General features: G+C 44.8%; 2 protein-coding genes and 2 pseudogenes across 2 annotated transcripts; 3 read left to right on the forward strand and 1 right to left on the reverse strand.

The window, feature by feature from the left end:
• Positions 1-31,157: 31,157 nt before the first annotated feature.
• Positions 31,158-36,484, reverse strand: LOC136482292 (uncharacterized). Its single transcript, XM_066479512.1, has 3 exons — positions 36,182-36,484; positions 32,820-33,239; positions 31,158-31,996 (listed from the first exon to the last, which is right to left on the reverse strand). The coding sequence occupies exons 1-3, from the start codon at positions 36,482-36,484 to the stop codon at positions 31,385-31,387; spliced, it is 1,335 nt and encodes a 444-aa protein (XP_066335609.1). The 3' UTR covers positions 31,158-31,384.
• A 14,532-nt stretch (positions 36,485-51,016) lies between these two features.
• LOC136480206 (uncharacterized) lies at positions 51,017-53,198 on the forward strand (annotated as a pseudogene).
• A 22,500-nt stretch (positions 53,199-75,698) lies between these two features.
• LOC136480207 (FBD-associated F-box protein At4g10400-like) lies at positions 75,699-79,067 on the forward strand. Its single transcript, XM_066477822.1, has 6 exons — positions 75,699-75,834; positions 75,999-76,320; positions 76,429-76,881; positions 76,981-77,139; positions 77,229-77,388; positions 78,825-79,067. The coding sequence occupies exons 1-4, from the start codon at positions 75,699-75,701 to the stop codon at positions 77,000-77,002; spliced, it is 933 nt and encodes a 310-aa protein (XP_066333919.1). The 3' UTR covers positions 77,003-77,139; positions 77,229-77,388; positions 78,825-79,067.
• A 2,501-nt stretch (positions 79,068-81,568) lies between these two features.
• Positions 81,569-88,638, forward strand: LOC136482293 (F-box protein At5g03100-like; annotated as a pseudogene).
• Positions 88,639-144,179: the final 55,541 nt, after the last annotated feature.

Consider the following 144,179-nt stretch of genomic DNA (forward strand, 5'->3'; position numbering starts at 1 on the left):
GTCTTGCCCCTCAGAGTACACATGCGTTACATGGTGCGGCTCCACTTCACCACCTCCAACAACGTGGCTGAGTACGAGGCCCTCGTCAATGGCTTGCAAGTCACCATTGAACTTGGGGTACAACGTCTCGACGTCCAGGGTGACTCGCAGCTCGTCGTCGATCAAATCATGAAGGAGTCAAATTGCCTCGACCCCAAAATGGAGGCTTACTGCAAGTTGGTACGTTGCCTAGAAGACAAGTTCAACGGTCTCGAACTAAACCATGTCGTGTGGAAGTACAATGAGGCCACCGACAAGCTGGCAAAGATGGCCTCAGCACGGGCCCCGGCCCCCCGAACGTCTTTACTAGAGACCTCCACAAACCTTCCATTGAATACACCTTGGTAACAGAGGAGGGCCCACCTATGGAAACCACGGCGAAGCTCGATGCCCCCTCTACTGCCGAGACCCCCTCGACCAAGCCCGAGGTCATGGAAGTCAACACCAAGCCTCCGCAAACCGACCAGGACACAGATTGGTGAATCCCGTTCCTCGATTGGCTCGATCAGGGGGAGCTTCCTGGCGATAGGACTGAAGCCTGACGGTTCGCGTGCTGAGCCAAGACTTATGTCCTCTACAATGACAAATTGTACAGGCGAAGTCCCTCAGGTGTCCTCCAACAATGTATCACTACCGAGGCGGGCCGAGCCCTGCTTTGGGACTTGAACGCAGGCGCCTCGGGCACCATGCGGCGCCTCGGACGCTCGTAGGAAATGCTTTCCGCCAAGGGTTTTACTGGCCGACGGCGGTCACCAATGCCACCAAGCTAGTACGCTCCAACGAAGGATGTCAGTACTATGCTCGACAAACACGTCTCCCGGCCCTGGCCCTCCAAACCATCCCCATCACGTGGCCGTTTGCCGTATGGGGACGCTATCACGTGGCCCTGGCCCTCCAAACCATCCCCATCTGAAATTGCAAATATGAATGACGCGAATATCAATAGAGGATTCAAGAACTCGGTTCCAAAGGACTAATCGACATAGTGGAGGAGATTAAGAACGGGGGCCCTAGATCACTATAAAAGGATTTGTCACCACAGTTACAATGAACGATTCAGTTTCTCGATGGAAAACTAAACTCTAAACAAAACCCAATTGTGTAGCAGCGGCAGCGGCTGTGTTTATAGTCTAAGACTCGACCTAGGGTTGGGGACGGCCAGGGGTTGGGCGCCCACAACTTGGGCTTAAGGCCCAACATGATACATGGCCAAGTTGGCCCAAATAGGTGACGCAGCACCTTGCCGTGGTCACACAGAATGATCCACGGACCTTCTGGAGCTGGGACCAGATCCAAAGCGATGGCGTCATCGTCCCCTTTCCAATGCATCCAAGAACGGCCAGTTTCGATGTCGTATAAGAAAGTTATGACCGAAACAGTGATGATGTGTCTGCTGAATCCGAGGGTGACGTGGCAGCTGAGTTGGGAACGAATTGCAACTTGGGGAAGACCATGGCGTCGATGTGTCCAGCGTGGCGATGTCCTCATCATCCTCCCCTTGTCGAATTGGAGTTGTCCTTGACTCCATCTTGGCGATGTCCTCATCATCCCCTCCTTCTAGAATTAGAGTCGTCCTCGACTCCATCCCATCATCAACGAACTCCTGCAAAAGGTTAGTGACAGTAGGCAATGCACTAGACATAAAAGGTTGACAAAACATAGTATAACATGGTGCATCAGGATTATCACATAACTCAGCATTAGCAGAAGTTGTAGCAAGAAAAGCACCTCCTTTTAACTTAATCCCATTATGTTTAGCAATGTCTGTTGGAGGTTTATTTTTTATCTCAGTAGCATGTTTAATAATATCCATAGGAGACAAAGGCAGCATTGTAATTTGCTTGTCCTTATGTATGATAGTGTATGTATTAGTTCTACCATGGTGTAAAGCATCATTATCAAATTCCCATGGGTGACCTAACAAAACAGAGCAAGCTTGCATAGGGACAATATCAAAATCAGCAGTATCATGATAAGAGCCTATGAAAAAGCTAATGCGTGCTGATTTAGTTACCTTAGTCTTACCACTATTATTGAACCATTGAAGTTTATATGGATACGAATGTTGTCGTGTGGTCAAGCCAAGCTTGTCAACCAAATCTGAACTCACCAAGTTGTTGTAACTCCCGCTATCAATGATAGTGAGAACACGACAACCCTGCACAATGAGATACATGTGGAACAAATTGTGGCGTTGGATCTTCATCTCTTCTTCATGTCCCACATGTGTACTCAACACACGCTGCATAAGAAGGCTAGGGTAGTCCATGGCAGCAGCCACGGAGTCAATGGTGATGGCCTCCTTGTCTTGATCGCCCTCAGTGGGATCTGCATCAATGTTAGCAGCAAGGGCTAAATCATCTTCAACATCACTAGCACTTACATATCCATCCTCGGTAGCAATGAAAGCGCGACGACTGGGGCATTCCTTCATGACATGTCCCATGCCTTTGCATCGGTGGCAAATGATTTTAGAGCTAGACAAGGAGGAGCTAGTAGAAGCACCCGGAGTGCCACCTTTCTTCAGCTGTGGAAACTACACATTAGACAATTTACTTACCCCGGAAGAAAATAGAAGTGTAGATGGCTGTGGTGCAACAGGAAGCTTGGGCGTCTCCAGCTCGGAACGTTGCTAAAAATTCCTCCCATTGTTAGACCTAAAAGGCTGGTGTTGTTTGTGTCCCTGTACTTCTCGTTCTGCCTTAATAGTAAGATGATACAATTGAGAAAAATTGCGCCATTCTTTGTAATCAAGTATGTTCTGTATATCATGGTTTAAACCACCAAAAAATCTAGCACTAGCATCATGATCATCTTCATTTATACCACAACGTGCTAAACCAATAAGCAATTCTTGATAGTATGCTTCCACTCCTTTATCACCTTGTTTTAAAGTTTGTAGTTTCAAACGTAAATCACGTTGGTAATAAGGAGGAACAAAACGAGATGTCATACGTTGCTTTAAAACATTCCAAGTTTGTGGCACAGCAGTAGCATTATTGGCATTGCAAAGATCACTCTACCAGAACAAAGCAAAATTAGTAAACTCACTAGTAGCAAGTCTAACTCTATGCTCAGCAGGAACATTATGAGAATCAAATTTTTGTTGAACAGCAAGCTCCCAATCTAAATATGCCTCTGGATCAACATTACCAGCAAAAGGAGGTAGACTAAATTTAATTTTAGCAAAATGATTATTATTACTATGATTATTACCTACCATACCGCAACGATTGAAGTTGAGGTGGCGATGGGCACCACCGTCAGCATACGCATCTTCATCACCAAAAGCATCCGCATCTTCATCATCAGCACGATAAGGTGGAGGGCGTTGCTCAAGCTGTTCAATGCGGGTGACCAGATTGTTCACGTTGCGCATCAGCTCGGTCATAAGATTGCGTTGTTCAGTCATGAACGTTGCAAGCTCGCCCTTGGACACGCACTCATTGAAGTCCGTCGGAGTTCCTGCCATGGTTAGAAGATAGAAAAAGACAACACCAAAGTATTATCCCTATCAACTAAAAGGAAACAAGTGGTGGTGAAAGTGGAATGCAAAATCACAAGCAGCTTACCACCGTCTTGCCTGTATTCTTACCAACGCCAAACAGGAGCAAAGCCAAAGTGGTGAAGCAATCTGTTGTTGAGCGTGGGTAACAGTTGCAAGATGAACCTATGCTGATAGAAGAATATGTGGAGCTATGGGTAGGCACACAATATGACAGCAAGGATTAGCAATTAACGAGTGCAGAGTAACGATTGTTCAATCCGGATCCAAAGTACAAATCATAGGTGCTGGCTAAGATGTGTCGAGACGTAGCGCAACAAGGTGAAAACAAAGGACGATCGAAAGAACTCACAGAACAAGCAAATAGCCCGAATTTCTCCTTTTTCCTGAATTTTTTTCCTGGATTTTTCCAAAAGCCACTAGTAGGAAACAAAAAAAAATTTCTTACTATTTTTTTTATACTTTTCTCTAAACAAGGATCACAAAAGATGCAACCACAAAAATTGGCACCTACAACTGAGGTGGAATGTGGTCTACAGAAATTCAGCACGTTCTCTGAAAAGCGTGCAAAAACTTTGACAATTTTTTTTCTATATTTTCTCGAATTTTTTTGGCAATTCTGAGGAAACCAAACAGGGCATAGCTGAGTTTGGGTCGGCTCCAAATGGTGTCAAGAAGCTGCTGAAAAAATTTCAGATTTTTCTGATAAACGAGCGAAAAGTTATGCCTGTTTTACCGAAGATATCTCAAGGTATGTTTTCCGGAAGGCACAACACGGCGGCGGCAATTAGGGCAAAGCGTCCCTAAACTCTAACACCGATCACAGGATTGTCACTGTGACTAACAGCAGTAGGTATTCACCTGATGATGTAAGGAGGGCTGCGATGCAGGCAAAATAAGAGCGGCTGGCAACCTATCTAGGGTTTGCGCGGCGGCGAGAAGTTACACAAGGCGGCTAGCGGGGCAAGTCGAGTAATGTGGTGGCTTTGACTTGTTGTTTGGAAATGGTGGATGGGATAGCAGCGGAAAACAAAATCACAGCAACGGGCAATTGAACTACGACCACGAACACAATCCTAAACCAGCAACAAGACTCGACCACGGACACAAACTCAACAACACGAATCTGAAACGAAATTGCAAAGGCACAAAGGGCGATAGGACAGCAGAAATTGAAATATTTTTGGGCTTTTTGTGGACTCTAGGTAATGAACAAATATGAATCTAAGGCAAACAAGATTATACCTCGTGGTAAACCTAAAATATCTGATACCAATTGATGAGTACAGGCCCGATCTTCCGAGAGGTAGCCAGTAAGTTCGATTTTGTGGAGATCTCGACGTTGGTGATCCGGCTTCAAATCAGACGCGATTCGAACCCTGCAACTGTTACACCACTGCTCTGTTGGTTATCAACCAAGCACAATTTGATTGACCTCGCCAAGAAGGCTTTTCCTACAAGCGAATCGAAGAGCACAAGCAAGAAGGTAAAACACGCAATCTGAAATTGCAAATATGAATGACGCGAATATCAATAGAGGATTCAAGAACTCGGTTCCAAAGGACTAATCGACACAGTGGAGGAGATCAAGAACGGGGGCCCTGGATCACTGTAAAAGGATTTGTCACCACAGTTACAATGAACGATTCAGTTTCTCGATGAAAAACTAAACTCTAAACAAAACCCAATTGTGTAGCAGCGGCGGCGGCTGTGTTTAGTCTAAGACTCGACCTAGGGTTGGGGACGGCCAGGGGTTGGGCGCCCACAACTTGGGCTTAAGGCCCGACACGATACATGGCCAAGTTGGCCCAAATAGGTGATGCAGCACCTTGCCGTGGTCACACAGAATGATCCACGGACCTTCTGGAGCTGGGACCAGATCCAAAGCGACGGTGTCGTCGTCCCCTTTCCAACGCATCCAAGAACGGCCCGTTTTGATGTCGTATGAGAAAGTTATGACCGAAATAGTGACGACGTGTCTGCTGAATCCGAGGGTGACGTGGCAGCTGAGTTGGGAACGAATTGCAACTTGGGGAAGACCATGGCGTCGGTGTGTCCAGTGTGGCGATGTCCTCATCACTCAGCTAAATACCAGCAGACCCTATGGCGCTATCAGGCCTGGCACGTCCGAGGCCGAGACTTGAAGGTAGGCGACCTGGTGTTGAGGCTAGCACAGAGCAACAAGGGCCGCCACAAGCTGATCCCGCCATGGGAAGGACCGTACATCATCGCCCAAGTACTGAAGCCCAGGACCTACAAGCTGGCCAATGAGAAGGGTGAAATCTTCACCAACGCTTGGAACATAGAACAGCTACGTCACTTTTATCCTTAAATTTCCAAGCATTGTATATGTTGTTTCTCGAAATACAATTAAAAAGCGTTCTTTAGTTGGTATAATTTTTCGAGAAATCCCCCGAGCCCATCGTGGGTCTCGGCAATACAATAACACGGTAAGGGAGACTCGGCTCTGCCTCAGCAGAACCAAGCCTCCCTCGGGGGCTAGATGGGGGACTCCCCCTAAGTCCCACGCACCATTCTTCAGTCGTTTTTCGAAAAAATTCCTACGCCAAGTCTCTAACATGCTCTGACGAATCAGCTGTAAAAACCCCTCGGACCAAAGTCTGTTTTCTAAGCAAGAGGCCGGTAGAGTCACGAGACAGCCTACGCCTCCAGGCTATGGCACTCCCTCACTACCTCTCGCCCAAGGGACAGCTTAAGATCCAGGGAGGCATTTTGCAAAAGAAATCTGATCAGATGCAACAGAGGGCAGAGGCTCGGAAACACGAGAAAAACAACTAAGAAACACAAATACTTCAAAAAGAAAGGCCTCGACGGCCACAAGCGTTACGATACAAAGATAATTCCTACTCTACTCTATTTTTACATGGCCCCTTGGGCCCAGGTCAAGCCTCAGGGCCTCCAGCATAGGTAGGCGGTAGGGGAGGGACCACCTCCTCTTTGAAGAGCGTTGCCAGCACCATGCCAGGGCCTTCCGTCGCCTCCATTAGCTTCATGACCACCGTGTCGGCCTCCTCATCATCATTAGGCAAGACATAGCCATCACTGATGGCCGAGAGGTCGACGCCAACATAGTGAGAGGAGATGACGGCCAACGCCTGCTTGACACCCGTGTGCAGCGCTCCTCGGAGCCGCTCGCGCATCTGGCTGCTCAGCGCAACCAAACGGCTCCCAAGGGAGCTGCCTGACTGAACCCCTTCAACCTCCAAGGCCTCGTAGGCGGAAAGGGCAGCACGCTTTAGCGCCTCGTGCTCCCCGATCTCAGTCTTGAGCACCATCTGCACCACGCTAGAAGCCTCAGCTACCCAAATAACCTCCGCCTCTAACTCTGCACCATGAAAAACGAAATAAGGATTTAGCAAGGGAAAAAACAACCTAAATTAGGAGTGGAAGCCCATGGAACTCACCCTTGGCCTTCAGCTCCCAGCGTCGGGTCTCGACCTGACAGGCCTCGGCTTTCTCCTTCCAGCATAGGGCCTCGGCTCGGGAAGCCTCGGCCTTCTCCTTCAAGCGCTGGGCCTCGACCCGAGAAGCCTCGGACGCCCTGGAAGCTTCACTCCCCAGCTCTGCGTCACACGAGGAAGTTAGGGAACGAACATAAGGAGAAGAAAATAAAACGAGGGGACTAGGACTCACCCTCGGCCATCCCCCTCCAAACTACAGCCTCGGTTCATGAGGCCTTGGCCGCTGCAAGGGCCTCATCCAAAGTGCCCTTCGTCAGCCGGTGCGCATTCTATTCCGCCCCTAGCTGCCCCGCGAGAGCCGTGGCCGAGGCCATGGCTTCAACGGCTTGAGCCCTGAAGGCATCCTGATCACTGGCCGCGCGGGTGAGCTCCTCCTCCAACTCCTTGACCCACGCTGCTAGAGGGGCAAGCTGCTCCTGGGCCGTGGCCGCCTCGACCTTCACGTCGGCACAACGAAGGCAGAGGTCCTCCACCTCCACGCTCCGTGCCGCTAGAAGCTCGTTGGCACCCACAAGCAGGCCCTTTTGCCACTGAAGCTGGTCCCAGACGTCCCTCTCCCACCGAAGAAAGACTGACTTCCCAAGGGACCAGGTTTCGAGCTCCTGGGGAAGCAGAATAGGGGTCATTGATTGCAACAAAACTCAGAAAAAGGCAACATCGCGTGAAAAAAGAAAACACGAACCTAGGCGACTCTGGGTAGTTCGTCGGCCACCATGAACAGTGCCGTCCGAAGCGACCGCTCTGCCAGCTGGCGGTATTGCTCGAAGGTGTCCAGCGCCTGCCCTTGGCTGCGTCCTCGAGAGCGAACAGGGGCTCCCCCTTAGGGTCATCCTGGCTCTGCCACAGTACGTGCGGGTGCTCCCACCCATAGGGCTCGGGTCGCACCGGCACGAGGGCCGAGCTTCCCTCGCCCAAGGTTGGAGCCGGCTATTCCACGGCGCCGGTCTCCTTGGCGTCAACCACCCCCCGCGCCCGAGAAGTATCATCGGAGGAGATTGGATAGACCTCCGCCTCCCAGGCGCTCTCACATAACAACGGCGGGCCCTGAACCAAAGGCGCCGCCAAGGCCTCCGCCGCCTTCATCTCTGCCACCTGGGCAGACGGCCTCGCCGCCATCACGTCGGCCTCAGCGATCTTGGGGGCTTCAGCCTCCGCAGTTATGGCCTCAATGGTCTCGGGGGCTCCAGCCTCCACCATCGTGGCCTCGGTGGTCGTAGAAACACCGACCCCCACCGCTGCGGTCTCAGCGGTCTTGGGCGCCCTGGCCTCCATCACCTCAGCCTCAAAGACCCTGGGGGCCTCGGCAACCAAGGGCACACCGGCCCCATCCGACTCGTGAGCCTCGCCATCGCAGGGCGGAAACACTCCCTCCCCCGTCTATGTCGGGGTCACCTCGGCAACCCCTCCTTGGGCAGCCAGCTCCTTCGGGTCGGCCCTCACCAACGCCACGCCATGTTGTATAGCGGCTTGTGCCTCCGCCACCCAGTGGGTGAAGGAGCCGGGGCTCGCCTTGAGTGCCTTAAGGGGCGCCAAGGGAAGCTCGTCCGTAGGCCGCTTCCGACTAAGGAAAAATCACCTACAGGGTCAGCACAGGACCAAAGAGCGAACGGAAGGCGCTGCGACCCCACCAAAGATACACCTACCTCAAACAGGGTGGCAACCGCTTCGCCACGGCGACCCTTGTCCGCAAAGGCGGAGGTAGTGGCAGAGGCACCGCCTCTGTGTCCATCGGCGCCGGCCGGTCCTCAAAGGACCCTGGCGCCCCGTCGGTCCTCTGCGGGGGCAGTTGCGTCGCCTCCGCCTCCACTTATTCCACCATCGCCGTCGAGCCCACCGGGCTGACGACGCGTTTGCCCAATGCCCGCGCCCCGGGCATATCAGCCTTGGCCCCGGAGTGGGCAATCGCCGACCCCGGGTCCGCTTCTCCTCCTCCTCCCGGGAGTGCCAGGCTGCTTGCCAACGCCTGGGGCACCACCTCCACTACGTTAGGGAGCTGGTCTAGGGGACCTCGCCCCACCTTGCCCTCATCATCCCTGTCCGAGGCCTCCGTCGACAGCGACAACGATGGGGATTCCTCCAATGGAAGACCGTCCTTCCTTTATTGACGGCGACGCTTGTCTAGCTCCTCACGCATGAGGATCTTCTTCGTGCGCTTCGCCGCTTTGGCATCCTTCCTCTTTTTCTGCGCATCGGCGTGTGCTCGGTTGATTGCCTGCCGCCTCGCATCCTCGGGGACGGGTGACGGAGAGGTGCGCACGTCCCTCATCCCCTATAGGAATGACGAACGTGCATGAGAAGGTAGGAGAAACGGAGGAGGCTTGGGGGCTACGGCGACACATGACTTACCAGCGAGAGGAACCCCCGCGACGGTCGCATTGCGATGGGGGTCAGGTTGCCACCCCTCAGCTTTGCCTCTACCGTCTCCCCAACCTAACAAACAATTTCCTCGTTGGAAAGGGCAGAGGAGGACATCCGGATGCCCTCAATGGGCTCACCCGGCTTCATCTCGAACAGCCGCCGCTACCGAGCCATCAGTGGCAGCACCCTCCGGTGGTGGAAGGCAGCCACGACCATAGCCACGGTAAGGCCACGGCCCCGCAGCCTCTCTAGCCCCTCTAGAAGTGGCTGCAGCTTGGGCTAGTCGTCCTTCAGGACGTTGTACTTCCGTCTCTCCAGGCAGCTCCCCACAATCCGCCCAGTGTAGGGGGGAAGTCCTCTGTCGTCATTACGAAGGTAGAACCAGCTCGTGTACCACCGGTGGTTGGAGGACACGAGCTGGGTCGGGATGTAGAGGTGCTAGCAGTCCTGGCGCACTTGGAGAGTGTAGCCGCCGGCCCTCGTCGCCTTCCTCGTACCCGACATACCCATCGGCTTGGTGGTGTGCCCCGCCCGGAATAGATGGAGCCACAACTCCCAATGGGGAGCAATCCCCAAGTACCCCTCATAGATGGCAACAAAGATAGCCGCCTAAGCGATGGAGTTGGGATTGAAGTTGTGGAGCTCCATGCCATAGTAGTGCGGGAGCGCCCGCATGAACCGATCCGCCGGGATGCCGAGGCCACGCTTGTGAAAGGAGATGAAGCTCACGACATAGCCATCGTGAGGCCTCGGCTCTAGCTCGCCATATGGAGCAATCCACTCTGGCCTGGTGGGGTCCGTCACCGAGCGAAGGAGTCCGCCGTCGACGAGCGACTGGAGCGTCTCCACGGTAACATCAGAAGGATCCTAGGGGTCTACCTTGATAACGACGATGTCACCGGCCATGAGTGCGATGGAAGGATCGGATGTGGCAGTGAGTTTCTCTCTCTCTCTCCCATGCTCTCGCTTTTTCTTGCTTTCTCCCTAGCTCGCTCTTCTCCCTTCTTCTCGGCACCCACTGCTCTAGCGATGGCTTGATAGAGGCAGAGCTAATGCAGGCAAGGTAAGGTGAGGAGGGGCGGGACTCTTCGTGTATTTATGTAGGGGGAAGGCAAAACAAACGGGTGATGAAATCGGGGAAGTTTCCCCCCGATCCGGCGCGGTTAACCACGAGCCGATTTTGCCACCCACGCGCCCACTTCTTTCTCATTAATTGCGAGAATAGTTACGTCCCATCCACCATGTCACGCTCGGCTACTATGGCAGTAGGCGTCATTTCGCCTCCCTAGGAAACCACCTCAAAAGGCACGCCACCAGTTGCCGAGCCAATGGGGAAGGTATTCCCCTGGGCCTATTCCTTTCAGATGAAGGAACCAGGCTCTGAGCCTATTACGGTCTAGGGGTTCGAAGGCTGGGCCCCAAGGGGTTTCGACAGCCGCCCTAGGACAACAGAGTCAGGGATGACCATGGGCGAGCCTATACGGGGCTAAGGCCCAAGCAAGCGAAACACTTGGGACGCCCCAAGTCATGTCTGAGACCGGCAGGGAAGTCTCCGAATGGGATCCCACCGTAGGGAGGCACCGAGCCACCGAGGCCCAGCGAACGGCCTCGGCACCCACTAGAGAAACCCTCCGGTACTCTTGGAGTGCATCTCCAGACCGCTAGCCAACCCTTAGCGAACAGGGTTTGGGCCTCCACTCGGACTACCCGATAACAGCTCACCGAAAGTGCCACCGCTCGTACCCACCGAGGGTAGCAAGGCACATTCCACCCCTCCTTCCGAGCGAAAAGGAAGCATGAGGGTCGTACAAAAAGTCAGGGGAACCTCTGACGGCCTTCTCGCTCTATGCAGAGGCTAGGGGACTCTTCCTGCAACCTTGCCAAGACCCAGCGACCCCGGCTCACACTCGAAGGGGCTCGGCAAAACAAACCCTCCTTCTGAGCGAAAAGGAAGCATGAGGGTCGTACAAAAAGTCAGGGGAACCTCTGATGGCCTTCTCGCTCTATGCAGAGGCTAGGGGGCTCTTTTTGCAACCTTGCCGAGACCCTGCAACCTAGGCTTGCGCCCACAGGGGCCTCGGCAAACAAAACCTCATGCGCGAGGGGCGTATAAAAAGCCAAGGAAGCTCCCGACGGCCCTCTCGCTCTATGCAGAGGCTAGGGGCTCTTCCTGCAACCATGCCAAGACCCAGCGGCTCCGGCTCACACCCGAATGGGCTCGGCAAACAAACCCTCCATCCAAACGAAAAGGATATGTGAGGGTCGTATAAAAGAGCCAGGGGACCCCTGATCGCCCTCTTGCTCCGGGCGGAGGCTCGGGGGCTCCTCCTGCACCCAAGACAAAGACAAACGGTCTAAGTCCGCGCTACAAGTTTCGTTACAAATACAATCAAGGGCATCGAGCCCGTTACGGACCCGGGGTTCAAAGGCTGGGCCCCCAGAGGTTTCGACAGCCGCCCCAGGGCAACAGAGTCAGGGATGACTTTGGGGCGAGCCTACGAATGGCCGAGGCCCGAGCAAACAATCGCTCAGGGTGTCCTAAGTCGTGTCCGAGACCGCCTGGGAAGTCTCCGAATGGGATCCCACCATAGGGAGGCACCGAGCCACCGAGGCCAAGCGAATGGCCTCGGCACCCACTAGAGAAACTCTTCAGTACTCTTGGAGTGTGTCTCTGGACCGCTAGTCGTCCCCTAGCGAACGAGGCATGGGCCTCCACTCGGACTCACCCAATAACAGCTCACCGGAAGTGCCCACGCTCGTGCCCATCGAGGGTAGCCTAGCACATTCCACCCCTCCTTCCAAGCAAAAAGGAAGCATGAGGGTCATACCAAAAGCTAGGGGAACCCCTGACAAACCTCTCGCTCCATACGGAGGCTAGAGAGCTTTTTCTACAACCTCGCCGAGACCCCCCTGACCCAAACTTGCACTTGTGGGCTCGGCAAATACGATAAAAACTCCTCACTCAAACGTGAAAACGAAAAAAGCCCCTAGAGGAGTAACTCCACTCCTCCAGGGCCTCGGGGGCTACACCCGGCGGGTGCGCTCGCGCACACCCACTGAGACCTCAAGAAACAAAACCCAATTCCTATGGGAGCGGCTATAAACCAAGCCTTGGCAAACCCCTAGGGAGAGTGCACGCACTCCCCCGGAGGCTCGGGGGCTACTATCGGGTACCGTAGAACGAGGTACCCCGAGCGAACATCAAAAGGGTCACTTAAATCCCATCAAAAAGCAAAGCTAGAAGGTAAGCCATGGGCTCCTCACCAGCCACGTCCGAGCCTACCAGGCTCTCCACCTCGCCTCAAGCCTCGCACAGGAGGTCTCGGCATCCTGACGCAATCTCCGCCTCATGCGAGGCTTTTCACGGAAGGCATCGGCAAGGAGTGCAATCTCTGCCTCGCGCGAGGCCTCTCACAGAAGGCCTCGGCAAGGAGTCCGATCTCTGTCTCGCGCGAGGACTCATTCTTCATATCGCTCGAGGCCGGTTTGTCCATAGCCCGTCGCCCCTCGCCTCGACCGATCCTCCTGACAGCATGTCATGTCCCATTAATACGTCAACCACTCCCGCAATCTCAGCCGGACGATGGCTTGACACCGCAGAATGGCTGACGGGACATGAGGTCGCATCAGCACTATACCAGCTAAGACAGGGCACGGCTGGGATTACCAGTCACTGTATCCTAATGCTGTGCCCACGATCAGCGCCCGCACTACACTGTGCCCCATGATCCCCGCCTCGAAAACAACACAACATGGATGGCCTAGCCCGGGTCATCACCATCTCCAAGCCAGCACACCGGATCAATCGCTCTCTCCAGGCCTCAGCACTATGCACCAAGGTCTCGGCTATCTCGGGATTCATGTCCGCTGAGACCCCCACGGCGGTGTAGCCTCGGCACCAACCGAGCCTCAGCCTCATGCACAGTTAGTCCATAGTGGCTCGCACATTCACTGCCGCACCCACTCCAAGGTAGTCCTAGAGCTCCCATGACGCATAGAATCGGATGTGACTAGCACACCGCCCTAGTGCTCCAAGGACGGACCACTCCGACGACCACGCCGCCACAGGAACAGGCCACAGGGCTCAGACATGCCACCCCTATTGGCATGACGCCGTATAGTTAGCACATGTACTATCCTTGTCCTCCCTTCAACTATAAAAGGAGAGGACTTGGGCCATTTAGGGAAGACAAGGCCCTGTAACACACACTTCCCAGCCGCCTGAGAGCAACGTCTCAAGCAGCCCACACCTCACCTCGCCGAGACCTAGGACGAACTCCCTCTCTCACCTAGCTTGTAAACCCCTACCACAAGCTTTTTGGTGCAAGGAATACAAGACCGATCTCCCAGACTAGACGTAGGGCCCAAATTGCCTGAACCAATATAAACCTTGTGCCTCTTTACATCACCATCTGGAATCGGGAACACGCAGGATAAATTTACTAGTTGGTTGAGGACCCCCCCCCGGTCCGAAACACCGACAAGTAGCTCATCACTGTCAGTTCTGCTTGTAAACCGACAGTGATGGGGCACATCACTGTCGGGTCACTCCCCAAACCGGCAGTGATGTGATGTAGCAGTTAGGTGTTAAATTAGGTGTTAAGTAGGATAAGTTTTTGTTTTATTTTGAACTCCTCCTACTGGCGCAATGGTTAAGACCCCTCAACTTAGCCCCCAAGACCCGTGTTCGAGTCCCAGACGGCCCAAATTTTTTTGTTCTATTTTATAAATTATTAATTTATTTTGGGAAATAGCTCATCACTGCCGGTTTTGCTTGCAAACCGACAGTGATGGTGTACATCACTATCGGGTCATTCCCCTAACCGGCAATGATGTTGTGTAGCAGTTAAGTTTAACTTAGGTGTTAAGTAGGATAAGTTTCCATTTTGTTTCGAACTCCTCCTACTGGCGCAACGGTTAAGACCCCTCAACTTAGCCCCTGAGACCTGTATTCAAGTCCTATGCAGCCCAATTTTTTTGGTTTAATTTTATAATTTATTAAGCGGTCTAAAGGTCAAAAAGATAAAATAAATGTGTTGCATCCTTGAATCGAACCAAAGCCTACAAGTTCTAGAGCAGCGGACAAACCATTGAGCTATCACTTGATTTCGGAAAGTTCGAAGGAATTTATTCCTTTGAGTGATTATCTATCCCTGCTTTGTGCGTAGGCCCTTCAACTCCCCGGCCACGCTGGTCGCACGGTTCCCATATGAAGAGTCGCTATTTTAATTACTCGGTCCATGAAGCGCAGTTCCCATGAAGAGCCCTTCAATTCCCCACAAAGAGACGCCATGTTTACCCATCCATCGGCTGCTCGAGCCGGTTCCCAAACGCAGGCGCGCTCCGTCTTCCCAACATAGGCGCAATGGCGGTTCAACTGCGGTTCCCAATGTAGGCGCGCTCCGTCTTCCGAGGGGTGCGAGTTATTGCACCATGATCAGATCCACCACTGACACGCCTATATAAGCTAGGCCCCCATGCACACAGTCGGCCACCACACCACCGTGCGTCAAGAACGCAAAGCAGCGCCCTTCCCACGCACACCTCGCCCCGGCCCTTAACCCGCCACCACACACAATGCCTCGCCGCTTGAAGACAACATGGGCAAATGAAAGGTCCTAATGGCTAGAGGGGGGTGAATAGCCTAATAAAATTTTCTACAACAACACTTAACAAAATGGTTAGACAATTATGAGATGAAGCAAGTGTTGCGCTAGCCTACTCAAAATGCAAGCCACGTACCACAATTCTAGTTTAGATAGTGTCTATTCACACAAAACCTATGACACTACCTTATGTTAGTGTGCTCTCAAAGGCTAACTAAAGAGCCACACCAACCAAGCAAGCAAGCTCACACAACTGGCTACACTAAAGAGCTTGTCAACTAGTTTGCGGTAAAGTAAAGAGAGTGATCAAGAAGGTTATACTGCCGTGTAGATGAAGAAACCAATCAATCACAAGGATGAATAACAATGAAGACCAATCACCTCGGAATCAATGATGAACATAATGATTTTTTACTGAGGTTCACTTGCTTGCCGGCAAGCTACTCCTCGTTGTGGCAATTCACTCACTTGGAGGTTCACACGCTAATTGGCTTCACACGCCAAACCCTCAATAGGGTGTTGCACAACCAACATAAGATGAGGATCACACAAGTCATGAGCAATCCACTAGAGTACCTTTTGGCTCTCCGCCGGGGAAAGGTCAAGAACCCCTCACAATCACCACGATCGGAGCCAGAGACAATCACCACCCTCTGCTCAACGATCCTCGCTGCTCCAAGCCATCTAGATGGTGGAAACCACCAAGAGTAACAAGCGAATCCCGCAGCGAAACACGAACACCAAGTGCCTCTAGATGCAAACACTCAAGCAATGCACTTGGATTCTCTCCCAATCTCACAAAGATGATGAATCAATGATGGAGATGAGTGGGAGGGCTTTGGCTAAGCTCACAAGGTTGCTATGTCAATGAAAATGGCCAAAAGTGTGAGTTTCAACCGGCCATGGGGCTTAAATAGAAGCCCCCATGAAATAGAGCCGTTATACCCTTTCATTGGGCATAACGCGGGGTGACCGGATGCTCTGGTCCAATCGACCGGACGCAGCACCGGATGCTCTGTTTGTGAATTCCAGACACGTCCGGTCGGCATACCACATGATGGACCTACCACATGATGCTAAGGTATAAAAGATGGACCTTTGAAGCATGATACCAATCGGAGTGCACCGATATACCATCCTTAGCACCATGGTTAGCTCAATACCACTTGGAAATATTTGGAAATGAAAGTTATCTAGTGATTTCATTTCATCATTCAATCTAACAACTAGCATACATCACACAAGCATGGATATTTTAAATTTAGAACTTATGCCATGCAAGCAAACATATGAAATGCACTTTAAAATGCACCATACAAGTTTATGAGCTTGCTCCCCCTACTTGTGTGCTCAAAATTTTAATTGATCCGTTTCCTTTTTCACTTTTCTACCCCTATGTCATATATCAAGTATATCTTTATGTTTCTCTCCCTTTATGATATTTCTCTCCCTTTTTCACTATTTTTACTACTATCTTTGTTTCTCTCCCCCTTTGTCATCAATGACCACAAAGGTTCTAAATATAGATAGTATTACTTGTAGGGTCGAGATTATCAATGTCAATCAATGGGGTGAGGATCATTTTCCCAAATTTGGTCTAGTCTAGATCATTTACCAAAGATATTTAACTCGGTTTGATCCAAGGATAAGCTTCTTCACACCTCCAAATAAGGGTTATCTTGTACCATGTTGAGTTAAATACTTAGAGCTCATTTTCTAGATTAAACACTAGGTTTACAAGCCCATAAACATGTCATATGCTATCACTAGATTATGTCAAGCATAGAAGAAATAGTGATATCATATAAACATCAAATTCATTTGATTTTCATGAATAAGCCTAATAAAATAGAACCACTTGAAAGGTCCTAATAAAATTGAAAATGTGACTAGATGCACTAACCATGTCCTTAGCAAAGATGTATGTCATGCCAATCAACTTTTACCTTGAATTGCTCGAAGGAGAGGCATGTCATATGAGTGGGGGGTGCATCAACACATATTTGAGAAATCCAATATGTTCAACTCATTCCTTAGCTTGCAAAACATTTTCTCATCCAATGGCTTGGTGAATATGTCGGCAAGTTGATCTTCGGTGCCCACACTCTCAATGCAAATGTCCCCTTTTTGTTGGTGATCTCTTATGAAATGGTGGTGGACATCAATGTGCTTTGTTCTTGCATGTTGAACTGGATTGTTTGTTAGCTTGATTGCACTCTCATTGTCATATAGCAATGGCACTTTCTTGAACTTGATTCCAAAGTCACTCAAAGTGGCCTTCATCCAAAGTATTTGTGCACAACAACTACCGGCGGATATGTATTCGGCTTCGGCGGTTGATAATGCAACACTATTTTGCTACTTTGATGACCATGAAATAAGTGATCTTCCCAACAATTGACATGTGCCTGAGGTGCTCTTCCTTTCAACCTTGCATCCCGCATAGTCCAAGTCGGAGTAACCAACTAACTCAAACTTTGCTCCTTTGGGATACCACAAACCAACATTTGGTGTATGCTTCAAGTACCTCAATATCCTCTTTGTAGCCTTCAAATGACTTTCTCTTGGTGAGGCTTGAAATCTTGCACATATGTATACACTAAACATGACATCCGGCCTTGATGCGGTCACATAGAGTAGGCTTCCAATCATAGACCGATACAACTTTTGATCCACCATATTTCCACTTGCATCAATATCTAAGTTGCCATTTGTTCCCATTGGTGTGCTAATGACTTTGCTATCACACATGCCAAATTTCTTGATTATGTCCTTGATATACTTGCCTTGACTTACAAAAGTACCATTCTTCAATTGCTTGATTTGAAGACCAAGGAAGTAACTCAACTCTCCAATCATAGACATCTCAAACTCATTAGCCATCATCTTTCCAAACTCATCACAAAAATCTTGATTTGTTGATCCAAATATGATGTCATCAACATAGATTTGCAACACAAACAAGTCTTTTCCAATCTTCTTGATGAAAAGAGTGGTGTCAACCTTGCTCATTGTGAACCCTTTAGAGAGTAAGAAATCCCTCAATCTCTCATACCATGCTCAAGGTGCTTGCTTCAAGCCATACAAAGCTTTCTTCAACTTGTATATATGGTTGGGCTTCTTGTCATCTTCAAAACCGGGAGGTTGCTCAACATATACTTCTTCATTAATGTAGCCACTGAGAAATGCACTCTTAATATCCATTTGATAGAGCTTGATGTTGTGGGCACAAGCATAGGCTAGCAAGATTCTTATTGCTTCCAACCTAGCAACTGGGGCATATGTTTCTCCAAAGTCAAGACCTTCAACTTGTGTATAGCCTTGTGCTACTAATCTTGCTTTGTTCCTTACTACTATCCCATCTTGATCTTGCTTGTTTCTAAAGACCCATTTGGTTCCAATCATATTGTGTCCCTTTGGTCTTTCTACCAACTCCCATACTTTATTTCTTGTGAAGTTATTCAATTCTTCATGCATAGCATTCACCCAATCAACATCCTTCAATGTTTCATCTATCTTCTTTGGTTCAATGGATGACACAAATGAGAAGTGTTCACAAAATGATGCCAATCTTGATCTTGTTTGTACACCTCTAGAAATATCACCAATGATAGTGTCCAATGGATGATCTCTTGCAACATTGGTTGGTTGGAGGATTGGAACTTGATTGCTTGCACTTGCTTGATCATTGGGTTGAGATGATGTACTAGCCACTTGATCTTGTTCATTGTCATGAGAGCCACTTGCACTAACTTGATTTGTATCATCTTGCACATTTGAGTTAGAGAGCACTTGCACTTGATCATCTTCATCATCATCCACTTGCCTAGGCCTCAATTCACCAATACCCATGTTCTTCATGGCATTTGAAAGTTGACTACCTCTAACATCTCCCAAGTTCTCATTCTCCACTTGTGAACCCTTTGTTTCATCAAATTCAACATCATGAACTTCCTCAAGAGTACCACTATCCAAATTCCAAACTCTATATGCTTTGCTTGTAGTGGAATAACCAAGTAGGAATCATTCATCACATTTCTTGTCAAACTTGCCCAATCTTGTGCCTTTCTTCAAGATATAGCATTTGCAACCAAAGACCCAAAAATATGCAATGTTAGGCTTTCTACCATTCAAGAGCTCATATGGTGTCTTCTCTTTCAATCGGTGATAATAGAGGCAGTTGCTATAATAGCAAGTCGTGTTGATAGCTTCGGCCCAAAAAGATTGACTCATATTGTACTCACTAAGCATAGACCTTGCCATATCAATGAGTGTTCTATTCTTCCTCTCAACAAGGCCATTTGATTGAGGTGTGTACTTGGCCGAGAATTGATGTCTAATTCCAAATTCATCACATAACTCATCAATTCTAGTGTTCTTGAACTCACTACCATTGTCACTTCTAACTCTCTTGATGGTTGTTTCAAACTCATTGTAAATGCCCTTAACAAATGATTTGAATATTGCAAACACATCACTTTTATCCACTAGAAAGAATACACATGTGTATCTAGTGTAGTCATCCACTATCACAAAGCCATATTTGTTTCCACCGATACTAGTGTATTGTGTTGGCCCAAACAAATCCATGTGCAATAACTCAAATGCTTTACTAGTGCTCATCATGCTTTTCTTAGGATGGGTGTTTCTAACTTGTTTGCCAGCTTGACAAGAGCTACAAAGCTTATCCTTTTCAAACACATCTTTCAAGCCTTTAACTAAGTCATGCTTAACCAATCTATTCAATTATTTCATTCCAACATGACCAAGCCTTCTATGCCATAACCAACCCATGCTAGACTTAGTGAACAAGCATGTAGGTAATTTAGCTTTACTAGCATTGAAATCAACCAAGTATAGATTCTCATATCTAAAGCCTTTGAAGATCAAGTTAGAGCCATCTACACTTATGATTTCTACATCATCTACCCCAAATATGCATTTGAATCCAAAATCACACAATTGTGCCACGGATAGCAAATTAAAGTTCAAGCTCTCTACTAGCAACACATTGGATATGCTCATGTCATTTGATATTGTAATCTTACCAAGCCCTTTGACCTTGCCTTTGCCATTATCATCAAATGTGATACTATCATAACCATTATTTCCATTGGTGTTGATTGAGTTGAACATTCTTGCATCACCGGTCATGTGTTGAGTGCACTCACTATCAAGAACCCAATGCCTTCCTCTGGCTTTGTAATTAACCTACAAAAGAAGATCAATTCTTTTTAGGTACCCAAACTTGCTTGGGTCCATGAAGGTTAGTCACTAAGCTCTTTGGTACCCAAATGGCTTTCTTCTTTGAGCCCATCCATGGTTTACCAATGAACTTAGCCTTCAAACCATTTGTACCTTTAGTAAGCATATAGCATGAATCAAGCTTAAGGGAGGATACATTAGCATTTTTGCTCTTGTTGGTGCATTCATGCTCTTTATGACCCACTTGCTTGTAACTAATGCAAAACCGACTATTGTTCTTCACAAAACTAGTCTTGTGAGGAGCAAAGGCCGCCTTGCCTTTCTTGGGGGTATAGCCCAATCCCTCTTTGTAGAGAGAAGCTCTTTGGCTACCCAAGCACATAAGCAAGTGGTCCTCACCACCATAAGCTTTAGCTAAGGTGTGAGTGAGCTTATTGACCTCCTTCTTGAGGTTCTCATTCTCAACCACTAGTGAGGTGTCACAAGTGAGACCATCACTACTAGATGAGGTAGAAGTGTAAGTACTACAAGAAGGGTTAGTAGGAGCAATAATGATAGGCATAGATAGTGATTCATCAATTATATCACAAGTTAAACCTATATTGCAAGTCTCAACATGCTTCTTTTTATTTTATTCATTAAGCAAAGAAGAATGAGCTTTTTCAAGCTTCTTGTGAGCCTTGCCAAGTTTCTCATGGGCTTTCTCTAGCATCTCATGAGTTGCTTTGAGCTCATCAAGGGCTTGCTTAAGGGCTTTTACCTCCTTATTCAAGCTCTTGCATTCTCTTCTCTTAATGTCAAAATATTCTTTAGCATCTTCTAGCATGTCAAATAATTCATCTTTAGTAGGTTCATCATTATCAATATCACTATCATTTTCATTTTCATTTTCATGTTCATTATCATCATCATATTCTTCATCACTTTCATCATCACAAGATTGTACCTTAGTGGCCTTAGCCATGAAGCATGATGAAGATTCGAAGAGAGAAGGCTTCTCATTGATAGCAATACTTGCAAGAACCTTCTTCTTGGTGGTCTTGTTATCATCATCATCATCACTTGAGGAAGCATCACTATCCCAAGTGACTACATATGAACCACCCTTCTTCTTCTTGAATGCCATCTTGTCCTTCTTCTCTTTCTTTTCCTTCTTGTCCTTCTTCTTGTTCTTGTTGTCGTCATCATTGTCGCTATTGTATGGGCATTGGGCGACAAGATGATCTTTGCTTCCACACTTGAAGCACCTTCTTGACTCTTCTTTGTTCTTGGATGAAGATTTCTTTCTTCTTGCACGGTAGCCCTTCTTCACCATGAACTTGCCAAATCTTTTGACAAAGAGAGCCATCTTCTCATCATCATCATCATTACCCCAATATTCATCTTCTTCACTTGATGTCTCTTGCTTAGCTTTGCCCTTTGATGATGTGGCTTTGAATGCCATACTCTTCTTCTTGTCATCCTTCTTCTCATCTTTCTTCTCCCTCTTTTCTTCCTTCTCATCATCATCTCTATAAGCATCATCGGTCATTATATCTCCTAAGATTTGATTTGGTGTCATTGTGTTCAAACCGGTCCTCACTAGTAAGGTGACCAACATGCCAAATCTTGTGGGTAAATATCTCAAGAACTTATTGGAGAAGTCCTTGTCCTCTATCTTCTCACCAAGTGCTTTGAGATCATTGACAATCACTTCCATCTAATGGAACATGTCCGGCACACTCTTATCTTCCTTCATCTTGAAGCTTGCAAATTTCTCTTTGAGAATATATGCCTTTGCACCCTTCACGGCTTGAGTGCCCTCAAATGATTCTTCTAATTTCTTCCAAGCTTCATGAGCCATCTCAATATTCTTTATTCGCTCAAATGTTCTCACATCAATTGCATCATGAATGGCACTTAGAGCAATGTCATTATTTTGGAGAAGTACTTCTTCGGCCGTGGTGGGATATTTTGGATCCTCAATCTCAATTTTGGTTTCTACCACCTTCCACACCTTTCTATTGATTGACTTGATATGTGTGGTCATCTTTGACTTCCAATAAGAATAATTTGAGCCATCAAATTGGGGTGGCTTCTTGGTGTTGTTGATTTGAGCCATTTTAACATCGAAGGTTGTTAAGCCTCAAATAACGGTGACCTCGGCTCTGATACCACTTGAAAGGTCCTAATGGCTAGAGGGAGGGTGAATAGCCTAATAAAATTTTCTACAACAACACTTAACAAAATGGTTAGACAATTATGAGACGAAGCAAGTGTTGCACTAGCCTACTCAAAATGCAAGCCACCTACCACAATTCTAGTTTAGATAGTGTCTATTCACACAAAAGCTATGACACTACCTTATGTTAGTGTGCTCTCAAAGGCTAACTAAAGAGCCACACCAACCAACCAAGCAAGCTCTCACAACTAGCTACACTAAAGAGCTTGTCAACTAATTTGTGGTAAAGTAAAGACAGTGATCAAGAAGGTTATACCGCCATGTAGATGAAGAAACCAATCAATCACAAGGATGAATAATAATGAAGACCAATCACCTCGGAATCAATGATGAACACAATAATTTTTTACTGAGGTTCACTTGCTTGCCGGCAAGCTACTCCTCGTTGTGGCGATTCACTCACTTGGAGGTTCACGCGCTAATTGGCTTCACACGCGAAACCATCAATAGGGTGCCGCACAACTAACACAAGATGAGGATCACACAAGCCATGAGCAATCCACTAGAGTACCTTTTGGCTCTCCATTGGGGAAAGGTCAAGAACCCCTCACAATCACCACGATCGGAGCCGGAGACAATCACCACCCTCTGCTCAACGATCCTCGCTGCTCCAAGCCGTCTAGATGGCGGCAACCACCAAGAGTAACAAGCGAATCCCATAGCGAAACACGAACACCAAGTGCCTCTAGATGCAAACACTCAAGCAATGCACTTGGATTCTCTCCCAATCTCACAAAGATGATGAATCAATGATGGAGATGAGTGGGAGGGCTTTGGCTAAGCTCACAAGGTTGCTATGTCAATGAAAATGGCCAAAGGTGTGAGCTTCAACCAGCCATGGGGCTTAAATAGAAGCCCCCATGAAATAGAGTCATTAAATATAGATTGAATGCAAGGAATAAGAATATATATAAATGTAGAATGCAAAGAAACATGAATATAAATATAGATCAAATGAATATAGATAGAATATTGGAGAAGACAACATATCAATACCATTGAAAAATGCAGGAGCCATAACCAAATCATATAGAGAGAGAGAGTGGATGTCTTGAGAAGTGAGAGTGAAATGTGAGAAATGAGACTGAGAGGGCTCGTGGGTGGGTGGGATCGATGTATGTGGTCGGTAGTTTGTTTTATATAGGGGGCATGGACATCACTGCTGGTTTTTAAATAGAACCGACAGTGAAAGTTACTATCACTACCGGTTTTTAAATAGAACCGACAGTGAAGGTGCATATATGTAAAGGATATATTTATTTAGATACTACAGTGGGAAAGTTTTAACAACAACGATATATTTATTTAGATAGTAATGAAATACATCAAAAAATTACAAAAAATTAGAAATAAGTTACATATACGATAACAAAGACCTTACACTAAAATTGCATATACGATAACAAAGACGTATTTGCATACAGGTCAATGTTACCATCAATGTGTATCAACACATTATAATTTAACCACCTCAGTAGCATTCTTCTAGCACCAACTAGGGTCAAACAACAGCACCGAGGTGGTCTACGAGCTATACCGATTGGAGATGATAAGTGGCATCGATGAATCCATGCCTCTGCTATACATGGCCTTTTTCTTGGTACAGTCCAGAGCACATCGGATTCAGCTCGACACCACAGCGGATGGCTCTGTGAACCTCGTGGCATCTTCAATCTTCGGTGTTGCTCTATCTTCAGTAGCATTCTTCTAGTACCTCATGTGTGCACCATTTTGGTGGGCTACGATGCATAACGATATCTATGGTTTGTTGTGAGAGAAAAACATTGTATCATGGCTGATAAGGCCTGGCTGAAACCAACATGCATGGAGAGGCTAGCTCCTGGCTGAGGGCCATTTTATAGAGGCTAGCAGTCGTGGTACATTTTTATTTCTGAACTAAAGTTGTCAGGGTAGGTGGAAGAAGTGTTCCAATGGCTGATAAGGGTCATGGGACCACTGTTGGCATGTGAGGAGCATCTACACATCATTGTCGGTTTTAGTTTAAAAATCGACAGTGAATGGGGCCTTCTGTGTCGGTTTGAGCAACCGACTATGATAGAAGCTATCACTGCCAGTTTTAAAACCAAAACCGGCAGTGAAGGGCCCTACCGCCAACTTTAGGTAAAAAAATATAAAAAAAACAGTGTCGGTTTGGAGCCTGCCATCGTAACCTTTTGTAAAAAATATAAAAAAGTTTGGCCTGCCTGAGATTCGAGCGCGGGTCACGGGGTCGAGAGTGCGCGGCCTTAACCGCTGAGTTAGGATAGGGAATCGGTTAGAATGGTTTTATTTTTTCTTTTATCCCATTGTAATGCACTAATAAATAATAAATGCAAAATCAAAAAAGTTTGGCCCACCTGGGATTCGAGCGCGGGTCTCAGAGTACAGAGTGTGCGGCCTTAACCGTTGAGCTAGAATAAGGAGTTCACTTATTTTGCTTTTCTTTCTTTATTTATTAATAGAAATAATGCAGTTAGTTTATATTCTAAAATAACACAAAAATTTGTGTCTTGATTATTTAATTCTATGATAATGAATTAATGGTCTATAATTATCAAATAATAGTGTTTGTGAACATCTTCTTAATATTTGATTACATAGTCAATAATTAAATTATAGAGATGCGCACAAGATATAAATTAAATATTCAGTGTGAATTACTGATACAACGTCTGCATAATGATTATATAGTTAACAATAATCTAACTATCTTTAGGTCCATCAACAATGAGGGCCTCATTGTGACCAATTCGTACGTAAGTAGGTTCGTCACCCTCTTGAAGGATAGGTAGGGGTACGTTCGCCCCGAATGGAGGCATTTCCTGATAGCCCCTGTAGTCTTCTTCGTCCGTCACTCCATCGACACCGACAATCTTCATTTTCCCTTCTAGGACTACTTTTAGCCTTCCTTTTGTCTTGTTGTCCCTTGCATAGAAGACTTGCAAAACATCTCTTGCAAGGACGAAGGGGTCATCTCTGTATGCGGTTTTAGTGAGATCAACGGTAGTGAACCCTTCGCTGTCAGTGTTGATTTCCTCAAGCCGGACCCACTAGCAGCGAAAAAGAGCTGCCTTCAACGGACCGTAGGCTAGCTCCCATATCTCCTCTATGAAACCATAGTATGTCGCCTGCATGTTGCCGTTCTCGTTGTGAGCATTAAAACGAACACCACAATTTTGGTATGTGCTCTTTTCATCTTGCTTTTTTGTGTAAAATATGAATTCATTGATCTTATACCCTTGGTACTTAAGATATGTACTCGAAGGTCCCTTGGCTAAGGCATCTAGTTGATTACCCAACTTTATTCTAAGCAAGCGACGTCGTAACCAGCTGACAAATTCCTCCTTATATTTTTTATCCAGCCAAGCTTGTGACCTGCTCGGATACAGAGTTTGCAGCGATTGCCTGTGCTCATCAATGTATGGCATCACACCCTCAGCTTGCTGGAGAACAGTGAACTGTGCCTGTCTGAAAGAAACAGGGTTGTCTACTATAACAGAATTCTTCCCGATCGTTCCTTTGCCACGTAGTCTTCCCTCATGACGAGATTCTGGAACTCTGACCCTTTTGATGTCTAGATAATATGTGCAGAACTCAATGGCCTCCTCTGTTGACCATCCTTCAACCATGCCCCTTCTGGCCTAAATCTGTTTCTAACATACCTCCTGAAAACTTTCATCAATCTTTCGAAAGGAAACATCTGATGCAGGTACATTGGGTCAAGGGCTCTAATTTGGTCAACAAGATGAATGAGCAGATGCAATGAGATATCAAAGTAAGTCGGCGGGAAATGCATCTCAAGCCTAACGAGAGTTTTGGCTATGTCCCGCTACAGCTTCTCTAGCGTGGATACATCAATGACCTTTTTTGAGATTGCGTTAAAGAACGAGCAAAGCTTTATGATTGGGGCGTGGACCTTTGGGGGAGGATACCACACAGGGCAACAGGGAGCAGCTGAGTCATAATGACATGACAGTCATGGGCCTTCATAGGGCCATAGTTGAACTTGAGTTCTCTCATGTTCACTAGCCTCTTCGGGTTCGCACAGTAGCCCATTGGGACTTTGAGTTCATTGAAGAAAGAAATAAGCGCACACTTTTCTTCCTTCTTCAATGTCCAAGACGCAACCAAAAGTTCGAACTAGCCATTCTCTAGCTCCACGGGATGCAGCTCCTTCTTGATTCCCAAGTGTTGCATGTCCAGGCGTGTGGCTAGTGAATCCTTCGATGTCCCCCCGATGTCTATCAAGGTGTTAAGAGTGTTAGCGCACACATTTTTAGTGATGTGCATGGGATCAAGATAGTGGCGTACACTCAGAAATGGCCAGTAAGGTAGTTTCTAGAAAACTGATTTTTTCTTCCAAACGCTCCCATCAGGCGCTGCTACTGCATTGTCCCTCTTCCCAAGGACAACCTCCAGTTTGTTGAGTTCTCGAAGTATCGCAGGTCCGTCTCGATATTTTGGAGCTAAGCATTTCTCAATAGTATCGTTGAAATCTTTTATGTTCCTACGGTAAGGGTGATCCTTAGGTAGGAACCTACGGTGTCCCATATAAACTATCTTTGAGTTATTTGGCAGATTTACCGCATCGGTGTCATTCAAGCACTTGACACATCCAGTATAGCCTTTTGTCTTCTCTCCGGACAACGAACCTCGACCTGGCAGGTCGGTGATTATAGCGATAAGTACTCCCTTGATCGTGATATGTTCCTTTTTTTACTCGTCCCAAACATCCAGCACACCCTTTTCAAACATCTTCACTAGTTCATCGATCACTGGTTCCAGAAACACATCGATGTCATTCCCAGGTTGTCTTGGCCCTTGGATCAGTAGTGGCATCTGGATGTACGACCGCTTCATACAGACCCAAGGTGGAAGGTTGTATATACAGAGCGTTACTGGCCAGGTGCTATGATTGCTTCTAACCTGGTCGAAAGGATTCATCCCATCTGTACTCAAAGCAAACCAAAGGTGCCTGCCTTACCTCTCCACTGATGTCCTTATAGAACATAGTATTGATAGTCCTCCAGTCATGCCCATCGACGAGGTGCCTCATTATTGTATCTTTCTTACGCTCTTCGCCATGCAAACAGCCTATGCACCTAGGGAGCTATAGGGAAATACCAAACGACCTTTACGGGACCTCCTCTGGTCTTGGTACCCTCATCTGACGGCCCTTCCTTATACCGTGGAGCTTCACACTTGGGGCACTTGTCTAAGTCTTTGTATTTTTCTCTACGGTACAATATGCAATTATTGGAACACGCGTGGATTTTTTCAACCTCGAGGCCGATGGGGCAAATCATTTGCTTGGCCAAGTATGTCTTTTCTGGCAACTCGTTTTTTTCTGGGAGCATTTTCCTTATTATACCTAACAACTGATCGAAGCCTTTATCGCTCAATCCGTTTATCGATTTGAACTCTAACAGCATGATGTCGGCTTCCAGTTTGCTCATTGGACAATTCCTATACAATGGTGTTTTGCCATCTTGTCTTATTTTCTCTAGCTTTCTCAGTTGTCTTTCACTAAGACATCCGGTCTCTACATTACGTAGCAGCTGAGAAATGCCATCGTTATCCTTGGTGTCGTCAGCTAGCGTGTTTCTAAACACATTATTAACTGTGGCCATAGGTTCTGTGTTGACACTGGGTTCCTCGTCAGCATCGTGGATGGCTACGTCAGACATGTCCACATCATCATCGTTTTTCCACAGAACATTCACACCAACCTCACCATGCATAGTCCATATCGTATAGTTTGGCATAAACCCCCTGGTAATCGTATAGACTCAATTTGACGAATATTCCTATGATTCTTGCAATCTTTGTATGGGCAGAAGACATGGTTCCCATTCCCAGCATGGGCTTTGGCATCGGTGATAAACTGGTTGATGCCATGCATGTACCGCTTGTCTGTTCGGGACAGATGCATCCACTCTCGATCCATCTCTGCACAAAAAAATACTGAGACAGTAATTACAAAGAATTAATAAGAAATCGAGCTTCATGAACAACAATTGTAGCTCGAAAGTACCATTTTTGGAAAACATTATTGTACACTAATTATTGAAAAATTGAAATTGGTAACCCCGGCCCTGTAAATTAAAAATCGTAGTAAAAATAATTATTGTACAATATTGAAGAATAACTATTCTACTCTACTTCTAAGAACTAATTATAGCATTACATACTAACAATGATGATCTTAACCACCATGGAATAATTAGCTAGGAATTTAAATGTGTTCATAGACACCAACCTTTTGGATGATGGATTCACCACAATTTGAGCCTTGCACAAATGTCTAATTGAAAAAGTGCTCTCTAGAATAGAGAAAGAACTAGAATGAGAATCAAGCAATGTAGCCATCAAAACGAAGCTAATTAAGCAACAAAATCAAAGGAGTAGATGTTTGTTACTAACCTTAAAGCAAAAAGATCAAGCCATTCTTCAAAATCCAAGCACTAGCTTCATGGTGAAGAGCAGCCGCAGCAATGGAGGGAAGGGTCCAAACGCGCGCCTCTGTTCTCGGGATGGAAGAAAGGAGGAAGGAGAGGACGGCTGTAGCCTTTTTGTGTTGTAGGCTTATCACTGTCGGTTCTTGGCTAGAACCGACAGTGATAGAGCACAATCACTGTCGGCTCTTGGCTTAAACCGGTAGTGATGAGTGGCCGCCAAAACACCGCCGGTTCAAGCCAAAAACTGGCAGTGATGTGGTCCTTCACTGCCGGTTTTAGCCTAGCCCCAATCATTTTTTCATTTTCAAACTCATATCCGACAGTGAAGGTACATCACTGCCGGTTCTCACAAATCCGACAGTGATGAGGCCGGCAGTAATGTGCAAATCTGGCGTAGTGGTTATTTAATTTGCAAAGGATTGGTACTTATCCAACTGTGCAAAGTGTTTTTATCCATAAAAGAATGCAATTTGGAGTTTAGGGTCACTGAAAATATATCATGAAAATAATAGGTGTACTTAGAAAATATATTCTATAATTTTTTTTTATGACAGAGAGAGTACAAATCTCTAACAAGTCATTTAGACCAAGGACCTCGTGGACTCGCTTTGCATAAAGCATTATGGTCTTGCTAGGATTACTAGCTTTACAACACAGAGTTCCAACGAAAAAAAGCGCGAAAAGAAACTGAAGCTGACTCTAGCTACACATCTCTCTAGTTCTGTCTCTAAACACCTCTAAACACCAACAGAAGGCTCACACCGCGTTACGCAAAACAGGAAACAACTTAGGGCACGATTTGGTTACGGGCCAGAGTATGCCAAGTAAAATTAGCTTACTCAGAAAAAATTGGCCACCGTTTGGTTCTACACTTAGATTTGATCATCTAGGAAATTTTTGCATGCGTTAGCTACAGTCGACTGTGGACATGGGCACTCGCGCGGACAAGGCAATCAGCGGAAAGTGAGAGGGGTAAATGGAAGAAGAGAGTGGCCGCAGGAGGAACAATAAGGGAGATGAGCCTCTCCATGAACCAGCGGTGCCACTTCATCCTTTGGCGTTGCATCCCGTTTGAGAGGCGAGAATTCTTTCAAGCTATTGCATATGAAAGTTGAATGGTTCCTCTGGAAATCCTGGAAAAATGCTTTTGACAGGATGCATGGAAATCATGGGCGGATACAGAGGGTATTCCCCGTATTCCCAGAAATACCCAACTATTTTAGCACACTTCTATGTATATATGTGTATATACTTGTATATGTATATGTATAATGCCATATTTTGTAGTATTTTCACTCATTGAAGCCCAAAACAGTAAAAAAACAGCCTCTCAAATTGGCTCATATTTTATAGTATTTTCACTCATTGCAGTTAAAAACAACTGATTTTTTTTATTGACGTGGAAGTAGGAATACCCAAGTTTGGAATCCTGGCTCCGCCACTGATGGAAATGATGGCCATGTAACTAGCAGATGTAAATGGATAATGGATTCTCATTGTTCATGTTAATACATTTCTGAGTAAGCACATAGCTAAATAAGTTGGTGGGTGTTACCCTATCAAAGTCCAAGTAGCTAATGATGGGTTATTATTGTCAGCACTTCTGAATTAGCTGCTGGTGCTTGGAGTATTTAGGGCGCGTTTGGCCGGGCTCCCGCTGGCTCTGGCTCCCATACTGTAGCGCACAGGAGCTGGAGCCAGAGGAGCCAAAAAAAACGAGCTTCTCCGGCTCTGGCGCTGTCAGTGAGAAAGGAAAGGAGGAGAGAGAAAAACGGTTCCGGTAAATAGTGTCGCTACAGGAGATGAACAAAGGAGTCAGAGGAGACGGAGCCGCTCGGAGCCCGGCCAAACGGGCTCTTAGAATTATCAGTTTCAGTTGCTACTGGCCCGTGCTAAATCCATCTGCCTGAAACTCTGAATGCTGAACCAGAATAATTCAGAGAACCCACACGCTTGAAACTCTGAATGCTGAATCAGAATGCTGAGTGTTTCAGAAGTTGCCAGAACAGTTGCAACTATCTGACCAGAGTTTGGGAATTTTTTATGAAAATAGAAGTGATCCATCCATCGCAATTGCCAGAAGGACAGGTTTACACAAGTTGGCAAAACTTCTTCTCTTGCAGAAAAGCTGGAAACATACTCCAGAAAACACTCTATTCAACAGTTAAACATCACAGTACTAAACGTTAGTTCGGACACGTTTAACACCTGTTGCCAGCCAAGCACGAGGGGTCATGGAGAAGCGAACAGGTAGGGATTGAAGGATACACATTATAATTAATCCGACCTCAGTTCATTCAGTTCTTGAAAGGTACCTTTCAGAGACATACTTACTACATATATTATGAATTATAACCTACATTAAGTTATTAACTAAGCAGGTAATGGGCCCAAACATATTACAGACCAGGTTGAGGACTTTCCAACCACCATCACCAAGGTCCTCTATATTGTATATTTCACTACCATGCCAAAGCCGATTACGATTAGTAAGCAGGAGCCCTGACCGCTTATGGGGGACACAGCCCAGAGCAGCATGAGATCATCAGTTCACCACATGCTTCTAATATCCTACCAGTTGGGGACACACTGTTTTCTGAGCGTGGTTTAATGGGACTGCTGGTATCATAAGGTGGCACGGGTGATTCTGTGGGTGCTTCTGATACCATGGCAGTCGTTTCGCACTTCATACTTGGTGATGCCTGACGAACTTCAGCACTTGTCCTTGTTTGGGCTGTGTGTACAATTTCATTATCGACGACTTCAAATGGCCATTCATCATCAGATTGAGAATTGACTGATCCATTTGCACTGTTGTCTTGTGCTTGAACTAGATTATTTCCATGAACTTCTTTCTCATCAGGTTGATGATGATTGAATGATCCATTTGCATTGTTGTTTTGTGCTTGAACTAGATTGTTTCCATGAACTTCTTTCTCATCAGGTTGAGGAGGATTGACTAATCCATTTGCATTGTTGTCTTGTGCTTGATCTAGATTGTTTCCATTATCTTCCTTCTCAACAAGATTGACCTTCAAATGCTTGTCCCCCCTTGTTCCAGTTTCTGTTGGTTCATTAACAGCAGCAACTACAGGTGCCATGTAACTGCATGCGCCTGATCCCTGCAGAATAAACAGTAATGTGACGAACATTCATTCCTAACAGCAATACCATACGGGATGTTACTGTGGAGGTCCTACAGTGGATTCTGATAACAAAGCAGGCAATGCAGATTTGGTGCCTAGGGGGCTAGCGCCCTCGTTAGCATATCATGTTGTAATGTTTCGAAAAATCATCACAAAAGCATGTATGTCATAGTATACATAAAGTTAAGTATAGTTGCAACAATTCAGAAGGGCAGGCCTGGTGTAGTGGTGAGAGCTGTCTCACTGAGTCACCAGGTCGCACGCAGGTTCGAAGCAGTCTCTCTGTAGATTTTCCATGGGGAAGGCTTGCCTCGGTTTTTCCTTTCCCCCGACCCCACTCATGTGGGAGTCTCCGGCACTGGGTCTGCCCTTTTTATAGTTGCAACAATTCAGTTGAAATTCATCCTAGGGCTGAAACTCAAGTGAGTGAAAATTTAACTAGGCTCTCCGCTACCACCGAATGTAGCTGGCTTGGTATGCTATGTTATGCAACTGATATGATTACAGGAGCAACTTCTTCACTAAAATATACTTTGCTGGTAGGCAGCAGCACATGTTACTTGAAAATTTCACAAGAAGACCAGCATTTGAAGCTTTTTCTCACAATTTAGTGGACTACTTTTTGGGGGGGACTAATACCAAGTTACTAGCAAAAGAAAAAACTGCATTATATATTATATAAAGTATCTAGTTAATAACGGAAAAGTATATCTGACTACTATTGAAAATAATATCAAGGTGCACTAAACCATTTCAAGATAAACAAAAAACTGAATGTGTTTACCATAGGAAACATTACCTTGGGTATAGGACATACATAGTAGTCTTTGCTGCCCTTTCTCGATACTATACACTTCCCTGCGTTACACTTGCAGATTGGCGATTTATCATTAGATCCAGCTCCTTGGGGACTAATTTTAACCACAGCTGTAGCGCTTGGACCTTTTGGATTAACATGAAGTGGAGTTGAAGTACCAGCATTTTGGAAGGTGGAATTAAGTGGAGTTTTAGGAATAGTAGCCTGGGGGCTGACAATATTTGGAGTTGTGGCACCAGCACCTCGGAGATTAACATTATTAATTGGTGTTCTAGGTTCAGCAACATGATTGCTTGAGATGTTGATCACGCAATTATTGCTTGGTTTAGGATGGCTTCTAACAGCAGGTTGTAATTCAGGATCAAGACCTACTTCTTCACACACGGAAACATGGTTGCACTTCTGCAAAGTCATGTTCAACAAGTAAACACTTTGTCAACTATATACACGAAAATCAGTGTAGTTACATGAAAGAACATAAATATTTGTGAGTCAAAATAATTTTCCAGTTAGTTGAAAGACATTGCATAACTGAAGAATGTAAACTTCAGTTTAAAGAAGATAAAGGAAAAGTAAACACAGTGGGATTCATACAGGAGCATCTCTACACAATTGAACAAACTTGTACAATCTTATATAAGGAATAAGCCTGCAGCTTCAGAAAATGATATAATTGAAACAAAAGGCAAATTTATCCAGAGACATCAACAGAAAGCTATTTATCTTGGAAAACTAGGGGTTCTAATTGTATCTTCTACTCCCTCTCTGTTCCAAACTCTAAGACATTTTGGCTTTTCTAGATTCATTACTTTAACTATGTATCTAGACTTAGTGTATATGTAACTGCATAGCAAAATTTATGTATCTAGAAAAGCCAAAACGTCTTATAATTTGGAATGGAGGGAGTAGAAGATATGTGTGGAGCATATTACAGAAAATGCGAGGATATGGTTATGACATCAAGCTTGTAGTTATAAACTTATGAGTTTTGAGGAACTGACATTATGATATTTGGATGTAATGGAAGCACTACCGTTGCAATTAAGGATTGGAGAGACTGATCTGTAACGAACAATATAACAGCAGGATGGGGTAAACAGAAAGCTTTCATAAGTCATAGAGTCTACATTGTATTACTTGACATCATTTTGGTTGTAGTTGTGACAAAACCTACTACTTTATGTGCCCTACATAAGTGAAGTACACCAAACATTTAGACAAGTAGTGCATATGGTTGGGGGGTGGATAGGTTACCAAAATAGTCATTGATCTAATGTTTTGCTGAAAGGAAGAAAGGAAGTTAATGGTGGCTGTTGCTTGGTAGCATGGGAAAAGGTGACAACCAATTGATCTAGGTGGCCTGGGTATTCCTAATTTGCAAGTTATGAGCTGCGCATTACAGAGGAGATGGCTATGTTTGAATAAAACGGAGGAAGGACATCCCTGGTCAGGTTTGGACATCCCAATTCAGCCACAAGCTAAAGAAATGTTTGCAATTTCAGTGACCACATATGTTGGGAGCGGCACAAACACCATGTTTTGGACAGATCGGTGGTTATGTGGTAGTTCTTTACTTGATCTTGCTCCAGCAATAGTGGCTTATGTATCCAAAAGATCCATAAATCTTCATACAGTAGCAGAAGCTTTGGAGAACTAAGTTTGGATTAGAGACATTCAGGGGGCTTTAGTATTTGCAAGTTTGGCATGTCTAGGAAAATGTGAGTTTAACACTAGAGGCTGATCAACATGTTTGGAGGCATGAGGCAAGTGGGTACTTCACATCTAAATCGACATATAGAGCTTTCTTCTATGGTTCAATCACTTTTGAACCGTGGAAATGATTGTGGAAATCCTGAGCGCCATCAAATATAAAATATTTTTATGGCTTGCCATTTGGAACAAATATTGGACAGTCAGCCGACTAGCAAAATTAGGTCTACCACACCCGGATCAATGTGTTCTATGTATGCTATGTGATTAGCCTTTTTTGACTCATGATGTACAGCAATGCTTCCTTGTCCCAAAGTTGATAAGGGAAGGTTGTTTGTAAGGGACCGTTATTTCTTCTCTATATAAAGATGTGCACCTCTCTTTCGTGTTCGAGAAAAAAAAATGATTCAGTGAACAGCGCCACACATTGTATTGAATGCGTGCCATTAAATTTCCATGATAAATGATTGTTCACTAGTCAAGGTTTTCTTTTTTGAAAAAAAAAAATGGTGAAATCTGAGGCCATATGTATTTCTAGTTCTAGTAAAGAGAAAACTTGTATCATTATATTGATTCTTACACATGCTGAAAGACTGGAATATCTTGAAAATATATACATGATGAGCATTTTTGTTTATCATTTTAGGAGTGAAAAGGTAACCTTTCTATTTGGTGCTATAGGATTGCAAGAAGAGATATGGATAAGTCTTTCTAATTTCTAAAGTGCCTCTACCTGATTAGTTGTATACTAATACGATATCTTACATCACACACAGATACTTGCTCAGGTCACAAAAAGAAGATGTTGCTTGGAGGCAAATGATTGAGATGCATTAAGGAGTCAAATGATTGAGGCAAGGACACAAATTTAGTAGGGCCACGTGATCATCTTGTGATTTTTCTTAATATAAGTGTGCAGAAGTCATGGTTCATGGAAATAGAACACCAAGGACAATGGTACTTTCCCATTAGAAATCTCTCCGTTGAGCAATGGGGTATACAAAATCATGCAGCAACAAGCAAAGACAACACATTATCAACATTCTAGGAAGAACAATTAGTGAAAACAGAGCACAGGCACAAGAGATGCATTAAGGAGTTTAGGAAGTGTAGTAGTTTAAAGAGTAAATTGCACGGCCAGTCCTTAAAGTATTGGACTGATTTCTGATTTCGTATGAAATCGCACTCTTGGTTCCCCAATCTACTTGATTCGGTCCATGTGGGTCCAGTCGACGTGGCTGTCCACGTACGCAGGGGAGGCACGTGAGGCACACGTGACCCTCGGCAGCCACTGGCTTTTTAGCCAAAAACGCTCTGTCCAAAACCAATGCAAAACCCCTCTGAACCCAAGAAACGCTCGCTGCAATCCAGCATTCTGCTCTCCCATATGCTCTAGCATCCTCAAATCCGCCTTTTCATTCTATCGCAGTAACAGGTTTCACCGCCATGCTTCGAGAAAAAAAAAATCCCCATCTAAACAGTAAAATCCTCCCCTCGGATTGCGTTTCCCACATCCAAAGCAGTACAAGAAACCATCATCGTTTTAACTAAATACTGCAGTGGTTAAACCGTAGGGTAAAAAAAACAGAGAGAGAGAATCTTTGCGGAGGTGAGTGTGGACTGTGGAGGCTCACCGGCTGCGAAGGGCAGACGTACACCCACCGGCCGCGCTGCTCGTCCCGCTTCACCGCGCAGCGGCCTCGCCCGCAGAAGCACAGCGGGGCCCGCTCAATGTAATCCACGGCGCGGATGAAGTCGGCGTCAAAGTGCAGGTCGCCGCCGGAGCTGGCGTCGGCGAAGTCGAACCGCCGCCTCAGTGGGGCGCCGTGGATGGCCGACGCCGGTGCCGGATGAGGGGGAGGGGAAGGAGGCGGGGTGGGAGGGTGGCAGGAGCCGACGCTTTCCGCCGGGTAGGTGCCGGCGGTGGTGCTGCTCATTGCCGCGTCGCCGTGGGCTTGCTCTCTCCCTTGCGCTGCAGCGGATGATCTCCAGATCGGTCGTAAACGATCGTTGCAAATGGGAAAGTGGGAAACTCTTCTCTTTTGTTGCCGTTGCAGATGGACAGAAACGCTAGTACAAAAATAGTAGTAAAATATACTTTCCCAAGCGTACAGGGTGGCTTTTTTTTTTCTTGAGACCTGTCTCGTCACCAACGGGCACTTTGTGTACTACGTACCTTGTAGAAGAAGGAGCAACACAATTGATTCACATTTTTTTTTGATTCACAAGAACTTTGCAGTATAGAAAATAAGTAAATAACTCTATATTGTCCCTATCAAAAAAAACTTTATATTGTTTATGAGAAGTATATAACGCAATATTTTGGCAAAGGCACATCACGAAGAGAATGATTTTTGTCCTTGTGTTGTAGACAGAATGCGGGAAGGAAATAACGCGCAAAAAGAAGTCGTGTTTTTAACGTGGAAGTTTCACATGAGTTTTACTAGAATATATATATATATATATATATATATATATATATATATATATATATATATATATATATATATATATATATATATATAAAACCCTGTAGCTGGATACAAAATAACTTATTATGTAGCCACTTTGAGTTACGATAATTATTATGTTAAATTATGAGATTACAGTAACTCCTTGCTAAATGGTTTACTATAACGTTATGGTAAATATCCCATGCGTTATAGTAACTCAACTATTGTAAATATGTATTGGCATTATCGTAAATTAGTATATAAAATTATCGTAAATGAAGGTGACTATAGAATAACTTATTTTGTAGCTGGCTACTGAATATATATATATATATATATATATATATATATATATATATATATATATATATAGAACTACTACTCTGTAGCTGGCTACAGAATAACTTATTCTGTAGCCACTTTGAGTTACGATAATTACTATATTAATTTATGAGATTATAGTAACTCCTTACTAAATGGTTTACTATAACGTTATGGTAAATATCCCCGTGTGTTATAGTAACCCAACTATAGTAAATATATATTGACATTATGGTAAATTAGTATATAAAATTATGGTAAATAGAGGTGGCTACAGAATAACTTATTCTGTAGCTGGCTATTGAATAGCCTCTCCCTATATATATATATATATATATATATATATATATATATATATATATATATATATATATATATATATATATATATATATATATGAGAGAGAGAGAGAAACAAATTTAACTCTCAGACTGTCGGGGACCTAACACCGGGGTACCCAGGAGGTGAAACTAATAACCATCGAACGTTAAAAACTCCCGGACGGACAAGGATGCCGCTGCTTTTTTTGCCCGGATGACGGGAGTTTGGTTCCACCTCGCCCGACGCCCTTGGGCCAGCTCCGCCTCGCCCGAGGGCTAAGGGCTAAACTCCGCCTCGTCCAACGCCCTTAGGCCAGCTCCGCCTCGCCCGACGCCCTTGGGCTAGCTCCGTCTCGTCCGAGGGCTTAGGGATAGACTCCGCCTCGCCCGAGGGCTTAAGGATAGACTCCGCCTCGTTCGACCCCCGAGGCTGGGCTCGGTCTCGCCCTATGGATAAAGGCTAGACTCCGCCTCGCCCGACGTCCGAGGATGGACCTTGCCTCACCCGATGTCCAAAGACTGGTTTCGTCTCGCCTGACAACCTCTCCCCGCTCCCTCATGATGATAGGTACAGGGTAGGACAAGACGTTCGGGTCAACCGTGGCTTCGAGGACCATACCCTGCGCCCCGGTAGAAAAAAGTGCTGCCATAGAACGACGGGATGGGTGCTTTAGACCCTTCCAGGCGTAGCAGAGCCTAAATAGTATTGCGGGCGCGTGCTCCTCACCCTACAGAGTTGTAGGCGCCGTCTTCAGCCCTCGGACACAGAACCCAACGTAGATATACGACAACCACTATGGTCCAGGAAAGGACTCGCGTCCTCCATAAATGACGGATGTGCTGTCACCACGTTATGGTCCCAAGGGAGCGGCGCCCGCTTCATGGCCCCTCGGGTCCACCAGATCGGAGCACTCGCTTCAGCCTCCGGACGCCCTCTCCGATCGGAAGGCCTTGCCCATAGCGCTACTTCGGACCCCGACCCCACATCCCTCCAACGAGGACTCATAGGAACCAAAAGGCATGCGGAGCAAGGCTAGACAAGGCTCATAAGTCAAAACTACTATACCAGAGTCCATACCCTGCGCGGAGCAGTGCTCTGTAGCCATCTTGACATTCTACAGTGGCATCGACAGTATTGTAGGCGCTTACCATCCTCCCGTACTCGCCGGAATGGACAACAAGGCTTGGTAGACGTGAACAACAAGGCTAGCTAGGTAGCATACGCACCCTTGCGCTCTCACTTGTAAAGCCGTCCTCTTCATTTATAAAAGGAGATGTGCTTCCTCCAACAAGGGGACAGACTTTTGACAACACAACATACATCACACATAGTCAAGCTGCTACCAAGCTCTTACATCCTTACGACCCTTCCATCTGAGACTTGGGACCAGTCCCTCTCTCGACTGTTTGTACCCCTTACTGCGGACTATTTTCGGTGCTAATAACACGAGCAGCAACAGACTGGACATAGAGACATTCAGCCCGAACCAGTATAAATCTTGTATCCTTTAGCACACCATCTGAACCTAACGCGTATCACTATAAATTTATTTGCCGGTGCTTATACGAAACACCGACACAGACGATTTTGGAAGTTGCATGAGCTTTGAAACCCCTCTAAATGTACCAAATTGTGTTGCAAAGAAATAATGATACTAGTGATGTGATGATGATTTGCGTGTGAAGTGGCGTGTATTTACAATTTTCCATGGCCTAGTAGAAAAGAAAGGATACATTAAGTGGCGTGTATTTGCAATTTTCGCTAACGACCATGTTTGGGTCTTTTCATTCTGAAGAAAATTGGAATACAAAGGATGGGCTAAACTCAAAGCCTGTTCGTTTAGGCTTATATGATCGCGTATTATAAGCTGCAATAGTATTTTTCTCTCACACAAAACCAGACAATAGTACTTCTGGCTTATAATACATGATCGTTTCAACCGAAACAAACAGGCTGTCAGTGGTGGAACTAGGGGTGGCTAGCAGGGGCCACGGCCCCCCTAACACCATGTAAATTTTTTAATCCTATTTAGACTCTAAAGAAGATACATAGGCAACAAAGTAGATGCAATTATAATCTTACTACCTTTAAGAATCAAAAATCTGAAGCTATGCTAATTTCTCTCTATTTTCATACTAGTTATCTTTGAGAATCTTAAAGTTGTAGTGGCTCGTTGAAGTGGCAAATCCTTTGGGCGGGGCCGGCTCGGCTGCACTTCTGGGAAAGGTTGCAGCTACAGTGCTGATTGCCCCACTGTACTGCATTCCTTTGCAGTGGCAATAGTAGCGCTACAAGTCAGGCAATAGTTTGAGCGTGCTATATCTTCTTTTGGTGTTTATTCCCCTCCTACTGTTGCTACAACTACAAATAGGTTATGTTTGTTTCTTTTATAATTCATACTTTTCAGCTTATTTTTTCAACCGAAAAAGTATTTTTTTCTCTCATAACAAATTAGTCGAAACGGCTTATTTTTTTCAGCAAAACGAACGGAGCCACAATGTATATGTATAGTACTCCCTTTACTCAAAATTGTATGTCATTTTTACTTTTGATTTGTATGTTTTATTGTGTATATAGGCATAGGTGTATATCTAGATGAATATAAAAAAATTTACACCTAGAAATGCTAAAATAACTTATGATTTAGAATAGAGGGATACCTGATTGAGAGACAAAACTATAATCGATGATAGGATATTCGTAGACCATATTTTAATAACCCTTTTGGCCAGGGCCGTGCTCGATAGTTGTTGAGCCGGTACTACGAGAAAACATAAAATGACACGAGACATGAAGAGTCTGACTGGGTGATAGCCAAATTTTGATTATCAAAACTTAGGTATGTCAAAATTTTGGTAGTCATTTGGTTTGCTAACAAACTTGACCAATATCTCACAATTAGAATGCCAAATCTATGGCTAAAAATTTTGCCCTAATTTTCGCAACTTTTTCTTATCAAATCTTTGACACGGCAACTTTTAGTAGCCAACCAATCAAACCCAAAAATGCCGTATTACCCTCAGGTCGCACTCCCACCTAGTACAGCATACTCACTCCGTTTCTAAATAATTATCGTTCACGCTTTCCAAAAAAATACTTTGACTAATTTTATATAAAAATATTAATATTTGTGATACATAATTAATATCATTAGATAGATTATTAATTTATTTTTATAATAAATTTATTTAGAGATATAAATGTTGCACGTATTTTGTATATATTTAGTTAAATTTATGTCACGATAAAAAACAACAGTTTAGGGACGGATGGAGTAGATATAGGCCCTGTTTGGTTTCTACGTGCGCTCCTAAAATTCTTGTCACATCGAATGTTTAGACAAATGCATGAAGTATTAAATATAGACTAATTATGAAACTAATTACACAACTTGTGACTAATTTGCGAGACGAATCTTTTAAGCCTAATTAGTCAATGATTTGACAACGTGATGCTACAGTAAATATGTGCTAATGACAGATTAATTAGGCTTAAAAAATTATCTCATAAATTAGCCTTCATCTATATAATTAGTTTTATAATTAATCTATATTTAATACTCTTTATTAATATCTAAATATTCGATGCGATATAAATTTTTAGAGATCCCAACACCCCCATAACCTCTGCCGTCCTGAAAAGCGCACGCAATGGTCATCTCAAGTTTGCCACTGCCACCGCGCATCCGTCCCCTCATGAACAGTGCAGGTCTCGTGTCAAGTGTCATTTGTTTTTTTTCCTATCTTTCTTGTCAGCAGACAGTAGTGCCGCAGCCCCCTTCTTTTTTTCCCTCACCTCTGCCGGCTAGCTTGAATATGGTTTATCGTAAACGATCGTAAAATTTTAGTTAAAATAGTTTTTTTTTTCTCATACAAATTAGTTAGCAGTAGTTTTTTATGAACCAGTAACGATATAAACTAGCCAAACAGGCTGCAAGCAGGAGCTAGACAGTGATCCTCCATGGGAAATACCCTCAAGTGCTTCAGGGGAGAAGAAGGAGGCCAAGTGGCGTACCACTTCCAGCTGCATGATACTGCAGCGGTGGTGATCCACCCGCCGCTGCTCCTCGGGGTATAGACCCCCATGACGTCGTAGCCATCTTGATGGGCGCCTCAAGTTCGAATCTACCCGCATGTTCGGGAGGACGTAAACGATCGTGTATTATTTACTGCTGGCTGGTTTGGTGTAAGAGAAAAACACTGTTTCCGGCTGAAAATTTACGATCGTTTACGAGCAAGCGAACAGGCGGATAACTGCTGCCTACCAGTAAGACATGTCCGATTCATTTTGCTGAAAAGCCATGGTTGAAAGTATTGTTCGCTGGTTTATTATGAGAAAAAAAAATATTGTTTGTGCTGAAATTGTACGGCCAAGCAAGCGAAGAGGTCCCCCTCCCCTTTTTTTATGAGAAAATTTCTTATTTGGCCCTGGTTTAAAGTTATCTTTCTTTCATGGCCTTGAAACAAAATTTCTTACCTATTTGGCCTCACTCAAAATTTTGTTTTCCAATCTAGTCTTATCGTGAGATCTATCGAAGTTTGCCATCATCGAGTCGTCAGTTTTTATTGAATAGACAGAAATACCCCTAACTGAACCGTGTCTCTCTTTCTCTTCTATCTCAAACCTCTCGGTCTCGTCTCTATCCCTCGAGTCCGCTCTCTTCTGAAACAAAAAGAACCCTAACCCTAGGTACTGCGGGGCGGCGGCCAGGGCGCGCAGGCTCAGCAGGCGGCTGGACGGGAGGAGGCAAGGGCGCGCGGCGGCCTGGGCTCGCGGAGGCGAGGGTGCCCGGCGGCCTGGGCTCGAGGCGACCAGGGCGCGCGGCTTCCTGGGGTCGCGGCGGCCAGGGTGCGCGACGGCCTGGAGACAGCGACGACCTCCACTCCCGTCGCACAGTCGCCGCCGGCGGCCACGCGCGCAGCCGTCTCGCCATGGTTCGTCTCTCCCTCTACCTCCGTCCCCTCGCTGAGCTCGGTTTCTGTTCAATTTTCGCGCTCCCTTCCCCTCGCATCTGACACTGCCAGCCACGAGTTCCTCAAATACAGAAGTTCCCTCTTTTTTCCACTAACTTTTCCCGATTGTAGGTTGACCGGCTACATTCCCGATCTCGTGTGTTTGCTCCGTCTGTCGTTTTTCTTCCGCCTCTTGGTGAAGCCGGCCTGGACTTCGGCTCTCTGTGTGCCAGTGGCCTACGACGCCAGCACGAGTTGAATGGAGCCCGACGGAGGTGCAGACGAGGACCTAGACATTGGAGGAGGTGGTGCATCTGCAGTACAAGCAGATTGGCTTGAAGGGTGAGTTAACAATCACTGACTCTAGTTTGTGTGTTTGTATAAATGACTTAAGTTTACAATTACTTTGCTCACAGGATGGATCCTAAATCCACTTTTATGCTAAACTTTAAATATCTTGGTAATCCAAAGAAAACTAGGAAGGATCTGAGATGTTTTTGTTTTGAGAAAATTATGGATAGTGACAGAACAAATTTAAAGGACTTAATTCAATCAATCATAGAGCAATATCCACCTGGTTACATGGAAGTTGCTCATCTTCAATATCATGGCCACATTTTGAAAAGCTTTCCACAAGGTACACATTCACTATATGAGAGTGTATAAGGGTATGGAGCTAGCACTAAATCAGCTTTATGGTAATTGGGACAACAGCTTTGATAATCTATTTAGGTTTAAGTCAGCAGTTGAGCAATGTTGTCCAGGTAGTATGGTAATTATTGATCATCACACAGTTAATGAGAAAATCAGATTTAGAAGGCTATTCTTTGCTTTGAAACCTTGCATAGAGGGGTTCCTTTCTGGTTGCAGGCCATATCTAGCTATAGATAGTACATTCTTAACTGGCAAGTACAAGGGACAATTGGCTAGTGCTTCGGGTGTTGATGGCCATAATTGGTTGTATCCAGTAGCTTTTGGGGTTTTTGATTCTGAAACTAATGATAACTGGATCTGGTTTATGCAATTGCTCAAAGATGCTATTGGTTCACCAAACAGTTTAGCCATATGTACTGATGCAGGGCAGGCAATCATGAATGGTGTAAAAGAGGTGTTTCCACAAGTAGAACATAGGGAATGCATGTTTCACTTAGTGACCAACTTTAAGAAGAAGTTCCATGGAAAAGTGTTTGATGACCATCTTTGGGCAGCAGCTTACTCATGGAACCCCTATGTATTTGAGAAGCATTGGCTTGCAATGGAGAAAGAAAAACCAGCCGCAACCGCATACCTAAGGAAATGCTATAGTAGGTTGTGGACTAGGAGTCAGTTCTCCACTAGATCAAAGGTAGACTATGTAACCAACAACTTAGCTGAGAGCTTCAATAATTGGATTAAGGAACACAAGTCTCTGAATTTGGATGATTTCTTGGACAAGATTAGGCAATTGCTGATGAGCAAATGGAACCAAAGAAGAAAAATCTCAAGGAAGCTAGATGGCTTGATTCTCCCACATATAATTAAGAAATTGAATGAACAGAGCAGGGAGTTGGAGTTGGAAGTTAAGGAATGCTCAGAGGAAGTGGGAGGGAGAAGTTACTGCATTGGGGGGTAGTGGCTTTCGGTTTGTGGTAAACTTGCTTGATAGAACATGTTCTTGTAGGCAATGGCAGGTTTCTGGAATTCCATGTAGACATGCCATAGCATTTATTACATCACTTAGCAATGTAGCTCTAGATAACTATGTGGACCCTTATTACTCTATTGACAAATTTAGAGTAGCATATGCTCAATTAATCCCAGCTATGCCTGACAAGACTCAATGGCCTAAAGCAACACATGAATTTTTCATGTATCCTCCACTCTTAAAACCCACTTCTGGTAGGCGAAGGAACCAAAGGTTCAAAGAATGCACTGACAAGAACAAGAAAAAAAGACAACATAAGTGTCCTATTTGTTTGGAGGTTGGACATCACTGGCATACATGTAAAAAGGGTAATCCAGAAGACAAGAAAGCTCTAGCAGCACTGAGGTAATAAAAGTCTGTATATATGTTCAGTACCATAGAAGAGAGGAAATTTAAAGATAAGTAGCCCTGACTTAATATTTTCACTTGTAGGGAACCAAAGAAGAAGAAGAAGGCAGCATCTCAATCCAACATTGTGCCGATGGATGATGAAACAACAACACGATCCATGTCTTTTCCAGCAAAGTTAACTGAAAATCTTGTGTTCATCATTATATGAAAACATGCTTTGAATGTAACTTCATTTATATTTACCATAGCCTTAGCGTGGAACCAGAAACTAAGAAAAAAGGCAAGCGTAGCGCTTCTGAATCTGCATGATCAGCAGAGTATGATTCTTATTTGTACAAATTTTTTGCTCAACTTTTTTATTACTAAAATCTGAATTTATAGGAGGAGCCAAAGCATTGAGCCTGCATCTAAGAAAAAGTCTAAACAAGGCACGACTGAATCTACAGGATCAGCAAGGTACTGCTACTGATTTCTATTGGTTTCGCTGGCATAGCAGCTTTCTTTTTGTTTTCAGCAGATTTCACTTTCATAGATCAGTGCAGCACAGACACACACATAGAAAGACAGAGCATCGAGCTTTCTGTTTTCAGCAGAGCATCGAGCTACCCTTGTCCCTTGAAGCAAATTTACCTGCTTATTCAAAACAAACAAAGATGGCCAACTCCTCCAGCAGGGGTGCCATCCACGTCGCCCAAAATAGCCTCGTCCGTCCGATCAGCTACGAATGGCGGGGGGCTCCCGGATGGCCAGATGGCCCACGTCGCCCCAAAACCATTACCTTTCCAATAAATTGGCCCCTCCCTTCTCAGCAAAAAAAAAACAAAAAAAATATCCGCTCGTCTCTCCTCCCCACCCCGTCGCTCCTCCCGGCACCCGACGCGGCGGTACCTGCGGCGGCGGTGCCGCCCACGGCCGCCCTTCCCCTCTCTCCTTCCCTCTCCTCCAGCGTTGCGGCGTGCTGGACGGGTCAGACTTCGGCCTCGTCATCGCACGGTGGCTGCGGCGTCGGCGCCCTCCACGCGAAACCCTAGCTGCCTCTTCACGGCCGCTGCCGGCTGCGGCGTACCTCCTCTTCCTCTCTTCCTCTCCCTCTCCCTCTCTCTCCTGGGGTGCCAACGCTGCAGCGGGCCCCGACCGCGCCAGCTTATCTGCGTCGCGCGCGTCCATGGGCCCTAGCGGCGGGCGAGGCGAGACCGGCCGGCCATGGCGTCACGCCCCTACCCATGCCGGCGTCGAGCCTCCCCAGCTTCGTTGCCGCCGTCGGCCGGCCCTCGCTGCTGGGAGCAGCCGGTGCGCTCTCCTTTGCGCACCCTCTCTCTTCTCCCGATGCGGCTTCCTATGGTGGGCGCCCCAGGTGCTGGTCGGCCTTGGCGGTGCCGCGGTTAGCACGCAGCACACTCAGGTGTTCCCGTTTCCTCTTATTCTCTAATTTTGCTTTTGTCTCCATGATTTCTCACCATATTGCCATGAATACATTCTCTAGGGTTTGGCCTATGCCTACTGCTGTGATGTTTGCCTGCTTACAGTGTATCAAACCTGCTATCTGTCCTTGGAATTTGTTTTCGCTTATATATACATCTATTTTTACCCTGATGCTCGGTGCACGTGATGGAAATATTTTTTTTGATGTATGGCCTGTGATGAAAATGAACTCTTCTTTAGCCTTACAGATGCGAAGCCCTCCCTGGGATTTGAGATATTTTGTTTCGTTTATGTCGAAGCTACTGTTTTTAGCCTGGTGCTCTATGCACGTGATGGAAATATTTTTTCCCCGTATGGCCTGTGATGAAAATGAACTCGGCGGCCAGCCCATCCACGTCTCCTAGAATTCTTTCATTGGACCGCTTCAGCAACATGTCACCACCTGCTTTCCTGATTGGTACACCTTGCCCATCAAGATCCTGTGAGAGACTTGCCATTTTCCATTTACTTTGGTGCCTTCATACTCCAGGATCATGGTTAAATGATGATTCATAGATTTTTGAGGCCGCTACAGTTTGCCAAGGTTTCCTTCATCATATTATCTGCGGCCTTTGCCTTGCACCCTGTTTTTCGCCTTTGTGGTTGTGCCTGTGCCCATGATCATGGTTAAATGATGATTCATATATTTCTGAGGCCTCTAAAATTTGTAAAGGTTTCCTTCATGATATTATCTGGGGCCATTGCCTTGCACCCTGTTTTTTCGCCTTTATGGTTGTGCCTGTGCTTTATGTGCCTCCTCCAGTTCCTCCTTCATTCCATCTTCTCCTTTGTGCAGGTGAATGAGCAAGAGATGCTTCAGGCCCGTGGTGCACGAATGGAGCTGGACACACATGCCTAACCATCTAAGGGTTTGATGATCTACACATGTAACTGATTTGCAGTACTGACTTGATTTTATATAGCTTTCAGTTTCATTCAATGAAATTGGCCACATCTATTGTTGTGTTGTCGTCTCAGTGAAAGTTCTATTTTCCTGTTGGTGTGTCAAGCCTAATATTTTTGGGTGAGCTAAAAGTTCTCCGCATATGATACAAATTTTTGAGAATATATGGTTAGCATGGGCTATAACAAATTTATTTATCCATGCTTATGAAGAGTAGACTGATCTACTAATTAGTTTTCTCCTAGCAGAGATCAGCAATAATGCACTTACACATTCTGTGACGCTGTTATATAAATGCTTTGTCAAAAAAAATAGCCTGAGTTTGGTCCTATTTATTTGTGCAGCTCTGTGCAATTGATTTTTTTCTGCTACATTAGGGTTACTAATTTGATATAGTTTTGGATTTATGATTAGTTTTGGGTTCATTTTCACCCAGTCGTCGCATTATCTGTTGTTATGTAAGGTTTTCTCACATGCTGTGCTAAACAGAGAATACATATCGCTAGATGACAATGGTCCTGAATAGCAAATAGTGAAGAATTATACCATCGCTTTCCTGTCCTCAGGTTTTTGCTGCTATGAATACGGTGCACTCCTATGAACATGTTAGATTCGTACGGTGCGTTCTTCGAGGTTTCAGTTTACATATGTTCACAGACCACCACTTCATACATGCATGTTTTTACCGCTAAAGAGATATATAGCCAAATTTGCTTAAAAAGGAATGTGTTAATTTCTAATAGTGATATGAGTGCAACAAACACATGCATCAATTTTTTCCATACTCTATTTTTGATATATTCTGGACAATTATTGCTATTTATTTAGAACTACGTCTTTGTGGTTACAAGTAGAAAAAAAATCTATATATATTCCTTACAACTACATCTTCAATAGTTCCAACTTAGTCTACTTGATTTGCACTGGAGCTTTACTTTGTTCTCATGCTCGCTGCGTTCAGGCATGCATATGTTACTTCTTCCAATCATTGGGTGCTTAATGTATGTTTCCTGCACAGCCAAACTTTCAGTATGTTCGTGTGGAATTTGTCCTTACATATTTTGGGTGCTTTTCTCATTATTTTGCTTGGCATCTCTTTGATTTTACAGGCTGCAATTTAATTTATGAATACATAACAGAATGCTGCACTGAATGGATGCATTGACAACCTCTATAAACTAAGTGGGTGCCTCAGAGTATTGCTCTTCAAACACCATGGGCCAATGTATCCACTTTGCGTCTTCACCTTATCCTTTCTGAGGTAACTATCGATCCTCTTACAATCCTTTGGACTGATAACAAACTGCAATAATAGGGGGTACAAGTACTCTCCAATTTTTATCCCTGCACACTCATTTTCTTTCTATGCTTGCTCTAGGTCATGCGCTCCAGATCCAAATTTGAGACTATCATGCATGTAGATTGAGACACTACTATATAGTCTGTAGCTTTCTTCATATTAGATTTAGTTTTTTTTTTTTGGCTATCCATCAAAGCAATGACATTCCGATAAGTCATTTTAGATTAACCTAATGAACATGACCTTATTCCACCTGATTACACTAAATTCACTGTTCTTTTTAAATGGGAAAGCTGCAGACTATATATTGTCCATAACAGATCCATTCGTTTTCTTGCAATGGGAACAAATGTGTGTCTTCGATTGGCAAAATATGTTGTTCTTTCCCTAAATTTGATCCTTGTTTATGACGGCACACCTAATTGTTCCCATTAATCCCCATCCCCATCTCCATATTTGTTTTCCATATCCATACATCTGTAAATGGAAAACAGCTCTGTAAATACAATGCTCTGTTCTATTTCTTCCTCCCTAAGATTTTGATTTGATTATGCCTCTGATCCCTTTAATTCATTTTTTCTGAGTACGTAATTATTTTTATTATACGTAGGGTTGCTGCTCTAGGAAAAAAACTCTCTTAAAGGTAGTGTTCTAGGTAGCAGTCACTATATTATTTGAGCATTTTGCTCAAGTAATTGCAGATATTTATTATGTTAATAATTAATATCAATATCATTACATGATTGCCTGCTAATTTATTATAGTTTCTAATACCATTGTATGATTGCCTACTTACTTATTATATATAGTTATCCCCTCCCAAAAGAGGTTGGCAAGCCGATATTTATACATTTCTTTTACCATTTTCTTTTGCACAAATTCCTTGTTTGAACCATGGCTTAGACCGCCAGTACACACTTCTACCTCTTTGATGATTCAGTTCACCATCACAACTGAACTGAACCGCCAGTACACACTTCTACCTCTTTGATGATTCCATAACAGATTTGCCTACCACATTAACAAGCAATTTATCCATTGCAAACTTGGGATCAAAAGAACAAAATCAATGATGCTTTGTACATTCACTAAAATATTGTGTTTCTTGTGCTTACTCACACTTAAATTTGAAGCTCCCTCTTCATGACACTGCTTAACTGCTAATGTCGATTTATTGTACAGAGTATTGCTTCATCTGGTTGATCTGCTATTTTTTTTATAATGCCTCTTTTGATAAGATTACATTTTAGGTTTACATAAGCTAGCCTTGTATCTTGCTTCCAGTAATTTGTTAACATGGTGGTACTCTCTATTTTTTCAGAGAAACAAGAGACAGTGAGGAAGCTGATGGAGACCTCAGGTATCTATGATTTTTTTTCTAGATCTCTGAATGTCTTCCCTCCTAATGCTACAGCTGTCATATCCTCCATTGATTATTATATGCCTTTAATACGTTGGGGCTAAAGAGAATTTAGGGTGTAGCTTTTTTAGAGCAAGGTGGTGCTGGAGGTTTTGTCGGTATCAAATTCAAAAATCCTGAAATGAAACGTGTGTGTGCTTCTATGGAATAATTGCATTATGGTTCTACCTCTGCTTTCTATTAGGTAACTAAAGGTACCTGTACAGATAAAAAGCGGTATGCATTTCCATCAATTTTGTACCATTAAATGGTGCATTAACAACTGTGTTCCCTGGACTAAATATAGTGGCCTGATCCTATTCATGGCTGCTGATATGCAGGTTCTTTCCCTTATCAGGATCTCGGGTTGATGATATTTGTAGCTCATTCTAAGGTATCCTGTTTCTTTGATGTTAGGTTCTCATAGTACATGCTCATTTCTTTTTATTAATCTTACATATAGCGCCATGATCCTTTTCATGGACAAGTGCTCTGCCAATTTGAGTTTTTCAATGGTTCTTCCACAAACATACCATGTCACAATTCTTTAACTGCCTCATCCAATAAGAGATTGAGAAATGTATCATGATCTGTGTTATGATTCGATTCCTATATTTTTTTAGATTCAACGCTTTTCCTTGTGTTCTATTTTTTAGATTTAAGAGGAATATATATCAACTGAGTTTAGGATAATAGGTACATTTAGCTATGCCCAGCTTTACCCACTGTTAACATGATTTCACCATGATATGATATTTTATTACAATCTAGGTTTACCGTACACACATCATTCTTCAATTTAGTTTGCAAACAAATAATAGTATTGAGTCCTATTTTTTGCATTTCAGTATTGGCAGCCATTCATCAATAATTTAACGTACCCACTGATCACAGCTTGCTAAGAGAACTTCCTATTTACATCAGCACCATCATGCATCGCCTATCACCAGACCTTCACCAGCACCACCACACATCAGCAGCGCTACTACCACCGAAGACAACTATTTGTGTACACCGGCTTAGAGATCAGCTACCGTGTATAGCTTTTCCACAACAAAATACTTATCCCTGTAATATATTTCAATAGACCTGTATAACCTCTGAACGTGCTACCGCGCGAGCGCGCGGAATCGCGCGCCAATCGACTAGTATATAGCTTAAAACTATCTTCTGCTCACTAATCTGAGTCATAGAAACTCCAAAATCTGAAAGGAAACATCTGTAGCACATAGCAAGACCCACTTCAACATGTTGATCAAGTACACAGTAGAACCTAACAAGCCCAGCTGCCACTCCCAAGCTAACTTTTCTCCAGAAAGCGAAATGCAGTGAGCAGGCAAAAATGACAAACAACATGTTCTTGCTGATTTACTAAGATGTCAATTTTGTACACAATGAGAACATGTTTCTTATCAAATGCATGGAAATTCGCATAAAAATGGCTTATGAGCAGATTTGATTTTGTCATAGTTTTTAGAGATTAATCAATAAGCTGTTAGTTCTATACAATATATCTCTCCAAGTTTAACTAAAATGAATGCCCCATTACATGCATTTTTACAGGTCCAAAAAAGGCTCAAATCAACCTAAACCATCTACGCAGCTTACAAGTGGTGCAGCACCAACATCTAAAACTGTGAAGGCCAAGGCTAAGACAAAGACAAAGCGGAAGAATATAGCTAAAGACATTGCCATAAAGCCACTGATACTTGATAGCCCTGCGATGGGCACAAGAAGCAAAATATGTAATCCTGTTAGCCCTGCAATGAGCACAAGAAGTAAAAGGAGGCTCAGTTTGTGACTTTCATGTGCCTGCAATGTCGCTTTTAATATGAACTTGATGTATGCGTCGAACTAGTGTACTGTGAAACTGATGTGTGAAAATGATGTATGTGTCGAACACTATGTTGAACTATGTGCTCTGTGCCCCTTTTAAAATTTTAGGATGATGAACTTGTTTAAATTGTGTGCTATGATCAAGTTGACATGATTTAGTATATTTTGATGGGATCCCATTTTGATGTGATGCATTTATAGCAGTAAGTATCGTCACTCTGATTATTTCATAGCACATCGCTTACTACAGTTTGGTTCTCTTTATACTGAAAGAACTAGAGCTCTAAATGTCTCAGGGGCAGTTTGGTTATTTTATGTGCCACTTAACAGTGTTAGAGGCAGGAGATGACGGTAAGGTCATATTAGAAAACGAAACTTCGAGTGAGGCCAAATGGGTAAGAAATTTTGTTTCAGGGCCAAGGAAGAAAGACAACTTTAAACCAGGGTCAAATAAGAAATTTTCTCTTTTTTTATTCCCTACTGTGTTGTTATGAGTTCTGACACTGCCGCGGCTTCAGGTCAGTAGAATGCCAAATGCTTGAAAACATGTTTTAGGTCTCCCGTCTCCGCAATCAACACTGACATTTAGTTTCACAGTAAAAAATAACACAACAGATTAGGATCCTCCTCTACCCATCTGTGTGAGCTTGTGACTGAGCCCAGGGTAGTTGGTACAATCTTTTCACTTGAATGTTTCATTCATTGGCAGCGTGTTCGGTTGGCTGGTTCGTATCATTACTGATTTATTAAGAAGTACTGCTGGTTGGTTTGTGTAAGAGAAAAATAATGTTCCGGCTGAAAATTTACTATCATTTACAACAAGCCACAGCTAAATAAACAGGCCGTGGGTATTTTTGGCAGGCTGCCGATCCAAACACTGGACACCAGCAGCAGCAGAGGAGCAATTGGGTTCGTGACAGCGGAGTGGTGGACTCTCGGTATCAATCCAAGTGAGATGCTGCTCTGCTCTGCTCTGCTCTTCGTTGCTTCCTGCTCCATCGATTGATTCAGACTTCAGAGTTCAGAGTAGCATTGGCAACAGAGTACTAGTAGCTCATTTTGCTATCTATCCATGCCCACATCACAGCACCGAGGACATCGACGAGTCGTCTGCGGAGGGGCTATGCAGCGCCAAGAGCTACGCCAAGGCGAACCCGCTGCTGATCCAGGTCCCCGTGCTGGGAACAGCAGCCAAGAAGTTCTGGCGGCTCTCCGACAAGGCCACGAGGATCACCCGGAAGCTCGTGCTGATCCTGAGGAGCCACCACTCGGTCGGCAAGCACCTGGCCGCCCCGCTGCAGGTGTCCAACGCCTGGAGGCGTTCCTGATGCTGCACGACAGGATCGTGAAGCACCTGGGGCGCACGGACCGGGCGAAGAAGAGGAGGATCCTCACCGGGCTGCCCTACGAGAGCGACTGGCTGGAGACGGCGAGGGCGAACGCGCGGATCAACCAGTGGGTGGTGAACGTGCAGCACGAGCACAGGAGGACGCAGTCCGACCTGCTGCGGCTCAACAGGAACGTGAGGAGCCACCTGCACGAGTACGACGGCGGCGGCATCGAGGAGGTCCTGTACTGCGAGTGGCCCGAGCTGCTCATGGCCATGGTCAAGATGCTGCACCTGGAAGGCGAGCTCGAGGCCACTGACATTGAGAACAAGTTCGGCTAGCTAGTCGATCGTCCTGCTGCAGAGGCAGAACAGATGTGCTAGGTAGCTCTGCGTTTGCTGCGGTTGTCAAGATACTGTTGGTTCGTCTTCGGTGCGAGAGTGTTTTATGACTTGAAGGCAAAAAACTTGGTCGATTTTATAAAATATGCTCCGAAATGTTGCCTTCAAACTCAAAACTATGCTCATTCTTTTTGGGTGCTTTTGTTTCGAATGGATTGCCCATGATGAGATGAGGCTGTGATTCAAATTTCGGGTCAAACAGAATATATTGCAATAACCGATAGTAATCAGTCCGTTCGCTTGGTCGTAAACGATCGTGGATTATAAACCAGAACAATATTTTTCTCTCATATCAAACCAGCCAGCAGTAATAATCCACGATCGTTTCAGCCAAAACGAACAGGCTGATTAGCCAGATATAAATGAGGCCACGGCAATCGAAGAAATCCTACGCATTTTTTGGGGACGCTGTTGGGCTGCACACTAACCTTGCCAAGTGCTCAATCATTCCTTATCTTTGGCGGGGAGAAAGAGATGGAAGCATCAGATTTTTTGGGCTGCCAGGTCTGTATTACTCAGCAAGGAGCAACCAAGTTTGACGGCTCAGATGAATTCTGGGCTGCCAGGTCTGTAATCTCTCGAACACGACACATCATCGTGTAATATGAAACTGTTCAGCTGATGGTTTATGCTGCTGATAAATCGGCTGATGTTATTTTATTATGAAAGAGAAATATTATACCATGGCTGATAAGTTTAAGCGAACAGATTGAGTTTCCCCTACCTTAATGAGACGATGTGAATGGCTTGTGTGTATTATAGAAAAAAATTGATAGTAATAACATTCCTTGGTTATATTATATAAAGTGTAAGTATAGACGCTGACACTTATACATGCAAGTATACTCATCCCCTCTAGACGAGCGTGCACACGCTATACTTTTATGAGCGTAACCAGAAGATTGAGACTACATCGGGAAATCATTAGATCGACAAAGTCACCGTAAATATCTCATTGCCGATAGGTACGTCGTCTACCACCGAAAAAACATTGCTATTAAATTAACCTGGGAAAATGTGAGGACCCATGTTAAGTCGAGAATTGAACCCGGGTGGATAGATCTCACCATAAAGAATCTAACCAGTTGAGCTACGCTAAGATTAGAATACAAAATATAACCACGACACAAAAAGTATAATGGTATCTGGTCTAGCCGCACTATTTATACGAATCACCTTAGGCCGTCTCTAATGGTTCTCAAATAGCTAGTCTAGTAAGAATTCTATTAGCTATTAAGGAGAGAGATCAAATAGCTAGCGACTCCTAAATAACTAGTCTAGCACGATCTCCTAGGAACAACTCTCTCACAACTCACATAACCCTTCACTAAAGTGTTCATTTTTTATTATTTCTAAGTCTCATCTAGCTAGCTATTTGCAAATAATCATTGAGGGCGCCCTTAGGACATGTTTGGTATAGCTCAACTTCACTGGTGAAGCAGCTTTTCTTGGCATTGGCTCAAAAAGCAGCTCTGGTGGTAGAGCTTGAAAAGCATCTAGGTCCCTAACTGGGTTTCGATGATTAATGACGACATAAGATTATTGTGACTAACGTGTATTTTGCAGAGGCAATTTGAGTTAGATCATGGTAATGATGATTGTTTGGGCAATTATGGTTTTCATGCCCCTATCAATGGAAATATTTTCGGTTTTCAAATGATGGACGACAAGGTTAAGGACAGACTAGTTCTAAGTGTCGTTTGGCGTTGGAGAGACACTTAGAGTAGTTTATGACTTTGTTTTTCCTTTGTCCATACTATTAAGGGGAGTATGAACGAGTAGCTTGACCTAGGTAAGTCTAATGATCTAGGTATGGTGCACACTTGTCAAACTTAGCACTAGATAGCTCAGAGTTTGTCCTAAGATCGATTGGAGACAAACTCATTCACGAAGATGTTGAATTGGAAGTGAATGGAGTGCTCATTTACTGACTGGATGCTGGTTTGGTAGTGACTGGACGCAGTAGTGTGAGTCCAGTCAGTTCATTTGCTTGGCAGCAGAAGGCAGACTATGATCGAACGCTGAACAGTAATGTTCACCGGATGCACCGACGATCGCAATTGTAGCAGCGTGGACTTGCTGTTGACTGGACCGGATGCTGGCAGGTAAGTGAGCGGATAGACATTTCACATGCCCTGCTGACTCGGATCCACGCTGGCATGAGGAGCTGGCGTGCCACACAAGGAAATATGGTATTTTTATATGACTTTTCTCTCTGTGCTGGCGAAAATGTATTGGCATCCGTTAAAGTGCTATCTGAGGAGGTGCCGATCGCTATAATGGTATGTCGGATACCATAATAAGGGGTACCCTAAGCAAGAACCAAAAAATTTGCTTAGACCTTGTAAATAACGAAACCAAAAAACAACCGCAGGCAAACCCGCCACATCTGAGGCCCGGTTGGACCGCCCGGCCCACCTCAAACAAATATCCGAGCTCGCTCGAAGCGGGCTCAGCCCAGAACCAAACCGCAAGGCCTTGGACGAGGTTCCGATTCTCCGACTCGCCCGAGGCCCCGCGTCACAAGGCCTCGGACGGGGCACCGATTCTCCGATTCGCCCGAGGCCCCACGCCACGAGGCCTCGGACGAGCGCTCAGTTGCCGACTCGCTCGAGGCCGGCTCAGCATCAACCCCATCATCGCTGCCTTGACCGATTTCTCTGACAGGATGTCACATCCAACCAACGCGTCCAACCACTCCCACGATGTTAGCCTAACGACAGCATGATACAGCGGAGTGGCCGATGAGACGGGAGTCACATCGACGCCATGCAGTCTGGGACAGGACGGGGCAGGGGTTACCGGCCGCTGTGCTCGGCACTGTGCCCACGGCTAACACCCGTGCTGCACTGTGCTGCCTAACCCCTACTCCAAGGACAGCACGGCGTGGAGAGTCAAGTCTAGGTCCCTGTAGCCTCGGAATCGACGAACAAGACCAACTGCTCCCTCCGAGCCTTGGCTATCCGCTTCCGGGCTACTGTAGCCTCGGGACTCGCGCCCGCCGAGCCCCCCACGACGGTCCAACCTCTACATCGACCGGGCCTCGGCTCTCCACGTTGTCAGCACTCTGGGACTGGCACGTCGTCCATAGTACACGCCATGCCCTGCGTCAAGCCGCAAGAGCTCCCACGTCGTGCACAGGGCCAAGTTCCTATAGCCTCGGAATCAGCGTACCCACGCCATCGCATCAACCCGGCCTCGACACTCCGCGCCGGTCAAACATACAGTAACCAGTCTGAGAGAAGAAGGCGCGCCTGCCACCATAGGAGCTCCCACGTCGCACAGGATTAGGCGTGACCGGTGCGTCACTCTAGTGCACAGAGGACAAGGCCTCTCCAACGACCACGCCACCACAGTGACAAGCTGTAGGGCTCGGACATGCCACCCCGCCGAAGAATGCCACGTAGCGAATACATGTACCGCCCCTATGCCTCCCTTCGACTATAAAAGGGAGTAACTAGGGCCGCTTCTAGGGGGGAGACACCGATGCAAGCCACGCACAACACTCTATAACACACATGCTCCCTCACTGTAAGAGATCAATATCTCAAGCAACTCACGCCACTCTATGTAGAGACCTAGGACTAGCTCCCTCTCTCGCCCAGCTTGCAAGCCCCTACTACAAGCACCTCGGTGCAAGGAATACAAGATCACTCTCTCAGACTGGACGTAGGGCACCTATTGCCTGAACCAGTATAAACCTTGTGTCTCTTTGCATCAGCATCCAGGATTAGGAACACGCAGTACACTCTCACTAGTTGGTTGAGGATCCCTCGGTCCAAAACACCGACAGTTGGTGCGCCAGGTAGGGGCTCTACTGCGTGTCAGCTTAGTCATCCCGACAAGTTTTGGATGGCAGACCCCGTGCGACCACTGCGTCTCGACACGGTGATCTGGTTCGGGAGCCTAGAGTTCGTGTCTCTAGGATATGAGTACGACATGGTACTCCTCCCACCCAGAGCCCCACCGACCGACGACAACATCACACACCAGCAGCCTAGGCATAGGCGGTGCTCGGGCTGCCACTCTTATCGTGCTCACCAGGCACGACGTGGGCAGGACCACCCCAACACCGTGCGAACTCAGGGTGATGCACCGCGCTCCACCAGTATCCCGTACCTGGCTATTGGAACAGAATCCCTGGCTGGGGACCTGTCGAGCTTAAGCCTGGCCAAGGGAAAGACGTCGGTGGCGCGCAGCAATGCCCCATCATCAAGCTCTGCCCCACCACCCCCTGAGGAGTTGACTCCAACGGAGCGGAGCCCGGTGACGACATCATCCCCGTACCCCTTTGGGTTGGGCAATGCCGCCGCCGCCTACCAACGTTTTGCCCTTGACCTCATCGCCACAATCCCGACCCACACCCACGCTGACTCCTCGGAGGAGGACGAGACGTGGGCCAGAGCGGACTTCTCTGGGCTTCGCAACCCTAAAGCCGTGTGCCAGTTCATGGCCGTGAGCGACTACTGCTTCGGCTACTCTGACTCCAATGACGAAGACACTTACGATCCCACTCGTGAGTACTTCAACGTCGAGCTCGGGATGCCAAGCGCGGGCGATGAGGACGGAGGGGCAGGCAATCACCCCCCGCCCCATGAGGGGGCAGGCGATGCCACACCTTCACGCGTCGAGCCCCAGGCAGTGCGGAACGAGAACCCCGCCCCCGAGGAACTTTGACGCCTAGACCTGGAGCAACTCCGTGAGCTTCAGGCCAAGGTCGAACAAGACCGACTCCTTCTATAGCAGCTCTGAGACACTCTTAAGCAGGAGCAGCGAGGTCACGGTGATGGCGGAGCAGCCCGGCGGAGGGCTCGTGATGTCAACCACCGCATCAACAACGACGAAGGGGGCGAGCAACCCCCAATCTTCAATCGCGCTAGCCAGAACATCGCGGTAGCAGCGATGCTACTCCGAACAATGCCCGAACCCTGTACCTCAGAGGGGCGATGGGTCCACGACGAGCTCCGAGACCTCCTCGAGACCGCTGCGGTACAGCAGGCTGAAAGTTCCACCTCTTGATGGCGTGGGGGTGCCTCGGAACTACCCACGGCACCGCCTTAGCAGGATAGAGAGGCATTAGTTCGTCCTGAGCCTGCTCGGGCATCGATAGCCAACAAGGCCCCCTCGGTGCACGACCGCCTCAGCGACCGATGCGAGGCACAAGGCGACCATGATGTCGTTAGCAGGTGACGGTGCCATGACAACGATGGGCCTGCCCGAGGCTACCACCCGCACCGAGGTAGTCGCTACGACAGTGGGGAGGACCACAGTCCTTCTCCTAGGCCACCTGGCCCTCGAGTCTTCAGCAAGGCCATCCGCGGCGCCCACTTCCCGGCCCAGTTTTGGCAACCGGCCAACCTCTCAAAGTACAATGGCGAGACAAACCCTGAGCTGTGGCTGGCCGATTACCGCCTGGCTTGTCAGCTAGGCGGTGGACAATGACCTGCTCATCATCCACAACATCCCCTTGTTCTTGTCAGACTCGGCATGAGCCTAGCTCAAACACCTCCCTCCCTTGCAGATCAACAACTGGCACGACTTGGTAAAGGTCTTCGTCGGGAATTTCTAGGGCACATACGTGCGCCCCGGGAACTCCTGTGACCTCAAGAGTTGTCGCCAGAGGCCGAACGAGTCTCTCTGAGACTTCATCCGATGCTTCTCCAAGCAATGCATCGAGTTGCCCCATGTTGGCGACTCAAAAATTGTCCAAGCGTTCCTCTCCGGCACCTCCTACCGAGACCTAGTCCGAGAGTTAGGCCGGAACGTACCAACCACGGCAGCCGCGCTCCTCAACATCACCACCAACTTCGCCTCGGGCAAAGAGGTTGTCGGGGCCATCTTCCCCGACAACAACGCCAAGGGGACGTGGAGGGACGAGGCCCCCGGGGCCTCGACCCCCCACCTCCCTAAGAAAAAGAAAAAGGGTCACCAGGGGAAGCAGGAGATCCTCGAGGCCGATCTAGTCCTGGCCGCAAATCGCAAGAATCCTTGAGGCCTCGCCAGAGGCCCCGAGCTCTTCGACGACATGCTTAAGAAGCCCTACCCTTACCACCAGGGCCCGGTGAAGCACACCCTTGAAGAGTGCACCATGCTCCGGCGTTACTACACCAAGCTCAGGCTCCCCAACAACGATGCCGAGAAGAAGGGCGCCGACAACAGGGATAACGACAAGGACGACGGGTTCCCCAAGGTGCACAACGCCTTCATGATCTTTGGCGAGCCTTCAGCATGCCTCATGGCGCATCAGTGAAAGAAGGAGCGCCGGGAGGTCTTCTCGGTTAAGTTGGCCACTCCCCGGTACCTCGACTGGTCTCAGGAGGTGATCACCTTTGATCGGGATGACCACCCTGATTATGTCCCAAACCCCGGATAGTACCCACTCGTCGTCAACCCGATCATCGGCAACACCCGACTCTCCAAGGTGTTGATGGACGGAGGCAGCGGCCTCAACATCCTCTACGTCAACACCTTGGAGCTCCAGGAGCTCGACCAGTCACAGCTCCGAGGCAATGCCGCGCCCTTCCATGGCATTGTGCCAGGAAAACGCACGCGACCCCTCGGGCGCATCGACTTGCCCGTCTGCTTCGGCACTCCCTCCAACTACCGCAAGGAGGTCCTCACCTTCAAGGTGGTTGGGTTCAAGGGGACCTATCATGCCATCCTAGGGTGCCCGTGCTATGCCAAGTTCATGGCGATCCCCAACTACACCTACCTCAAGCTAAAGATGCCGAGCCCCAATGGCATCATCACTGTCGAGTCCACGTATGAGCATGCATACGACTGTGACATCGAATGCATCAAGTACGCCGAGGCTCTCATGGAGGCCAAGACCCTCATCATCAACCTCGACCGACTTGGTAGCGAGGCACCCGACTCCCAGCGTTGTGCCAGGACTTTTGAGCCCACAAAGGCCATCAAGCTCATCCTGGTCGACCCCACCTGCTCCAACGGCCGAGCGCTGAGGGTCAGCACCACCCTCGACAGCAAATAGGAAGCCGTGCTCGTCGACTTTCTCCACACGAACATCGATATATTCATGTGGAGTCCCTCGGACATGCCGAGCATACCGAGGGAAGTCGCCGAGCACGCCTTGGACATCTAGGCCGGCTCTAGACCGGTGAAGCAACGCCTACGCCGATTCGACGAGAAAAAGCGCAGGGCCATTGGTGAGGAGGTGTAGAAGCTTTTGGCGGCCGGATTCATCAAGGAAGTGTCCCATCTAGAGTGGTTAGCTAATCCCGTATTAGTTAAGAAGAAAAATGGGAAGTGGAGGATGTGTGTAGACTACACTAGTTTGAATAAAGCATGTCCAAAAGTTCCATTCCCATTACCTCGAATCGACCAAATCGTCGACTCCACTACGGGATGCGAAACCCTTTCTTTTCTTGATGCGTATTCTGGTTACCATCAAATCAAGATGAAAGAATCCGACCAGCTCGTGACTTCTTTCATCACCCCATTCGGCATGTACTGCTATGTGACTATGCCATTCGGCCTTAGAAAGATAGGGGCCACATACCAGTGGTGCATGATCCAGGTCTTTGGCGAGCACATTGGGCGAACCATCGAGGCCTACGTGGACAACATCATGGTCAAGTCCAAGAAGGCCAGTGATCTCGTCGATGACTTGGAGATAGCCTTCAAATGCCTCAAAGACAAGGGCATCAAGCTCAACCCTGAGAAGTGTGTCTTCGGGGTCCCCCGAGGCATGCTCTTGGGGTTCATAGTCTCGGAGCGCGGCATCGAGGCCAACCCAGAGAAGGTCTCGGCCGTGACCAACATGGGACCAATCCAAGACCTCAAGGGAGTGCAGAGGGTTATGGGATGCCTTGCGGCCCTAAGTCGCTTCATCTCGCGCCTTGGCGAAAAAGGCTTGCCTCTGTACCGCCTCTTGAGAAAATTCGAACGCTTTTCTTGGACCCTCAAGGCCGAAGAAGCCCTCACCAAGCTCAAGGCACTGCTCACCAATCCTCCCATCCTGTTACCGCCAACCAAAGACGAGGCCCTCTTACTCTACGTCGCTGCAACGACCTAAGTGGTCAACATGGCCGTAGTGGTCGAGAGGTAGGAAGAGGGGCATGCTCTACCCGTCCAATGACCTATTTACTTCATCAACGAGGTGCTCTCTGAGACTAAGACACGCTACCCCCACATCCAGAAGCTGATCTACACCATAGTCTTGGCTCGACGCAAGCTGCGTCACTACTTCGAGTCCCACTTGGTGATCGTGGTGTCATCTTTCCCTCTGGGAGAGATAATCCAGAATCGGGAGGCCTCGGGTAGAATAGCCAAGTGGGCCGTCAAACTCATGGGGGAAGCCCTGTCTTTTGTGCCTTGAAAAGCAATTAAATCCTAGGTCTTGGCCAATTTTGTGGCTGAGTGGACCGACACTCAGCTGCCCCCTGCTCAAGTCCAGGCGGAATGTTGGACCATGTACATCAACGGGTCTCTGATGAAGACCGGGGCAGGCATGGGTCTGCTCTTCATCTCACCCCTCGGAGTGCACATGTGCTACATGATCCAGCTTCACTTCACCGCCTCTAACAACGTGGCCGAGTATGAGGCCCTCGTCAACGGCTTGCAGATCACCATCGAACTTGGAGTGCGGCGTCTCGACATACGAGGCGATTCGCAGCTTGTCGTCGATCAAGTGATGAAGGAGTCGAGTTGCCATGACCCCAAAATGGAGGCGTACTGCAAGCTGATACGTCGCCTAGAAGACAAGTTCGACGGTCTCGAACTCAACCACATCGCGCGAAAATTCAATGAGGCTACGGATGAACTGGCAAAGATGGCGTCGGCATGGGCCCTGGTCCCCCTGAACATCTTTGCCAGAGACCTCCACAAGCCTTCCATCGACTATGTCTCAGTTGCAGAGGAGGGCCCACCAGTCGAGCCCACCACAGGGCCCGAGGCCCCCTCTATCACCAAGACCGCTGCGGCAGAGCCCGAGGCCATGGAAATCAACACAAAGCCTCCCAAGGCCGACCAGGGTATGGACTGGCGAGTCCCGTTCCTTGATTGCCTCGTTCGAGGAGAGCTTCCTACAGATAGGACCGAGGCCCGACAGCTTGCACGACGAGACAAAACTTATGTCCTTAGCAATGGCAAGTTGTACAGGCGAAGCCCATCTGGTGTCCTCCAACGGTGCATCACCACTGAAGCAGGCCAAGCCCTACTTTGGGACTTGCACGTAGGAGCCTGTGGGCACCATGCAGTGCCTTGGACGCTCATTGGAAACGCCTTCCGCCAAGGATTCTATTGGCCAATGGCGGTGGCCGATGCCACGAAGCTGGTGCGCTCCTGCAAGGGATGCCAGTACTATGCACGACAGTCGCACCTCCCGGCCCAAGCCCTACAAACCATCCCCATCACATGGCCATTCATAGTGTGGGGCTGGACATGGTTGGGCCTCTGCAGAAGGCCCCCGGGGGCTATACCCATTTGCTGGTGGCCATTGACAAGTTCTCCAAGTGGATCGAGGCTCGCCCGATCACCCGAATCAAATCCGAGCAAGCAGTGCTATTCTTCACTGATATCATCCACAGGTTCAGGATTCCAAATACCATCATCACTGACAATGGGACACAATTCACCAGCCACAAGTTCCTGACGTTCTGCAACAACCACCACATCCGTGTGGCCTGGTCAGCCATAGGACACCCTAGGACAAACGGCCAAGTGGAACGCGCAAATGGCATGATCCTACAAGGTCTCAAGCCGAGAATATACAACCGGTTGAAGAAATTCAGCAAGAAATGGCTCGCCGAACTCTCGTTGATCATCTGGAGCCTGAGGAATACACCGAGCCGAGCCATGGGGTTCACACTGTTCTTCTTGGTCTATGGAGCCGAGGCCATCCTCCCCACTGACTTGGAGTATGGCTCCCCGAGGCTATAGGCCTACAACGAGCAAAGCAACCGCACTACCCGTGAGGACGCCCTCGACCAACTGGAGGAAGCCCGAGACGTCACACTGCTACACTCGGCCAAGTACCAGCAAGCCCTATGATGCTACCAGGCCTGGCGCATTCAAAGCCAAAACCTAAAGGTGGGCGACCTGGTGCTGAGACTGAGGCAGAGCAGTAAAGGCCGCCACAAGCTGACCCCGCCATGGGAGGGGCCGTACATCGTCGCCCAAGTACTAAAGCCCGGGACCTACAAGCTAGCTAACGAGAAGGGTGAAATCCTCACCAACACTTGGAACATAGAATAACTACGTCGCTTCTACCCTTAAATTCCCAAGCATTGTATACATTGTTTCTCAAAATACAATAAAGAAGCGTTCTTTAGTTGTTATAATTTTTCGAGAAACCCCCCAAGCCCATCGATAGGGGCTCAGCGTTACAATAATGCTATAAGGGAGACTTGGCTCTGCCTCTGCAGAACCGAGCCTCCCTCATGGGCTAGAAGGGGGGAACCCCCCTAAGTCCCAGACACCGTTTTTTAGTCGTTCTTCGAAAAAAATTCTATGCCAAACTCTCTCGCGTACTCTGACAAAGCGATCATAAAAAACCTAAGGACCAAAAGTTTGTCTCGAGGCCAAAAGGCCGGTCGGGCCGTGAGAATGGCCTACACCTCTAGGCTATGGCAACTCCCTCACCACCTTTTCGCCCGAAAGGCAACTTTGGCTCCAAAGAAGTTTTTTGCATTTGTCCAAGGACGAGACAGAGGGCAGAGGCTCGGAAATATAATAGAAAACGATTAAAAACATATATACACAAGTACTATAAAGGCCTCGATAGCCACAAGCATTATGGTACAATGACGTAAGTCCTAATCTATTTACATGGCCCCTTTGACCCAGATCAAAACCCAGGGTTGCCAGCGTCAGCAGTCGGCGTAGGAGGAACCACCTCCTCTTTGAACAATAGGGCCAGCGCCGTGCCAGGAGCCTCAGCCGCCTCCACCAGCTTTAGGACCTCCTCCTTAGCCTTCTTGTCATCCTCGGCCACGACATAACCATCGCTAATGGCCTCGAGGTCGACACCGACATAGTGCGAGGAGACAACGGCCAGGGCGCGCTTGACGCCCGTATGCAGCGCCCCCTGGAGCCGCTCATGGATGCGGCCGCTCAATGTGATTAGGCGGCTCCCAAGGGAGCTGCCTGACTTGACCCCGCTAACCTCTAGGGCCTCGCAGGCGGTGCGGGCAGCGCTCTGCAGCGTGTTGTGCTTCCAGATCTTAGCCTCGAGCACCGCCTCCACTATGACGGAGGCCTCGGCTGCCTAGAAGGCCTCCCTCTCCAAACCTATGCCGAGACAAGCGGGATGGGGTTAAGCACAAAAGGAAACAAGCCGAACAGGGGCGAAGGCCTATGAGACTCACCCTCGGCTTTCTCCTTCCAGCTTTGGACCTCGACCTGAGAGGCCTCGGCCGCCTTGGAAGCCTCCCTCTCCAGCTCTGCGTCATGACGGGGAGTTAGGGGTCAAACTTAAGAAAAAAATAAAACAGGGGGCACGGCTCAATAGGACTCACCCTCGGCCTTTTCCTTTCAGGCTAATGCCTCAACCTGGGAGGCCTCGGCCACCTTGACAGCCTCCGCCAGAGCACCTTTTGTCAGCAGGTGCACACCCTGCTCCGCCCCCAGCTGCCCGGCGATAGCCTTAGCAGAGGCTGCCACTTGTTCAGCCCAGGACCTAAAGGTGTCCCACTCGCCGGCCACCTGGGTCAGCTCCTCCTCTGGCTCCTTGATTCGCACTACCAAAGGGGCGGCCTGCTCCCGAGCCGTGGCCGCCTTGGCCTTCATGTTAGCACAGCGAAGGTGGAGGTCCTCCACCTTCGTGCCCCACGCCGACAGAAGCTCATTGGCATCGGAAAGTAGATCCTTCTGCTGCCGGAGCTGGTCCCAGATGTCCCTCTCCCGTCAGAGGAACATCGATTTCTCGAGGGATCGGGCCTCGAGCTCCTAGATAAGCAAAACACACGTCAAGTACTACGAGAGAACTCAGAAGAAAGACGACGCGGCACAAGAGAGGAAAGCATGTACCTAGGCAACACCGGGCAAGTCCTCAGCCACAATGGACAGCACTGTCCACAGCGACCGCTCCGCCAGTTGGCGGAATTGCTCAAGAGAGCTCCAGCGCCCTCCCTCAGCCACGTCCTCAAGGGCGAACAGAGGCCCCCCCTTAGGCTCATCCTGGCTCCACCACAGAACACGCGGGCTGTCCCACCCATAGGGCTCGGGTCAGACCTGGACAAGGGCTGAGGTCCCCTCGGTAGGAGTCAGGACTGGCTGCTCTGCGGAGCTGGCCGCCTCGGCGTCCACCACCTCCTTCCCCTGGGAAGTATCGTCGGAGGAGATTGTCTGAACCTCCACTTCCTGGGCGCTCTCCTGCGACGGTGGTAGGTCTCGGACCAGGGGTGGTACCGAAGCTTGCCCACACTAGCATCTGCCACCTCAGCCTCAGTGGTCCCGGGAGCTCCAGCCTCCGCCACCTCAGCCTCGGTGGTCCTAGGAGCCCCGGTGTCTGCCACCTCGACTTCAGAAGCCCTAGCCTCTGCTACCTCGGCCTTAGAAGTCCTAGGCGCCTCCTCCCCCACCTGCTCTATGGCCGCCTCGATGGCCTCTCCTTGGGCGACCGGCTCCTTTGGGTCGGCCCTAGCCGACGCCGCGCCACGCTGCAAGGTGGCCTACGCGTCCACCACCCATCGGGCGGTGGAACTGGTGCTCACCTTGAGCGCCTTAAGTGGCACTAGGGCGGGCGCTTCCGCCTGATGCTTCTAGCTGAAAACAAACCACTCGTGAGGTTAGCATATGACCAAAGAATGAGTGGGAAATGCTGTGAAACCCGCTGAAAACGCTTACCTCGAACGGGGAACCAATACCTTCCACACCGCGTCCCTTGTCCTCGGCGGTGGAGGTGGCGGTGGTAGTGGCGCAGCCGCCGTTTCTGGGCCGGCCCTCGCCAGACTCCAACGCCTCCTCTGCCCTCTGTGAAGGCGGTTGAGCCGCCCCCACCGTTGCCCGCTCCACCTCCACCGTCAAGCCCATTGGACTAACAGCACGCTTCTCCGACGCCCGTGTCTCGGGCGTGTCGGCCTTGGCCTCGGGGTGGGTGATCGCCAACCCCGAGGCACCCTCTCCTCCTCCTCCTAGAGACGCTGAGCCACTCACTGATGCCCCTTGCCCTCTCCTTGATGTTAGGGAGGTGGTCCAGGGGACCCCGCCCCGCCTCGCTCTCATCGTCGTTGTCGCTCGAAAGGTCCATCGATGATGATGATGGAAACGGCTCCTCCGAGAGACCGTTGTACCTCTATTGTCGGTGACATTTCTCCAGCTCCTCATGCTCGAGGCTCTTCCTCTTGCGCCTTGCCTCCTCGGCATCCTTTCGCTCCATGTATGCCTCGGTGCGTGCCCTGTTCTTGGCTCACCGCTCGGCGTCCTCGGGAACAGGCGGCGGGGAGGCTTGCACATCCCTCATCCCCTGCAGGAACGACAAACGCAATAAGGGAATGGACCGAAAATGTAAAGAGTGAGAAGGCCTCGAAGGCCGCAGCAACATGCAACTTACCAGAGAGATATACCCCCACGACGAGTGCATTGGGAACAGGGTCAGACCACTGCTCCTCAACCGCCCCTCCACTATCTCTCTCACCCGATGCAGAATCTCCTCATCGGAGAGGGCGATGGTGGACAACTGGACGCCGTCAATCGGCTCATCTAGTGTCATCTCGAATAGGCACTGCCGCCGAGTCATCAGCGGCAGCACCCTCCGGTGGTGGAAGGCCACCACGACCACGGCCACCGTAAGGCCACGGCCTCACAGCCTCTCTAGGGCCCTTAGAAGCGGCTGTAGTTTGGGCTGATTAGCCAACGGGACACCATACCTCCACCTCTCCGGCTGGCTCTCCACAACCCACCTGGTGTAGGGGGGAAGCCCACCGTCATCATTGTGGAGGTAGAACCAGCTGTTGTACCAGCGGCGGTTGGACGACGCGAGCTAGGCCGAGATGTAGAAGGGTTGTCGGTCTTGGCGCACTTGGATAGTGCAGCCGCCGGCCCCCAACGCCTTCTGCATACCCGTTGTGCCCGTCAGCTTGGTGGTTAGCCCTACCCGGAAGAAGTGAAGCCATAGCTCCTAGTGGGGGGCGATGCCCAGGTACCCCTCATAGACGGCGACAAAGATGGCCGCCTACGTGATGGAGTTGGGGTTGAAGTTGTGGAGCTCCACACCGTAGTAATGCAGGAGCACCCGCATGAACCAATCCGCTGACAAGCCGAGGCCTCGCTTGTGAAAGGCCACAAAGCTCACGACGTAGCCATCGCGTGGCCTCAGCTTCGGCTCATTCCCTGGAGCGATCCACTCTGGCCTATTGGGGTCGGTGACTGGGCGGAGGACACCGTTGTTGATGAGCGACTGTAGCGTCGCCGTAGACACGTCAGATGGACCCCAAGGATCCGCCTGGACGACAATAGCATCACCGACCATGGGAATGGTGGAGAATGCGACTACGGCGGTAACGCATACTCTCGCTCTCTCTCTCTCTCTCTCTCCTCCCCCTTCTCCCTTCTTCTCCTCGGCGCTCTCTTCCCCTGTTCTTGGCAACCGCTCAAGGGCAGAAAACACGAATGCAGGTAGAAAAGGTAAGGAGGGGCAGGGGCACGGCTCGTCACATATTTATGAGGGGAGAAAGAAGGCGAATGGGCGGGCGATGAAACCGGGAAGATTATTTCCCAGATCTGGCGTAGTTAATGCGGATCCGGCCAAACCGCCCACGCGCCCTACTTTTTCTCGCTAGCCACGCACGTATGGTAATGTCCCATCTGCAGAAACCACGTCACGGCAGGCGTCGTTCCGTCTCCCCGAGAAACCGCCTCAAAAGGCGCACCCGCCGTCGTCAGCCGATGGGAAGGGAGTATTCCCCACCTGATTCCTTTTAGACTAAGGAACTGGGCACCGAGCCCGTTACGGTCCAGGGGTTCAAAGGCTGGGCCCCCGAGGGTCTCGATAGTCGCCCCAGGACAAACAGAGTCAGGGATGACTATGGGCGAGCCCATACATGGCCGAGGCCCAAGCAAGCAATTGCTTAGGATGCCCTAAGTCATGTCCGAGACTAGCAGGGAGGTCTCTGAATGGGATCCCACCGTAGGGAGGCATCGAGCCCCCAGAGCCAATCGAATGGCCCTGGGACCCACTAGAAAAGCCCTCTGGTACTTTTGGAGTGCGTCTCTAGACCGCTAGCCGACCCCTATCGAATGGGGCATGGGCCTCCACTCGGACTTACTCGATAACAGCTCATCAGAGGTGTCACTGCTCGCGCCCACCGAGGGTAGCCTGGCACACTCCACCCCTCCTTCCAAACGAAAAGGATGCACGAGGACCGCAGAAAAAAGACAGGAAAACTCCTTATCGTCCTCTTGCTTCGAGAAGAGGCTCGGGGGCTCTTCCAGCAACCAAGCCGAGGCCCAGTGACCCGAACTCGCACTTGGGGGCTTGCAAACACGATAAAACGACTAAGGAACTGGGCATTGAGCCCGTTACGGTCCAGGGGTTCGAAGGCTGGGCCCTCGAGGGTCTCGACAGCCGCCCTAGGACAAACAGAGTCAGGGATGACTATGGGCGAGCCCGTATATGGCCGAGGCCCAAGCAAACAATTGCTTGGGATGCCCTAAGTCATGTCCGAGACCGGCAGAGAGGTCTCTGAATGGGATCCCACCGTAGGGAGGCATCGAGCCCCCGGGGCCAATCGAACGGCCCTAGGACCCACTAGAAAAGTCATCTGGTACTTTTGGAGTGTGTCTCTAGACCGCTAGCCGACCCCTATCGAATGGGGCACGGGCCTCCACTCAGACTTACCCGATAATAGCTCACCGAAGGTGTCACTGCTCGCGCCCACCGAGGGTAGCCTGGCACACTCCACCCCTCCTTTCGAACGAAAAGGATGCTTGAGGACTGCACAAAAAAGATAGAGAAACTCCTGACCGCCCTCTCGCTCTGAGTAGAGGCTCGAGGGCTCTTCCTACAACCAAACCAAGGCCCAGCGACCCGAACTCACACCCGGGGCTCGACAAACGTGATAAAACCCCTCACTCAACATGAGAAAAGCCCCTAGAGGAGTAAATCCACTCCTCCAGGGCCTCGGGGCTACACCTGGCGGGTGCGCTCACGCGCACCCACCGAAGCCTCGAGTACGAAATACCATCCTGACGAGAGCTGCTGCGAGCCAAGTCTCGTCAAAACCTCAGGGAGAGTGCTCGCACTCCCTCCGAGGCTCGGGGGCTACTGTCGGATACCATAATAAGAGGTACCCTAAGCAAAAACCAAAAAAATGCTTAGACCTTGTAAATAACGAAACCAAAAAACAACCGCAGGCAAACCCGCCACATCTGAGGCCCGGCTGGACCGCCCGGCCCACCTTGAACAAATATCCGAGCTCGCCCGAAGCGAGCTCGGCCCAGAACCAAACCGCAAGGTCTCGGACGAGGCTCCGATTCTCTGACTCGCCCGAGGCCCCGTGTCACAAGGCCTCGGACAGGGCACCGATTCTCCGATTCGCTCGAGGCTCCGCGCCACGAGGCCTCGGACGAGCGCTCAGTTGCCGACTCGCTCGAGGCCGGCTCGGCATCAACCCCATCATTGCCGCCTTGACCGATTTCTCTGACAGGATGTTACATCCAACCAACGTGTCCAACCACTCCCGCGACGTCAGCCTAATAACAGCACGATACAGCGGAGTGGCCGACGAGACGGGAGTCACATCGACGCCATGCAGTCCAAGACAGGACGGGGCAGGGGTTACCGGCCGCTGTGCTCGGCACTGTGCCCACGACTGACACCCATGCTGCACTGTGCTACCTAACCCCTGCTCTAAGGACAACGTGGCGTGGAGAGTCAAGTCCAGGTCCCTGTAGCCTCGGAATCGACGAACAAGACCAACTGCTCCATCCGAGCCTCGGCTATCCGCTTCCGGGCTCCTGTAGCCTCGGGACTCGCGCCCGCTGAGCCCCCCGCGACGGTCCAGCCTCTACATCGACCGGGCCTCGGCTCTCCACGTTGTCAGCACTCTGGGACCAGCACATCGTCCGTAGTATGCGCCATGCCCTACGTCAAGCCGCAGGAGCTCCCACGTCGTGCACAGGGCCAAGTTCCTGTAGCCTCAGAATCAACGTACCCGCGCTATCGCATCAACCCGGCCTTGGCACTCCGCGTCGGTCAAACATACAGTAACCAGCACCCCTCCTACAGAAGAAGGCGCGCTTGCCACCACAGGAGCTCCCACGTCGCACAGGATTTGGCGTGACCAGCGCGTCGCTCCAGTGCACAGAGGACAAAGGCCGCTCCAACGACCACGCCGCCACAGTGACAAGCTGTAGGGCTCGGACATGCCGCCCCCGTCGAAGAACGTCACGTAGCGAATACATGTACCACCCCTGTGCCTCCCTTCGACTATAAAAAGGAGTAACCAGGGCCGCTTCTAGGGGGGAGACACCAGTGCAAGCCACGCACAACACTCTGTAAGACACACGCTCCCTCACTGCAAGAGATCAATATCTCAAGCAACCCACGCCACTCCACGCAGAGACCTGGGACTAGCTCCCTCTCTCGCCCAGATTGTAAGCCCCTATTACAAGCACCTCGATGCAAGAAATACAAGATCACTCTCTTAGACTGGACGTAGGGCATCTATTGCCTGAACCAGTATAAATCTTGTATCTCTTTGCATCACCGTCCAGGATTAGAAACACGCAGTACACTCTCAGTTGGTTGAGGATTCCGGTCCAAAACACCGACGTGGTAAAAAGTTAAATCTCCCCAAAGCTAGAGTTCCGCGGACTAGAATTCAATGATGGTTTTCTTGACTTCTTGAGATGTCCTGAGTTGCAACAGATTCAACACTGCAGCTTCGAGCATGCCGACAGGATCTCATCCCAGTCCTTAAGGCACCTAAGTATAAGACCAGGCAGATTCAACTAGAGTTCCCGAGGTCGAATTCTTGCCCCAAATCTAGCTTCGTTGGTGCTAGAAGTCACTGTTGGCAGGACCCCTTCAGAAAAATGCCCTTGTTGGTTAAGGGAGCTATTGGAATCAGCGGGGTTTGTAAAGACTACTGCAGCCGTTCTAACTACGGGAACTGTGGTGATGAGAGCTGCGGAAGTTGCATACGGGATGACAGTGCCTCTGTGATTTTGCATGGTATGTCTCAAGCAAAGTCTTTGGTGTTGGTAGCTTGCCCTGAAAAGGTATGCTTAGACCTCAAATAATCATGTTCATGTTTATCTTTTTTCAAACATCATGTTTATATTAAAGATTTATTGATTTATCTGGTTGTTATCTGTCCCAGTTCATTTTCAGAAGGGATTTGAAACTTTGCCCTACTTTTAGTCAATTGAAGTATTTGACTCAATGAAAACTGGTGTGTGCCTGATGTTTATCCACTAGCATGTATTCTTGAACATTCACCAGTTTTAGAGAGGCTTTTGCTTTGCCTATATTTCAAGGTAAACAATTTCTAAACTGGCAACTGTTGCATCATAGAACATTATGTAGATTGTTGGTTGATCTTGGCGAAATCTTTATGATAATGCAGAGGGAGCTACTTGAAGTTAATGAAATGATAGGAAGGTTCAATCCAAAGGAGTTATCACCAACCATATCATCACACCTTAAGGAAGCTGAAATCATTTGTGGAGGGGTTGATGGACCCGTTCTTAAAGTTCTGAAGTTCCTGAGCAAACTTAACATCAGTAATTTAGCTAGCAACACTCTCACACTTTCTATATTTCATTTTGTTTGGCTTAACATATGGGTAAAAGTGGCAGGCCATGAACTCTTTATTAGTTACTAAAGCAGTGATTTGGGTATACCAAGTTATTGTGGAAATGAAAATCTTGCACCATATTTTGGTGATGGGAAGTGGAAAATACCAGAACCATTTTATTCACATGTGTCTGTACACATAGACTCATTCTCCATGCTTCCATATTACAATTGTTTGCCTCTGTATGTGGGAAAGTGAAAGCAACAAAGTAACTTGTAACATATGTAGGAAAACGAATGAACTCAGCTAGAGAAAGAAAACATGTTCACTACTTTTTTTGTGGCAGAGCAGTCGTATAATGTGTTAATAATTTCTGTACCATGAGTCCATGACACAAATATGTCCATATGTCAGTTTTTTAGTACCTCATATATATGTAATTTCTAAGCTGTGCTGAGTAACTGTTAAATTCAGATGTTCAGTTGATAATCCCCTCTTTGCTCATTGGGAGTCTCTCCCCCCTCCCTCCCTCACTCGCTTACACTCGCTAGGGTATGAGTGTCTTAGTAGAATATTTATCTTTTTCCCTCAGTCTTTTTTATTATCATTGGGTTACCATTATCATACTTGGGAACCCTTGAATCTGTTTTCACAATCTTAAAAAGCTGTATCCATGTGCTGTTTGAACAGTTATGAGAATAGAAGAGTTCTATGCAAGGATACAAATAAACAATGATGCGATACCCAAATCCATTTCCATTTGGCTATTTTAATTTCTTAGCTTTGCTGTCCACCTTATCATCTAAGATTCTACATTAAGGGCTTTCTGTCTCTAATGAATATCTTGATTTTCATGCTAGTAGTGTTGTAGTGAAGATGTTACTTCAAAACTAATGAAATACTGCCTCCATCTATAAATATATAACTTAATGTTTAATTATATGGGTTGCTATTTTTACAAGTCTGTGCAAACATGTTTTATTTAAAAGGTGGCACTCAAAGTTGCATATAAAAAAACACAACAATATACCGTGATACTTATTTAGGTAAAATTCAAAGTTGCATGTCAAAAACACAATAGTATACCAAGATACTTATTTTGGTGAAATTCAAAGTTTCATGTCAAAGACTTCCAGTGTCCTGAAGATGTCAATTATCATGCCCTTGAGTGCACAAAGTAATTTATTAAGGTTTTTACTGTACCTACATTTTAGTTGTTTATAACTCCAGCTCTGGAATATTCTAGTTCACTACAGTTTAGTCAAGTGAAATTTTCATATGCTAGTCTTTTTCTGTATCTCATCTTTACTTGCCTTTTTTACCTCGCAATCATTTGTCAGATGATACACCTTGTCACTCACTATGCTTTTCAATTTTGTACAGGTTTTAGTTTTCATGGAATAGAAGTTTAAAGCTGAAGACCAAACTTGTGCCACTTAATTACAATAAGAATGCTGCCTTCTTCCTGTGGGATTGTTTTAAGTTCCTCCACTTGTTGTACCAAGTTAAGATTATCTATTTGGACATGATAAATTTCATCCGGGGAAGCACTTATCTGGCAATTGAGTAAGCATGGCGCCTTTTGTCTCTATGATTGTTTCCCAGTTCTATCCGTGTAATGGCAACTTAAGAGTCAGTGATTAGTTGTTCCTATTAACTATTATCTTGCTGGATCTGGTTTATCGTGCTATGCTGTTTCTTGCAAACCTTTCCTGAGCACAGCTTGCTCAGGGTGTCTAGCTGTTCATTTCCTGGTAGTATGCAAGATCAACCCTGTTAGTATGTATCTTCTTGTTATGTGCACGCCTATTGTCTTGGTTCTTCCTAAATGAGACACATATGTGGCCTGGTACTCAATGCCCATGGATTGTAACTTTGATGTGTAAAATGGCGTCCAATGATGTTCTAAGTTCTGACTTAAAAAGTTTGGAGATTCGTCTGTGTGTACGTAGGTTCCTGTATTCCAAATAATCTCCCTGACTTCTCTGGTTGCCCTGTTCGATTAATGAAATGAGCATGATTCGGATGCACATATTGCATACCGATCTTATATTATTGCACAAATTGCTTGCACCTTGTTCACTTCTACTGATTTTAAGAAATGATCAAGCAATTTCCTCTCACAAATTAAGGAAAAAAAATGAAATATAAAGCTGTACAGCCGTTCGAGCCGGTGATGCCTTCGACGGGTAGGTGCCGACGGGGACCGAGCTCAAAATCTGGCTATCTACTTTAGTTGTAGTTGGACTGGATACCATGAGTTGATATGTTAGTTCTATTGCACTCCTACTACTTACGTGGGGTTTTTTTTTGGGGCAATCTGAGCCGATTCTTGTTCATTTGGCCTAATACAGCCGTTCAGTTATCTCTTTGCTATTGTGTGCCACGATTCAAAAACGGCGTGAGGTAGCAAGATTGGAAACAAAAACTAGCTAGCAATTTTTCTTTGGTGCAGAGAGTTGAAATCACTTCTGGTGGTGCAAGAAGCTTTCACGGTTAATGAGAAGAACGAAGTACAGTAACTTTGTATGCTCCTATAACTTCTATTTTCATCCTCAAACATCGGAACGGGACAAGACTCACTTTACACCCTCTCTAAAGTTTACCCACCAACTAAAATTATCCTCTATCTATCTCTCTCAAAAAAAAACCCCTATCATTCTAGATATTTTTGGACATATTAGTATGGAACTCAAATGACCATGGTAGTCCTGTTTATTAATTATTAGTCATCTCTTATAGAAAGATTAGTCGTCACATGTAATTGGCTCATTTAACTATATATGCATATCTTTTATACCTAAATAATATAATCTTCACTATAAGATTTTTCTGGCTTCTCATTGTCACGACCCGATTGTCGTTCCAAATTTAAACTATGCAAAAACAACGTTCGAAGCCCTAACTCCTAACTGTGACCTCCTTGATCCTTGAAGTAGACCTAGTTAATCACCCAAAACATCTTCTAACTTCGAGTCTCGACTCATCCCGTTACGAGATCACTCTCTTTCCGCTCTCCTTCTGCAAGGCTAACCTTGTTAGAGCAATGAGAATCCCTCGACTCTAATCTCTAATCTCGATGACGAAATCCTCAGAAGCAAACTAGAAGACCCCACGAGAATCTCCGGACAACTCAAGTCAACTCGATCAACTTAGACAATGCCCTCAGACAGAAGGTGACCCCAAGCTTCAACTGGTGAACCCGAAAGAACTATTTACCTTAAAAATATTTTACTAAAGAATCAAATTTTATTATAATATATAAAAGAGCTAGCTAAGGCTGTCTCTAACAGGAGACCCATTGCAGAACTGAAACCTAAAATGGGTCTCCAACACAATACCTATAGACTCCAACAGAGTACCTATATGGAAGACCCATTTTGGGTGCCAGGAGAGGCATAACCCAAATCTGAGTATCCTCTCTTCTAGAGACCCATTTACAGAAAGCGTTGTCTTTTGGGTCTTTTGTTGGAGAAAACTAAAAATAGATATTGAACCATTTGCCTGTAGCGCTACTCAAAATACGAATGAGTCTTATATTTTGGGTGACGATGTTTGGAGACAGTTTAACCCGTGTGTTATTTGGGCACCCACCTTCTAGTACAGCGGCCTTCGTGCTACACCATTCGGCTGCCGTTGATGCATCGTGATCGATTTTCGTGGTCGTTACAAGCCATGGTCCATGGAGGAAGCCTGATTTTCCGCGCAGCCCAGCCCAGCACAGCCCACGGACACATGGATGGCAGCCGAGTGTGGTGCTGGACATGTATGGAGTGCAAGCCCAGTCCCGACGACCTCCACGGCTCCACAGCTCCACCGCCGCTGCCTGCCCGGCACCGCCGCGCCGCCGCAGATATGGCTCCACCCTAGCTACAGTAGGCGCCACCCAGCACTCCCCCAAATCGTCCGTGCCGCCGCCCGCAAAAGCCCCAATCTGCTCCGTTCCCAAATCTCGCAGCTCGCCCCCATCGCCTCTTGCCTTGCGGAGCTAAGCATCCTCCCCGCGGCCGCCGGAATGCCTGCCGGTAAAGCGCGCAAGGGAGCGCGGAAAGCAGCTCCGGCGAGCGGCAGCGACCGCATCGGCGCTCTCCCGGACGAAACCTACACCACGTCCTCTCCTTCCTCCCCGCGCAGCAGGCGGTGCGGACCTGCGTGCTCGCCCGGCGCTGGCTCCACCTCTGGAAGTCCGCCACTGACCTGCGCATCGTCGGCGCCGACGGGGAGGCGCCGGTGCCCTTCGAGGAGGTCCGGGAGTTCGTCGACAGCCTCTTGCTCCTCCGTGGAAGCTCACCTCTGGAGACATTTGAGCTCAGGGTCGCTGGAGACGATATTGACGTTCGCCGCGTGAGGCTCTGGGTCAGGTACGCCGTGCAGTGCAAAGTCCAGGTCCTGCGGCTCAGCTTCCTTGGGAATACCCATGTAGGTCCTGTGGCTCGGCTGCGGCTGGATGACTGACCCCTCTCCTCCAGGCACCTGACCAAGCTAGAGCTTCGCGGCCTAGTGTTCAATGATGATTTTCTTGACTTCTCGAGATGTCCTGAGTTGCAAGATCTACATATTCAAGACTCCAGCTTGGAGCATGCTGAAAGGATCTCATCCCCGTCCTTAAGGCATCTAAATATCAGAGGCGCATTCAACCCGAGTTCCCGAGCACGAATTCTTGTCCCAAATCTTGCTTCATTGGTGCTAGAAGTCACTTTTGACATGACCCCTGTACTTCAGAAAATGCCCTTGTTGGTTAAGGGAACTGTTGGAATCCGTGGGCTTTGTGAAGACTTATGTAGCAGTCCTGCTCCTAACTATGCCAGCTACGTGGACTGTGATAAGAGCTGCCGAGGTTGCATACGAGATGGCAGTGCCTGTGTGATTTTGCGTGCTGTGTCCCAAGCAGAGGATTTGGTGTTGATAGCTTCCCTGACACGGTATGCTGAGACCTCAAATCATCATGTTCATGTTCGCCTTTTTCAAACATTATGTTTATAGTAAAAGTTCATTGACCTATCTGGTTGCTATCTGTTCAGTTCATTTTCAGAAGGGATTTGAAAGGTTGTCCTACTTTTAATCAATTAAAGTCTTTGTGTCTCGATGAAAACTGGTGTGTGCCTGATGAGTATCCACTATCATGTATTCTTGAACATTCACCAGTTTTAGAGAAGCTTTCTTTTATTCTATATTTCAAGGTAAACGGTTTCTAAATTGGCAACTTCTGCATTGTAGAACTTAATGTAGGTTGTTGGTTGATCGTGTTGAAATCTTTATGATAATGCAGATTCACCTACTTGAAGCTAATGTGCAAATTAAAGGAAGGTTCAATCCAAAGGAGCTACCACCAACCATATCATCACACCTTAAGGAAGTTGAAATCATATGTGGAGGGGTAGCTGGAAACGTTCTTAAAGTTTTGAGGTTCTTGAGCAAACTTAACATCAGTAAGTTAGCTAGCAACACTCATGTTTTCTATACTTCTGTTGTTTGGCTTAACATATGGGTAAATTGAAGTGGCAAGCAATGAAGAAACTCTATATTAGTTACTAAAACAGTGATTTGGGTATACCAAGTTATTGCGGAAATGAAAATTTTGCATCACATTTTGGTGAGGGAAGTGGAAAATACCATTACCATCCGATCCATTTTATTCACAAGTGTTTGTAACTTTGTATACATAGACTTAAAGGCTTTGTTGTTGTTGTTTGTATACATAGACTCACTCTCCATGCTTCCATATTGCAATTGTTTGCCTCTATATGTGGAAAAGATAAAGCAGCAAAGAAACTATTAACTTTAGGAATGTGAATGAACTCAGCTAGAGAAAAAGAAAACATGTGCACTAATTTTTGGGACAGAGCAGTATTATAATGTGTTAATTATTTCTGTACCATAACACAAATATGTCCATATGTCAGTATTATAGTGTATTATAATCTGTTAATTATTTCTGTACCATAACACAAATATGTACCATAACACTAATTTTTGGGACAGAGCAGCAAAGTTGTGCTAACTGTTACTTTCAGAAGTTCAGCTGATAATCCCCTCTGTGTTCATTGGGGGTCTCTACCCTCTCCCTGCCTCCCTGCCTGCCTCCCTCCCCCCCCTCACACTCACTAGGGTCTGAGTGTCTTAGTAGAATATTCTTATATGTCTCCCTTCTTGTTTCATTTTTATATTGTTAGGTTAACCACTATCATACGTTGGACCCTTGAATCTGTTTCACAAACTTAGAAAGCTGTATCCAGGTGCTGTTTGAACAGTTATGAGAGTAAATGAGTTCTATGCAAGGATGCGATACCCAAATCCTTTTCCATTTGACTACTTTAATTTTTCAGCTTTTCTATCCACCTTATCATCTAGGATTTTGCATTAAGGGCTCTCCACCTCTAATGAATATCTTGATTTTCATCTAGTTGTGTTTGTAGTGAAGATGTTACTTCAAAACTAATGAAAATACTGCCTCCATCTATAAATATATAAAATAATGTTTAGATTGGTCACTCATTTTACAGTTCTGTGCAAACATTTTTATTTAAAAGGTGGCAATCAAAATTGCACGTCGAAAACCAAAACACAATAGTATACCATGATACTTATTTATGTAAAATTCAAAGCTGCATGTCAAAGACTTCCATGTCCCGAAGATGTCATGTCCTTGAACATGGGAAGTAATTGATTAAGGTTTCTACTGTACCTCAATTTTAGCTGTTCACAACTCCAGCTTTCGAATATTCCAGTTCAGTACAGTTTAGTCAAGTGAAATTTCATATGCTAGTCTTTTCCTGTATCTCATGTTTACTTGCCTTTTTTTTACCTCTCAATCATTTGTAAGATGATACCCCTTGGCACTGACTATGCTTTTCGATGTGTATAGGGTTTTAGTTTCCCCCCCATAGAAGCTTAAAGCTGAAGATGGATCTTCTGCCACTTAATTACATTAGGAAACTAAGAGCCACGGACAACTGATATCACTAAGAATGATGCCTTCTTCCTGTGTGATTGTTTTTAGTTCCGCCACTTGTTGTACCAAGTTAAGATTATCTACTTGAACCTGATAAGTTTCATCCAGGGAAGCACTTATCTGAAAATTGAGTAAGCATGTTGCCTTTTGTCTCTAGGATTTTTTCCCAGTTCTATACCTATGTACTGCCAACTTTGCAGGACCTGGTTTACCGTGCTATGCTGTTTCTTGCAACCTTTCCTGTGCAGCTTACTCAAGGTGCCTAGCTGTTCATTTCGTGTTAGTATGCCAGATCAACCCAGTTGCGTATATCTTCTTGTTATGTTCATGGCTATTGCCTTGTTCTTCCTAGATGAGACAGATATGTGGACCGGTACTTAATGCCCATGGATTGTAACTTTGATGTGTAAAATGGCGTTCAATGATGTTCTGAGTTCTGACTTAAAAGTTTGGAGTTTTTTTTTGAAACGTGAAAGTTTGGAGTTGTGTGTGTATATATATATGTAGGTTCATGCTTTTCCAAATAATCTCATGACTAATCTAAATGCACATACTGCAAACTGAACTTATAAATTACACAAGCAATTTAAAAATGGCTAATCTAAAGGGCCCGTTTGGAGGGTGCTCCAGCTCCGGCTCTCAAAACACTATGCAGCACTGTTGGGTATTACAGCATAATATAGAAGGAAGAAAACCGGCTCCGGCTCCTTTAAACATAAACTAGAAAAGGTCAAGTATTTTGGGAGTACTTAATATCTGTACAGTGTCATACTTCAAGTTGGATTTTTGATATGTATATGGAATATATATCAATTAATTAATCAATATTTGATGCATGCGGCATTATCTGCATATGACTCTGAATTTTAGAAGATAGCAAAAAAAAAAAAAAAAAAACTGAATTTTAGAAGAAAAACAATTACTCATATTAAGTATCAAATATCTGTTCATATCTGATCTGGTTTTATACCTGCTCCTAATTCATGTGGTTTTTTTGGCAATCTGGACCGTTTCTTTTTCATTTGACCAAATCTGGCCGTTCAGTTATCTCTTTGTTATTATTGTGTCACGATTCAAAACGTTGTGAGATTCACTGGGAACGTAGTGGCATGATCATGATGAACAAGGTGGTGCTATGAGGCTCATCCATTGCGTTCTTCTCATCGCCATCTATCGTGAATCGAATCTTGATGGGATCATTGGGATGCCTAAAACTAAAAGCAACTCCAAGAAATGCCAATAAACCCTTCTAGGACCAGCTTTGCCTAAAAAAAAGACATCATCCTTATGAACTCGATAAACTCGCTTCCCGTCTTTTCGGGTGACCTAAAACCACCGTCTTCTCACTTTTAACCAGCGTGGGTAAGCTCTCCCAATCGCGATTTATAGCCTGTTTGTTTGGCTGGGCTTGTTCGTTGCTGGATCGTGAAGAAGTACTGCTGGCTGGTTTGGTGTGAGAGGAAAATACTGTTCTGGCTGAAAATTTACGATCGTTTACGAGACAATAAGCCCAGCCGATCAGGCTGTTAGTTTCTTTCCCCCCCCCCCCCCCCTCTAGCATGTCTTGCGCGGGGAATTGTGTCCTCAAAATATGATTTGGACAGACTTTACACCCTCCAGCTAACAACAAGCATCATTTTAAGTTTTGAACTTTCCACCTAAAATATTACTCTCTCCTGCCATTCTAGGAATTTTCAAACAGAATAGTCCTGACCCAAATGATCATGGTACTCTTATTTACTTGAGTATTAGTGGTAACATATGTAATTGGCTCGACACCCGTGACCAAACACGTAAACTGACACTTCCCCAAAATTTTGGAAGAACAATATCATTATGCAAGTAGAGATTAAGGTAGGAGTATATAGCGCAGGTAGTACATTGAAAATAAGGCAACATTTAATTACTAATTTAATCATTAAATATACAAAAATAAAAATATATAAACAAATAATTATTCAATCATATATAAAAATGTGTATTAGGAAATAAATAAATAAAGTATATAAAATAATATTGGAAATAGAAAAAGAAAATACTATATTTAAATAAAATAATTTATAGCAACAAATATATGCTTCAAATTAAATCACAACAATACTAAATTAAAGTTAATATTGCTATATGCATATTAAATGTTTTATCCTTAGTCATTACTCATTTGTTAGAGATAGCTTTTAAATAGTTTCACTAAACACATCATTAATAATACTATAACTAATATCATTAGTCATAGTAAAGTTAACTTTTAAATATTTTTATCATGTGCATATTCCTCACGAATACAAATAACAGTTGAATACATATTTGGAATTGGATAGAGAAATGTTACGAATATCTATATTTTATATTTTATTGGAAGCAAGCAGGTGGGGTAGATCGAAGTACTCCCTCCGACCTTTATTATTTGTTGTTTTGGTTTTTTTTTTCATAAGTTTAACTATATTTGTAGAATATACGTATAACATTTATATTTTTAAATAAATTTATTAAAAAATTAGATTCAAAGATTTATCTAATGATATCAATTATGCATCATAAATATTAATATTTTTATATAAAATTAATCAAAGTTATTTCTCGGGCGGAGGGAGGGAGCAGTAATGTGGGGCAATTTGTCGGTGCCCAGCAGATGCCAGTAAAATGCCCCAATTTCTATTCTGCTCGTCTCCTCCATTTCCCTTTCCCGTCCTGCCGCTGCCCGCTGCTCTAGGCTCTAGCTCGTCGCAATGTGAAGCCGCCGCGCGTTCCCGCGACACCACCGTTGCAGCCGGCGCCGGCGAGGTAAGGCTGCCACGCGGCACCCTGCAAGGCTTCCCGTCCTCCTCTTGTCTTCTCGGTTTGCCCCGGCTCCACTGACCCTCACGTCTTGTAATCGTTTCTTGTTCCACAGAGTATCGACGCCCGCCGCCTGCTCGACGGAATGCCTCCGGGGCAACCGGCCAAGAGGGCAATACCTCCGGTGGCCGGGGGCGGAGGCAGCATAGAATCCCTGCCGGACGGCGTCCTCGAGCACATACTTGGCTTTCTTCCGTCTGCTGAGGCCGTGCAGACGTCTGTGCTCGCCCGGCGCTGGCGTTACCTCTGGAAATCCGCCACAGGCCTGCGCATCGGGTGCTTCCTCGCCGAAGATCCAATGTCCGTGGAGGAGCTTCGGAGCCTAGTGAATCATCTGCTGGTCCTCCGCCAAGGCACGCCTCTCGAGGCATGCGATTTCACAATTGGAGACTTCAGCGGCGGGGACGATGTGCGTCACGTGAACCTCTGGTTCCGGCAGGCTGTGATACGCAGAGCGCGGATGCTAAGGATATGTGTGGTTAGTGATTGGCTTGAACTAGACAACCTACCCCTTGTGTCTGAGCACCTTACGAAGCTGCAGCTTGATGGTGTGAGGGTGCACAACAGTTTGCTTAATTTCTCAAGATGTTCGTTGTCCGGCATTGGAATATCTAGAGATTGTCTGCTGCAATTTGTCTTCGGTCACGAAGATCTCGTCTGACTCCGTCAAATATCTGCATATCGATGCTTCTGTGCTTAGCAGTGATTCCCGCATTCACATTTATGTCCCAAATCTGGCTTCACTGCGCCTTGTTTACCTCCGTGAGAGGACTCCAATGCTTTATAGCATGCCATCACTAGTGGAGGCAGTTGTCATAATAGATGAGGCGTGTACGGGTCACTGCAATGGCGCAAACTATGAGACTTGTGATTGTGAGGCCTGTGATAATTGTGATAACATGGCTGATGGCAGTAGCAACAGCATTCTCCTGAAAGGTGTTTCGGAGGCTAAGAATTTGGCGCTGATTTCCAGATCTGAAATGGTATACCACTATACCTACAATTTCATACCTTACCTCTAATGCACTATTAAGTCATTCAGCTTCTGCTGCACTATCCATATCGTCTTTGGAACTCTGGGAGCTCTCTGCACTGGGTACGCCCTTTTGTTCTTGCTATTTGATAATATCACCTAAGCAGCCTTTGTTTATTTGCATGCATTACCATCACCAATGGCTAATCCTGAATCTATCATGTTCATAATGACAACCATTGCATCCTTTTTCCTTGCTCTTTATCCATGTTTTCAGGACGGCTGGTCGAGTCTGGACGCCTGGGGACCGTCCAGAACGTCCAGGATGATTAGTCGTCGTCCAGGACGATTAATCGACCCTGGACGAGTCCCCTGGTCGTCCTGGTCGTCCTCTATATATGGGGAACTGATATACCATATATATTATATAGTTACTCAAACTAATATACACACACTAATATACTACATGTTCTGGGCTCTAGATAGGTCAGTTGGCCACTTACCTGGCTGCTGCAGAGCCCTTTCTTGTCTTGCTGGCTGCTGCTGACAAACTGAAATTATCGAAAAATAAAGCACATTAGCAAGGAAATATGGTGAAAGGCAATCAGGTGAAAGGCAATCAAGTGATCAACAAAGGAAATTAAAACAGTAAAGCACACAATTTAAACCAGTCCAGAACTGCATAGTGCATAGTGGCTAGTGGGTATAGTGCCACACTACCATTGCCATAGTGCATAGTGCAATAGTGCATACATCAAGTCCAGTACATAAATAGGCAAAACAGCCAATGATCTAAAGAACTACTCAAGTAGAGTGCCATCTACACAAAAGCCTCCTCCATCTCCATCTGTTGCACATCCATGGGGGTCTTCATCCTCCTCCATTGGTGCCACAGGATCAGATGCATCTTGATCTTCTTGGTCTTCATTTCTTGCATCAGCATCATGGTCACTATCATCTTCTTCACCTCCAGATATATCTTGTGCTACAGAAGTCCCCCTACGACGCTTCCTGTTCCTAGTATAGGTCTTCTGGACAGTGGCTACAGCACGGCTAGCAGCAACCCTAGGCAAGTTGCGAGCCCTTAGATTCTCAGATGCACCAATAGCTTCATCCACAACAGCCCAAGGCACACAATTCTCATCAACCCATTCACTGTCCCACTGAAACTCTTCTAGCAAGAGAGGGTTGCTCCTCTTTCCTTTGCAACCAAGTTCTCGAATTTTTTGAAACCTATTTGTCATCTTTTTGTTGTAACTGACATAAACCAATTTATTTAGCCTCTTGTATTCTTCTTGATGTAAGCATCCATCTCTCGCTTAATAATCTCAGGGCAATTTGGACATCCAAGTGCATCACCATAACTTCCAGCAAGGTGTTGTTTGAACCTACTGATTCCTGAGGGAGTTATCTTCTTACAAAAAATACATTGCACAGCGTCCTTCTTTGCAATATCTGGCCACCATCCAAACTTCCATCCAGGGTCTCGAGACTTAGCCTTCCTCTTGGGATTTTTAGCTTCAGCAGCTATTTCTGGAGGCAGTTTTGCTAGGGCCTTTTCCACAAGAGATGCAACATCGGGAGCAGTTGATGCTGCTGAACCAGCAGCAGCAGTAGAGCCTGATGCAACTGAGGAGGCTGTAGCAGAACCAACTTCTCCTTGAACTTCAGCATCAGGGATGTTCATGTACACTTCCACTGCACGTTGCCATGGGCGGACCCAGCGGGTAGCATGGGTAGTCCGAGGACTACCCACAAATTTGGCCCAAAATTCTATTACTACTCTTCAAAAACTGGTCCACGGTCTCTCTCGTCTCAGTCTAGGCCGAAGACATCGCAAATCCACGAGCTCTTCAAAAAAAATAACACACCCGAGAGGGATCGAACCGAATACCTCGTGCATCGGGCTGCAGCGCGCTTACCAGTCTAGCTACGAAAGTTTATTGGATAGGCAATACCCGCAACCCTATTTAATAAGGGAAAACAGGGAAAATATCCCTTAATTAATCACTCCTTGATATGCTAAATCATATCATAAACGACTTTCTTTACCAGTATGGAGGGAGTATTTATGTAAGTTTCAAACCTTTTAAATGTATTATCGTAATTTGGTTAATTTATAGCTATGTTTGTCGAACTTTTTGTTTGGATTTTATAGTATTACACATGAATTTTTTTTACCAGGACTACCCGGCTCTCAGATCCTGGGTCCGCCACTGCACGTTGCCTCTGTCGATCTAGATCTACACAGAGAAACAGAGCTTCAAGCTTCAAAGCACCAAGATTGAACGAGGAGGTGATGACTGACCTGAGGAGGAGGAGCTCATATTCTTCGTGCAGTCTTCCTCCCTTGCACAGTTGGATCTGCAGTTCTGCACCCGCTGGATCTACAGGCCTGCGTGCCTGTAGCACTGCAGCAACCACAAGGAAGAGAGGGAGGGCAGCTGGAAGGGGGAGGAGCAGCTGGAAGGGAGAGGGAGGGCTGCTGCTGGACTGGGAGAGGTGAGAGACTAGAAGACTGAAGAGTGAGTGTGTCTGCCGTGTTAGTGAGAGGCTGAGGGAGTGAGGGGGTAGGAAAGGGAAACCCTAATGGGCTTGGGCCAAAATATAAAATAGGCCCAACTCTCAGATATAGCCCACTCTCAGGCTGGACGGGCTGGACGACTAGCATAGCCTGGACGGGCGATTAATCGCGGCTGGACGACGATTAATCGGACGACTAGTTTCCTGGACGGTCTAGCCTATTCGGAGGCCCTGGTCGAGTTGCTAAAACCGTCCAGGACGATTAGTCGCGATTAATCGGACGTCCTGAAAACATGGCTCTTTATGCAGTTTATTATTTTCAAAAGGGATTTGAGATGGTGCCCTATGTTTCAAAAGTTGAAGACCTTGCTGCTCAATGACTATTGGTGCGTGCCCGATGACTTCCGTGCATTAGCTTGTATCCTTGAACACTCACCCGTTCTAGAGAAGCTCACTCTTCAACTTGGCCCAGAGTTTCAGACTTTATAAATGCTCAATGCCTGCATAGTAGAATTATTACATATCAGTTGATCCTCCTGAAATGTTTTTGTTCTGTGCAGATGCCGCAACCTAAAGTGGAGATGAAACTGTGTCAGTTCGACAAAGAGATCAGCTGCAATTTCAGAATACCTTAAGAAAGTGGAGCTCAAGTGTGAAGTAGTTGATGATAGCGTTCTCAAAGTTTTGAAGTTCCTGTCTACATATAACATATGTAAGCTAACTGGCAATGCTCCTTGTGCTTCTATATTTCTAACATTTACCATCACATTCATTTGTGTGAAAGAAAGTATGCTCTAAGTTTGTTAGAAAATTATATGAATGACAGGACCTAGGATGCCAAGTTAGAGATAAATTGAAACTTTGTGTTGTATGGACATTTTGTTGACAGATAGCATCAATGTATCTAAATATTGAATTGCATGATACAGGCAGTAAGAGAGTATGCTGATATCTAGAGTAGTTCTGAATGTTTCATTTGTTGATTAGTTTGGTATGGACACAAACGACTGAAGTGGGATGCTCTGGTTACATTTTCAGTTGTTGATTAGTTTTTGAATAATATCACAAATATCTACATGTTTATTGTTCTAAGCAGACTTATGAGCTTCAATTATCTTTCTTTTTCTAGGGAATTTGTACATAACTTCTTTATCACTTATGTATCAGGATTCTTTTCTTTTTGTTTCCTTTCCCTTTTTATTTCAGTTTTTCTTTGCTCTGTGCCTCTGCAGTTGCTTTTGACACTAATCTGACCTCGATCTCATATATGTAGAAGTATTTATTCCCTAGTGTTTTGATTTAACTTTTCTTTTTCAAGGGATGCACATTTCTGAAAAAAACACATGTGCTGTTACTTTTGCTCCATTGTGTCGCATCTGAACAAAACATTAAAAAAATTAATGATCCCTTCTTTTGAAAGTTTGAACTCTGATGTGTTGAGAAAACCTTTTCATTTCCGAAGAAGAGTATATTGCTCATGTGTCTCCTTTATTATGGACAACGTAGAATAGCCACCATAACAACAACAACAACAACAGCAACAAAGCCTTTTAGTTCCAAGCAAGTTGGTGTAGGCTAGAGTTGAAACCCAACATGAGCCCCTAGTCACGGTTCAGGCACGTCAATAGCTGCTTTCCAAGCACTCCTGTAGAATAGCCACCATAATAAACAAATGTAATCCCAGAGTTTGGTCTCATGCTGTTTTAGTGAGACCTAAATTCTATTTAGATTCCATTGTAAGTTGGCATGCAGGCTCGCAGATAGATACAAGTTCATAAAGGTTTGAAACTTATTCAACAAGTTCAAAATTTTCAATAATCAATACTGATGCTGTGTACAGAATAGAGAGCACATGTACCACAGGAAAAGATTAAATCAACTACACCCAATCAGTTTTGTTAACCTCAACAACCAATCAGTTTTGTTATTCTTCTTGGAAGAAAGGCCTGGCCTACCATATAGTCTTGTAGCAACCAAACATCTTGACGGATGTACTTTTCCTCCATTCCAGGTCGCAGTCCTTTCTGATAACTATTAGATATTGAGAAAGAAATGGTCAATTAATTCTAGCTTGTCACACATAGACCAAGTTTTGCTTCCTTCCCATACACAACTACTTAAATTGTCTCTACAAGAAATATATAGGTTTTACTTACTAACTAACCGAACAACCGAATTTTCAAAGATAGGTTTGGTTTTCTCAACCTTTTCATGTTCTTTTAGGCTTAGTGTTAGAGTACGTCATGGGCCTATTGGGCCTGGGCTGGCGGTATAGCATGTTAGTGTTAGGGTTAATTAGAGATAAGGGTCGCTTGCTTAGGAGTCAAGTAAGCCTTGCTTGGGAGTTAAGTAAACCTCTCTATCTAAGGAGAGATGTATCAATCTAATCAAAGAATTAAGAAGGAAATCCCTTCTCTCTTGCTCAGCCATGGGCAAGGCCCCCGGCTGGCCTTCTCTCTTCCTCGCACCCCAGCCGCTGCATAACAGCCACCGCCGTGGGTACTGTAGCACGCCAATCCCCCCCCCCCCCCAACCCTAGCAGCCACATAACACTTAGCATATAACCTTTTTCTTAATAATGGTCTAATTTTAGAACTGCTAGAAGGTGGCCACTGCCAATGGAAAATAGTAATTTTTCAATCAATTGCGGATAATTGCATTTATTTAGAATCTGACTGAAATAAGGAATTTGTTGTCTGGTTAGTAAATCTAGTAATATCCTGAGCAAGAAAGAAATCTGGTCACACAAAATCTGACAATTCAGTTGAATTCTTCTCAAGGGGCTATAGCTAGATGTATTGAATTCACAAAAGTCTTTAACAACATTCCAAGTTTCTTTGTCTAGTAACACATCTTATCATATATGTATATAAACTGATTCTGTATTCTCATTTTGTACAGATTTTAGCTTTGAGTAAAGACAAAGACGTGTTTAAAAGTTTGGCTGATGAGTGTTGATGGATCTGCTGTCTCACTGTTACGAAACACTAGTCCAAGGCTTCACTGCAACAACGGGTAATTGGGTATTCCTAGAGTCAGTTCTAGAACTACTACATTGGAACGTGTATTGGCAGAATTAGTGCCCAGAACTTTGGATTACCCTAGATGGAGCTGTCACATAAGGTCATGTTTCTGATTATTATGCTTCCAGCATACCTTGATTCTAGCATTAGACTGGTAAGATGGCCTCATCATGTGAACTTATTCATCTCTCTAGATTGAAATTGCATTGAACATTCGGCAAACAAATTGCCAAAGCTCAGTCTGATGGTCTCTGTTGTCCAAAAAAAAAAAAAAGAGATTAAGATGAGCCATCCTATTTTGATCTTCTCTTTGTGTCACGAGTACACCAGCAGGGAGCCCTAGGGCCAGCTAGGGGAGATGGTGGCGCTGGCAGCAGGAGGGAGGGATGGATGGATGGAGGGAGGGAGGGAGAACTTGCTTGCCTTTCGTTATGAAATTGCCCTGACCTATATATATAGGGGCTTACAAGAATACTAATGGACTTTGAGCCTCTCAGAGCAAGGCCAATAATAGAGCCAAGTGCTTGGCTACAAGTCAAGTTATAAGAGCCAAGCCATACAATAGTTAGTCTTCTGTTTGTCTAAAAAAATTCTTTATTATTATATGTTTCCATTCTCTTTCCTATTCATCCTCACATACCTATACTTCCATGCCCAGCTTGTTGCTTGCATGAGAGTCAAGCTTTCTTCTCTCCTTCCTTCTCTCTTCCACATCAGCAAAAACATTGATTAGCTTGGCTATAAGCCAATTGTTGTACTTGTTCTTATAGATAGAGACCATGACCCTTACTACTCCTTTAATTCTAATCTATAACAGCTGGGTCTAGGTTCCTCCCTATTAATTTAGCCCACTAACATGTTTCGGCGTGTTCTCCTACTGTACGTCTTATCGACCATGACATCAGCTTGTCCTCGAGCTAGACTGTTGGATATAGTTGTTTGATCAGCTCTGCCTCCTCCCATGATGATTCTTTCCATTTGATCAGCACCTATGGATTACCTCTACGAAGTCGAGCTTTGATCCTTTTTTTTTTTGTTTCTAGTACTGCTGCTCCCTCGTGCATTGTAGGTAGTGGTGGAGGAGTTGACAGCGGAAGCCCTCTATATTTCTTAAGTAGACTCAGTGACTCACGTGAAAGACATTGTGGATGCCAATATCTGAAGGGAGCTCAAGGGGGTATGCTACAGAGCCAATTTGTTCACTGATCCTATAGGGGGCAAAATATTTTGGAGATAACTTGACTTTTTTAGTGTTGATATGGCTACTGCTAATCATGCCATTAGTTTCAGCAAGAGATTAGTTTCATGCCATTAGTTTCTGCTTACCGGGTTCAATCATAGCCGGGTAGTTTGCTTACCCATTGGTGTTGCGGTATTGTTGACAGGTGTTGATCTAGAATATATTTGAGGCTGCAGTGATCTAATATAATTGTAAAGGTACATCCCCATAAATAAGGTCGCCAATGTTTAACTGTTGTCTAACCCGATTAATTCCGTTTCATATCCTGGTAGTTTGGAGTGTCACGGCACTATACTTCGACTGTAGAAGGTCATGGCTCCTGTCCCCTGATGTAGTACTACTCCAAACCCGCTTGATGAGGCATCACTATTCTATTATGAATGATTTGTCAAAGTCTGACAGTTGCAGAACTGGTGTTGTACATAACTCCTGTTTTAGCTACTGAAATGCCGACGAGGCTGACTGAGTCCATATAAACCCATATTTGTTGAGCAGTTGGGTTAAGATGTGCAACTATTTCACTTCTGTTTGTAACTAAGAACACTGAAAGAATTTATGATAGAACCAATTAATCATGATTATGTGCAAAGAAATAATGTTAAAAGCAATATAGTCTCTCCTTTTTTTACATGTCACATTAGATTTGTCCTAAATCAAACATTACTATCTTTGACTATTACTCCATCGTTCCTTAATATAAGCCATATATTTTTTAGCACCAATATTAACGCACGGCTTGGGGAATGATGTGAGACCGAGGAAAAAAAAAAGAAAATCATATCATCTTCTATCTCCCAATCAGATTGTTTCCTAACAAATTGTAACAAGCCCCCCAATCCTCTCTCCCCCGATCGGTTTCCCCTCTTCCTTTCTGGACCCACCGCCTACGTTTCCTGCGAGCAACGACGCGCGTTATTTTCCTCTCTCTCCCGCGCGGCATACAGAGGGAAAAGCCTTGGCAAGTTGAAAAGTGAAGGAATTTTTTGGCTAATCCAAAAATTCCAGCAGAGGAGGGAATCATAATGGCGCCAATGATCAGAAATTTTCGTTTTGTAAACAGCGACCCTGGAGCTATAAATTCCCCCCTCCCCATCGCTATCTCACTAGTCTCCCGCTCGAGCTCGACATCTCTAATGGCTGGTCGCCACTTCAGGTGGATCAACTGGGATGCCCTCGGCGACGAGGCGGAGGAGGATGCTGCCGAGTTGAACTACGACTACGAGTGGCTTGAACCAGGTTTTCCCACTTTGATTCATCGTTTATGCAATTGATTCTTCATTCGTTTCGCGATCTGTGCATAATTCGGATTTGCTATCTTGACAGAGGTAGAAGTGACAGAGTCGGATGATAACGGTGGAGAAGAAGGGGACGGCCACGCCGGACTAGGTGGTCACGGCGACGCGGGACAAGCACTAAGTCACATAGGGTTTGTAGGGGCGGCTCAAGACCATTTGTTGGGGCGGTTTGGCCAGCCGCCCCTACCAAACCGTCTCTACAAATCATGTATTTGTAGGGGTGGTTCCCATACCGCCCCTACAAATTGATTTGCAGCGGCGGCTGGTGTTATCAGCCGCCCCTACAAATAGATTTATAGGGGCAGTTCAGTCTAGAACCGCCCCTACAGTATATTTTCTCACAAAAAAAATCATATTTACAATTCAAATTCGACCAGAACATACATATGGCCCTGTTTATTTCCACGTATTCCCGCGTCCACGTTGCGAGTGAGCGAGGAAAGCGAGATAATCCCGCCGAACGCCCCGCGACCAACGTTTCGAACCGCATTCGCTCAAGGGTATTATATAAACTACAAGGACAAGAGTATTATATAAACTACAATTACAAGTCCAATTCATAAGAATATATACAATCCATCATTAAATAGACATAATTCACAAGGTAAAACCAATGTCAAATTTCATACACATTGTTATCAACGGCCTAGAGCTAGTCTTTCAGTCTCACGAAGGTGTTGGTACTGAGGATTTCTACCTAAGTCGGACTCTCGGTCATGGTAGGTGCCTTTGACGTGTACAATCTGGTCCAATATGAAGTTGCAAAGGTCGCCGACGAGCTCTAAGAGTTGGTCATCCTTGTATGGGTCTCTTTTCATTTCTTTCTCTTCTTTCCACTACAAGAGAACAAGTTTCGATTTAGTATTTCATACCATGTACGAAGTTTTTATACTACGGGTGAAGAGGTTCAAACTTACCCTTAAGGGGTGTCTCCTGTAGGCACCGGTGTTACTCATCATAGAATATACATAGTATCCACAATGTACACTCCCAGACTTATGCTTGGGGCACTGTGTGTTTTGCATATGGAAATATTAAGTAATGCTTTTGATAGCCATGTAATGGAGTACTGAAGAAGTAAGTTACACTTACCGTACATAGTGTTTTTATAGCCAGCTTTTCCTTACTGGATCATGCCTTCCATGATGTTTAGTGACATAGAACCTAAATGCCCTGTTCGAATTATTTTAGCAAATACAACTTGTTAGTATCCAAAAGTGAACGTTACAAGTATGTATACAAACATATAAGCTAATGAGGATTGTCGATATGTATACGTCTTGAGAATCGATATGAAGTCTTTGTATGTCACCGGGTCCTTATCTATTGAATCAAAGACCTATGCCATGCTCCTCCCGACATCGACGCCTATACAAATCCAGTGGTTGCTGCATGAATTTAATCATAGAACTAGATAAGCTCTTTTGCATCGAATAAAATATATCGAACAAAGCTTTAAGTATAGAGTTGAACTTACTCGAAGTTGTATGGTAGCCATATAGTAGAGTGCTGTGGGAGAATTTTAAAAGATAGGGCAATGTATGCCAAAACCTTAAGGGACTCTTCCCTTAGTTTCTTCGTAGGGATGTGCTCTTTATCCTGAAGGGTCTTTCAGCAGCTAGCTCTTTGTCATCCAGTTTCCACTGTTTAGGGTAATTAAAATTTGTTTGTGCTATAGCTTGAGGGTCTATATACCCGGCTTTCACACTTGGCATTTGTTTTACAATGTGCACTTGCATTCTACAAATAACGGCGTGGGTTAGTTACAACAAAATTCAAAGATTACATTCATATCATATCGGGTGGACAAGGACTTACAGGCACCACATGCGAATTAGATTCATCTCCATTGCTCCGAGGTGAAAGCATGTCTGCATGTCATTGAAGTCGAAGACAATTTTCTTGGCTGGGCTTCCAAATGTGCCGGTGGGGAAGCATGCTTGTACAAGGTCTATGCTCATTGGGAGAACACGCAAGTACCAATCATGGAACCTTCTCATTCCAAGTGGTAGGTGCTAGATGTCCTGGTTTGGTAGGAAGGGCTTGCCTCTTTCATATGTTTTCGAGCAATCCTTTGACCATTTAATGGCATCAACATTTGAATACTGCTTTACTGTTTGGTGGAGTTTGCTAATGACGGCCTCCTCAGAAGCCCGTGATGGGACTTTTTTAACTTGGTTCTTAGGTTTGAACTGGTCATGGGAATACCACTTGTGCACCGATGAGACGTCTTTCATTGGAACATAAATTGGTCTTATGGTGATTGGATGCTTCTTTCGAAGTTCCCATTTAGGCACGTCCTCATCTTCTTGTGCATCACCTTCTTTAGGAGGCACTCGCTGTTCATGTATCGGCTGTGCTTGTTGAGAAGACTATGGCATCTCATCATTCACTTGCTCGGTATGAGTTGGAGAAGGTTGTGGCTTACTAGGCACATGCTCGCTAGGAGGCAGGGAAGAATGTGGCATCTCAGGAATGTGGTGGTCATGAGACGATGAAAATATCTCTCCAACCACAATAACTCGCTCCAAATTTGGGAGAGGGGGATGCGGTGAAGAAGCAGTCAATATAATGTCCTGTTTGTGCCAGAGGATGAACTGCCCCATTACGTCTCCGAGTAACACCAGCCCTTTAGGAGTTGCGTAGTCTATCCTCTACTGTATGAACTCGGGCTTCATGGTATGCACCTCGACCCTAGTGTAGTCCGACGGTATCTTATTGTTGTGGTGTAAGCCACCGGGAGAATGTGCCACACCCGTTGCCACCTCCATCACAATGTTCTGCCGGTCGCTGAGAAACACCAAGGTGCAACTAGTTGGTTCCCGTATGCGATCGATGGGGTTGTGGCTGTAGTGGAACCTTGGCTGCTAGGAACTTTCGGAGGGCTACCAACTAATGCCAGTTGTCCTGGCAGCGTCATTAATATCTATGGCTCCATAGACAGTCTTTGCTCCTCTAGCACCTTCACAACTAGAGCCTTCACTTGGAGCTCAAGATTAGTCTCCTAGTCTCTACCATGTTTCTTGTACATGTGCCTGTCCTCTTTGAATCCTTGCTTCCAGGTCGTCCTTTTCCCTAGCCTCCTAGTGTGGCTTGTGTCCTCCTTGTTTCCCAAGCCAAGGCTAAGCTCGTCCCTCTCTCTGGAAGGATTGAATGAGCCCTTCTCCTTGTCTTCAGCATATTTCAGTATCCTTGATACTGCCTCTTGGGTCTGTGGCTTATCAAACTTAAGATTACCACCGGATGATTCTATACTCCTCGCATATATCCAATTCCTTGAGCGTACCTTCAAATTCATCACATTGATATTCCTAGTAGCTGTAGCCTCTTCGTCCATCTTCCTAAACTGCTCTTCCTTGGCATAGTAGCCACCAGGGCCTAGATGATGGTGGTGTTTGTTCCTCTTCGCCAGCTCGGTGTTACGGACACTAAGCTCCAATGCCTCCGGTGAAGTCTTCTGAGCCATGAGCTCCTCCCATTGACTAGGAGTTATGTTTCCGAACTCATTGAAGGGAGTTAACCCCTTTTGGAGATACTTCTTGTTGAGCTCCGACCTCCAACATCGGAATGACTCTCCCATCATCCTGAAAGCATTTTTTTACCAGTTTGTGCTTACCCTCTAGAAATCTAAAATTGAGCTTCAGCTGCCTATCCCATTGTTCATCCTTTTTTCTCTGGTACCTCTTTCTAGTTAGGGATTGCTGGGTTCAATTTATCTCTTACTAGGGCCCTGATCGCATTATGGAATCATCCTCTTAATTCCTTCGGCTCAAGGATCTCCCCTGCTGGCCCGACCTCCGTTATCACATAGCATGCCTTATCTGGATATTGATTTGCTTTTCTATCCCCTTGTTTCCTCTTAGGCTTGGTAGTCATGGTTGTGTCTTGAGGTTGTGGAGCAGAGGCCTCAATGTCTATCTCTGTGGCTGTTGCCTCTGCTCTCCTTTCCTCTACTCCGTCTTGTCCAGCGAGATGTCATGGATGTTGACGTCATTTTTTCTGAGTTTTAGGAGGGACCTATATATACAACAGATCAAAGTGTTAGCAGAGGTAACACAGCCAAAGCTTTAGCAAAATTTACAAGCTAAGGCTTTTTCCCTACCTCCTTGTTCAGGTCAAAATCCTTGTCCAAATCATCCTCTGTTGGCCTCCTTCTGGCTTCACATGGGAAAGGATCCTCGGAACTTATATATCCCTCTTCCGAGTCCTCATCATCATCATCATCTTCTTCTTCACCTTCAGCAGCCTCTCCTGATCTTCCTTCTGCTCCCCCTTCCTCCTCGTCACACTGCTCCTAAGTAAGCATCACTTCTAGATCCTTTTCTAACTCATTATTGAACTGCTCCTGAGTAAGCTGGTCCTCTAGTGCTTGCTCCTCATAGGTTGGCTGCTTATCATGCTTAGGGCATTGGGCTACACTATCTGGTGTGGCCTATGTGCTCCTTGTTTCCCAAGCCAAGGCTAAGCACGTCCCTCTCTCTGTAAGGATTGAATGAGCCCTTCTCCTTGTCTTCAACATATTTTAGTATCCTTGATACTGCCTCTTGGGTCTCTGGCTTATCAAACTTAAGATTACCGCCGGATGATTCTGTACTCCTTGCATATATCCAATTCCTTGAGCGTACCTTCAAATTTGTCACATCAATATTCCCAGCAGCTACGGCCTCTTCATCCATCTTCCTAAACTGCTCTTCCTTGGTATAGTAGCCATCGGGGCCTAGATGATGGTGGTGTTTGTTCCTCTTCGCCAGCTCAGTGTTACGGGCACTGAGCTCCAATGCCTCTGGTGAAGTCTTTTGATCCACGAGCTCCTCCCATTGACTAGGAGTTATTTTGCCGAACTCGTTGAAGGGAGTTAACCCCTTTTGGATATACTTTGTGTTGAGCTCCGACCTCCAACGCCGGAATGACTCTCCCATCATCCTAAAAGTATTTTTTACCAGTTCATGCTTACCCTCCAGAAATCTAAAATTGAGCTTCAGCTGCCTATCCTATAGTTCATTTTTTTGTTCTCTGGTACCTCTTTTCAGTTAAGGATTGCTAGGTTCAATTTATCTCTTACTAGGGCCCCGATCGCATTATGGAATCGTCCTCTTAATTCCTTTAGCTCAAGGATCTCCCCTGCTAGCCCGACCTCCATTATCACATAGCATGCCTTATCTGAATATAGATTTCCTTTTCTATCCCCTCGTTTCCTCTTAGGCTTGGTAGTCGTGGTTGTGTCTTGAGATTGTGGAGCAGAGGCATTGTGATCCATCTCTATGGCTGTTGCCTCTACTCTTCTTTCCTCTACTCCATCTTGTCCAGCAAGATGTCACGGACGTCGACGTCATCTTTTTCGAGTTTCAGGAGGGACCTATATATATGATAGGTCAAAGTGTTAGCAGAGGTAACACAACCAAAGCTTTAGCAAAATTTACAAGCTAAGGCTTTTTCCCTACCTCCTTGTTCGGGTCAAAATCCTTGTCCAAATCTTCCTCCATTGGCCTCCTTCTGGCTTCACATGGGAAAGGATCCTCAGGACTTACATATCCCTCTTCTGAGTCCTCCTCCTCCTCATCATCAGCTTCTTCGCCTTCAGCAGCCTCTCCTGCTCCCCCTTCCTCCTCATCACACTGCTCCTAAGTAAGCATCACTTCTAGATCCTTTTCTATCTCGTTATCGAACTGCTCCTGAGTAAGCTGGTCCTCTAGTGCTTGCTCCTCATAGGTTGGCTGCTCATCATGCTTAGGGCATCAGGCTGCACTGTTTGGTGTCCATGACATTATTTCACGCTTTGTTCTAATAGATGCAAGAAAGTATGCTTTAGGTACGCGAGAAGGTATAAGAAATAAAAAAGGTCTATAAACCAAAGTAGTCCTATAAAACAACAATATATAAAAAAAAATGAGTAGTAGCAGTAGTAGAGGCCTCGGAAACATGTCAATCATCATCTGATCTTGAACTTGGAGCATCAAGGCATCATAACAGAGAAGAGAGGAGAAGGTAATGTAGGGGCGGCTGCTAATGATGCCAAGTTTCTCACAAGTTCTTGATCATCAGCTCATATTCAATATAATGTATGGACTTAGACAATTTCATCATCGGCAAAACAAAGGAGAGGAGAGGGGAGGGCAGATTTGGCAAAAAAAGCAACAATTGCTTAACAAACATAGAGAGGAAAAGGTGTAAAAAAAGCAATTGCTGCTTCCCAAACATAGAGGATAGGAAAGGTGGCAAAAAAAACAACAGCTGCTTATAAGTAGGGGGCCATTCAATAATCATATGAGCTACCTCATATGCCTGAAAACAAAACACCAATATAAACTAGTAGCTGCTTATAAGTTCTTGATCATCAGTAGTGATAAACTAGTAGCAGTACATTAGCAACAAAGAAAACAAAACACCAAGATAAACTAGTACTACTACATTAGTATAAAAAACAAAGCAAAAGACGGTCATTATCCATCCCCAAAAGAGTCTAATTGAATAATCTGGGAGTATGTACTAGTGTAGTAGGTACTGCCTCTAGATCAAGTATTGGCAACCGTCCAGACTCCAGAGTATGTAAAGGTCGTAGTAACCAACATCTAGTTCATAATGTGAATTTGTCATGGCTTGAATTTTCATGAAAATTATTCCAATAATGTAACAATTTTGTGATTTATAAAAGCATATTACTAAAAAAGTAGTAGTCCAAGTGATATCTTGTATACAACACATATTGATGTTCAAAGCAACTTACTCCCTGAAACAGGTGACAAACGGTTTCAGAGACTGGGTTTTATCTAAATGGCCAAAATTTCAGAATGCTCATGGTATTGATAAATGGCAAAAGATCTCATCTAAATTCAGGAGCAGCTGATGATCAAGAAGATCTCATCTAAAGAGGTTGGAATGGGAACTGGGGTAGTGATCTGAAGAAGAGGAAGTATGATCTGTTGCTCTGTATAATGAAGTTAGACCAAAAAAATAAAGACAAGGTATTGGTGGAGTCTGAATGGGAACAAAGATACATATGGGAGAATGAACTGATAGAGATATACAGTCAAGAATAGCTCATGCGGTGATCAAGAGGTGGGGACTAATCATCACTGAAACTAAAGCTCTACAAGAACATATTACTAACTTTTACAAAGGTTTGTTCAGAAGTGAACCATGGTCCAGATTTAGTCTAAAGCATGATTTTTGGGGTTTAGAGTCCAAAGTAAGTGAAGAGGAAAATGAGGAATTGACCAAGCCTTTTACCATTGAAGAACTTGAGGTGGTGGTGAAAGGGATGAGAGATGTGTCTACCCCTGGACCAGATGGATTTTCGGCTATCTTTTTCAAATATTTCTGGGGTGAGCTCAAGGGGACACTTTTGGAAATTCTACAAGGCCTAAGAGGTGGACATCTGGATCTTTCTAGGCTAAACTATGACATCCTCACCTTGATTCTCAAAGTTAAAGGAGCTACCAATATCAAATAGTTTAGACCTATTTGCCTCTTTAATGTAGTTTACAAGATTGTCACTAAGACTTTGACTCTTAGACTCAATAAAATTATTGACAAACTCATCAGCCCAAACCAAACAACTTTCATCCTAGGGAGATACATATTAGATGTGGTAGTGGTTATTCATGAGGTGATGCATGAAATTGTAAGGCAGAAATAGAGTGTGATAATTCTAAAACTAGATTTTGAGAAAGCCTATGACAAGGTGAGCTGGCATTTTCTTCAAGAGGTGATGCATAGGAAGGGCTTCTGTGAGAGGTGGACAGATTGGATAATGAGAACAGTGTGTGGAGGTATAGTTGCAGTTAATGTCAATGGTGAATTGGGTCAGTACTTTAGGAGTTACAAAGGTTTGAGACAAAGGGACCCCTATCCCCTCTCCTTTTCAATTTAGTTGCTGATGGGTTATCTACCATGTTGAAAAAGGCAACTGATAGTGGACTTTTGGTTGGGGTAACTCCACACTTAATTGATGGGGGCCTGACACATTTACAATATGCTGATGACACTTTTCTTCTCATTGAAAACAGTAAGCAAAATATTGCTACTCTTAAATTTTTGCTAATCTCAATAGCTTGCCACAACACAATTTGGTGGAAGCTTATATTTTGTAATGGAGTGTTGTAGAACTATTCAACTAATGAACTAAGCAGAATAAAGAAATGGAGTCTAAAAGCATAATCAATGATACAAGCATCTAAATCAGAAGCACAACTAAGCTACTGATGCATGGAGCTAAATATCCTGCTACATACATAATGCCAATACCATTATGCAATGAACCAAATTATTTGTGCCAGTAGAATTAGACACTTATAGTAGGTTAATATGTAATGCTTTTAGTCCTACATTCAGAATGGTACTACAGGGACACTTGTCGTAGCCATGAACTAAGTATGGTATTCCATTCAGCAAGCAGTGCTACTACTACAGGGACACTTATTGTAGGATTAGCAGTAGAGTACTAGTAAAGGTCATTTAAAAACAATAGTAGTAAAGGAGTAATAAGACAGTAGTAGTAAAGGTCAGATTTGATCAACACAACAGCCAGAAGTTGGAAGGAATAGTATGGCAGTAGACAGTAGTAGTAAGACAGTAGTAGAGACAGTAGGAGTAGTGTAGAGTAGCGTGCAGCAGGCAGCAGCCATGGCCATGATATATATGTGGAAGGAATAATATGATGGATAGGTGTACCAACAGCAAAAGAGCTAGTTAGAAGGGAATGAAGAGGATATATGAACATGATGATGCAGAGTAGTAGCATCCATCTCATATCATTACAAACATGAGCAGTGGTAGTTCATGATGAAGGAAGGAACCAGTGCTAGATGGATGGATCGAAGATAGATAGATAGATGCAGATCGATGAAAGCAAGTATAAGATGTTGATAAGATGAGGGTTAGTTCAATCGATTTGCCTCAGATTTAATTGCCTTTCATTTGACCTTGAACTTGGAGCTTAAGAAACATAGACAACAACAAACCTCAAACAGATAGTAGAAAACCAAGATCATCACAGGTATGAAACCATGAGAGACATCCATCCTAGCCATCAGATTATCACAACTACCCAGCTGTTGCTTGGGCATGGATGTCTCACATGGTTTGATGATAGCCATGAGTAGCATAAGCAGAAGATAGAAGAAACAATGCTCTAGTATCTCACAAGTCCAAGGTCATCAATGTGCATAATCCATTACTCAACTGGCACTATTATCTTTATAGGCATGAAAATGATCTCACAATTGTATCAACCTCAGTCAAAAAAATGGTGGACATCATAGGCACAAAAAATTACAGGCCTCAACTAACTGGAAACTAACTTATGATCATCTTGCAAGCTAACTGCAATCATCCCAGGTGGCAAATAAGAACACAAATTGCTGAGGCAAGTTCATGGCTCCCATGGAAGCATGGGACACGTCCATCCTAGCCATCAGGTAGGCATGCCTACAACAATTGCTTGGGAATGGACGTATCCCACTGTTTGATGAAAGACATGAGATAACACAAGAACACAAAAAAGCACCAACAGGAAGAATACCCACAGCCACCTTAGATTGCTATAGTTTTCATCATTGGCCGATGGAACCAGAGAAGCAACAGCGGAGGACGAACCAGATGGGTGCATGGAAGCAAGTGAGCATACCAATCTAGAAAGCAATTTAAGACTAAAGCACCATAATAATATAGTGTTGGTGATGCAGAAACAATGGTAGAAGTGCAGCAGGTACCATTGGCATTGCCAGAAGCATCAATTTACTAATGTGACGTTTGCTAATGCATGCACAATCCAAGAAGTGCACTGCAAATATATCAATGTTACCTACTAGTGCTGGCCTGCTGGGGCACTACAAAAGAAATGAAAAAGAATCATGAAAAAAGAAATTAATAGGTGAGATCAGAATCATAGCAACCAGCTAGAATCATCTGCCCGATCTTTCTGATATTATATACGATATCTAGCTACTAGCTAGTAATCAATTTTTGTTAAACTAATTAAGCTGGTGATGCCTTTAAACCAACTAAAGTGACACTGATGGAAGACAACAATAAACTAAGATTTCTCTATTTTCTATTTCATTATCATGAAGAAGAATGTAACATGACCCGATCTTGGAATTTTGATAAAATTTGGAACTTCTATTTCAGGAACTTGAAAGTTTGCGTTTAGGCGTTTGGGAGGGAGTCATGGAGTAGAGCAGTCTAAATAGGCCCTAACTTGTGTCTTCCTTTTTTTCGGTATAAAGTGATGAAGTTAGTGAATTGGACATGAGCTTTCACTAATGAAGTGATGCTTGTACATAACCCCGTAGATTGACTATGAAAAAGAAAAGGAATGGAAAAGGAAGGCATGGACAACATTGACTGATTGGTGTATGAGCTTAGAGATGATAATACAATGTTCTCCTTATTCCACAGAAGCAGAACTTATTCAGGAGGTATAGCTGATGTAATTTGATGGCTGTAAATGTAGCTGTATTTTCAACTATTTGAGGTTTCCTGTTGTCATGATTTCTGCTTTTGAAATAGTATACACTCATTTCTAGTGGAGGCATTTATGTGTTCTTGATGCCTGTATGCTGCTTATATGTAGTTTGGCTCCATAGGGGAATAAGGAACTCAAATTATTATATACAATCTGTGGGAGGATGATGAAGGAGAGCTGGAGCTTGATTTTGATGCTGACGCAAATGTAAGTGTCAAACTAGTAAGTAATTAGTTCATATTGACACAAACATAGTCTGCTACCTTATTGATGCTCAAATTGTAGGATATTCAGATTAGAGGTGTTAACAGAGATCAGAACAAAATCTAGAAGGCAAATCAGTTTCCAAACTCCAAACACTTCTTTACTTATAGACATTCTCTAAGGGTAAGTTTTAGATGTACTTATGCATTTGTGCTAGTCAGTTTTTTCTATATTCTGTGAAGCAGTTATTCTAGTTGTGTCCTAACCAATATTTGTTCCATGACTGAATATTTGGTCCACTGTATAGCATTTTACTGCACTGTGCACGCAGTCATAAAGGAAATTGGAAAACTTTATATGAAGACCAAATCATGAACTGAAACGAGTGATATAGTTTTGTAAGCCCTAAATATTGATTCTTTTGTGCAGAGTGATGCATCAATTTTATATCTTTTGCTCCTGGAGAACTTCAAAATGATTTTATGGGGAAAAAGATTGAACACCATAATATTATCAATGATCTCATGCTAAAGAAGCAACTTACTTATAAGCCAACAGTGGGCGATGTACTTCCAAATGGTCGGGGGAGGAAGTAGGGACGTCGGGGCACACCAGGACTAGGGCCGACGGAGGGAGAGCGGACACCAGAGCGCACGACGGGTACCAGAGCCACCGGGGAGGGAGTAGGGACGTTGGGGCACACCAGCACTAGGGTCGGCGGAGGGAGAGCGGACATCGGAGTGCATGGCGAGTACCAGAGCCATCAGGAAGGGAGCAGGGATGTTGGGGCGCACTAGCACTGGGGTCGCCGGAGGGAGAGTGGACACCGGAGCGCACGGCAGGTACTAGAGCCACCAGGGAGGGAGCAGGGCACACTGGCACCGGGGCCACCAGCGGAGGGAGAGCGCACGCACATAGGGCACTAGGGCCACTGGGGGGAGGGAGCATGGGCACCGGTAGCGGAAACCCTAGCTGCCATGGGAAGGGAAACGACGGTGGAAACCGTAGCCACAAGGGGGAACGGCGACGCATAGGGCAGGAGATGGACCGAGGGTTGGAGGCGGATCGGGGGTGGTATGGCACGACGGAGGTAGGGTATGGAGGCAGTGGAGGTAGGGCACAGAGGTGGCAGAGGTAGGGCACAGAGGCGGCAGCCTGCCGACGTCGTGGAGGAGAAAATTTTTATCATTTTCTTCATTTAACAAAGTGTTAGTAAAGGGAGGGAGTAGGGCGCACCGGCAGCGGAAACCCTAGCTATCGTGGAGGAGCACGGGCACAGGGGCGGCTAACTCATCACTATCTACAACTTTTATTTTTATCATTTTCTTCATTTAACAAAGTGTTAGTAAACATTGTTCATAAATCCACATATCACTCATAGTTTCATAAACTATACGAGAGACATGTTGATTTGTAAACAATATTTACTATCACTTTGTCAGGTGAAGAAATAACCAAAATAAAAGTTGTAGATCTTGATAAGTTATACAACTTTGGTATTCATCACTTTTTCAGCTGAAATCATTTGGTGTTTCAAAATCTTGTTAGAACTTGTTATTTTTTTAAATTTGAAAATTTGAATTGTTCAAACTTTGTCAAACAAAAAGAATGACCAAATCAACACAATAACTTAATAGGGCATGATTTTAGAAAAAAATCATCATATTTGGAGTTAGTATGAGGGAGAAAGACTAGTTACAAATTTTACCCAGAGATTAAAAAGAAAAATCACAACTGTTCATGATGATCAATGATGAACAAGTGTGATTTCTCTTTTTAATCTGTGGCTGAAACTTATAACTAGTTTTTCTCCCTCACACTAACTCCAAATGTGATGGTTTTTTGCTAAAATTTTCTAAAATCATGCTCTATCATTTTAGTCTAGTCATCTATCTTTGTCACTAATTTCAGAAAATGACAACTTCAAACCTGATTTTCAACCAATAAATGATTTCAGCTGTAAAGGTGATGAATATAAAAGTTTTTGAACACATCACTATCTACAACTTTTATTTTGGTCATCTTTTTATTTGACAAAATTTAAACAATTCAAATTTTGAATTTCAGAAAATGACAGCTTCAAACCTGATTTTCAACCACTAAATGATTTCAGCTATAAAGGTGATGAATATAAAAGTTGTTGAACACATCACTATCTATAACTTTTATTTTGGTCATCTTTTTATTTGACAAAATTTAAACAGTTCAAATTTTGAATTTTAGAAAATGACAGCTTCGAACCTGATTTTCAACCACTAAATGATTTCAGCTGTAAAGGTGATGAATATAAAAGTTGTATAACTCGTCAAGATCTCCTACTTTTATTTTGGCCATTTCTTCATTTCATAAAGTGTTAAGTGATTTCATAAAGTTTTAGTAGTAATTGAGTCGATGTTCAAATAGATTCATCTGGATGTTGCAAAGGGTAGTCTCACACACATGCATAAATATAGTCTCACACACATATATAAATATATAGTCTTACACACATACATAAATATATAGTCTCACACGCATGCATAAATGAAGTCTTACAAACACACACTTACACAAACACTCCACGTTCAACAACTAGCTAGCCCGCTGTAACGACTTTCCCCTTGACACCTTTTCATTTCTATGGTAATATGTCTTTGGGCAGGTTCTTTTTCACAACACTGATCTTCTTAGAAAAGTCTATGAATAGCAGCATCTCATTGTAGTTATTGTAAGCTTCAACATCGTCCACGCCATCAACTCTGATAATGTGCTATTTCCCGGAGGCAACCACGTGCTTTGTCTTCTTCTTTGGGGGGAGGTTACTTTGTGGGTCAGACATATAGAAAACTTGTGCGATACATGAAGCGAGCACCCAAGGGTCATCTTGGTAGCCTAGATTTTTGAGGTCCAGGAATCTTAGTTGGTGTTGTTTGATCTAGCGGCATCGAAATAGGGCCACCATTATATCCCTTCCATAGTCAAGTTCTCATATCTCTTCAATGATGCCAAAGTATTGGATCTTTCGGCCCAATCCATTGAGAGCCTCTATTCGAACGCTGCTGTTTTGGTTCACATATTTACTATCCTTTGCGTGGGTATAGTACGTATACACATTGATGTCATAAGCATTCCAAGATGTCACTTGTTTCGATGGCCCTTCCACCAACCTACTGATGGTAATAGAGTCTATGGTTTCTCCAGGTGGTATGTTTTGGTCCTTCAACCATGTAGTTAGTCATTGCTTGTGCTGTTTTATGACCCAATCATCCGAACGACCATTTCTCTCTGCCATAATAATAGCCAAGTGTTCATCAATGTACGGTTGCATCAATTCTATACTCTGCAAGACATTGTAATGTGCCTGACTCACCTCTTTGTAATCAGGGTCAAACACTTTTCTACCACTGGTGCCCTTCCTAGCCAGCCTACCCTTTTGACAAGAATTGGGTTTACCAATCCATTTCTATACTTTTAGGTACTCTTGATAGCACTCGATGACTTCTTCAGTACTGTAACCCTCTATCATGGAGCCCTCTGGGTATGCTCGATTATGCATGTATTGACTTAGAACCGACATGAACCACTCGTAGGACCACATTTCATGCAAGTAGCAAGAGCCCAACACCTGTATCTGATGAACCATGTGAATCATGAGATGTGGCATTATATCAAAAAAAGCAGGAGGTAAACACATCTCTAGTTGGTTTTGTGTCTCCACCACAAATTCATGTAGGTCACTCAGCTCTTGCTTGTCAATCGTCTTCTGTGTGATCTTTGAAAAGAAGTAGCACATGCGGGTGATGGCCATTTTCAAGAACTCTGGCTTTATAGCCCTGATTGCAATAGGTAGAAACACTGTCAGCATCACATGACAATCGTGAGCCTTGTAGTGTGTTATTGACAAGTCCTTCATCGATACTAGTTTCTTCACATTCGCTAAAAATTCAGTTAGGACTTTGACCCCCCTCAGGAAAGTGCATATAGCTCTCTTCTCGTCTGGTGTTAGGTTGAAGCACGCCGCAGGTAGAGTGTATTTTCCATTAGCCTCAAGTACCAGGTGAAGCTGTGGCATCATGTTTAGCTGCACCATGTCTTTCCATAATTTCAGACCATCCTTTGACTTGCCTGTGTCCATCAAGGTAGCAATGAGACTCTCAAAGACATTCTTCTGCATGTGCATAGTATCGATGGCATGGGGGACCTCCTAGTCTAGCCAATAAGGCAGATACTGAAAGAAGATCGATTGTTTCTTCAAAGGTACGCCTTCGACAGAAGGTGTGCTTCTATCTCTATTCGTCCTATCCGGATTCTTCTTTTCATAGACGACGCATATGTTTTTCACCATTCTATACACGTGTTCTCCGTTATGATGTCTCTCTAGACGGGGTTCAATCTCTGAGGTGTTGTCATAAAATCTAAAGAACAATTTATTGCGGTACTTATGACTTATCTTTAAGAAGCGTCGGTTCCTTAGGTAAACTATGTTCTTAGATGCATACAGGTACACCCATGTAGTACCATCCAAGCAAACCAAGCATCTCGTCTTCCCTTTGATCTGTCTAGACAAAGCAAATAGCTCGGGGTAATCATTGGTAGTAACAAATATTATTGCTCTACATATGAAGTTCTCCTTTCGGAACACATCATACATCGACTCCCCATGCCTCCATAGCCTCTCCATTTCTTGCATCAAAGGCTCAAGGAACACGTATATATCAATGCCTGATTGTTTTGGGCCAGAAATAAGAATAGTTTGGAGAAGGTACTTTCTCTTCTGACACAACCATGTTAGGATGTTGTACATGGTCAAGATCACTTGCCAAGTGTTGTGGTCGCTCATCCTCTTGTTGAAGGGATTCATTCCATCAGTGCTCAAGCCAAACCGTACATTCCTTGGGTCATCGCTGAATTCTTTGTGCTTCTCATCGAACCTTTGCCACTAGGTGTGCTATCTTATCATCATCCACCTTGCGCTCATCATCCCACCATGTAATGAGTGCGGCTTCTTTAGGATTTAAGAAGATACATCTCAAACGGTCGATCACTGGCAGGTACCACATTACCAAGGCAGGAATTCTTCTCTGCTTTGCATCGTTGCCTAATGGAGTATCCTCTGGGGGCTGAGATTCTTGTACCACCTTCTTTATACCCTTCTTATTCCTTTTTTCCCATGGAAGCTTCGTCCCCACCGTAAAGGTCATTGTTCTTGTACCGGCTGGCCCAACACCGGGGACATTTATCCAGTGACTTGAATGTTTCGCCACAAAAAAGTATATAGTGGTTGGGGCATGCATGGATTTTTTCAACCCGCATTGTTAATGGACTTATGACCTTCTTCACTTGGTATGTGTTGGTGGGAACTGAGTTTGGTTGTGGCAGCACCCATGATAGGAGACGCAATAGATCATTGAAACTATAGTCCGACCAGCCGTACTTAGCCTTCAGGATGAGTATCTCAAGCACAAAATGTAGCAATGTCCAATGTATCGAATATCCCTTTTCAACACCATACATAGTCTCCTTCGATACTTTTGTCACTCTTTCCAAATTTTCTAGACCTTTTGGGCTCTTTAGTAAAATCTCTTGTCCAAGGGCTCAAATCATGTCCTCCAAATCATCTTTATCCTCGACACGTGCTCCACCATCATGAACAGTCGATCCCAAGATGCAGATATTAGCTGATGAATACAGAGGGGTTAAAAAACATCATGATCAGCAGAAGAGCCGATACGAGCAGGGGGAAACGTTAAAGGATGGAGCGACGAGGCCGCGAGTCACATCTCGGATCCTGTTGAATAAGTGGCGGTGGTAGAAGGAAAAAGATTATCAGCAATGGTTAGAGGATCAAGAATACCAGCGTCAATTGGAAGAAGAGAGGTATGAAAGGAAGTAAGTCAAATCACACTGGAATTGTCCTTTCTTCAGATACTGCTGGAACGAAGGTTTGAAATTGCCTACCAGACATGACTGTCCGGAATGCAGTAATCAATATTGGGAGTTTAGGCAATCTCAAATCAACCACCGGTCTATCCATGCCCAGAATGCATATCATCATAATAACATGGATCGACACTTAAAAAATAAAAGTATTCATGATCGGCTGGGAAAGAGAGTTGTTGAACAAGACTGGGCTGATCATGAAGAAGGAAATAATCAGAGAGAACATGTTTGGCAGGAAGGCCAATGGTGCCCCGGTGGTATAACAAGAAGCCAGAAGAGAAGAGTGCAACGCCTAAGAAATAAGGGGATGGAACAAGCTCAGCCATCCAGTAAAACTCAAGTGTGGCGTACCAAGCAAATAGCTGATAAGAAACAACCATCGGCTAATATCTAAATGGCTTTTCTGTTGCCATCAGAGTTCAGAGCTCCGGTGGATCAGAAAGTTTACTTAGACTTCGATGAATCAGAGTATGAAGAGATGGTAGCCAAGTTGATGATTACACACCAAGCGATATTTGATAAGCCAGTCAAACATCGGCACTTGAAGGCTTTATACATGAAGGATTTTGTTGATGGGAAGCCAATGAACAAAATGTTAGTGGACGGAGGTGCTTCTGTCAATCTTATGCCTTACACTACTTTTTGTAAGCTTGGCAAGGGACCAGGAGATTTGCTTGAGACCGACATGATGCTTAGAGACTTTGGAGGGAATAAATCTAAGACTCGGGGGGCAATAAACGTCGAGTTAACAATCATAAGTAAAACTCTGCTCACCACATTCTTTATCATCGATGGAAAAGGCTCATACAGTTTACTCCTCGGTCGTGACTGGATTCACACAAACTGTTGCGTGCCATCAACCATGCATCAATGTTTGATTCAATGGCATGGGGATGATGTCGAGGTGGTTCGCGCTGATGACTCTGTGAGCATCGCAACAACCAATCCAGTGTTTTGGGAATTAGGAGACTTCGAATGCCTTTCTGGCAAAACATGGGAAGGAGGCTTCATCAGGATTAATAATGAAGGCCAACAGCCGATTCAAGCAATCGGCTCTAAAAGTTTGTTTTAATCAGTAATCGTGGCGTCGCGTTGGCCATTGAGTTAAGGGAAAATAAACATTGAGTCTTGGAAATGGGTTTAGGCCGATGTATGTGAATGCTGAATTAAAGTGTAAGTGCGACTCAGAGTTAATGGATTTCTTAAGAGAAGTTCTGTTTCGCTTAATAGGATGCTTGACTTGGATTGATCGATCATTTGATCTTTGGAATTAAAAATGCATAAAGAGATCTTATTCTAACATCTGAATTTGATAGCCGATTCATTCTCGGCTCCAATGGCTAGTACCAGGAGGGTATCGCTTTTTTTTCAAAGAGTAAAAATCTTCAAAGATAGTAAAAGCTGATACGATATGTATCGCCTATAGAGCAAGAAACATTCGCAATCATATACGAAGACATTGCATTGAAGCATATCCATAGAAGAATAGGGGTCTTTGTTCAATGGATTACCCTATGAACAAACTAATCAAAGACCTTGTTCACTACATCTTGAGCGGATGTGATGTCTACTATGGCCTCCGCGGTCATGGTGAATTGTTCGAGCAGGTCTTCATGCTCCTCAGGGCCATCACCCATTGGGAAACCGGTCTCCACGGCGTAGAGCTCATACCCAGTTTGGACTTGCGCCATGGTTAGCGCCATCGCCGCACCATAACGAAGACCATGGAGGGCGATCTCCCGAACATGGGTCGAGATGTCTTGGAGACAAGCGTCAATATGGGAACCCCACGCATTGACGATGTCCGTGGCTACGTTCACTGCCAGTTGGAGGGACTCTAACTGCACCGTCAGGGCTGACAGTCACAGGAACAAAGGACTATCAAGACAGAGATAATGGAAATCGGAATGAGGCATTCCTGGAATTTACCTTACCCGCAACCGTGGCATCAGACTCAGCTAGCCACGCTCGAACGACACTAGCCTCCTCCTCAGCCGCGTGAAGGGCGGCCTGAGAAACCCCAAGGCAAATTTCCAGTTGGCCATTCTCCCAAGTCGCCTCAGAATAGCGATTCTAAGCCATCCTCCACTCATGAAGGTAGCGCCGGGCGTCGTCTCCATTGTAGGAGTCAGAAGAATCCGACGATGAGGCCAGAAAAGAAGATGCAGCGTCAGAAGGCCCGCCGGCCCTAGGAAGAGGATGGAGACTGTCGTTCACAACAAACCTATAGGCAAGTCAGAACTGTTCATCATCATAAACAAGAAATGTCAATCTCACCTCTTGTGTCGGACACGCTGGTTCATCAGCATATTCCCCTCCATGATTTCCTCTGCCGCGCGCTTGCCTTGGTTGTCTTCGCTGGCCATGAGGGATGTTTGGATCTACGAAAGAGAAAAGGAAAAACCGCTACAGGACTTCGGTAGGTGGAGAAGAATGAGGGAATAGTTGCGAGTGGGGATGTATTCGAGGCCAAAACCACTAGCCGGTATTTGAAGACCTGAAGCGAAGAGGCGGACGCCTTGGGACGTGTAAAAGGCAATGACAATTAATGGAAGGCGAAGCTCCACTTCACTAATGACAATGGGAACACGGCGCCGAGCAACCGAAAGGTAGAAAATCGAAGGGTTCTCTTAATGAAAGCCATGTTTTCAGACTTGATTGAACTAGAGGCCTAGATTGGCTGTATTAAATCGGCTCTTTAGCCGAAGGAGGAGGCGTGAGTAAACAACGGAGAATATGATCGGTTCTACACGAGCTCCTACGGGCTATTGACTTCTCTGACTGATCTAGAGATGCTCTCAAAGACATACTTATGACAACCAAAAGGCGAAATAGCCGGTATGGTTGCCTAATCAGGAGAAACCTTATCGGCTCACGCGTTGCGCGCTTGGTACGTTTTGAGGACACTAGGAGGAGAAGAAGAATTCGATAGAGCAATCGAATGGGGGATATTTGAAGGAATATTACCCTAACATTTGGATTAGTATCTGATAACCAATTTGCTCGGTTGATAGCTTTAACAGCCGATACCAGAAAGGTATCATTTCTAATGCGAAGAAAACCCCAGAAGGGTAAAAGCCGGTACAGAGTGTATCGCCCGCAGGAACAAAGCAAACACGGACAAAGTGATACATATATTATACAAGAGAAAAAGGAAAATCACTTGAGACGAAGAGATTGTTTGCTAATATCACCTATTACAAACTATGGGCTGGAAAACACTTTGGCTATTATACCATCGGCCTGAGAAATAAGAGCTACAGAATCAACGGCACTGGAAAAACCCTCGATCAAGCCTTCATAGTCCCCAGAGTGTGACGTGGCTGGAAAACCATGGGGAAGGAATCGAAGCTTGTGGCTAGAGTGGACTTGCGCAGAAACCAACGCCATAGCGGCACCATGGTGAACGCCGTGCAAAGCAACCTCCCTGATGCGGTTCGAGATGTCGTGCAGATGAACCATCGGAATGGCGCCTCTAGCGTTGACGAATCCCGTCACGTATTCCACAGCCATTCGGAGACTCTCCAGTTGAGCAGACAGATCTAAAGGATTCAAAGGGAAGACAATCAGAGTCTCGAAAATGAAATTGAAAAGAAGCGAGTGCTATGACAGGTATCTCACCCGTGATTCTGGCTTCGGCCTTGGCCAACCTCCACCGAATCGGCCATGGGAGGTGATCGACATCGGACCATGGCCAGGGTTGATTCTGTGAGGGAAAGACATTCAGCGAGACTCTGGCCATGCCGATCGATGGAGGCAAGCAGGTCATCGTTATCAATCCACCTCCTTTGGTGACAAGGGAGCTGGCAGCGAGTTATCGATGAAGAAGGCCCTAAAGGCCAAACGAAGTCAGCCCTATCCCCCGAGGCAGTGGGGACATCAAAATATATACCCTCCAGACAACGAAGGCGCTGACGCGATGATGCAGATCTGATGAAGACCTTCTTAGGAAACCTCTTGCTGTTCTCCATGATCTATGACCTACAGAAAAGCGGGAACTATGCTAAGATTGCAGAAGGTTTGAGGCAAAGCAAGTTATTGTTAGATCCACTACCGAGGCTCGTTTATATAGCCCAGGAAGGAGAGAAGATAGGCTTCGCCAGGGGTGTGAGTTTGGAATCAGAAACGGAAGCGAAACGGCACTCCGGAAGTTCAGGGGATGGATAACGAAGAGATAACGAACTCGAATTTATTACTTCCCTAAATTATAAAATATCGTGGGGTGGATGCATTGACCAGGGATTAACTCACCATAACTTCTTTAGATTGAAGGGAGTCCGAATTTCCACAAGACCGAAACTCGTTGTGAACCAAGTCGCATCGGCCCATCAATAAAGTTATATCCGAGAGGAAGAAAGGTCGCCTGCCTAACATATGCTCAACAGATTTCTCGATAAATTAAGGAACTATGGGAAAGAAGCCTGAGGCTTTCCCGGTGGGCATTTGGAGGAATAACAAGGGGAAGGTGATTACACATTCTAGCCCTCGCAAACACTGGGACATCTTTGCGAGCATGGAGAGAAGACTCAGGTGATATCATAAGAATTCTTCTAACCGCAGTGACTGGTCTTCTTGCTCAACGAGGCGCTGGGATAAGTAACGCAATCACCCTCTGCACAAGAATTCTTCTAGCCGCTCAAAGGTCTTCATAACAAAAGGGTAGACCATGGGGGTCTGGCGGAACTAGAGGCACTCAAAAAGACAGATGGAAGGAAAACATGGCTGAAGTGTCGAGTTGCTCTCGCCAGGGTCAGACGAGCGTTTTATAGCCGGTCCGAGAAGGTGAATCCAAATGCCCATGAAACAGTGGTGCTCTTGCAAAGGTTTTGAGGCATGGGCTCATGAATGGATGTAAGCGGCAACAAACGGTGGACCCCAGATCAAGGTTCTCTACCCGTGACTGTGGACCAATCAAGGATGCAGATAGGATAATTTTGAAATAAAATTACTTTTATCCCAAAATTGAGGGCGGCATATGTTTACACCAGAATTTAGAAGGAGGATCTCAAGAGCTCGAGAAATCCCAAAATCATGTCAGCAAGGAATCGATTGCATGTGGATCGGAACCAGCTGATTCGGATGCAGCACTAGAATCGGCTTTCTTCAAATAGCGCCAGTAGACAATGACAGAGGCTATGATTGGCGCTAGGACGAGACATGCTGGACTCTACAAAAAGGGAAAGATTAGAGTCTAAGTTATCTTAAATTAGGAATATTTTTATTATACCAAAGATTGTATTGAGTCGTACTCGAGTAAGGTTCATGTTTAGACTCCGGGTATAAATACCAAACCTCGGCTATTGTAAAATCAACAATCAATCAAATACAAAGTCAATTACTTTTTTCGGCTCTGGCCACCCCTTAGGAGTAGGAGTAGAGTAGATCTCGGCGAGTTCTTCAGCGAGTACGGCTGCATCGATCCGGTCGACCTCCACTGCTTGTCTGTAAGTACCGTCATGGTTTATACCTCTGTTCTTATGGCTGCATCAATCCAGTCAACCCCCACTACGACTATGGTATAGGCTAGTTATCGATTCTTGTCTAATTCAAGTATGGCCTGTGTGATTCTGCATCACACTCCACTGCTTGAACTAGATCAAGGTCAAGTTATCGACTCTACCTTAGTATGGCAGTCTTTGGTAGATTCATTAAGTTACCGATAGTGCTTATTGCTTTTATTGTTTATCTAATTACAACAATATCACTCTGCCCGATTGAGATTGATCTAGATCGGCCTTATATCTTGTTCAACTCATCGTTTGCTAATCTAAAACTGATCTAATCTACATCTTAAGCGACGAGTTATGTTTTTTATCGGCTGTTTTGCGTCAATCTTATTCGTGCATAGCGTGCGGTTAAGGCATGTCCGATCTTGAGTAGATCTATTAGTTAATGAAAACCGTTCCATGGCCCGTCATCACGGCATGTGGGATTCTGCCTCTCACCCCATTGTTGGGACCGTGGAGTGGGGATCGTTAATTAGTAGACTTGTTCCTGAGAAGGCATGATCTTAACTGTGCGCTATACCTAAATCGGTTGTTTAGCCGATATCGAACGCTTTCACGAACAGTTCACATTACGAGATCATTGAAGTAGAGACAAGTTGAAAGATGGGTTAGCCCCATGATCTTGTTATGGTATTACGGCCTGCATGATTCTGCCGCATGCCCCACTGATATTAGTAATGAGTTAGGGTCGTCGAGTCTATTGTTGTTTCTACGGTCTGCATGATTCTGCCTCATGCTCCACCGGTCATGGCGATAGATGAGATCTAACATGTTCATTAGATTTACCTTTATTAAATGGTTAAGAGGTGTTGAGTTGTTTTTTTAAATAAAAGGAGTTCGATTACTTGTAATCATTGGCTCAATATAAACCAATCATCATTGATATTTTATTGCCATTGATTAATATTTGCTTAAATAACATTTATCCTGAATGATAACGGATCCTTCTTATACAACCCCATGAGCTTTAATCGATTCATTCTTGTGAACATGCTGGGATCGGCTATTTAGTCGATTTCCTCTCATATCGGCTCTCAGAGCCGCACATTCGGGACTGTCTGGCAACACCGGCACGTTCCACCCTTAATTACTGATAAGTTTTCTCTCCTTATCAATTGCAGGGTCAAATTGACTGGCACATCTCAGGAGGATTGCGCAGGATCGACCACCCTTGCGCTAAAGCCAGGCGAATCTGCTCCATCGAGCGGATCCTTCCGGCTTGCTGCATGTGTCCTCGGCACGGAGGCGAAAATTCCGTGTCGACAGATGGCAATGCATTTTTATTTTCGCTTCAAAGTTGAAATTGAAACGCTCGGTTTTCTCCCAAGAGACGCTAACCACACACATGCATATGTCTGTTTACCGAAACGTGTTTGCCACCTTCTCAAAACCTCGTCGCAGGTACGGCTACATACGGCGACAGTAGTCCAAGCACATGGATTGGCTTTTGCGACGAATTCCGCCTTTTGTTTACGGCCCATCCACACGGCCATATCATTGCCGTGCAGGTGCAGCGAAATCCCCATCTGAGGGGGACTCGTCAGTTTCTTTCAACTTTTGCATGCAAACAAAATTGAATATGTGTGTTTCCTCTAGACTCTTTGGAAGCGTGGTAAATTAAAAGTTCTCTTGAGACTTGACGGATGGATTGGAGTAAGTTGGTGATGGGTGAGACCGTTCCACGGGTGAATTGTTAAGGCCCTCTTTAGAATGCGAGAATCTTTTTTCTGTTCTCTATATTTTTCGGTAAGAAATGGATCGATTTTGTGAGAAAAAATAGTGATAGTAGTAGTAATAACAACAATACAGTTTTCACAAATAGTATTTGGATTACTTTTTAAGTGGTCCACAGCTCACTAGGAACCGAAAGCATGTGAAATTATTGATAGAAGAATCGAACAATTGAGAAAACAAATGTCCTTTTCATTTTTTCTTTTACTACTATTAACTCTTGACTTGAAGCCATGGAGTGGAGGGCGTGTTACATGCCCGACTTTTTTTTTTGGAAGGGTTCATCAAATAATCTAGCTTTACAGAATTTATTTATTTTTTATCAGGAAGCATTTTATTAACTTAAGATAATTACATCGAGTACATGACTTATTTAGTACTAACAAACAAAACATAACCTAATTAAATTTTTGATAGATATATATTGTGGGAAAGCATCGCAAACGGTGCATTGTAAGCACGTACGGTTTCCCGTTTAAACATGGGTCAATTTGTAGGATTAATAAAACGTCACGTGAAGGAGTCCGTTGCCACAAATCCTTGGATGGGTGGCATGAGTGCGAACCGTAGATTGATGAGGATGTGGGTATGCATCATTTTCACTCCAAGTTGGAAAGAGAGGATCATAATTGATCCGTTGTCGATCTGAATTGTCTTTGCACTTTATGCTAGGGTTTATTCATCGCCATAAATTGCGAAAAAAGTACTATACGACTATCGGACGGAGCACAAAATTCTAACTACAATAACTGTAAAATTCAAAAGTTGATTATTACTGCACTTTAAATTATCGATTGAGGACCAGTCTGATCTTGGACTTTTCGGAAACATGATTCATTGCTTCATTATATTACTAGCTAGGGTAGCATTTTGTTATGGTTCCATCTTATTTGACACTCTTTTTTTCTTGCTTGGCTTCTTGCGACTGAGCTGGAGAAGCCAAAAATCTGGTTTCATCTCGGCGATGTACTGATGACCGCACTCACCGAGTCAAAAAGAAAAAAAAAACGTGGGCGTTCGTTGGCCATGTGCTTGGACAATCGTAAGCTTGGGCCTTTGGTTGACGTCCACGTTTGGCACGCTTAGTTATAAACCAGATTCAGCTAGCCCAAAACACATGGTACGGTCCGCAAGCTTCCTGCGACGATTTCATTCTCGATCGGCTAGTTTTTTTTTTCATGCTTGCATGCAATTTTCCAACCCATGTGATTTGCTTTTGCGACCAACATTTCTTTGACTTGAGGCGTTGTTACGTTGCACGCATATGACGCATCCGATGCAAGTCGAAACCCTGGGGAAAACGCATGCTTGACGGATGGAGCGGCGACGGTGGCGCATGTGCATCCTTTAATTTATGATAATTTATTAAAACCTCTTTTTAGGATAGAAATCTAATGAAGTGTAGATAAACATTGTAATATATATATAAATATTCATCAATAAGTGAATTTAATATATAAAATTTCCATAAATAAATACCTAAAAAACTAAAGTACTTGATTAAGTTCATTTTTGCCCTCTCAACTCTTGCCTTGATGTAACAATTAGCACCTCAACTATCAAAACCGTTCAATTTTTACCCTGAGGCGGCTTTGAGATGGCCCTAGGTCAAAATTAAATGGCTTTGATAATTGAGGTACCAAAATTAGATGGTTTTGTAGTTAGGGGTTAAAATTATTTTTACCCCGAGGCGGCTTTGAGATGGCCCTAGTCAAAATTAAAAGGCTTTGATAGTTAAGGTACCAAAATTAGATGGTTTTGTCGTTAGGGGTTAAAATTAGACAAAGTCCAAAATTGAGGGGGGTAAAAAATGGACTTAATCCATTTAGTTATACCTGTAAACATGGGTCAAAATTAGGTAGATATACATTATGGGAAACTATCGCAAATGGTACGGTGCAATCTAAACAAGTATGGTTTTCCTTTTAGACCTGGGCCAATTTGTGGGATCAATTAAAGCGTCACGGAGTCCGTTGCCACAAATCCTCGGATGTGTGGCATTACTGCGAATTGAAATGATAACTACTGTAGACTGATGAGGGTGGGCGAAAGGCCTGTAGCGTTGTGGTTACCAGAGCATCAGGTCCTGGGTTGAACTCCCTATGGAAGTGAATATTCCAGGATTTTTCAGTGTTGTGCATTCAGGGTTGTGCACTCGAGGATTTACCAGCTCAGTCTTCGAAGATGCTCATAGGGGTAGGGGTTTGCGTGTATGCGTTCATATGGGTGAGATTGCGGGCGTTGTGAGTGTCTGCGTTATACTGTGTATTTCTAAAAAAAAGATAAGGATGGGTATGCATCATTTTCACTCCAAGTTGAAAAGAGATGATCATAATTGATCCGTTCTCTGAATTGTCATTGCACTTTATGCTACGTTTAATTCATCGCCATAAATTGCGAAAAAGGTACTACGACTATCAGACGGAGCACACAATTACAACTGTAAAATTCAAAAGCTGACGGTCGAGGACCCAGTCTGATCTTGGACTTCGGAAACCTGATTCATTGCATATCGAGATTTTGGCAAACTTTGATTAATAGACTTGGCAGCTGTCTATCGTTCCCAGAATGTAAACTAGGCTACTAGGATTGCATTATACTTTGTAATGGTTCCATCTTATTTGGCACTGTATTTAGATTTGAATGCTGCTACTAGCTATTTAAGGTTCGTTTGGCACGTACGGCTTTGCCTAACTCAGGCTTCTCGCTATGGAGCTGGTGAAGTTAAAAATCTAGTTGTACTCTAGCTGGGAGCAGGTTTTGGTTAGATGTATCGATGATTGCACCTCATCGAGTCAAAACAAAAAAGAAAAAGAAAAGTGGATGTTCCTATAAGTTGTAGATCTCGTTGAGTACTACAACTTTATCTTCACGAGACATCATATGAGAAAGTTTTAAAGTTTTTCGTGTAACATATCATGCTCAGTTCAAGCCACCAACCGACAGTGCTAGTATCACTAACAATTTAGTCAAAAACCAGCAGTGATGACTCAATATCACTACCAATGGTTCACCGGAAGTGATATGAACTGACAGTGATGACCCGAATATCATTGCCGGTTGGTTTATCATTGTCGGTTTTAGTCACGAACCAGTAGTGATGAGTAAGTCAATTCTATAATAATGCACGGTCGGTTGGTCTGGTTGCTTCCTGTGACAATTTGATTCTCGAGTAGTTTTTCATGCCGCATGGCATGCAATTTTCCAACCCATATGCATGGTTTGCTTTTGTCGTTTTGCGACCAGTTCTTTTGAGGCGTCAAGTTGCTCGCATGCATGCATCCAAGTCGAGACAACACGCACAAAGGAGGACGGGGAGCATCGTTTTCAAGACGCTGCATACCAAAGTTGAATGTTTTTTTTTTGCCCGTGTTGACATCCTGGGGAAAACGCATGCATGCTTGCTTGACGCGGATGGAGCGGCGACGACGACTGTCGCATGTGCACGTGCATCAGCAGGCCATTCCACGGGCACGGCCGGACGGCACATATAAAATAAAATAAGCAGATCATGACTCGGCTCCTGCATCTGCATGTGGATATACTCCTCCTATATGGCAACAGTGCTGTCCCGTTCTTTATTATTAATTAATCTGCCTCCCCCGACCGATCTTTCTTTTTACTACTCAGCTTGATGGAGTAGTTTATATATTATTTCCATGCACGCACTAGTCTACACATGGTACATTGAGCAATTAGTTAGTATATATATACACATATGCACTACGTGAAAAACGGTTTGTAGCAACGGGACGAATTTTTTATAAGGGCGGTTGGTGATGGAGCTGTCCCTACAGTGGCGTGCTCGGGAGTCCAGACACCAGCCGCCCCTACAAATGGAACAGCAGGGGCGGCTGGTGATACGAGCCGCCCCTACAAATGGGTCTGATTTGTAGGGGCGGCTCACACTACTACAGAATATTTATCCGTGTCGGGCGTTTTGGGTTTCCCGCGGCGGGCAAACCAGTCCGCCGCCGTCGAAAGGCGACGGTAAATTGTGGCTTCCCGCGGCGGACAGCTTTGCCCGCCGCGGTTAATCGTTCAGGAAAAACAAAAAAAAAAAGAAAAAAAAGCCCACACGGGCTTGGATCCGGGCCGCACTGAACCTAGATCCCGCCGCCGCCGTCGATCCACCGCCGTCGATTGGATCCGCCGCAGCTCCAACCCGCCGCACCGTCGGAGGGAGAGGAAGGGCCGGGGTGGGCGCCACGCCCACCGGATCTGCGCCACCGTCGATTGGGTGGGAGGGAGACGATGCCCCTCCGTGGATCCGTGCCATCGCGGCGGGTTGGGGCCGCCCCTCTGTGGATCCATGCCGTCGCGGCGGGTTAGCGCCGCCCCGCCGTGGATCCGCGTCGGACGGGCCATGCCGCTGCTCGCCACCGTGCGCGCAGGAGCACCCGTCGCCGCTGCTCGCCACCATCGTCGGGGATCTGCAAGGGTGCGAGTGTGAGAGGGCCTCCATGCCGGCGTCGGGGTCTCCACGCCGGCCGAAGGAGGGAGAGGAAGGGGCGCCGTCGGTGCCTCCACCATCGCCGTCAGGGCGGCCTGACCTGGAGCGCGTGGGGAGGAAAAGAGGGAGGAGAGGCCGACTGCGCCTAAGTATACCTATATATACGTGTAGACGAATATCGGGCTAGCTTGGGCCTAATGGGCCTAGGCCTTTTCTATGGGTGGCTTTTAACGTTGTCCGCCACGGTAAATTGATTTACCGTGACGGACACCTTACGATGTCCGCCACGGTAAATAGGGTATTTACCGTAGCGAGCATCTTAATATGTCCGCCATGGTAAATCGATTTACCGTGGCGGACACCTAACGATGTCCGCCATGGTATAGGGTATTTACCATGGCGGGCATCTTAATATGTCCGCCACGGTAAATCGATTTACCGTGGCGGGCAAAAGTGCCCGGTGCGGTAAATAAAAAATGCCCAGTGTGGTAAATCGTGGGATTTACCGCAGCGGGCAAAAATAGGTGCCCGCCACGGAGTGCAAAAGTACAACGCTGCGCATATTCGTTTGTGTAGTAGTGTCAATCACCAGCCGGCCCCGGTGTTTCTATTTGTAGGGGCGGCTGGTGATTGAACCGCCCCTACAAATGCCCCGCAAATAAATACCTCCGATTTGTAGGGGCGGCTCAATCACCAACCACCCCTATAAATGACCCACATATAAAGCAAACTGCAACACCTTCTTTCTCCTCGGGTCACTCACTCCAACCCGTGAAAGAAAGGTGGGGAGACCTTGGGCACCTCCCAAAAATTGATCTACTAAGGAGGAAGGTTTTGGTCTCAAATCCTTTGGTGGAAAGGTTGTAGAAGGTAAGAAAAATGCTATTCCACACTTTTTTGAAGTTTTAATGGTTAGTTAGTTAGTAATTAGAGTTTTGTTTTTCTCTCTCTTCTATGGTGCTTGAGCTGCTTATGAAGCAAATTAGACCCAAGTTTTTAACTTACTAGCGTAAATTAGGGAGGGGAACAAGATCATACCCTTTTTTGGTCCATGTTTCTTGAATTTAGTGAATAATTAGTTAGTTTTATGGATGTTTCATGTGCATGTGGATCTAGATCTAAGGTTTGGTTTTTTTTATTAATTTTGTTTTTGTAAATTTATGTTTGATGAAATTGGATTAGGGTTTGTTTGAAAGATATTGGGTAAAATAAAATTGTTGCTAATTGTTGTCTTTGAAATTGTTTATTGTAATCAACAAATATGTATTTTAATTATTTATGGATAAATAGGCCATTAATTAATTTTCCTCTACCATGGTGTGTTTGTATGCTTCATGTAATTATATTAGATTTATATTCATATATATCTGAAGTATATACAATTATTCTCAAGTAATTATTAATTTGATTTATTTTTATATATATTTGAATAAGTAGTCCTTTAATGTTTTTTTTTTGTTGTTGTAAAAGATGGAGTACAGAAACTCTTGGATGTATGGTTCGTTAAGGTTCAAGGCAAGTTTTCATGAAGAGGTGGATAAATTTATTGAAGCTGCAAAGAAGCATGCAACGACATTGAAAGAGAATAAGGATACAATTATTTGTCCCTGTAAAGATTGCAAGAACCGTATGTCATGGATAGATGTGACTATCATCAGATCACATTTGATTATGCGAGGATTTGTTGAGGGCTACACAGTGTGGATTCATCATGGTGAAACAGTTATTGTTAACGATGAGGATGAGGAGGAATACGATGACAAAACCATAGAATTCATGTCCCAATATTCAGCAGAGCTTGATGCACGAATAGATTTCGAGTTTGGCAATGAACAAGGTGTTGATGCTGGTGGTTGGGATGGTAACGACGAAGGTGGTGCCAATAATGATGGTGGAGCACGTGTCGGGGATGAAGATGATTTGGAGGACATGATTCGAGCCCTTGGACTAGAGATTTTACTAAATAGCCCAAAAGGTCTAGAAAATTTGGAAAGGGTGACAAAAGCATCGAAGGAGACTGTGTATGGTGTTGAAAAGGTCTGTTCGACACATTGGACATTGCTACATTTTGTGCTTGAGCTACTCATCCTGAAGGCTAAGTATGGCTGGTCAGACCATAGTTTCAATGATCTATTTCATCTTCTATCATGGGTGCTGCCACAACCAAACTTAGTTTCCACCAACACATACCAAGCAAAGAAGGTCATAAGTCCATTGACAATGGGGGTTGAAAAATCTATGCATGCCCCAACCACTGTATACTTTTTGATGGTGAAACATTCAAGTCACTGGATAAATGTCCTCGGTGTGGGGCCAGCTGGTACAAGAACAATGACCTTTACGGTGGGGACAAAGCTGATACGGGGAAAAAAAGGAATAAGAAGGGTGCAAAAAAGGTGGTACAAGAATCTCAGCCCCCAGAGGATACTCCATTAGGCAACGATGCAAAGCAGAGAAGAATTCCTGCCTTGGTAATGTGGTACCTACCAGTGATCGACCACTTGAGACATATCTTCCTAAACCCTAAAGAAGCCGCACTCATGACATGGTGGGATGATGAGCGCAAGGTGGATGATGATAAGATTGCACACCCGGCTGATTATAGTCAGTGGCAAAGGTTCGATGAGAAGCACAAAGAGTTTAGCGATGACCCAAGGAATGTACGTTTTGGCTTGAGCACCGATGGAATGAATCCCTTCAATGAGAGGATGAGCGACCACAGCACTTGGCCAGTGATCTTGACCATGTACAACATCCCAACGTGGTTGTGTCAGAAGAGAAAGTACCTTCTCCTCACTATTCTTATTTCTGGCCCTAAACTACTAGGCATTGATATAGACGCGTTCCTCGAGCCTTTGATGCAAGAAATGGAGAGGCTATGGAGGCATGGGGAGCCAATGTATGATGCGTTCCGAAAGGAGGAGTTCATATATAGAGCAATAATATTTGTTACTACCAATGATTATCCCGTGCTATTTGCTTTGTCTAGACAGATCAAAGGGAAGATGGGATGCTTGGTTTGCTTGGATGGTACTACATGGGTGTACCCGGATGCATCCAAGAAGATAGTTTACCTAAGGAACCGACGCTTCTTAAAGACAAGTCATAAGTAGCATAGCAAATTGTTCTTTAGATTTTATGACAACACCCTAGAGATTTAACCCCCTCCAGAGAGACGTCATAATGGAGAACACGTGTACAGAATGGTGAAAAACATACGTGTCGTCTATGGAAAAAAGAATCCGAATAGGACGAACAGAGATGGGAGCACACCCCCTGTCGAAGGCGTACCTTTCAAGAAACAATCAATCTTCTTTCAGTATCTGCCTTATTGGCCAGACTTGGAGGTCCCCCATGCCATTGATGCTATGCACGTGCAGAAGAATATTTTTGAGAGTCTCATTGCTACCTTGATGGACACATGCAAGTCAAAGGATGGTCTGAAAGCACGAAAAGACATGGTGCAGCTAAACATGATGCCACAGCTTCACCAGGTACCTGAGGCTAATGGAAAATACACTCTGCCCGTGGCGTGCTTCAACCTAACACCAGACGAGAAGAGAGCTATATGCACTTTCCCGAGGGGGGTCAAAGTCCCGAATGGGTTTTCAGCGAATGTGAAGAAGCTACTGTCAATGAAGGACTTATCAATAACACACTACAAGGCTCACGATTGTCATGTGATGCTGACAGTGTTTCTACCTATTTCAATCAGGGCTATAAAGCCAGAGTTCTTAAAAATGACCATCACCTGTATGTGCTACTTCTTTTTGAAGATCTCACAGAAGACGATTAGCAAGCAAGAGCTGAGTGACCTACATGAATTTGTGGTGGAGACACAAAACCAACTAGAGATGTGTTTACCTCCTACTTTTTTTGATATAATGCCATATCTCATGATTCACATGGTTCATCAGATACATGCGCTGGGCCCTTGCTACTTGCATGAAATGTGGTCCTACGAGCGATTCATGTCAGTTCTAAGTCGATACGTGCATAATTGAGCATACCAGAGGGCTCCATGATAGAGGGTTATAGTACTAAAGAAGTCGTCAAGTGCTGTCAAGAGTACCTAAAAGTACAGAAAGGGATTCGTAAACCCAATTCTTGTCACAAGGGTAGGCTGGCTGGGAAGGGCACCAGTGGTAGAAAAGTGTTCATCGACCATGAATACAAAGAGGTGAGTCGGGTGCATTAAAGTGTCTTGCAGAGTACACAACTGATGCAACTGTACATTGATGAACACTTGGCTATCATTGTGGCGGAGAGAAATGGTCGTTCAGATGATTGGGTCATGAAACAACACAAGCAACGACTAACTACATGGTTGAAGGACCAAAACATACCGCCTGGAGAAATCATAGACTCTATTACCATTAGTAGGTTGGCGGAGGGGCCATCGAGACAAGTGACATCTTGTAATGCTTATCACATCAATGGGTATACGTACTATACCCACGCAAATGATAGTAAATATGTGAACCAAAATAGCGGTGTTCGAATAGAGGCTCTCGATGGATTGGGGCGAAAGATCCAATACTTTGGCATCATTGAAGAGAAATGAGAACTTGACTATGGAAGGGATATAATGGTGGCCCTATTTTGATGCCGCTGAATCAAACAACACCAACTGAACGAGATCGGATTGAGAGTCCTAGACCTCGAGAATCTAGGCTACCACGAGGACCCTTGGGTGCTCGCTTCACGTGTCGCACAAGTTTTCTATATGTCTGACCCACAAAGTAACATCCCCCCGAAGAAGAAGACAAAGCACATGGTTGCCTCTAGAAAACATCATATTATTAGAGTTGATGGCGTGGACGATGTTGAAGCTTACAATAACTACGATGAGATGTCACTATTCATAGACTTTCCTAAGAAGATCAGTGTTGTGGAAAAGAACCTACCCAAAGATATATTGCCATGGGAACGAAAAGGTGTCAAGGGGAAAGTCATTATAGCAGGCTAGCTAGTTGTTGAACATAGAGTGTTTGTGTAAGTGTGTGTTTGTAAGACTTCATTTATGCATACGTGTAAGACTATATATTTATGTATGTGTGTAAGACTATATATTTTTGTATGTGTGTGAGACTACATTTATGCATGTGTGTGAGACTACCCTTTGCAACATCCAGATGAATCTATTTGAACATCCACTGTATTACTACTAAAACTTTATGAAATCACATAACACTTTATGAAATGAAGAAATGACCAAAATAAAAGTAGGAGATCTTGACGAGTTATACCACTTTTATATTCATCACCTTTACAGCTGAAATCATTTAGTGTTTGAAAATCAGGTTTGGAGCTGTCATTTTCTGAAATTCAAAATTTGAATTGTTCAAAATTAGTGACAAAGATAGATGACTAGACTAAAATGATAGAGCATGATTTTAGAAAATTTTAGGAAAAAAGCCATCACATTTGGAGTTAGTATGAGGGAGAAAAACTAGTTACAAGTTTCAGTCATTGATTAAAAAGAGAATTCGCACTTGTTCATCATTGATCATCATGAACAATTGTGATTTTTCTTTTTAATCTCTGGATAAAATTTGTAACTAGTCTTTCTCCCTCATATTAACTCTAAATGTGATGATTTTTTTCCTAAAATTTTCTAAAATCATGCCCTATCAAGTTAGTGTGTTGATTTGGTCATTCTTTTCATTTGACAAAGTTTGAGCACTTCAAATTTTCAAATTTAAAAGAATGAGAAGTTCGAATGAGATTTTCAACCATTAAATGATTTTAGCCGAAAAAGTGATGAATACCAAAGTTGTATAACTCATCAAGATCTACAACTTTTATTTTGATCATTTCTTCATCTCACAAAGTGATAATAAACATTGTTTACAAATCAACGTGTTTCTGGTATAGTTCATGAAACTATGAGTCATATGTGAATTTATGAACAATGTTTACTAATACTTTGTTATATGAAGAAGTGACCAAAATAAAAGTTGTAGATAGTGATGAGTTCAATAACTTTTATGTTCATGACTTTTATTGTTGAAATCATTTAAGGTTTCAAAATCTTGTTTGAAGTTGTCATTTATTGAAATTCAAAATTTCAACTGTTCAAATTTGGTCAAATGAACATATGATCAAAACAAAAGTTGTACATATTGATGAGTTCTACAACTTTGGTATTCATGAGTTTTTCATCTGAAATCATTTACTCTTTCAAAATATTGTTTCAAGTTGAAATTATTTGAATTTCAAATTTTGAATCGTTCAAACAAAGTCACATGACAAGATGACCAAAATAAAAATTGTCCATGTTGATGAGTTATACAACTTTTATGTTTACAATATTTTCATTTTATTTCATTAATGTCATAAAATTATAGTTGAAGTTTTAAAATTTAAATTTTTAATTTTTGTTTTTTTTGTTTTCTATATTGTTTTAACTACAATTGTTTATATATATATATTTCTGCATATATAGAATAATACAAAATATTATACTTGTGCATATATACACTTATTTTTATATTACTTTGTGTTTTTGTGATATAAAAAATACAGAATTAACAATTTAAAAAAATAGAAAATATTTGTAGGGGCGGCTGGATCAGGAACCGCCCCTATAAATCTATTTGTAGGGGCAGCTGGATCAGGAACTGCCCCTAGAAATTGTCCTGAGTATAAATATAAGGGTGCACGGGTGAGAATGGGTTGGGCGCTCTCTTCTTCCTCTCGACGCAGTCAGGCTGCCCACTTTTTCCCCCGCGCCCCGCCGCCACCACCTCCTAGACCTCTCCTGACACCCGTGCCCCCTGTTCGCACCCCCGGTCCTCTCCCGACACCTGCGCCCCCTCTTTGCACCCACGCGCCCCATCTCCATGGCACCTGCTCGCCCTCTCACCTCGCACAGTAAGCCATGGTGGCTAGGGTTTGAGCGGCACCCCTCTCCTACTCGTGCGCCTCCCATCTCCGCTCACTCCGTCTCCAGATCTCTAATTCATCTTCCTCGTAGAGCACTGCTATGGGGGCTAGGGTTTGAACGCCACCAGTCGCTGCTCCCTATGTCTCCAAACCATCAATTGCAACCCTCGCCGTGCCGCTAGCGCCGCCGCTTGTTTATTTGGATGAATAGTAAGGTAATGAATTTGTCTAGCACTGGTGAATATTTGATACATGGTATAATTCCTCACTGCTTTGATGTTCTAGTTTTTGATGTATGCCTGTCGGCAATAGAAAAATTCAGAGTTCAGTTTTAGATTGATTGCATCAGCTATCATGGCTTTTTTTTTATTGTTCTATTGAGTAGAAACCAATTTGGTCTGCATCTCTTCCTTTCTATGTTCGGCCAATCCCGCTACAGTGGCCACAGCTCTCGGTCCCACTGCCATCCAATACCACCCCATTGGTGCCCAAATAGGTGATGTCATCATCTCCGCCATTGTTTTCACTGTGCTTAGTTCACCCTTCTGCAGCCCATCAAATACCATCCTTTTGGTGCTAAGATAGGTGTTGCCTTCTTCTCTGCCGCCGTTCCCGTTGTGCTCAGCTCTTGTAGCCCGCTTGTTGTTGCTTCTCCCCGTCGTTGTGGTCTGCTCATATGTTGTGGTCTGTGAATTCACCTCAAATCATATTTCAGTTGTTCTGGCGAACCATTTTTATGTTGTTAAGTTTTGGTCATGTCATCTAAGGTTTGCGATTTTGGTTATCCTTGTTGTTGATGATGTTCTGCAATCCCGTATGTTCCTGTTTTTAGAATAGTATATAGAGTGTACCCAATTTTTTTAGCAATTTAGATTATCTATCTATGGCAAGTTTCTTAAAATGAAATTTATTTCAGTTATTTTGTTGTGGCATGCTACTCAAATGCTATTGACATTACATTCCACTAGGTTTGCACTATTAATGATAGCATTACATGAAGGGGTGGCAACCGATAAGTGTTCATAAATGACACTTATATGTTTAACCTGCTATGTCAAAATTGATCACTTACCACCTATTGCAATTGATGTGTGCAATTTAGCTAAACACATAGTTCGGTGTGCTAGTGTTAATATTTTTTTGTTCCTGCCTACTTCCCTACAACTACTGTCTACTACTTCTACTTCTGTCTTCCCTACTACTTCTGTCTACTACTTCCCTACTACTACTTCTGGTCTTCTGTCTACTACCTCTACTACTTCTATGTTTGGCAGCAACTGCTCTATTTTTTTTGGCAACCAGCAGCTGCCTTTTTATGGCAAACTCTCACCTCCTCTCTCCTCTTTTGCTTGCTTTGATGTGCAGCTACTCTGTACTCCTACTACTTCTACTATAAGTTTTTTTTGCTACTTCTACTACTTCTACTACTTCTACTACTTCCCTACTACTACTGTCTACTAATTCTACTTCTATCTTCCCTACTACTTCTGTCTACTACTTCCCTACTACTACTTCTGGTCTTCTGTCTACTACTTCTACTAATTCTATGTTTGGCAGCAGTTGCTCTATTTTTTTTTGCAACCAGCAGCTACCTTTTTTTTGGCAAACTCTCACCTCCTCCCTCCCTTTTTGCTTGCTTTGCTGTGCAGCTACTCTGTACTATACTCTGTACTCCTCCTACTACTTCTACTATAAGCTTTTTTTGCTACTTCTACTACTTCCCTACTACTACAGTTTACTACTTCTACTTCTGTCTTCTACCATAAGCTTTTTTTGCTACCTCTACTACTTCTACTACTTCCCTACTACTACTGTTTGCTACTTCTACTTCTGTCTTCTATCAACTACTTATACTTCTGTCAACTACTTCTACTACTTCCCTACTACTACTGACTACTACTTCTGATTGTCCGATTTGCCTATCAGGTTCGGAAGATGTTAAGTATATGATGTTCATGTGTGATCGAGCAAAGTTAGTATGGCAGCTGTTGCTTTTTTTGGAAAGCAGCACCTGCTTTTTTTGCCAAATCTCCCCTATCCTCTATTTTTGCCACCTTTCCTATGCTCTATGTTTGGGAAGCAACAACTGCTTTTTTACACCTTTTCCTCTCTATGTTTGTTAAGTAGCTGTTGCTTTTTTTTTGCCAAATCTCCCCTCTCCTCTCCTCTCCTTTGTTTTGTCGATGATGAAATTGTCTAGTCCATACATTATATGGAATATGAGCTGATGATCAAGAACTTGTGAGGAACTTGGCATCATTAGCAGCCGCCCCTACATTACCTTCTTCTCTCTTCTCTGTTATGATGCCTTGATGCTCCAAGTTCAAGATCAGATGATGATTGAGATGTTTCTGAGGCCTCTACTACTGCTACTTCTCGTTTTTTATATATTGTTGTTTTATAGGACTACTTTGGTTTATAGACCTTTTTGATTTCTTATACCTTTTCACGTACCTAAAGCACACTTTCTTACATCTATTAGAACAAAGCGCGATATAATGTTGTGGACACCAGACAGTGTAGCCCGATGCCCCGAGCATGATGAGCAGCCAACCTATGAGGAGCAAGCACTAGAGGACCAGCTTACTTAGGAGCAGTTCGATAATGAGGTAGAAAAGATCTAGAAGTGATGCTTACTCAGGAGCAGTGTGACGAGGAGGAAGGGGAGCAAGAGAGGCTACTGAAGGCGAAGAAGTTGATGATGATGTTGAGGAGGACTAAGAAGAGGGATATGTAACTCCCGAGGATCCTTTCCCACGTGAAGCCAGAAAGAGGCCAATGGAGGAAGATTTGGACAAGGATTTTGACCCAAACGAGGAGGTAGGGAAAAAGCCTTAGCTTGTAAATTTTGCTAAAGCTTTGGCTGTGTTACCTCTGCTAACACTTTGACCTGTCATATATATAGGTCCCTCCTAAAACTCGGCAAAGATGACATCGACATCTGTGACATCTCGCTGGACAAGACGGAGTAGAGGACAGGAGAGCAGAGGCAACAGCCATAGGAACGGATCATGATGCCTCTGCTCCACAACCATGACTACCAAGCCTAAGAGGCAATGAGGAGATAGAAAAGGAAATCTATATCCAGATAAGGCATGCTATGTAATAACGGAGGTTGGGCCAGCAGGGGAGATCCTTGAGCCGAAGGAATTAAGAGAACGATTCCATAATGCAATCGGGGCCCTAGTAAGAGATAGATTGAACCCAACAATCTCTAACTGGAAAGAGGTACCAGAGAACAAAAAGAATGAACTATGGGATAGGCAGGTGAAGCTCAATTTTAGATTTTCGAAGGGTAAGCACGAACTAGTAAAAAAAATGCTTTCAGGATAATGGGAGTCATTCCGACGTTGGAGGTCGGAGCTCAACACAAAGTATATCCAAAAGGGATTAACTCCCTTCAATGAGTTTGGCAAAATAACTCCTAGTCAATGGGAGGACCTCGTGGCTCAAAAGACTTCACCGGAGTCATTGGAGCTCAGTGCCCGTAACACCGAGCTAGCGAAGAGGAACAAACACCACCATCATCTAGGCCCCGGTGGCTACTATGCCAAGGAAGAGCAGTTTAGGAAGATTAATGAAGAGGCCACAACTGCTAGGAATTTTGATGTGACAAATTTGAAGATACGCTTAAGGAATTAGATATATGCGAGGAGTACAGAATCATCCGGTGATAATCTTAAGTTTGATAAACTGGAGACCCAAGAGGTAGTATCAAGGATACTAAAATATGCTAAAGACAAGGAGAAGGGCTCATTCAATCCTTCCAGAGAGAGGGACGAGCTTAGCCTTGGCTTGGGAAACAAGGAGCACACAGGCCGCACCAGGGGCTAGGGAAAAGGATGATCTAGAAGCAAGGATTTGAAGAGGATAGACACATGTACAAGAAACATGGTAGAGATCGAAAGACTAATCTTGAGCTCCAAATGAAGTCTCTAGTTGTGAAGGCACTGGAGGAGCAAGGACTGTCTATGGAGCTACGGATATTAGTGACGCCGCCGGAAGAACTGACATTAGTTGGCATCCGTCCAAAAGTTCCTAGTAGCCAAGGTTCCACTGCAGCCACAACCCCCATCGATCGCATACGGGAACCAACTAATTGCACCTTGGTGTTTCTCAAGGGCTGGTAGAACACTATGATGGAGGTGACAACGGGTGTGGCACATCCTCCCGGTGGCTTACACCACAATAATAAGATACTGCCGGACTACACTAGGGTCAAGGTGCATACCGTGAAGCCCGAGTTCATGCAGTGGAGGATAGACTACGCAACTCTCGAGGGGCTAGTGTTACTCGGAGATGTTATGGGGCAGTTCATCCTCTGGCACAAACGGGACATTATATTGACTGCTTCTTCGCCGCCTCCCCCTCTCCCAAATTTGGAGTGAGTTGTTGAGGTCGGGGAGATATTTTCATCGTCTCGTGACCACCACATTCCTGAGATGCCACATTCTTCCTCGCCTCCTAGCGAGCATGTGCCTGATGAGATGCCACAACCTTCTCTAGCTCATACTAAGCAAGTGCATGATGAGATGCCACAATCTTCTCAACAAGCACAACCGATACATGAACAACGAGTGCCTCCTAAAGAAGGTGATGCACAAAAAGATGAGGACGTGCCTAAATGGGAACTTCGAAAGAAGCATCCAATCACCATAAGGCCAGTTTCTGTTCTAATGAAAGATGTTTTGTCAATGTCCAAGTGGTATTCCCATGACCAGTTCAAGCCTGAGAACCAAGTTAGCTCTTTCTCCCGAAGAGTCTTTGCAGTAGCTAGCTCTTTCTCCTGAAGAGTCTTTGTAGCAGCTAGCTCTTTGGCATCCAGTTTCCACTATTTAGGGTAATCAAAATTTATTTGGGCTATAGCTTGAGGGTCTATATACCCGGCTTTCACACTTGGCATTTGTTTGACAATGTGCACTTGCATTCAACAAATCACGGCGTGGGTTAGTTACAACAAAATTCGAAGATTACATTCATATCATATTGGGAGGACAAGGACTTGCAAGCACCACGTGCGAATTAGATTCATCTCCATTGCTCCTAGGTGAACTCATGTCTGCATGTCATTGAAGTCAAAGACAATTTTCTAGGCTAGGCTTCCAAATGTGCCAGTGGGGAAGCATGCTTGTATGAGGTCAATGCTCGTTGGGAGAACACACAAGTGCCAGTCATGGAACCTTTTCATTCCAAGTGGTAGGCGCTGGATGTCCTGGTTTGGTAGGAAGGGCTTGCCTCTTTCATATGTTTTTGGGCAATCCTTTGACCATTTGATGGCATCAACATTTGGATACTGCTTTGCAATTTGGTAGAGTTTGCTAGTGGTGGCCTCCTCAGAACCCCGTGGTGGGACTTTTTTTAACTTGGTTCTCAGGCTTGAATTGGTCATGGGAATACCACTTGGACACTGACAAAACATCTTTCATCGGAACATAAACTAGCCTTATGGTGATTGGATGCTTCTTTTGAAGTTCCCATTCAGGCACGTCCTCATCTTCTTGTGCATCACCTTCTTTAGGAGGCACTCGTTGTTCATGTATCGGCTGTGCTTGTTGAGAAGACTGTGACATCTCATCAAGCACTTGCTCAGTAATAGCTGGAGAAGGTTGTGGCATCTCATCAGGCACATGCTCGCTAGGAGGCAGGGAAGAATGTGGCATCTCAGGAATGTGGTGGTCACGAGACGGTGAAAATATCTCCCCGACCTCAACAACTCGCTCCAAATTTGGAAGATGGGAAGGCGGCGAAGAAGCAGTCAATATAATGTCCCGTTTGTGCCAGAGGATGAACTACCCCATAATGTCTCCGAGTAACACCAGCCCCTCAGGAGTTGCATAGTCTATCCTCCACTACATGAACTTGGGCTTCACATAAGGACATCGACCCTAGTGTAGTCCGGTGGTATCTTATTATTGTGGTGTAAGCCATCGGGAGGATGTGCCACACCCGTTGCCACCTCCATCACAGTGTTCCGCCGTCCACTGAGAAACACCAAGATGCAACTAGTTGGTTCCCGTATGCGATCGACGGGGGTTGTGGCTGCAGTGGAACCTTGGCTGCTAGGAACTTTCGGAGGGCTGCCAACTAATGGCAGTTCTCTCGATGGTGTCACTAAGATCCATGGCTCCATAGATAGTCCTTGCTCCTCTAGCGCCTTCGTAACTAGAGCCTTCACTTGGAGATCAAGATTAGTCTCCCGGTCTCTGCCATGTTTTTTGTACATGTGCCTGTCCTCTTTGAATCCTTGCTTCTAGGTCATCCTTTTCCCTAGCCTCCTGGTGCGGCCTATGTGCTCCTCGTTTCCCAAGCCAAGGTTAAGCTTGTCCCTCTCTCTAGAAGGATTGAATGAGCCCTTCTCCTTGTCTTTAGCATATTTCAGTATCCTTGATACTGCCTCTTGGGTGTCCGGCTTATCAAACTTTAGATTAGCACCGGATGATTCTATACTCCTCGCATATGTCCAATTCCTTGAGCGTACCTTCAAATTTGTCACATCGATATTCCCAGCAGTTGTGGCCTCTTTGTCCATCTTCCTAAACTGCTTTTCCTTGGCATAGTAGCCACCGGGGCCTAGATGGTGGTGGTGTTTGTTCCTCTTCACCAGCTCGAAGTTATGGGCACTGAGCTCCAATGCCTTCGGTGAAGTCTTTTGAGCCATGAGCTCCTCCCATTGATTAGGAGTTATTTTGCCGAACTCGTTGAAGGGAGTTAACACCTTTTGGATATACTTCGTGTTGAGCTCTGACCTACAACGTCGGAATGACTCTCCCATCATCCCGGAAGCATTTTTTACCAGTTCATGCTGACCCTCTGGAAATCTAAAATTGAGCTTCAGCTGCCTATCCCACAGTTCATTCTTTTTGTTCTCTAGTACCTCTTTCTAGCTAGGGATTGCTGGGTTCAATTTATCTCTTACTAGGGCCCCGATCGTATTACAGAATCGTCCTCTTAATTCCCTCGGCTCAAGGATCTCCCCTACTGGCCCGACCTCCGTTATCACATAGCATGCCTTATCTAGATATAGATTTCCTTTTCTATCCCCTCATGTCCTCTTAGGCTTGGTAGTCGTGGTTGTGTCTTGAGGTTGTGGAGCAGAGGCATCATGATCCGTCTCTGTGGCTGCTGCCTCTACTCTCCTTTCCTCTACTCCGTCTTGTCTAGCGAGATGTCGCGGATGTCGAAGTCGTCTTTTCTGAGTTTTAGGAGGGACCTATATATATGACAGGTCAAAGTGTTAGCAGAGGTAACACAACCAAAGCTTTAGCAAAATTTACAAGCTAAGGCTTTTTCCCTACCTTCTCGTTCGGGTCAAAATCCTTGTCCAAATCTTCCTCCGTTGGCCTCCTTCTAGCTTCACGTGAGAAAGGATCCTTGGGACTTACATATCCCTCTTCTGAGTCCTCCTCCTCATCATCATCAACTTCTTCGCCTTCAGCAGCCTCTCATACCCCCCTTCCTCCTCGTCACACTGCTCCTGAGTAAGCATCACTTCTAGATCCTTTTCTACCTCATTATTGAACTGCTCCTGAGTAAGCTGGTCCTCTAGTGCTTGCTCCTCATAGGTTGGTTGCTCATCATGCTCAGGGCATCGGGCTGCACTATCTGGTGTCCGCGACATTATTTCGAGCTTTGTTCTAATAGATACAAGAAAGTGTGCTTTAGGTACGCGAGAAGGTATAAGAAATCAAAAAGGTCTATAAACCAAAGTAGTCCTATAAAACAACAATATATAAAAAGGTGAGAAATAGCAGTAGTAGAGGCCTTAGAAACATCTCAATCATCATCTGATCTTGAACTTGGAGCATCAATACATCATAACAGAGAAGAGAGGAGAAGTTAATGTAGGGGTGGCTACTAATGATGCCAAGTTCCTCATAAGTTCTTGATCATTAGCTCATATTCCAAATAATGTATGGACTTAGACAATTTCATCATCGGCAAAATAAAGGAGAGGAGAGGAGAGGGGAGATTTAGCAAAAAAATGCAATAGTTGCTTAACAAACATAGAGAGGAAAAGGTGTAAAAAAGCAGTTGCTGCTTGCCAAACATAGAGGATAGGAAAGGTGGCAAAAATAGAGGAGAGGGGAGTTTTGCCAAAAAAAGCAGGTGCTGCTTCCCAAAAAAAAGCAACAGCTGCCATACTGACTTTGCTCGACCACACATGAACATCATATGCTTAATATCTTCCGAACCTGATAGGCAGATCGAACAATCAGAAGTAGTAGACAGTAGTAGTAGGGAAGTAGTAGAAGTAGTTGATAGAAGTACAAGTAGTTGATAGAAGACAAAAGTAGAAGTAGCAAACAGTAGTAGTAGGGAAGTAGTAGAGGTAGCAAAAAAAGCTTATGGTAGAAGACAGAAGTAGAAGTAGTAAACAGTAGTAGTAGGGAAGTAGTAGAAGTAGCAAAAAAACTTATAGTAGAAGTAGTAGGAGGAGTACAGAGTATAGTACAGAGTAGCTGCACCGCAAAGCAAGCAAAAAGGGAGGGAGGAGGTGAGAGTTTGCCAAAAAAGGCAGCTGCTGGTTGCCAAAAAAATAGAGCAGCTACTGCCAAACATAGAAGTAGTAGACAGAAGACCAGAAGTAGTAGTAGGGAAGTAGTAGACAGAAGTAGTAGGGAAGACAGAAGTAGAAGTAGTAGACAATAGTAGTAGGGAAGTAGTAGGAGTACAGAGTAGCTGCATATCAAAGCAAGCAAAAGAGGAGAAAGGAGGTGAGAGTTTGCCATAAAAAGGCAGCTGCTGGTTGCCAAAAAAAATAGAGCAGTTGCTGCCAAACATAGAAGTAGTAGAGGTAGTAGATAGAAGACCAGAAGTAGTAGTAGGGAAGTAGTAGACAGAAGTAGTAGGAAAGACAGAAGTAGAAGTAGTAGACAGTAGTTGTAGGGAAGTAGGTAGGAACAGAAAAATATTAACACTAGCACACCGAACTATGTGTTTAGCTAAATTGCACACATCAATTGCAATAGGTGGTAAGTGATCAATTTTGACATAGCAGGTTAAACATATAAGTGTCATTTATGAACACTTATCGGTTGCCACCCCTTCATGTAATGCTATCATTAATAGTGCAAACCTAGTGGAATGTAATGTCAATAGCATTTGAGTAGCATGCAACAACAAAATAACTGAAATAAATTTCATTTTAAGAAACTTGCCACAGACAGATAATCTAAATTGCTAAAAAAAAATTGGGTACACTCTATATACGAGATTGTAGAACATCATCAATAACATGGATAACCAAAATCGCAAACCTTAGATGACATGACCAAAACTTAAGAACGTAAAAATGGTTCGCCGGAACAACTAAAATATGATTTGAGGTGAATTCACAGACCGCAACATACGAGTAGACCACAACGGTGGGGAGAAGCAACAACAAGCGGGCTGCAAGAGCTGAGCACAATAGGAATGGTGGCAGAGAAGAAGGCAACACCTATCTTAGCACCAAAAGGACGGTATTTGACGGGCTGCAGAAGGGTGAACTGAGCACAGTGAAAACAATGGCGGAGATGCTGACATCACCTATTTGGGCACCAATGGGGTGGTATTGGATGGCAGTGGGACCGAGAGCTGCGGCCACTGCAGCGGGATCGGCCAAACACAGAAAGGAAGAGATGCAGACCAAATTGGTTTGTACTCAATAGAACAATGAAAAAAAAAAGGCAAGATAGCTGATGCAATCATTCTAAAACTGAACTCTGAATTTTTCTTTTGCCGGCAGGCATACATAAAAAACTAGAACATCATAGCAGTGAGGAATTATACCATGTATCAAATATTCACCAATGCTAGACAAATTCATTACCTTACTATTCATCCAAATAAGCAAGCTAGTGATGCATCGATGACACCTGATGGACTGAATTTAGTTTGCTACTGTCATTGTTTGCCTGAAAGAAGAAGCAAGTTATGTGCTACGCTGCTGCAGAACAGAGACAATACAACATCTCGAATTGGTGCACTAGCTTGCATTGCCACTTGCTGCAATGGTATAGCTGATTAGCAGGTGGAACAAAAAACCTGAGCAGGCTGCTAGTACTACAAGATATGAAACACAACGACTACAGAAAACCAAGGAATAAACAAGCAAAGTGTGACTGCTGCTGCTGTAAATCATCAAACTGCAGAAAAGAAAAATATTAACACTAGCACACCGAACTATGTGTTTAGCTAAATTGCACACATCAAATTGCAATAGGTGGTAAGTGATCAATTTTGACATAGCACGTTAAACATATAAGTGTCATTTATGAACACTTATCGGTTGCCACCCCTTCATGTAATGCTAACATTAATAGTGCAAACCTAGTGGAATGTAATGTCAATAGCATTGGAGTAGCATGCCACAACAAAATAACTGAAATAAATTTCATTTTAAGAAACTTGCCATAGACAGATAATCTAAATTGCTAAAAAAATTGGGTACACTCTATATACTATTCTAAAAACAGGAACATACGGGATTGCAGAACATCATCAACAACAAGGATAACCAAAATTGCAAACCTTAGATGACATGACCAAAACTTAACAACATAAAAATGGTTCGCCGGAACAACTGAAATATGATTTGAGGTGAATTCACATACCACAACATATGAGCAGACCACAACGACGGGGAGAAGCAACAACAAGCGGGCTGCAAGAGCTGAGCACAACGGGAACGGCGGCAGAGAAGAAGGCAACACCTATCTTAGCACCAAAAGGATGGTATTTGATGGGCTGCAGAAGGGTGAACTGAGCACAGTGAAAACAATGGCGGAGATGATGACATCACCTATTTGGGCACCAATGGGGTGGTATTGGATGGCAGTGGGACCGAGAGCTGTGGCCACTGTAGCGGGATTGGCCGAACACAGAAAGGAAGAGATGCAGACCAAATTGGTTTGTACTCAATAGAACAATGAAAAAAAGCCATGATAGCTGATGCAATCAATCTAAAACTGAACTCTGAATTTTTCTATTGCCGGCAGGCATACATAAAAAACTAGAACATCAAAGCAGTGAGGAATTATACCATGTATCAAATATTCACCAGTGCTAGACAAATTCATTACCTTACTATTCATCCAAATAAACAAGCGGTGGCGGTGGCGGCACGGCGAGGGTCACAACTGATGGCTTGGAGACGTAGGGAGCAGTGATCGGTGGCGTTCAAACCCTAGCCCCATGGCAGTGCTCTGTGAGGAAGACGAATTAGAGATCTGGAGATGGAGCGAGCAGAGATGGGAGGCGCACGAGTAGGAGAGGGGTGCCGCTCAAACCCTAGCCACCATGGCTTGCCGTGCGAGGTTAGAGGGCGAGCAGGCGCCGTGGAGATGGGGCGCACGGGTGCGGAGAGGGGGCGCAGGCGTCGGGAGAGGACCGGGGGTGAGGAGAGGGGGCACGGGCGTTGGGAGAGGTCCGGGAGGCAGCGGCGGTGGGGTGCGGGGGAAAAAGTGGGCAGCCTGACGGCGTCGGGAGGAAGAAGAGAGCGCCCAACCAATTCTCACCCATGCGCCCTTATATTTATACTCAGGACGATTTTTAGGGGCGGTTCCTGATCCAGTCGCCCCTACAAATGGATTTATAGGGGAGGTTCCTGGTCCAGCCGCCCCTACAAATATTTTCTATTTTTCTAATTATTAATTCTGCATTTTTATATCACAAAAACACAAAGTAATATAAAACAATTGTATATATGCACAAATATATATATTTTATTATTCTATATATGCAGACATATATATAAAAACAATTGTAGTCAAAACAATATAGAAAACAAAAAAAAACAAAAATTAAAAAAATTAAATTTTAAAACTTCGACTACAATTTTATGACATTAAATGAAATAAAATTAAAATATTATAAACATAAAAGTTGTATAACTCATCAACATGGACAACTTTTATTTTGGTCATCTTGTCATGTGAGTTTGTTTGAACGATTCAAAATTTGAAATTCAAACAATTTCAACTTGAAATAATATTTTGAAATAGTAAATGACTTCAGATGAAAAACTCATGAATACCAAAGTTGTAGAACTCATCAATATGTACAACTTTTATTTTTATCATATTTTCATTTGACCAAATTTGAATAGTTAAAATTTTGAATTTTAATAAATGGCAACTTCAAACAAGATTTTGAAACCTTAAATGATTTCAGCAATAAAAACTGTGAACATAAAAGTTGTTGAACTCATCACTATCTACAACTTTTATTTTGATCACTTCTTCATGTGACAAAGTATTAGTAAACATTGTTCATAAATTCACATATGACTCATAGTTTCATGAGCTATACCAGAAACACGTTGATTTGTGAACAATGTTTACTATCACCTTATCAGATGAAGAAATGATCAAAATAAAAGTTGTAGATCTTGATGAGTTATACAACTTTGGTATTCATCACTTTTTCAGCTAAAATCATTTAATGGTTGAAAATCTCGTTCGAACTTGTCATTTTTTTTTAATTTGAAAATTTGAAGTGCTCAAACTTTGTCAAATGAAAAGAATGACCAAATCAACACACTAACTTAATATGGCATGATTTTAGAAAATTTTAGGAAAAAAATCATCACATTTGGAGTTATTATGAGGAAGAAAGACTAGTTACAAATTTTATCCAGAGATTAAAAAGAAAAATCACAACTGTTCATGATGATCAATGATAAACAAGTGTGATTTCTTTTTTTAATCTGTGGCTAAAACTTGTAACTAGTTTTTCTCCCTCATACTAACTCCAAGTGTGATGGCTTTTTTTCTAAAATTTTCTAAAATCATGCTCTATCATTTTAGTCTAGTCATCTATCTTTGTCACTAATTTTGAACAATTCAAATTTTGAATTTCAGAAAATTACAGCTTCAAACCTGATTTCCAAACACTAAATGATTTCAGCTGTAAAGGTGATGAATATAAAAGTGGTATAACTCGTCAAGATCTCCTACTTTTATTTTGGTCATTTCTTCATTTCATAAAGTGTTAAGTGATTTCATAAAGTTTTAGTAGTAATAGAGTCGATGTTCAAATAGATTCATCTGAATGTTGCAAAGGGTAGTCTCACACACATGCATAAATATAGTCTCACACACATACAAAAATATGTATTCTTACACACATACATAAATATATAGTCTCACACGTATGCATAAATGAAGTCTTACAAACACACACTTACACAAACACTCCATGTTCAATAACTAGCTAGCCCGCTGTAACGACTTTCCCTTGATACCTTTTTGTTCCCATGGCAATATGTCTTTGGTTAGGTTCTTTTCCACAACACTGATCTTCTTAGGAAAGTCTGTGAATAGCGGCATCTCATCGTAGTTATTGTAAGCTTCAACATCGTCCACGCCATCAACTCCAATAATGTGCTGTATCCCAGAGGCAACCACGTGCTTTGTCTTCTTCTTCGGGGGATGTTACTTTGTGGGTCAGACATATAGAAAACTTGTGCAACACGTGAAGCGAGCACCCAAGGGTCATCTTGGTAGCCAAGATTCTCGAGGTCCAGGACTCTCAATCCGATCTCGTTCAATTGGTGTTGTTTGATTCAGCGGCATCGAAATAGGGCCACTGTTATATCCCTTCCATAGTCAAGTTCCCATTTCTCTTCAATGATGCCAAAGCTTTAGATCTTTCACCCCAATCCATTGAGAGCCTCTATTCGAACGCCGCTATTTTAGTTCACATATTTACTATCCTTTGCGTGGGTATAGTACGTATACCCATTGATGTGATAAGCATTCTAAGATGTCACTTGTCTCGATGGCCCCTCCGCCAACCTACTAATGGTAATAGAGTCTATGGTTTCTTCAGGCGGTATGTTTTGGTCCTTCAACCATATAGTTAGTCGTTGCTTGTGTTGTTTCATGATCTAATCATCCGAACGGCCATTTCTCTCCACCACAATGATAGCCAAGTGTTCATCAATGTACGGTTGCATCAGTTGCGCTGCAAGACACTGTAATGTGCTTGACTCACCTCTTTGTAATCATGGTCGATGAACACTTTTCTACCACTGGTGCCCTTCCTAGCCAGCCTACCCTTATGACGAGAATCGGGTTTACCAATCCCTTTCTGTACTTTTAGGTACTCTTGACAGCACCCGACGACTTCTTCAGTACTGTAACCATCTATCATGGAGCCCTCTCGCTATGCTCGATTATGCACGTATCGACTTAGAACCGACATGAACCGCTCGTAGGACCCCATTTTATGCAAGTAGCAAGGACCCAACGCCTGTATCTGATGAACCATGTGAATCATGAGATATGGCATTATATCAAAAAAAGCAGGAGGTAAACACATCTCTAGTTGGTTTTGTGTCTCCACCACAAATTTATGTAGGTCACTCAACTCTTGCTTGCCAATCGTCTTCTGTGAGATCTTCCAAAAGAAGTAGCACATGTGGGTGATGGTCATTTTCAAGAACTCTGGCTTTATAGCCCTGATTGCAATAGGTAGAAACACTGTCAGCATCACATGACAATCGTGAGCCTTGCAGTGTGTTATTGACAAGTCCTTCATCGACACTAGCTTCTTCACATTCGTAGAAAACCCAGTCAGGACTTTGACCCCCCTCAGGAAATTGCATACAGCTCTCTTCTCGTCTGGTGTTAGGTTGAAGCATGCCGCGGGCAGAGTGTATTTTCCATTACCTTAGGAACCGGGTGAAGCTGTGGCATCATGTTTAGCTGCACCATGTCTTTCCGTGCTTTGAGACCATCCTTTGACTTGCCTGTGTCCATCAAGGTAGCAATGAGACTCTCAAAGACATTCTTCTGCACGTGCATAGCATCAATGGCATGGAGGACCTCCAAGTCTGGCCAATAAGGCAGATACTGAAAAAAGATTGATTGTTTCTTGAAAGGTACGCCTTCGGCAGTACTGTAGCACGGAGCCGGAGAAGCTCCAAATCGTGGCTTCACCGGCTCCGGCTCTCCAGTTCATTTTTTGCCTCGATTTTCAAAACGTCTCCTACTACAGTGTCGCTACAGTGAATTAGAGGAGGAGCCGGAGCCTCCAAGAGCCCCGCCAGAGAGAGCCTAACTGCTCAATGTACCATGTGTAGACTAGTGCGTGCATGGAAATAATATATAAACTACTCCAGCAAGCTGAGTAGTAAGAAGAAAGATCGATCGGCATGGAGCCCGGGAGGCAGATTAATTAATAATAAAGAACGGGACAGCACTGTTACCATATAGGAGGAGTATATCCACATGCAGATGCAGGAGCCGAGTCATGATCTGCTTATTTTATTTTGTATGTGCCGTCCGGCCGTGCCCGTGGAATGGCCTGCTGATGCACGTGCACATGCGACAGTCGTCGTCGTCGCTCCATCCGCGTCAAGCAAGCATGCATGCGTTTTCCCCAGGATGTCAACACGAGCAAAAAAAAAAAAAAAATTCAACTTTGCTATGCAGCAGCTTGAAAACGATGCGCCCGGTCCTCCTTTGTTATTGGGCATCACTGCAGGTTTTTGACTAAATTGTTAATGATACTAGTACTGTCGGTTGGTGGCTTGAACCGATCGTGATATGTTACATGAAAAACTTTAAAACTTTCTTATATGATGTCTGGTGAAGATGAAGATGTAGTACTCAACGAGATCTACAATTTGTAGAAACATCCACGTTTCTTTTTCTTTTTTGTTTTGACTCGATGAGGTGCAATCATCGATACATCTAACCAAAACCTGCTCCCAGCTAGAGTACAAGTAGATTTTTAACTTCACCAGCTCCACAGCGAGAAGCCTGAGTTAAGCAAAGACGTACGTGCCAAACGAACCTTAAATAGCTGGTAGCAGCCTTCAAATCTAAATACAGTGCCAAATAAGATGGAACCATTACAAAGTATAATGCAATCCTAGTAGCCTAGTTTACATTCTGGGAACGATAAACAGCTGCCAAGTCTATTAATCAAAGTTTGCCAAAATCTCGATATGCAATGAATCAGGTTTCCGCGATTTATGGCGATGAATTACACGTAGCATAAAGTGCAATGACAATTCAGAGAACGGATCAATTATGATCATCTCTTTTCAACTTGAGTGAAAATGATGCATACCCATCCTCATCTTTTTTTTCGAATTATACAGTACAACGCAGATACTCACAACACCCGCAATCTCACCCATATGAATGCATATACGTAAAACCCTACTCCTATGAGCATCTTCGAAGACTGAGCAGGTAAATCATCGAGTGCACAACCCTAAATGCACAACACCAAAAAATTCTGGAATATTCACTTCCACAGGGAGTTCAACCCAGGACCTGATGTTCTGGAAACCACAACGCTACAGGCCTTTCGCCCACCCTCATCAGTCTACAGTAGTTATCATCTCAATTTGCAGCAATGCCACACATCCGAGGATTTGTGGCAACGGACTCCATGACGTTGTAATTGATCCCACAAGTTGGCCCAGGTCTAAAAGGAAAACCATACGTGCTTAGATTGCACCGTACCATTTGCGATAGTTTCCCATAATGTATATCTACCTAATTTTGACCCATGTTTACAGGTATAACTAAATGGATTAAGTCCATTTTTGACCCCCCTCAATTTTGGACTTTGTCTAATTTTAACACAAAACCATCTAATTTTGGTATCTCAACTATCAAAGCCATTTAATTTTGACCTAGGGCCATCTCAAAGCCGCCTCGGGGTAAAAATAATTTTAACCCCTAACTACAAAACCATCTAATTTTGGTACCTCAACTATCAAAGCCATTTAATTTTGACCTAGGGCCATCTCAAAGCCGCCTTAGGGTAAAAATTGAACGGTTTTGATAGTTGAGGTGCTAATTGTTACATCAAGGCAAGAGTTGAGAGGGCAAAAATGAACTTAATCAAGTACTTTAGTTTTTTAGGTATTTATTTATGGAAATTTTATATATTAAATTCACTTATTGATGAATATTTATATATATTACAATGTTTATCTACACTTTATTAGATTTCTATCCTAAAAAGAGTTTTAATAAATTATCATAAATTAAAGGATGCACATGCGCCACCGTCGCCGCTCCATCCGTCAAGCATGCGTTTTCCCCAGGGTTTCGACTTGCATCGGATGCGTCATATGCGTGCAACATAACAACGCCTCAAGTCAAAGAAATGTTGGTCGCAAAAGCAAATCACATGGGTTGGGAAATTGCATGCAAGCATGAAAAAAAAAAACTAGCCGATCGAGAATGAAATCGTCGCAGGAAGCTTGCGGACCGTACCATGTGTTTTGGGCTAGCTGAATCTGGTTTATAACTAAGTGTGCCAAACGTGGACGTCAACCAAAGGCCGTGCTGCTTCTGCATTACGCTGGCACATTGGGTTTTGGTAAACAGACATGTGGTCAGCGCATGTGATGTTGCAAAGAAAAACTAGACATATATCCATCTTGCGTGGCACATTGGGTTTCTCTGGATTACGCTGCATGCGACGACTAGCTTAATTCCGGTCAAGATTCACAGTGCATGCCGCCAGATTAAAAGACGAAAAGGCACAACAAAAAAGCACTCCTTGTAACGATCAACAGAAGCCAAATCTTACTAAAGTTGCCAAAATTTGAACGGGACAAGGGTTTAGGACATCAAATTAGAGCCCTCAGTATTTAAGGCCCACGATGAACTTATTTTGTGTCCTAAAAGAAATAACAGGAATCCGCAATTGTACATTTTATGCAATTTATTTATGGTGAGTGACGAATAATTGAGTGTAGCGAATGAGCAAAGGACAGCTTAATGAATGGATGAATTATGATCATCATCTCGTGACACACTTGAAGTTGCAGTCCTCCTCATCCTCATCGTTAACAATAACCGTTTCACCATGATGAATCCACACTGTATAGTCCTCAACAAATCCTCGCATAATCAAATGTGATTTGATGATAGTCACATTTGTCCATGCCATACGATTCTTGCAGTATTTATAAGGACAAATAATTGTATCCTTATTCTCTTTCAATGTGGTTGCATGCTTCTTTGCGGTTTTAATAAATTTATCCACCTTTTCACGGATACCTGCCTTAAACCTTAACGAACCATATATCCAAGAGTTCTTGTACTCTATCTTTTACAACAATAACAAAACAAACATGAAAGGACTACTTATTCAGATATATATAAAAATAAATCAAATTAATAATTATTTGAGAATAATTGTATATACTTCAGATATATATGAATATAAATCTAATATAATTACATGAAGCA

This window comes from Miscanthus floridulus, chromosome 9 (genome assembly GCF_019320115.1).
Source record: "Miscanthus floridulus cultivar M001 chromosome 9, ASM1932011v1, whole genome shotgun sequence".
NCBI lineage: Eukaryota > Viridiplantae > Streptophyta > Magnoliopsida > Poales > Poaceae > Miscanthus > Miscanthus floridulus.

Bases quoted from the DNA above. Each gene is read 5' to 3' on its own strand.
- LOC136482292 (XM_066479512.1), bottom strand. From the start codon at position 36,484: ATGAGCAGCACCACCGCCGGCACCTACCCGGCGGAAAGCGTCGGCTCC. The intron at 33,240-36,181 runs GTGAGCCTCCAC...ATGACTTTGCAG, and splicing joins ACGTCTGCCCTTCGCAGCCG to AAGTGCAACCATGTTTCCGT. The intron at 31,997-32,819 runs GTAATGTTTCCT...TTTATTCTGCAG, and splicing joins ATGTATGTCCTATACCCAAG to GGATCAGGCGCATGCAGTTA.
- LOC136480207 (XM_066477822.1), top strand. From the start codon at position 75,699: ATGGCAGCCGAGTGTGGTGCTGGACATGTATGGAGTGCAAGCCCAGTC. The intron at 76,321-76,428 runs GTACGCCGTGCA...CCTCTCCTCCAG, and splicing joins CGCGTGAGGCTCTGGGTCAG to GCACCTGACCAAGCTAGAGC. The intron at 76,882-76,980 runs GTATGCTGAGAC...CTATCTGTTCAG, and splicing joins TTGATAGCTTCCCTGACACG to TTCATTTTCAGAAGGGATTT.